The sequence below is a fragment of the Panulirus ornatus genome, chromosome 42 (assembly GCF_036320965.1).
Source record: "Panulirus ornatus isolate Po-2019 chromosome 42, ASM3632096v1, whole genome shotgun sequence".
Taxonomy (NCBI): Eukaryota; Metazoa; Arthropoda; class Malacostraca; order Decapoda; family Palinuridae; genus Panulirus; species Panulirus ornatus.
Genome location: NC_092265.1, coordinates 17,301,349 through 17,445,527, shown reverse-complemented (window position 1 = coordinate 17,445,527; position 144,179 = coordinate 17,301,349). Strand labels below are relative to the sequence as shown.

The following is a 144,179-nucleotide window of genomic DNA, read 5'->3' as shown; positions in this document are numbered from 1 at the left end:
ATCTTTCCTCACTCATTCTCTCCATGTGCCCAAACCATTTCAAAACACCCTCTTCTGCTCTCTCAACCACGCTCTTTTTATTTCCACACATCTCTCTTACCCTTACGTTACTTACTCGATCAAACCACCTCACACCACACATTGTCCTCAAACATCTCATTTCCAGCACATCCATCCTCCTGCGCACAACTCTATCCATAGGCCACGCCACGCAACCATACAACATTGTTGGAACCACTATTCCTTCAAACATACCCATTTTTGCTTTCCAAGATAATGTTCTCGACTTCCACACATTCTTCAAGGCTCACAGAATTTTCGCCCCCTCCCCCACCCTATGATCCACTTCCGCTTCCATGGTTCCATCCGCTGCCAGATCCACTCCCAGATATCTAAAACACTTTACTTCCTCCAGTTTTTCTCCATTCAAACTTACCTCCGAATTGACTTGACCCTCAACACTACTGTACCTAATAACCTTGCTCTTATTCACATTTACTCTTAACATTCTTCTTTCACACACTTTACCAAACTCAGTCACCAGCTTCTGCAGTTTCTCACATGAATCAGCCACCAGCGCTTTATCATCAGCGAACAACAACTGACTCACTTCCCAAGCTCTCTCATCCCCAACAGACTTCATACTTGCCCCTCTTTCCAAAACTCTTGCATTCACCTCCCTAACAACCCCATCCATAAACAAATTAAACAACCATGGAGACATCACACACCCCTGCCGCAAACCTATATTCACTGAGAACCAATCACTTTCCTCTCTTCCTACACGTACACATGCCTTACATCCTCGATAAAAACTATATATATATATATATATATATATATATATATATATATATATATATATATATATATATATATATATATATATATATAAGGGTGAAGGCAGGTACAGAGCATCAGATTGGGGAAGAGCAGTGTGGTTTCAGAAGTGGTAGAGGATGTGTGGATCAGGTGTTTGCTTTGAAGAATGTATGTGAGAAATACTTAGAAAAGCAAATGGATTTGTATGTAGCATTTATGGATCTGGAGAAGGCATATGATAGAGTTGATAGAGATGCTCTGTGGAAGGTATTAAGAATATATGGTGTGGGAGGCAAGTTGTTAGAAGCAGTGAAAAGTTTTTATCGAGGATGTAAGGCATGTGTACGTGTAGGAAGAGAGGAAAGTGATTGGTTCTCAGTGAATGTAGGTTTGCGGCAGGGGTGTGTGATGTCTCCATGGTTGTTTAATTTGTTTATGGATGGGGTTGTTAGGGAGGTGAATGCAAGAGTTTTGGAAAGAGGGGCAAGTATGAAGTCTGTTGGGGATGAGAGAGCTTGGGAAGTGAGTCAGTTGTTGTTCGCTGATGATACAGCGCTGGTGGCTGATTCATGTGAGAAACTGCAGAAGCTGGTGACTGAGTTTGGTAAAGTGTGTGAAAGAAGAAAGTTAAGAGTAAATGTGAATAAGAGCAAGATTATTAGGTACAGTAGGGTTGAGGGTCAATTCAATTGGGAGGTGAGTTTGAATGGAGAAAAACTGGAGGAAGTGAAGTGTTTTAGATATCTGGGAGTGGATCTGGCAGCGGATGGAACCATGGAAGCGGAAGTGGATCATAGGGTGGGGGAGGGGGCGAAAATTCTGGGAGCCTTGAAGAATGTGTGGAAGTCGAGAACATTATCTCGGAAAGCAAAAATGGATATGTTTGAAGGAATAGTGGTTCCAACAATGTTGTATGGTTGCGAGGCGTGGGCTACGGATAGAGTTGTGCGCAGGAAGATGGATGTGCTGGAAATGAGATGTTTGAGGACAATGTGTGGTGTGAGGTGGTTTGATCGAGTAAGTAACGTAAGGGTAAGAGAGATGTGTGGAAATAAAAAGAGCGTGGTTGAGAGAGCAGAAGAGGGTGTTTTGAAATGGTTTGGGCACATGGAGAGAATGAGTGAGGAAAGATTGACCAAGAGGATATATGTGTCGGAGGTGGAGGGAACGAGGAGAAGTGGTAGACCGAATTGGAGGTGGAAAGATGGAGTGAAAAAGATTTTGTGTGATCGGGGCCTGAACATGCAGGAGGGTGAAAGGAGGGCAAGGAATAGAGTGAATTGGATCGATGTGGTATACCGGGGTTGACGTGCTGTCAGTGGATTGAATCAGGGCATGTGAAGCGTCTGGGGCAAACCATGGAAAGCTGTGTAGGTATGTATATTTGCGTGTGTGGACGTATGTATATACATGTGTATGGGGGTGGGTTGGGCCATTTCTTTCGTCTGTTTCCTTGCGCTACCTCGCAAATGCTGGAGACAGCGACAAAGCAAAAAAAAAAAAAGAAAATATATATATATATATATATATATATATATATATATATATATATATATATATATATATATATATATATATATATATATATATATATATTTATTTATTTATTTATTAAACTTTGTCAATGTCTCCCGCGTTAGCGAGGTAGCGCAAGGAAGCAGAAAAAAGAAATGGCCCAACCCACCCGCATGCACATCTATATTGTTTATCATATTTTGTTTTATCGCTGTCTCCCGCATTAGCAATATAGCGCAAGGAAACAGACGAAAGAATTGCCCAACCCACCCACATACACATGTATATAGATACACGTCAACACACGCAAATATACATACCTATACATCCCAACGTATACATATATATATACACACAGACATATGCATATATACACATGTACATAATTCATACTGTCTGCCTTTATTCATTCCCATCGCACCTCGCCACACATGAAATAACAACCCCCTCCCCCCTCGTGTGTGCGAGGTAGCGATAGGAAAAGACAACAAAAGCCCCATTCGTTCACACTCAGTCTCTAGCTGCCATGTAATAATGCACCGAAACCACAGCTCCCTTTCCACATCCAAGCCCCACAGAACTTTCCATGCTTTACCCCATATGCTTCACATACCCATGTTCAATCCATTGACAGCACGTCGACCCTGGTATACCACATCGTTCCAATTCACTCTATTCCTTGCACGCCTTTCACCCTCCTGCATGTTCAGGCCCCGATCACTCAAAATCTTTTTCACTCCAACTTTCCACCTCCAATTTGGTCTCCCACTTCTCGTTCCCTCCACCTCTGACACATATATCCTCTTTGTCAATCTTTCCTCACTCATTCTCTCCAATGCGACCAAACCATTTCAAAACACCCTCTTCTGCTCTCTCAACCACACTCTTTTTATTACCACACACCTCTTTTACCCTATTACTACTTACTCGATCAAACCACCTCACACCACATATTGTCCTCAAACATCTCATTTCCAGCACATCATTCCTCCTGCGAACAACTCTACCTATAGCCCACGTCTCGCAACCATACAAGATTGTTGGAACCACTATTCCTTCAAACATACCCATTTTTACTTTCCAAGATAATGTTTTCGACTTCCACACATTCTTCAAGGCTCTTAGAATTTTCACCCCCTCCCCCACCATATGATTAACTTCCACTTCCATGGTTCCATCTGCTGCCAAATCCACTCCCAGATATCTAAAACACTTCACTTCCTCCAGTTTTTCTCCTTTCAAACTTACCTCCCAATTGACTTGACCCTCAACCCTACTGTACCTAATAACCTTGCTCTTATTCACATTTACTCTCAACTTTCTTCTTTCACACACTTTACCAAACTCAGTCACCAGCTTCTGCAGTTTCTCACATGAATCAGCCACCAGCGCTGTATCATCAGCGAACAACAACTGACTCACTTCCCAAGCTCTCTCATTCACAACAGACTGCATACTTGCCCCTCTTTCCAAAACTCTTGCATTCACCTCCCTAACAACCCCATCCATAAACAAATTAAACAACCATGGAGACATCACACACACCTGCCGCAAACCTACATTCACTGAGAACCAATCACTTTCCTCTCTTCCTACACGTACACATGCCTTACATCCTCGATAAAAAATTTTCACTGCTTCTAACACCTTCCACAGAGCATCTCTATCAACTCTATCATATGCCTTCTCCAGATCCATAAATGCTACATACAAATCCATTTGCTTTTCTAAGTATTTCTCACATACATTTTTGAAAGCAAACACCTGATCCACAATCTGATGCTCTGTACATTCCTTCACCCTCTCAATCAACATCCTCATATAATTTCCCAGGAATACTCAACAAACTTACACCTCTGTAATTTGAGTACTCACTTTTGTCCCCTTTGCCTTTGTACAATGGCACTACGCAAGCATTCCGCCAATCCTCAGGCACCTCACCAGGAATCATACATACATTAAATAACCTTATCAACCAGTCAACAATACAGTCACCCCCTTTTTTAATAAATTCCACTGCAATACCATCCAAACCTGCTGCCTTCCCGGCTTTCATTTTCCGCAAAGCTTTTACTACCTCTTCTCTGTTTACCAAATCATTTTCCCTAACCCTCTGACTTTGCACACCACCTCGACCAAAACACCCTATATTTGCCACTCTATCATCAAACACATTCAACAAACCTTCAAAATACTCACTCCATCTCCTCACATCTCCCCATTAGCCCCCTTCACTGATGTTCCCATTTGTTCCCTTGTCTTACGCACTTTATTTACCTCCTTCCAAAACATCCTTTTATTCTCCCTAAAATTTAATTATACTCTCTCACCCAAACTCTCATTTGACCTCTTTTCAACTCTTGCACCTTTCTCTTGACCTTCTGCCTCTTTCTTTTATGCATCTCCCACTCATTTGCATTATTTCCCTGCAAAAATCGTTCAAATGCCTCTCTCTTCTCTTTCACTAATAATCTTACTTCTTCATCCCACCACTCACTACCCTTTCTAATCTGCCCACCTCCCACGCTTCTTATGCCACAAGCATCTTTTGCGCACGCCATCACTGCTTCCCTAAATACATACCATTCCTCCCCCACTCCCCTTACATCCTTTGTTTACACCTTTTTCCATTTTGTACTCAGTCTCTCCTGGTACACAAGTCTCCTTCCTAAGCTCACTTACTCTCACCACTCTCTTCATCCCAACATTCTCTCTTCTTTTCTGAAAACCTCTACAAATCTTCACCTTTGCCTTCACAAGCTAATGATCAGACACCCCTCCAGCTGCACCTCTCAGCACATTAACATCCAAAAGTCTCTCTTTCGCGCGCCTATCAATTAGCACGTAATCCAAGAACACTCTCTGGCCATCTCTCCTACTTACAAACGTATACTTATGTATATCTCTCTTTTTAAACCAGGTATTCCCAATCACCGGTCCTTTTTCAGCACATAAATCTACAAGCTCTTCACCATTTCCATTTACAACACTGAACACCCCATGTATACCAATTATTCCCTCAACTGCCGCATTACTCACCTTTGCATTCAAATCACCCATCACTATATATATATATATATATATATATATATATATATATATATATATATATATATATATATATATATATATATATATATATATATATATATATTTTATTATTTATTATACTTTGTCGCTGTCTCCCGCGTTTGCGAGGTAGCGCAAGAAAACAGACGAAAGAAATGGCCCAACCCCCCCCCATACACATGTATATACATACGTCCACACACGCAAATATACATACCTACACAGCTTTCCATGGTTTACCCCAGACGCTTCACATGCCCTGCTTCAATCCACTGACAGCACGTCAACCCCGGTATACCACATCGCTCCAATTCACTCTATTCCTTGCCCTCCTTTCACCCTCCTGCATGTTCAGGCCCCGATCACACAAAATCTTTTTCACTCCATCTTTCCACCTCCAATTTGGTCTCCCTCTTCTCCTTGTTCCCTCCACCTCCGACACATATATCCTCTTGGTCAATCTTTCCTCACTCATCCTCTCCATGTGCCCAAACCACTTCAAAACACCCTCTTCTGCTCTCTCAATCACGCTCTTTTTATTTCCACACATCTCTCTTACCCTTACGTTACTCACTCGATCAAACCACCTCACACCACACATTGTCCTCAAACATCTCATTTCCAGCACATCCATCCTCCTGCGCACAACTCTATCCATAGCCCACGCTTCGCAACCATACAACATTGTTGGAACCACTATTCCTTCAAACATACCCATTTTTACTTTCCGAGATAATGTTCTCGACTTCCACACATTCTTCAAGGCCCCCAGAATTTTCGCCCCCTCCCCCACCCTATGATCCACTTCCGCTTCCATGGTTCCATCCGCTGCCAGATCCACTTCCAGATATCTAAAACACTTCACTTCCTCCAGTTTTTCTCCATTCAAACTCACCTCCCAATTGACTTGACCCTCAACCCTACTGTACCTAATAACCTTGCTCTTATTCACATTTACTCTTAACTTTCTTCTTCCACACACTTTACCAAACTCAGTCACCAGCTTCTGCAGTTTCTCACATGAATGAGCCACCAGCGCTGTATCATCAGCGAACAACAACTGACTCACTTCCCAAGCTTTCTCATCCCCAACAGACTTCATACTTGCCCCTCTTTCCAAAACTCTTGCATTTACCTCCCTAACAACCCCATCCATAAACAAATTAAACAACCATGGAGACATCACACACCTATACATCTCAATGTACACATATATATAGACACACAGACACATACATATATACCCATGCACACAATTCACACTGTCTGCCTTTATTCATTCCCATCGCCACCTCGCCACACATGGAATACCATCCCCCTCCCCCCTCATGTGTGCGAGGTAGCGCTAGGAAAAGACAACAAAGGTCCCATTCGTTCACACTCAGTCTCTAGCTGTCATGCAATAATGCACCAAAACCACAGCTCCCTTTCCACATCCAGGCCCCACACAACTTTCCATGGTTTACCCCAGACGCTTCACATGCCCTGATTCAATCCACTGACAACACGTCAACCCCGGTATACCACATCGATCCAATTCACTCTATTCCTTGCCCGCCTTTCACCCTCCTGCATGTTCAGGCCCCGATCACTCAAAATCTTTTTCACTCCATCTTTCCACCTCCAATTTGGTCTCCCACTTCTCCTCGTTCCCTCTACCTCCGACACATATATCCTCTTGGTTAATCTTTCCTCACTCATTCTCTCCATGTGCCCAAACCATTTCAAAACACCCTCTTCTGCTCTTTTTATTTCCACACATCTCTCTTACCCTTACATTACTTACTCGATCAAACCACCTCACACCACACATTGTCCTAAAACATCTCATTTCCAGCACATCCACCCTCCTGCGCACAACTCTATCCATAGCCCACGCCTCGCAACCATACAACATTGTTGGAACCACTATTCCTTCAAACATACCCGTTTTTGCTTTCCGAGATAATGTTCTCGACTTCCACACATTCTTCAAGGCTCCCAGGATTTTCGCCCCCTCCCCCACCCTATGATTCACTTTCGCTTCCATGGTTCCATCCGCTGCCAGATCCACTCCCAGATATCTAAAACACTTTACTTCCTCCAGTTTTTCTCTATTCAAACTTACCTCCCAATTGACTTGACCCTCAACCCTACTGTACCTAATAACCTTGCTCTTATTCACATTTACTCTCAACTTTCTTCATTCACACACTTTACCAAACTCAGTCACCAGCTTCTGCAGTTTCTCACATGAATCAGCCACCAGCGCTGTATCATCAGCGAACAACAACTGACTCACTTCCTTAGCTCTCTCATCCACAACAGACTGCATACTTGCCCCTCTTTCCAAAACTCTTGCATTCACCTCCCTAACAACCCCATCCATAAACAAATTAAACAACCATGGAGACATCACACACCCCTGCCGCAAACCTACATTCACTGAGAACCAATCACTTTCCTCTCTTCCTACACGTACACATGCCTTACATCCTCGATAAAAACTTTTCACTGCTTCTAACAACCTGCCTCCCACACCATATATTCTTAATACCTTCCACAGAACATCTCTATCAACTCTATCATATGCCTTCTCCAGATCCATAAATGCTACATACAAATCCATTTGCTTTTCTAAGTATTTTCACATACAGTCTTCAAAGCAAACACCTGATCCACACATCCTCTATCACTTCTGAAACCACACTGCTCTTCCCCAATCTGATGCTCTGTACATGCCTTCACCCTCTCAATCAATACCCTCCCATATAATTTACCAGGAATACTCAACAAACTTATACCTCTGTAATTTGAGCACTCACCTTTGTCCCCTCTGCCTTTATACAATAGCACTATTCAAGCATTCCGCCAATCCTCAGGCACCTCACCATGAATCATACATACATTAAATACCTTACCAACCAGTCAACAATACAGTCACCCTCTTTCTTATCAAATTCCACTGCAATACCATCCAAACCCGCTGCCTTGCCGGCTTTCATCTTCCACAAAGCTTTTACTACCTCTTCTCTGTTTACCAAATCATTTTCCCTAACCCTCCCACTTTGCACACCACCTCGACCAAAACACCCTATATCTGCCACTCTATTATCAAACACATTTAACAAACCTTCAAAATACTCACTCCATCTCCTTCTCACATCACCACTACTTGGTATCACCTCCCCATTAGCCCCCTTCATTGAAGTTTCTATTTGTTCCCTTGTCTTACGCACTTAATTATCTCCTTCCAAAACATCTCTTTATTCTCCCTTAAATTTAATGACACTCTCTCACCCCAACTCTCATTTGCCCTCTTTTTCACCTCATGCACCTTTCTCTTGACCTCCTGCCTCTTTCTTTTATACGTCTCCCACTCATTTGTATTATTTCCCAGCAAAAATCGTCCAAATGCCCCTCTCTTCTCTTTCATTAATAATCTTACTTTTTCATCCCACCACTCACTACCCTTTCTAATCAACCCACCTCCCACGCTTCTCATGAAAACAAGCATCTTTTGCACAAGCCATCACTGATTCCCTAAATACATCCCATTCCTCCCCACTCCCCTTACCTCCTTTGTTCTCACCTTTTTCCATTCTATACTTAGTCTCTCCTAGTACTTCCTCACATAGGTCTCCTTCCCAAGCTCACTTACTCTCACCACTCTCTTCACCCCAACATTCTCTATACTTTTCTGAAATCCTCTACAAATCTTCACCTTCGCCTCCACAAGATAATGATCAGACATCCCTCCAAATGCACCTCTCAGCACATTAACATCCAAAAGTCTCTCTTTGGCGCGCCTATGAATTAACACGTAATCCAATAACGCTCTCTGGCCATCTCTCCTACTTTCATACGCATACTTATGTATATCTCTCTTTTTAAACCAGGTATTCCCAATCACCAGTCCTTTTTCAGCACATGAATCTACAAGCTCTTCACCATTTCCATTTACAACACTGAACACCCCATGTACACCAATTATTCCCTCAACTGCCACATTACTCACCTTTGCATTCAAATCACCCATCACTATAACCCCGTCTCGTGCATCAAAACCACTAACACACTCATTCAGCTGCCCCCAAAACACTTGCCTCTCGTGATCTTTCTTCTCATGCCCAGGTGCATATGCACCAATAATCACACATCTCTCTCCATCCACTTTCACTTTTACCCATATCAATCTAGAGTTTACTTTCTTACACTCTATCACATACTCCCACCACTCCTGTTTCAGGAGTAGTGCTACTCCTTCCCTTGCTCTTGTCCTCTCACTAGCCCATGACTTTACTCCCAAGACATTCCCAAACCACTCTTCCACTTTACCCTTGAGCTTCGTTTCACTCAGAGCGAAAACATCCAGGTTCCTTTCCTCAAACATACTACCCATCTCTCCTTTTTTCTTATTTTGGTTTCATCCACACACATTTAGACACCCTACTCTGAGCCTTCGAGGAGGATGAGCACTCCGCGCGTGACTCCTTCTTCTGTTTCCCCTTTTAGAAAATGAAAATACAAGGAGGGGAGGGTTTCTAGCCCCCCGCTCCCATCCCCTTTAGTCGCCTTCTACGACACGTGAGGAATGCGTGGGTTATTAGTTACAGTAGGGTTGAGGGTCAAGTCAATTGGGAGGTAAGTTTGAATGGAGAAAAACTGGAGAAAGCGAAGTGTTATAGATATCTGGAAGTGGATTTGACAGCGGATGTAACCATGGAAGCGGAAATGAATCATAGGGTGAGGGAGGGTGTGAAAAGTCTGGGAGCCTTGAAGAATGTGTGGAAGTCGAGAACATTATCTCGGAAAGCAAGAATGGGTATGTTTGAAGGAATAGTGGTTCCAATAATGTTGTATGGTTGCGAGGCGTGGGCTATGGATAGAGTTGTGCACAGGAGGGGGGATGTGCTGGAAATGAGATGTTTGAGGACAGTATGTGGTTTGAGGTTGTTTGATCGAGTAAGTAATAATAGGGTAAGAGAGATGTGTGGTAATAAAAAGAGTGTGGTTGAGAGAGCAGAAGAGGGTGTTTTGAAATGGTTTGGTCACATGGAGAGAATGAGTCAGAAAAGATTGACAAAGAGGATATATGTGTCAGAGGTGGAGGGAATGAGGAGAAGTGGGAGACCAAATTGGAGGTGGAAAGATGGAGTGAAAAAGATTTTGAGTGATCGGGGCCTGAACATGCAGGAGGGTGAAAGGCGTGCAAGGAATAGAGTGAATTGGAACGATGTGGTATACCGGGGTTGACGTGCTGCCAATGGATTGAACCAGGGCATGTGAAGGATCTGGGGTAAACTATGGAAAGTTCTGTGGAGCCTGGATGTGTAAAGGGAGCTGTGGTTTTGGTGCATTATTACATGACAGCTAGAGACTGAGTGTGAACGAATGGGGCCTTTGTTGTAATTTTCCTAGCGCCGCCTCGCACACATGAGGGGGGAGGGGGTTGTTATTTCAGGTGTGGAGAGGTGGCAATGGAAATGAATGAAGGCAGACAGTGTGAATTATGTACATGTGTATATATGTATATGTCTGTGTGTGTATATATATGTATACGTTGAGATGTATAGGTATGTATATTTGCGCGTGTGGATGTGTATGTATATACATGTGTGTGTGGGTGGGTTGGGCCATTCTTTCGTCTGTTTCCTTGCGCTACCTCGCTAACGTAGGAGACAGCGTCAAAGTAAAATAAATAGATAACATATATGAATATAAATATATAAATATATGAATTATATAAATAATATATAAATTGGAGGTGGAAAGATGGAGTGAAAAAGATTTTGAGTGATCGGGGCCTGAACATGCAGGAGGGTGAAAGGCGTGCAGGGAATGGAGTGAATTGGAATGATGTGGTATACCGGGGTCGACATGCTGTCTGTGGATTGAGTCAAGGTTTGTGAAGCGTCTGGAATAAACCATGGAAAGCTTTATGGGGCCTTGATGTGGAAAGGGAGCTGTGGTTTTGGTGCATTACACATGACAGCTGGAGATTGAGTGTGAACGAATGTGGCCTTTGTTGTCTTTTCCTGGCGCTACTTCAAATGCACACAGGGTTAGGGGGGTGCCATTTCATGTGTGGTGGTCTTGCGGCAGGAATGGATGAAGGCAGCATGTATGAATAAGTACACGTGAGTATATGTATATGTATATGTGAATATATGTATTATCCCTGGGGATAGGGGAGAAAGAATACTTCCCATGTATTGCCTGCGTGTCGTAGAAGGCGACTAAAAGGGGAGGGAGCGGGGGGTTGGAAATCCTCCCCTCTTGTTTTTTTAATCTTCCAAAAGAAGGAACAGAGAAGGGGGCCAGGTGAGGATATTTCCTCAGAGGCCCAGCCCTCTGTTCTTAACGCTACCTTGCTAACGCGGGAAATGGTGAATAGTTTGAAAGAAAGAAAGAAATATATATATATGAGTTCACAGGGAAAATGAAACACAAGTTCCCAAGTGCACTTTTGGGTAATAATCACATCATCCATATATATATATATATATATATATATATATATATATATATATATATATATATATATATATATATATATATATATATATATATATATATATATATATTTGCGTGTGTGGACGTATGTATATACATGTGTATGGGGGGGGGTTGGGCCATTTCTTTCGTCTGTTTCCTTGCGCTACCTCGCAAACGCGGGAGACAGCGACAAAGTATAATAATAATAATAATAATAATATATATATATATATATATATATATATATATATATATATATATATATATATATATTTATTTATTTTTGCTTTGTCGCCGTCTCCCGCGCCTGCGAGGTAGCGCAAGGAAACAGACGAAAGAAATGGCCCAACCCACCCCCATACACATGTATATACACACGTCCACACACGCAAATATACATACCTACACAGCTTTCCATGGTTTACCCCAGACGCTTCACATGCCCTGATTCAATCCACTGACAGCACGTCAACCCCGGTATACCACATCGATCCAATTCACTCTATTCCTTGCCCTCCTTTCACCCTCCTGCATGTTTAGGCCCCGATCACACAAAATCTTTTTCACTCCATCTTTCCACCTCCAATTTGGTCTCCCACTTCTCCTCGTTCCCTCCACCTCCGACACATATATCCTCTTGGTCAATCTTTCCTCACTCATTCTCTCCATGTGCCCAAACCATTTCAAAACACCCTCTTCTGCTCTCTCAACCACGCTCTTTTTATTTCCACACATCTCTCTTACCCTTATGTTACTTACTCGATCAAACCACCTCACACCACACATTGTCCTCAAACATCTCATTTCCAGCACATCCATCCTCCTGCGCACAACTCTATCCATAGCCCATGCCTCGCAACCATACAACATTGTTGGAACCACTATTCCTTCAAACATACCCATTTTTGCTCTCTGAGATAATGTTCTCGACTTCCACACACTCTTCAAGGCTCCCAGGATTTCCCCCCCCCCCCTCCCCACCCTATGATCCACTTCCGCTTCCATGGTTCCATCCGCTGCCAAATCCACTCCCAGATATCTAAAACACTTTACTTCCTCCAGTTTTTCTCCTTTCAAACTTACCTCCCAATTGACTTGACCCTCAACACTACTGTATCTAATAACCTTGCTCTTATTCACATTTACTCTTAACTTTCTTCTTTCACACACTTTACCAAACTCAGTCACCAGCTTCTGCAGTTTCTCACATGAATCAGCCACCAGCGCTGTATCATCAGCGAACAACAACTGACTCACTTCCCAAGCTCTCTCATCCCCAACAGACTTCATACTTGCCCCTCTTTCCAAAACTCTTGCATTCACCTCCCTAACAACCCCATCCATAAACAAATTAAACAACCATGGAGACATCACACACCCCTGCCGCAAACCTACATTCACTGAGAACCAATCACTTTCCTCTCTTCCTACACGTACACATGCCTTACATCCTCGATAAAAACTTTTCACTGCTTCTAACAACTTGCCTCCCACACCATATATTCTTAATACCTTCCACAGAGCATCTCTATCAACTCTTATCATATGCCTTCTCCAGATCCATAAATGCTACATATATATATATATATATATATATATATATATATATATATATATATATATATATATATATATATATATATATATATATATATATATATATATTCACTCTTCTTTTCTGAAAACCCATACAAATCTTCACCTTAGCCTCCACAAGATAATGATCAGACATCCCTCCAGTTGCACCTCTCACCACATTAACATCCAAAAGTCTCTCTTTCGCACGCCTGTCAATTAACACGTAATCCAATAACGCTCTCTGGCCATCTCTCCTACTTACATAAGTATACTTATGTATATCTCGCTTTTTAAACCAGGTATTCCCAATCATCAGTCCTTTTTCAGCACATAAATCTACAAGCTCTTCACCATTTCCATTTACAACACTGAACACCCCATGTATACCAATTATTCCCTCAACTGCCACATTACTCACCTTTGCATTTAAATCACCCATCACTATAACCCGGTCTCGTGCATCAAAACCACTAACACACTCATTCAGCTGCTCCCAAAACACTTGCCTCTCATGATCTTTCTTCTCATGCCCAGGTGCATATGCACCAATAATCACCCACCTCTCTCCATCAACTTTCAGTTTTACCCATATTAATCGAGAATTTACTTTCTTACATTCTATCACATACTCCCACAACTCCTGTTTCAAGAGTATTGCTACTCATTCCCTTGCTCTTGTCCTCTCACTAACCCCTGACTTTACTCCCCAGACATTCCCAAACCACTCTTCCCCTTTACCTTTGAGCTTCGTTTCACTCAGAGCCAAAACATCCAGGTTCCTTTCCTCAAACATACTACCTATCTCTCCTTTTTTCACATCTTGGTTACATCCACACACATTTAGGCACCCCACTCTGAGCCTTCGAGGAGGATGAGCACTCCCCGCGTGACTCCTTCTTCTGTTTCCCATTTTAGAAAGTTAATACAAGGAGGGGAGGATTTCTGGCCCCCCGCTCCCGTCCCCTCTAGTCGCTTTCTACGACACGCGAGGAATACGTGGGAAGTATTCTTTCACCCCTATCCCCAGGGATAATATGCACATATATATACATACACACACACACACACACATACATACGCACATATACACACACACACACACACACACATACATATATATATATATCTATGAAAAACGTAAGAAACAATTTAGGAAACTGAAACTTCTAGCTTGAAATGAAATGGGAAAATGGATGTCACATATGGTTCAACCTCTGGCTATGGAAAAAGGAAATGTATAATTTATTTACACAAACGTCAATAGTAGTTCTCATCAATTTGACCACTGTATCAATAAGCTTCAATGTCTAAGCTACATTTTTTCCAGGGTGGTGAGAGTAAGTGAGCTTGGGAAGGAGACCTGTGTGAGGAAGTACCAGGAGAGACTGAGTACAGAATGGAAAAAGGTGAGAACAATGGAAGTAAGGGGAGTGGGGGAGGAATGGGATGTATTTAGGGAATCAGTGATGGATTGCGCAAAAGATGCTTGTGGCATGAGAAGAGTGGGAGGTGGGTTGGTCAGAAAGGGTAGTGAGTGGTGGGATGAAGAAGTAAGAGTATTAGTGAAAGAGAAGAGAGAGGCATTTGGACGAGTTTTGCAGGGAAAAAATGCAATTGAGTGGGAGATGTATAAAAGAAAGAGACAGGAGGTCAAGAGAAAGGTGCAAGAGGTGAAAAAAAGGGCAAATGAGAGTTGGGGTGAGAGAGTATCATTAAATTTTAGGGAGAATAAAAAGATGTTCTGGAAGGAGGTAAATAAAGTGCGTAAGACAAGGGAGCAAATGGGAACTTCAGTGAAGGGCGCAAATGGGGAGGTGATAACAAGTAGTAATGATGTGAGAAGGAGATGGAGTGAGTATTTTGATGGTTTGTTGAATGTGTTTGATGATAGAGTGGCAGATATAGGGTGTTTTGGTCGAGGTGGTGTGCAAAGTGAGAGGGTTAGGGAAAATGATTTGGTAAAAAGAGAAGAGGTAGTGAAAGCTTTACGGAAGATGAAAGCCGGCAAGGCAGCAGGTTTGGATGGTATTGCAGTGGAATTTATTAAAAAAGGGGGTGACTGTATTGTTGACTGGTTGGTAAGGCTATTTAATGTATGTATGACTCATGGTGAGGTGCCTGAGGATTGGCGGAATGCGTGCATAGTGCCATTGTACAAAGGCAAAGGGGATAAGGGTGAGTGCTCAAATTACAGAGGTATAAGTTTGTTGAGTATTCCTGGTAAATTATATGGGAGGGTATTGATTGAGAGGGTGAAGGCATGTACAGAGCATCAGATTGGGGAAGAGCAGTGTGGTTTCAGAAGTGGTAGAGGATGTGTAGATCAGGTGTTTGCTTTGAAGAATGTATGTGAGAAATACTTAGAAAAGCAAATGGATTTGTATGTAGCATTTATGGATCTGGAGAAGGCATATGATAGAGTTGATAGAGATGCTCTGTGGAAGGTATTAAGAATATATGGTGTGGGAGGAAAGTTGTTAGAAGCAGTGAAAAGTTTTTATCGAGGATGTAAGGCATGTGTACGTGTAGGAAGAGAGGAAAGTGATTGGTTCTCAGTGAATGTAGGTTTGCGGCAGGGGTGTGTGATGTCTCCATGGTTGTTTAATTTGTTTATGGATGGGGTTGTTAGGGAGGTAAATGCGAGAGTTTTGGAAAGAGGGGCAAGTATGAAGTCAGTTGGGGATGAGAAAGCTTGGGAAGTGAGTCAGTTGTTGTTCGCTGATGATACAGCGCTGGTGGCTCATTCATGTGAGAAACTGCAGAAGCTGGTGACTGAGTTTGGTAAAGTGTGTGGAAGAAGAAAGTTAAGAGTAAATGTGAATAAGAGCAAGGTTATTAGGTACAGTAGGGTTGAGGGTCAAGTCAATTGGGAGGTGAGTTTGAATGGAGAAAAACTGGAGGAAGTGAAGTGTTTTAGATATCTGGGAGTGGATCTGGCAGCGGATGGAACCATGGAAGCGGAAGTGGATCATAGGGTGGGGGAGGGGGCGAAAATTCTGGGGGCCTTGAAGAATGTGTGGAAGTCGAGAACATTATCTCGGAAAGCAAAAATGGGTATGTTTGAAGGAATAGTGGTTCCAACAATGTTGTATGGTTGCGAGGCGTGGGCTATGGATAGAGTTGTGCGCAGGAGGATGGATGTGCTGGAAATGAGATGTTTGAGGACAATGTGTGGTGTGAGGTGGTTTGATCGAGTAAGTAACGTAAGGGTAAGAGAGATGTGTGGAAATAAAAAGAGCGTGGTTGAGAGAGCAGAAGAGGGTGTTTTGAAGTGGTTTGGGCACATGGAGAGAATGAGTGGGGAAAGACTGACCAAAAGGATATATGTGTCGGAGGTGGAGGGAACGAGGAGAAGAGGGAGACCAAATTGGAGGTGGAAAGATGGAGTGAAAAAGATTTTGTGTGATCGGGGCCTGAACATGCAGGAGGGTGAAAGGAGGGCAAGGAATAGAGTGAATTGGATCGATGTGGTATACCGGGGTTGACGTGCTGTCGGTGGATTGAAGCAGGGCATGTGAAGCGTCTGGGGTAAACCATGGAAAGCTGTGTAGGTATGTATATTTGCGTGTGTGGACGTATGTATATACATGTGTATGGGGGGGGGGGGGTTGGGCCATTTCTTTCGTCTGTTTCCTTGCGCTACCTCGCAAACGCGGGAGACAGCGACAAAGTATAATAAATAAATAAATAAATAAATAATATATATATATATATATATATATATATATATATATATATATATATATATATATATATATATATATATGGATGGAGTGATGACAGAGATGAAAGAATAACTAGGGAAGAGGGGTGCAAAGATGGAGTGTGGCAGAGATAATGGTGGCTTGTGGGATGATACTGTTGTTTGCTGAAGCTGTAGAGGAGTTGTAGAGGGTTGTGTTTTATGATGTGTGAGCATAGGTGATTGAAGGTAAATGTAAGTAAAATCAAAGTAATGATGTTTGGAAGGAAACAGAATGAAAGTATAGCTTTTATACTATATAGGGTGAAAGAAGAAAGTATACTAAATTGAGCTTTGGATGTTAGTGTAGAAAGACTGGAAGAAGTGGGAGAATTTAGATATTTAGAAGCTGTCTTGGGTAAGTTTGATGATATGGAAGGAGAGATAAGCGAGAGAGCAGTACAGGGTAGAAGAGTCAATGGGTCCCATAATAGAATAATGAGTGGATTAAGGGACAGCATACTCCTCCCAACCCTGGCTTATACAGCCCAAAAATGGACATGGAATGAGTCACAGAGGTCAAGAATTTAGGCTGTGGAAATGAGCTATTTGATAAGAGCATGTGGTATGATGAGAAGGAGTGAAGAAAGAAATGAAGGGGTGTATGAAAGATAAGGTATGGCAGGGAACGCAAAGGGAATGAGATGTGCAATGGTAGAATGGATGAAACGCAATACTTTGAGGTGGTTTGGGCTTGTGGAGAGTGCAAAGGGTTGGTGTAAGAGGAAGACCATCAGTGACATGGGCAAATAGGGTGGAAGAATACTAGAGAGAGAAAAATGGTGGAAAAATGCTCGGAATGGTGAATATGGAGAGGCATGTAAAGACAGGAATAAGTTGAGAATCTTTTACCATGCCATGGCCACCACTTGATGGAAGTTCCCTGAGGGAATGGGCAAGTATTGAAACAAGTGTTCAGCTTTTTCCTACTAATACACCATACTAAATGGCATTTTGGGTTGATTTTGATCATTGATCCATGTTTTCCATAAGTCCACATCTTCTTGTAGTAATTTTAGCTGCATTTAAAGTTTTACACTATGAGCCATTATTGGATTATGTGTTAATTGATAGGCATGTAAAAGAGAGACTTTTGGATGTGAATGTGTTGAGAGGGGCAGCTGAAGGGATGTCTGATCACTATCTTGTGGAGGCGAAGGTGAAGATTTGTAGAGGTTTTCAGAAAAGAAGAGAGAATGTTGGGGGAGAAGAGAGTGGTGAGAGTAAGTGAGCTTGGAAAGGAGACTTCTGTGAGGAAGTACCAGGAGAGATTGTGTGCAGAATGGCAAAAGGTGAGAGCAAATGATGTAAGGGGAGTGGGGGAGGAATGGGATTTATTTAGGACAGCAGTGATGGCTTGTGCAAAAGATGCATGTGGCATGAGAAAGGTGGGAAGTGGTCAGGTTAGACAGGGTAATGAATGGTGGGATGAAGAAGTAAGATTGTCAGTGAAGGAGAAGATAGAGGTGTTTGGATGATTTTTGCTGGAAAGTAGTACAAAGGACTGGGACATGTATAAAAGAAAGCGGCAGGAGGTCAAGAGAAAGGTGCAAGAGGTGAAAAAGAGGGCAAATGAGAATAGGAGTGAGAAAGTATCATTAAATGGGAACATTGGTGAAGGAGGCAAATGGGGAGGCAATAACAAGTACTGATGAGAGAAGATGGAATGAAGATTTTGAAGGTTTGTTGGATGTGTTTGATGATAGAGTGGTGGATATAGGGTGTTTTGGTCGGGGTGGTGTGTGAAGTGAGAGGGTCAGGGAGAATGGTTTGGTGAACAGAGACGAAGTGAAAGCTTTGCGGAAGAGGAAAGCTGGCAAGGTGGGGGTTTGGATGGTATCGCAGTAGAATTGATAAAAAAAGGGGGTGACTGTGCTGTTGGTTGGTTGGTGAGGATATTCATTGTATGTATGGATCATGGTGAAGTGCCTGAGGATTGGCAGAATGCAAGCATAGTGTCATTGTACAAAGGCAAAGGGGATAAAGGTGAGTGTTCAAATAACAGGGGCATAAGTTTGTTGAGTATTCCAGGGTAATTATATGGGAGGATATTTATTGAGAGAGTAAAGGCATGTACAGAGCATCAGATTGGGGAAAGGCAGAGTGGTTTCAGAAGTGATAGAGGATGTTTGCTTTGAAGAATGTATGTGAGAAATGCTTAGATAAACTGATGGATTTGTATGTAGCATTTATGGATCTGGAGAAGGCATATGATAGGGTGGATAGAGATGCTTTGTGGAAGGTTTTAATAGTATATGGTGTGGGAGGTAAGTTGCTAGAAGCAGTGAAAAGTTTTTACCAAGGATGTAAGGCATGTGTACGAGTAGGAAGAGAGGAAAGTGAATGGTTCCTAGTAAATGTCAGTTTTTGGCAGGGGTGTGTGATGTCTGCATGGTTGTTTAATTTGTTTATGGATGGGGTGGTTTGGGAGGTAAATGCAAATATTGGAGAGAGGGGCACATATGCAGTCTGTTGTGGATGAGAGGGCTTGGGAAATGAGTCAGTAGTTGTTCACTGATGATACAGTGCTGGTGGCTGATTCGGATGAGAAACTGCAGAAGTGTGACTGAGTTTGGTTGTAAAAGAAGAAAGCTGCGAGTAGATGTGAATAAGAGCAAGGTTATTAGGTTCAGTAGAGTTGAGGGACAAGTAAATTGGGAGGTAAGTTTGAATGGAGAAAACTGGAGGAAGTGAAGTGTTTAAGATATCAGGGAGTGGACTTAGCAGCGGATAGAATCATGGAAGCAGAAGTGTCACCAATTGGGGGAGGGAGCAAAGGTTCTGGGAGCGTTGAAGAATGTGTGGAAGGCGAGAACATCTCAGAGAGCAAAGGTGGGTACGTTTGAATGAATAGTGGTTCCAACAATGTTATATGGTTGCGAGGCATGGGCAATAGATAGGGTTGTGCAGAAGAGGATGGATGCGTTGGAAATGAAATGTTTGAGGACAATATGTGGTGTGAGGTGGTTTGATCAAGTAACTGGTGAAAGGGTGAAAGAGATGCGTGGTAATGAAAAAAATGTGGTTGAGAGACCAGAAGAAGGTGTGTTGAGGTCGTTGGACACGTGGAGAGAGTGTGGGGAGAGATTCATGAGGGGCATGTGTGTGTTGGAAGCAGGGGGAAGAAGGAGAAGAGGGAGACAAAATTGGAGGTGGAAGGATGAAGTGAAAAAGATTTTGAGCAATTGGGAACTGAACATACGGGAGGGTGAAAGGTGTGGAAGGAACGGAGAGAATTGGAATGATGTGGTATACTGGGATCAACTTGCTGTCAATGGATTGAACCTGGGCATGTGAAGCATTTGGGGTAAACCATGGAGAAATCTGTGGGGCCTGGATGTAGAAAGGGAGCTGTGGTTTCGGTGCATTACACATAACAGCTAGAAACTGAGTATGAACGAATGTGGCCTTTTTTGCCTGTTCCTGGCACTGCCTCACGGGGGGGGATGGATGCTATTTCATGTGTGGCGGGATGGTGACAGAAATGGATGAAGGCCGCAAGTATGATATGTACATGTGTGTATATGTATATGTCTGTTTATGTATATGTATGTATATGTTGAAATGTATATGTGTCGGTGTGGATGTTTATGTGTATGTGGGTGGGTTGGGCCATTCCCTTGTTTCCTTGCGCTACCCTGCTAATGCAGGAGACGGCAGTTAAGTATAATAAAAATGAATATACTATAAACATATTCTTTAAGTTTGTCTGCATTAACACAACTTGTTTTCACCAGTTTAGGAAGTAAGCCAATAACTCTTGTGGTATCCACTGCCCACTGGCCAGCATCAAAATGCTTAAATTTCATTTTATTTCTAGATTAGTAGTTTTCCTTGTTTTTTCATAACAAAGGGACAACTATCACTTACTGGACATTTTCCACTCAGTTTTATAAGGTTTTGGTCTCTCAAAACAAATAAACACAAAACGAATGGATGAGACTAGGTGAGACTGATGTTGAGGATGTGGCATACGAGTAATACTAGTTTAGTGCAGTAAACATTAACGAAGGTAGTCTGATGCTATTGCATTCAGGCATCATTTCAAATTTTTGAAAAATTATTCCCTTCTATTCACAATATGAGCTAATTCATCAACATTGTAATGCTGTATATGCGAAAATGACATAGCAAGGACAACCAGTACTGAACTTTGAGGTCTCAGACAGTAATGTAAATTGATTGATAAACTTCTTAAAGGAAGCTTAAATATATAATTCTGTAAAAACAAACTTAACTTTTTCATGCTAAGGAATACTTTATGACCATTAAGTTCTAATGCTTTATGAAAATTAAAATGTTACTATTTATCACTAATCTGCAATAGATTTGATTCCTGTATGCAACTAGTTCAACCAAAAACAGAGGACAAAGATTAATCTACTTAAAAAAGTTACAATTTGCAGTCACCACCCTTGACCTACATTATAAGATACAGTTGTGATGTCTAGTATTCACTAATTTCATATTTTTTTCTTTACATTACAATTCCTAGTCTTAACATAAATTTTTATGAGCATTAGTGAAAACAAACAAATAAGCTCCACAAAAGTATTTAAGAAAGAAATGTAAATGGTCTAAAAATCTGAATTATGTTAAAGCATAAGATAAGCGTAAAAAGGATTTTTATATGATGTCAGTGTCTGAATCTTGGTTAGATATTAGAAATAGATCATTTCCTTGCCAAACACACGATTGCAGTTCACAGTCTCTTTAATTGTGATGGGGAAATAAAGCGAGTGTTGGTGTCTTGCTCTTAGTTAAATCTCATTTAAACCCTGTTCTTGGTTGACAAGGGACTTCTGTGTAAGAATTATTCTTCTGACATCACTAATCACCTCTAACCAAGCAAACAGCCTTGAAAGGACTCAGTTGTCTGTTGCTCTCCAAATGCCTTTGTATCTTGTAACAATAATAAAAGGTAAACTGTAAATCATGCAGGTTTTAGGAATTAGGTGAAGAAACATCTTTTGGCCATCTGAGATGAAGGTCTCTTTGAAATATATGCTGAATATTGCCATTTGAGTTCTCAGGTTTGTTAGTACAAAATTTTTATATTCAAAACTTGTGACCATAAGTTAAAATTGCTATGAGGATGGTAACATCATTAGGTTTTGCACAACTTGCATTATGCAACAGGTATAGGGTTTCCTTGAAGACCCATTATTATGTTATATCATAGGGAATAGCACTCATACTTTTTTTTAAGGAAGGATTCACTACTCATGTACAGCAAGACTTCATCCATAATGGCCCTGTGGTCCTCTTTGTCACAGGTTGCACTATGACAGATATATAGTCTCACTGTACATCACTGGTGATCTTACAAGTGAAGTGCAGGAATATGGTTATTTATCCCAAAGGAGACATAGACCAAGAATACATGACAGGCATTCACTTAAACATAGTTTTCCCTTTCAAATTCATCTGGAAATCAGAGCACAATTCTGTAAACTAAACTTTCATACAAGGTTATAAAAAATCAAAGGTACAGTAAAACCCAAAAATATTTATCACATTTATTAAATATGTTCCAGCATGAAACAGTGGAAAGAAAACAATTAGTTTCTTCACTTACAAAGTGAATACATACCATCCTTATACTGATGTGCAACAAAGAGTATGCATACCAATATTTTTCTGTACATCTCTGACAAGTCTTACACCAAAGCATGCCATGAACACATCACCAAGTAATTTGGTTTACTAAATATCATCTGTAAAATAATGTGAATCCACAAAGCAGATCTTTCAGCACAGTAAAATTCTTAAAAATTTAGGTACAGAACTACATATGCAAAGGAAAACACAAAGTTGATTCAGTAACTATGAAGTGGTATTGACTTATTTTCCTATATGATATGTCAGTTCTTACTCTACACCTAGGTGGCTCATGCAAAGCCTCTTCTGCTGACAATTTCTCATACTTTTCTCTCTTGATACATACTTAATTTCCTGAAGGGACTCTCTTACGATTTCCTTCCATCTGTGTCCCTTACGTATACTTTTTCTAAATCTTACAACAATGTATACACCACTTTTAGCAAACCATACCTTATCAGATACTCATTTTACAAATCATACACCTTTAACTTTTGATCCCATACCTGAAAAAGCTTCCTCAACCTCTTCCACTATAAATAAAAATGTTCTAACACACACTCCTATCAAAAACTGTTAGCACATTAAATATGCGCTCAAGCCTATCTATGTATAGCAAAACCCACTGCTACCTAAACCAGGATATGAATTTGTAAATACATGTTGTACCTCTCTAATCAGGCGCTCTGTGGTCCAGCAACTCCCATGGTCTGGCACGTTTTGAATCTGCCACCAGGGCAGCGCTGTTGGCAATAACCAAAGAGATTACAGAGGAAAAATTAGAGGAATGGATGAACACTAATAATGATGAGTCTGTTGTTTATCAACCAACTGATAAAGAAATTGTGGAGATGGTTCAGCAAGGTGAGAAGAAAAAAGGTCATCATGAAGAAAATGCAGAGGGAAACAAGGAAGTGGAAAAAAATTTCCATAGATAAATGTATCCAGATGACGAGATTCAAGTACAGGACTCGAGCAAAGGGACTTTATAACAAAACATGATATCATGTCAATTTATTTGAGTCAAAAAAAATTACGGAAAAGCCAAAGTACAAGAAGCAAGCTACATTGCAACAGTGGTTAAAGGTCATTAATAACACTGCCAAGGGTCATTCCAGTGAAGGAAATCCACTTCCCTATACCTCCTCTGCCCATGATGTGCAAGTACTTCTGATGTAATCTGATGTAACAATAAAAACCTTGTTTGGAAGCATTAACATTGTATTATTTCCTGTTTTAAGCTTTGTTTTACTTTTAGAGTGAGCTGGCAAGACTAGGAAGTTAGACACATGTTTACAAGAGGGGTTCCCTTAGGGGTCAATTTCCGTTTTCCAGCATTTTCTGTGGTCCGGCAGTGGCCAGGTCCTAAAGTAGCCAGATTAAAGAGGTACATACTGTATCTCATTTCTGTGATAAATTCATGGTAAATATCTCATTTCTATGATAAATATATATATATATTTAGCGTATTGGAACAGTGACATAGAACCTACACTGAGGCACAAGAAGATTTGTTTTCTATGTATCATAGCATTTTGACTATAGATAGCTCAATTTGTAAACCCCATAAGTATCTAGCCAGTGATTTTCAAAACAGACAGTAATCTTTAGCAGTTATTCATTTTCTGCCGTTCAAACAATAGATCCCATAAACTTACAAATTTTTGCAGAGTATGAATGAGCAAGTGGCTAACCCCTTTAGCCATTTGAGAAGCACAAAATTAAAAGACTTCAATTAAAGAGAAGAGGCAGAGGGAAAAGATGTTAAAGTAAAAAAAAAAATCAGAGAAAATAAGATTTTAGTTCACTAAATCTTCTAAACTGAATGGTACTAAACCTAGGATCTCACATAAAGAAATCAATTCTTCTAAATATAAACAGACCATCAAGTCCCTCAATAAGAGTTGATTACCATTTGTTAAATAATTAACATGATAAAACCTGTCACTCTTTGACAACCCAGCTCAGATGCTCTACCCCATTCTTAGTTAGACAAAAACTGGTTCATAAGAAAATAAATACATGAGGTAGATATGATGACATTTATAATCAGCTCACCTCTGAACAACTTAAAAGCACAGAATATGATTAAATGCTGTGGACGATACTTAAATGTATTAGAAAAATTCAGAATCTACTGATTCCACAGATGACTTTTAATGTAAGTTGGCTGCTTCATTAATTTAAAACTTCACATATATTCTCATTATACAAAAATGCTGTTTCCCACATCAGCGAGGTAGTGCCACGAAACAGATGAAGAATGGCCAGTCCACTCATGTATATGTATGTATACATAAATGTCCATATATACATATATACATACATATACATATCAACATATACATACATACATACATACACAGACATATACATATGTTTTTTTTCTTTTTTTTTTTTTGCCGCTGTCTCCCGCGTTTGCGAGGTAGCGCAAGGAAACAGACGAACGAAATGGCCCAACCCACCCCCATACACATGTATATACATACGTCCACACACGCAAATATACATACCTACACAGCTTTCCATGGTTTACCCCAGACGCTTCACATGCCCTGATTCAATCCACTGACAGCATGTCAACCCCGGTATACCACATCGATCCAATTCACTCTATTCCTTGCCCTCCTTTCACCCTCCTGCATGTCCAGGCCCCGATCACACAAAATCTTTTTCACTCCATCTTTCCACCTCCAATTTGGTCTCCCACTTCTCCTCATTCCCTCCACCTCCGACACATATATCCTCTTGGTCAATCTTTCCTCACTCATTCTCTCCATGTGCCCAAACCATTTCAAAACACCCTCTTCTGCTCTCTCAACCACGCTCTTTTTATTTCCACACATCTCTCTTACCCTTGCGTTACTTACTCGATCAAACCACCTCACACCACACATTGTCCTCAAACATCTCATTTCCAGCACATCCATCCTCCTGCGCACAACTCTATTCATAGCCCACGCCTCGCAACCATACAACATTGTTGGAACCACTATTCCCTCAAACATACCCATTTTTGCTTTCCGAGATAATGTTCTCGACTTCCACACATTCTTCAAGGCTCCCAGGATTTTCGCCCCCTCCCCCACCCTATGATCCACTTCCGCTTCCATGGTTCCATCCGCTGCCAGATCCACTCCCAGATATCTAAAACACTTTACTTCCTCCAGTTTTTCTCCATTCAAACTTACCTCCCAATTGACTTGACCTTCACCCCTACTGTACCTAATTACCTTGCTCTTATTCACATTTACTCTTAACTTTCTTCTTTCACACACTTTACCAAACTCAGTCACCATCTTCTGCAGTTTCTCACATGAATCAGCCACCAGCGCTGTATCATGGGATGTATTTATGGAAGCTGTGATGGATTGCGCAAAAGATGCTTGTGGCATGAGAAGAGTGGGAGGTGGGTTGATTAGAAAGGGTAGTGAGTGGTGGGAGGAAGAAGTAAGATTATTAGTGAAAGAGAAGAGAGAGGCATTTGTACGAGTTTTGCAGGGAAAAAATGCAATTGAGTGGGAGATGTATAAAAGAAAGAGACAGGAGGTCAAGAGAAAGGTGCAAGAGGTGAAAAAGAGGGCAAATGAGAGTTGGGGTGAGAGAGTATCATTAAATTTTAGGGAGAATAAAAAGATGTTCTGGAAGGAGGTAAATAAAGTGCGTAAGACAAGGGAGCAAATGGGAACTTCAGTGAAGGGCGCAAATGGGAAGGTGATAACAAGTAGTGGTGATGTGAGAAGGAGATGGAGTGAGTATTTTGAAGGTTTGTTGAATGTGTTTGATGATAGAGTGGCAGATATAGGGTGTTTTGGTCGAGGTGGTGTGCAAAGTGAGAGGGTTGGGGAAAATGATTTGGTAAACAGAGGAGAGGTAGTAAAAGCTTTGCGGAAGATGAAAGCCGGCAAGGCAGCAGGTTTGGATGGTATTGCAGTGGAATTCATAAAAAAAGGGGGTGACTGTATTATTGACTGGTTGGTAAGGTTATTTAATGTATGTATGACTCATGGTGAGGTGCCTGAGGATTGGCGGAATGCGTGCATAGTGCCATTGTACAAAGGCAAAGGGGATAAGAGTGAGTGCTCAAATTACAGAGGTATAAGTTTGTTGAGTATTCCTGGGAAATTATATGGGAGGGTACTGATTGAGAGGGTGAAGGCATGTACAGAGCATCAGATTGGGGAAGAGCAGTGTGGTTTCAGAAGTGGTAGAGGATGTGTGGATCAGGTGTTTGCTTTGAAGAATGTATGGGAGAAATACTTAGAAAAGCAAATGGATTTGTATGTAGCATTTATGGATCTGGAGAAGGCATATGATAGAGTTGATAGAGATGCTCTGTGGAAGGTATTAAGAATATATGGTGTGGGAGGCAAGTTGTCAGAAGCAGTGAAAAGTTTTTATCGAGGATGTAAGGCATGTGTACATGTAGGAAGAGAGGAAAGTGATTGGTTCTCAGTGAATGTAGGTTTGTGGCAGGGGTGTGTGATGTCTCCATGGTTGTTTATTTGTTTATGGATGGGGTTGTTAGGGAGGTGAATGCAAGAGTTTTGGAAAGAGGGGCAAGTATGAAGTCTGTTGGGGATGAGAGAGCTTGGGAAGTGAGTCAGTTGTTGTTGTTCGCTGATGATACATATATATATGCCTGTACATATTCATACTTGCTTGCTTTCATCCATTCCTAGCATTACCCCACCCCAGAGGAAACACCATCCCCACCCCCTGCTTCAGCGAGGTAGCGCCAGGAAAACAGCCAAAAGACCACATTTATTCACACTCAGTCTCTAGCTGTCATGTGTAATGCACCAAAATCACAGATCCCTATCCACATCCAATCCTGACAGACCTTTCCATGATTTACCCCAGACATCTCACATGCCCTGGTTCAGACCATTGGCAGCTTGTTGACCCCAGTATACCACATCATTCCAATTCTCTCTCTTCCTTGTGGGCCTCTCACCCTCATGTATGTTCAGGCCCCAATCACTCAAAATCTTTTTTACTCCATCCTTCTACCTCCAATTTGGTTTCCCACTTCTTGTTCCCTACACCTCTGACACATACATCCTCTTTGTCAATTTTTCCTCACTCATTCTCTCCATATGTCCAAATCATTTTTCAACACACCCTCTTCTGCTCTCCCAACCAAACTCTATTTATTTCCACACATCTCTCTTATCCTTTCATTACTTACTTGATCAAACCACCTCACATCACACATAAAGATGTTTTGGAAGGAGGTAAATAAAATGCGTAAGACAAGAGAACAAATGGGAGCATCAGTGAAGGGGGCAAGTGGGGAGGTAATAATAGGTAGTGGAAAAAGAATCAGTTGTTGTTCGCCGATGATACAGCTCAAGTGGCTGATTCGAGTGAGAAACAGCAGAAGTTGGTGACTGAGTTTGGAAAAGGGTGGGAAAGTAGAAACTTGAGAGTAAATGTGAATAAGAGCAAGGTCATTAGATTAGTAGGGTTGAGAGACAAGTTAATTGGGATGTAAGTTTGAATGGAGAAAAATTGGAGGAAGAAGTGTTTGGATATCTGGAAGTAGACTTATCAGCAATTGGAAACATGGAAGTGGAAGTGAGTCACAGAGTTAGGGAGGGGTTAAGGTTCTGGGAGCAATGATGAATGTGTGGAAGTAAAGAATGTTATCTCGGAGAACAAAAATGGTAATGTTTGAAAGAATAACAGTTCCAACAACATTATATGGTTGTGGATAGGGTTGCACGGAGGAGGGTGGATGTGTTGGAAATGAAATGTTTGAGGACAATATGTGGTGTGAGGTGGTTTGATCAAGTAAGTAATGAAAGGGTAAGAGAGATGAGTGGAAATAAAAAGAGTGTGGTTGAGAAAGCAGAAGAGGGTGAGTTGAAATGGTTGGGACATAAGAAAAGAATGAATAAGGAAGGTTGACAAAGAGGAAATACGTGTCAGATGTGGAAGGATCAAGGAGAAGTAGACCAAACTGGAGGTGAAAGGATGGAGTTAAAAAGGTTTTGAGGAATTGAGGCCTGAACATATAGGAGGTGAGAAGCATGCAAGGAATAGAGTGAAATGGAACAATGTGGTATACTGGGGTCAATGTGCTGTCAATGGACTGAATCAGGGCATGTGAAACACCTGGGGTAAAACATGGAAAGGTGAATGAGGCCTGGATGTGGTTAGGGAGCTTTGGTTTCAGTGCATTACACACGACAGCTAGAGACTGAAGGTGAATGAATGTGGCCTTTTTTATGTTTTCCTGGTGCTACCTCGCTGAAGTAGGGGGTAGCGATGCTGTTTCCTGTAAGGCAGGGTGGCACCAGGAATAGATGAAGGCAAGCAAGTATGAATGTATAAATGTGCTTATATGTATATGTTTGTGTATGTGTATGTATATGTACATATATGTGTACATGTTGATATGTATACGTATATGTGCACATATGGGCATTTATGTATATATATGTGTATATGAGTGGATGGGCCTTTCGCACAACCCTATCTACAGCCCATGCCTCGCAACCATATAACATTGTTGGAACCACTATTCCTTCAAACATGCCCATTTTTGCGCTCCAAGATAACCTTCTTGCCTTCCTAACGTTCTTCAATGCTGCAAGAACCTTCGCCCTCTCCCCCACCCTGTGACTCACTTTCGCTTTCATGGTTCCATCTGCTGCTAAGTTCACTCCTAGATATCTAAATCACTTCACTTCCTCCAGTTTTTCTCCATCTAAACTTACCTCCCAATTAACTTGTCCCTCAACTTTCTTTTTTCACACACTTTACCAAACTCAGTCACCAAATTCTGCAGTTTCTCACCCGAATCAACCTTCAGCACTGTATCATCAGTGAACAATAACTGACTCACTTCCCGAGCCCTCTCATCCACAACAGACTACATACTTACCCCTCTCTCCAAAACTCTTGCATTCACCTTCCTAAAACCCCATCCGTAAACAAATCAAACAACCATGGAGACATCACACACCCAAGCCACAATTTTGCAGGAAAATTGTGCAAATGACAGGGAGATGTATAAAAGAAAGAGGCAGGAGGTCAAGAGAAAGGTGCAAGAGGTGAAAAATAGGGCAAAAGTGAGTTGGGGTGAGAGAGTATCATTAAATTTTAGGAAGAATAAAAAGATGTTTTGGAAGGAGGTAAATAAAGTGCGTAAGACAAGAGAACAAATGGGAACATCGATGAATGAGGCAAATGGGGAGGTAATAACAAGCAGTGGTGAGAGGGAGATAGAGTGAGTATTTTGAAGGTTTGTTGAATGTGTCTGAGGACAGAGTGGCAGATATAGGATGTTTTGGTCAAGGGGGTGTGCGAAGTGAGAGGGTCAAGAAGAATGATTTGGTAAACAGTGAAGAGGTAGTGAAAGTATTGCGGAAGATGAAAGCTGGCAAGGCGGCGGGTTTGGATGGTATTTCAGTGGAATTTATTAAAAAGGGGGTGAATGTGTTGTTGACTGGTTGGTGAGAATATTCAAAATATGTATGGTTCATGGTGAAGAGGGGCAAGTATGCAGTCTTGTGGATGAGAGAGCTTAGGAAGTGAATCAGTTGTTGTTTGCTGATGATACAGCACTGGTGGCTGATTCATGTAAGAAACTGCAGAAGCTAGTGACTGAGTTTGGTAAAGTGTGAGAAAGAAGAAAGCTGAGAGTAAATATGAATAAGAGGAATGTTATTAGGTTCAGTAGGGTTGAGGGACAAGTAAATTGGGAGGTAAGTTTGAATGGAGAAAAACAGGAGGAAGTGAAGTGTTTTAGATATCTGGGAGTGGATTTGGCAGTGGAGGGAACCATGGAAGTGGAAGTGAGTCACAGGGTGGGGGAGGAGGTGAAGGTTTTGGGGGCATTGAAGAATGTGTGGAAGGTGAGAACATTATCTCGGAGCAAAAATGGGTATTGGTTGTGAGGCATGGGCTATAGATAGGGTTGTGCAGAGGAGGGTGGATGTGCTGGAAATGAGATATTTGAAGACAAAATGTGGTGTGAGGTGGTTTGATTGAATAAGTGATGAAAGGGTGAGAGAGGTGTGTGGTAATAAAAAGAGTGTGGTTGAGAGAGCAGAAGAGGGTGTATTGAAATGGTTTGGTCACATGGAGAGAATGAGTGAGGAAAGATTGACAAAGAGGATATATGTGTCAAAGGTGGAGGGAACAAGAAGTGAGAGACCAAATTGGAGGCAGAAGGATGGAGTGAAAAGGATTTTCAGCAATTGGGTCCTCAACCTACAGAAGGGTGAAAGGCGTGCAAGGAAAGGGGTGAACTAGAACGATGTGGTACACCGCAGTCGACGTGCTGTCAATGGATTGAACCAGGGCATATGAAGCAACTGAGGTAAACCATGGAAAGTTTTGTTGTGCCCGGATGTGGAAAGGGAGCTGTGGTTTCAGTTCATTACACATGACAGCTATAGACAGAGTAAACTGATTTGGCCTTTTGTCCTTTCCTAGCACTACCTTGCAGGGGAGGGGTAAGCTATTTTCATATGTGGTGGGGTGGCGACGGGAATGAATAAAGGCAGCAAGTATGAAATATGTGCATGTGTGTATATATGTTTATGTCTATGTATGTATATATATGTGTATGTTGAAATGTATAGGTATGTATATGTGCGTGTGTGGGCATGTATGTATATACATGTGTATATGGGTCTGTTGGGTCATTCTTTCATCTGTTTCCTTGCGCTACCTCGCTAATGCAGGAGACAGCGACAAAGTATAATGAATAAAAATATATATATATATATATATATATATATATATATATATATATATATATATATATATATATATTTTCTTTCTTTCTTTCGTACTATTCGCCATTTCCCGCGATAGCGAGGTAGCATTAAGAACAGAGGACTGAGCCTTTGAGGGAATATCCTCACCTGGCCCCCTTCTCTGTTCCTTCTTTTGGAAAATTGAAAAAAATGAGAGGGAAGGATTTCCAGCCACCCGCTCCCTCCCCTTTTAGTCGCCTTCTACGACACGCAGGGAATACGTGGGAAGTATTCTTTCTCCCCTATCCCCAGGGATATATATATATATATATATCCCTGGGGATAGGGGAGAAAGAAAACTTCCCACGCATTCCTCCTGTGTCGTACAAGGCAACTAAAGGGGACAGGAGCGGGGGGCTAGAAACTCTCCCCTACTTGTATTCTAGCTTTCTAAAAGGGGAAACAGAAGAAGGAGTCATGCAGGGAGAGCTCATCCTCCTCGAAGGCTCAGATTGGGGTGTCTAAATGTGTGTGGATGTAACCAAGATGAGAAAAAAGGAGAGATAGGTAGTATATTTGAGGAAAGGAACCGTGATGTTTTGGCTCTGAGTAAAACGAAGCTCAAGGGTAAAGGGGAAGAGTGGTTTGGGAATGTCTTGGGAGGTAAGTCAGGGGTTGGTGAGAGGACAAGAGCAAAGGAAGGAGTAGCACTACTCCTGAAACAGGAGTGGTGGGAGTATGTGATAGAGTGTAAGAAAGTAAATTGTAGATTGATATGGGTAAAACTGAAAGTGGATGGATAGAGATGGGTGATTATTGGTGCATATGCACCTGGGCATGAGAAGAAAGATCATGAAAGGCAAGTGTTTTGGGAGCAGCTGAATGAGTGTGTTAATGGTTTTGATGCACGAGATCGGGTTATAGTGATGGATGATTTGAATGCAAAGGTGAGTAATGTGGCAGTTGAGGGAATAATTGGTGTAAATGGGGTGTTCAGTGTTGTAAATGGAAATGGTGAAGAGCTTGTAGATTTATGTGCTGAAAAAGGACTGGTGATTGGGAATACCTGGTTTAAAAAGAGAGATATACATAAGCATACGTATGTAAGTAAGAGAGATGGCCAGAGAGCATTACTGAATTACGTGTTAATTGATAGGTGCACGAAAGAGAGACTTTTGGATGTTAATGTGCTGAGAGGTGCAACTGGAGGGATGTCTGATCATTATCTTGTGGAGGCTAAGGTGAAGATTTGTAGAGGTTTTCAGAAAAGAAGAGAGAAAGTTGGGGTGAAGAGAGTGGAGAGAGTAAGTGAGCTTGGGAAGGAGACTTGTGTGAGGAAGTACCAGGAGAGACTGAGTACAGAATGGAAAAAGGTGAGAACAAAGGAGGTAAGGGGACTGGGGGAGGAATGGGATGTATTTAGGGAAGCAGTGATGGCTTGTGCAAAAGATGCTTTTGGCATGAGAAGTGTGGGAGGTGGGTTGATTAGAAAGGGTAGTGAGTGGTGGGATGAAGAAGTAAGATTACTAGTGAAAGAGAAGAGAGAGGCATTTGGATGATTTTTGCTGGGAAATAATGCAAATGAGTGGGAGATGTATAAAAGAAAGAGACAGGAGGTCAAGAGAAAGGTGCAAAAGGTGAAAAAGAGGGCAAATGACAGTTGGGGTGGGAGAGTATCATTGAATTTTAAGGAGAATAAAAAGATGTTTTGGAAGGAGGTAAATAAAATGCGTAAGACAAGGGATCAAATGGAAACTTCAGTGAAGGGGGCTAATGGGGAGGTGATAACAAGTAATGGTGATGTGAGAAGGAGATGGAGTGAGTATTTTGAAGGTTTGTTGAATGTGTTTGATGATAGAGTGGCAGGTGTAGGGTGTTTTGGTCGAGGTGATGTGCAAAGTGAGAGGGTTAGGGAAAATGATTTGGTAAACAGAGAAGAGGTAGTAAAAGCTTTGCGGAAGATGGTATAGCAGTGGAATTTATTAAAAAAAGGGGGTGACTGTATTGTTGACTGGTTGGTAAGGTTATTTAATGTATGTATGATTCATGGTGAGGTGCCTGAGGATTGGCGGAATGCTTGCATAGTGCCAGTGTACAAAGGGGACAAAGGTGAGTGCTCAAATTACAGAGATATAAGTTTGTTGAGTATTCCTGGGAAATCATATGGGAGGGTATTGATTGAGAGGGTGAAGGCATGTACAGAGCATCAGATTGGGGAAGAGCAGTGTGGTTTCAGAAGTGGTAGAGGATGTGTGGATCAGGTGTTTGCTTTGAAGAATGTATGGGAGAAATACTTAGAAAAGCAAATGGATTTGTATGTAGCATTTATGGATCTGGAGAAGGCATATGATAAGAGTTGATAGAGATGCTCTGTGGAAGGTAGTAAGAATATATGGTGTGGGAGGCAAGTTGTTAGAAGCAGTGAAAAGTTTTTATCGAGGATGTAGGGCATGTGTACGTGTAAGAAGAGAGGAAAGTGATTGGTTCTCAGTGAATGTAGGTTTGTGGCAGGGGTGTGTGATGTCTCCATGGTTGGTTAATTTGTTTATGGATGGGGTTGTTAGGGAGATGAATGCAAGAGTTTTGGAAAGAGGGGCAAGTATGCAGTCTGTTGTGGATGAGAGAGCTTGGGAAGTGAGTCAGTTGTTGTTCACTGATGATACAGCGCTGGTGGCTGATTCATGTGAGAAACTACAGAAGCTGGTGACTGAGTTTGGTAAAGTGTGTGAAAGAAGAAAGTTAAGAGTAAATGTGAATTAGAGCAAGGTTATTAGGTACAGTAGGTTTGAGGGTCAAGTCAATTGGGAGGTACGTTTGAATGGAGAAAAACTGGAGGAAGTGAAGTGTTTTAGATATCTGGGAGTGGATTTGGCAGCGGATGGAACCATGGAAGCGAAAGTGAATCATAGGGTGGGGGAGGGGGTGAAAAGTCTGGGAGCCTTGAAGAATGTGTGGAAGTCGAGAACATTATCTCGGAAAGCAAAAATGGGTATGTTTGAAGGAATAGTGGTTCCAACAATGTTGTATGGTTGCGAGGCATGGGCTATGGATAGAGTTGTGTGCAGGAGGGTGGATGTGCTGGAAATGAGATGTTTGAGGACAATATGTGGTGTGAGGTGGTTTGATCGAGTAAGTAATAGTAGGGTAAGAAAGATGTGAGCAATAAAATGAGTGTGGCTGAGAGAGCAGAAGAGGGTGTTTTGAAATGGTTTGGTCACATGGAGAGAATGAGTGAGGAAAGATTGACAAAGAGGATATATGTGTCAGAGGTGGAGGGAACGAGGAGAAGTGGGAGACCAAATTGGAGGTGGAAAGATGGAGTGAAAAAGATTTTGAGTGATCGGGGCCTGAACATGCAGGAGGGTGAAAGGCGTGCAAGGAATAGAGTGAATTGGAACGATATGGTATACCGGGGTCGACGTGCTGTCAATGGATTGAACCAGGGCATGTGAAGCGTCTATGGTAAACCAAGGAAAGTTCTGTGGGGCCTGGATGTGGAGAGGGAGCTGTGGTTTCGGTGCATTATCACATGACAGCTAGAGGCTGAGTGTGAATGAATGGGGCCACGTTGTCTTTTCCTAGCGCTACCTCGCACATAGGGGGGAGGGGGTTGTTATTTCATGTGTGGCGAGGTGGCAATGGGAATGAATAAAAGCAGACAGTATGAATTATGCACATGTGTATATATATATATGTCTGTGTGTGTATATATATGTATACAGTGAGATGTATAGGTATGTATATTTGCGTGTGTGGATGTGTATGTATATACATGTGTATGTGGGTGGGTTGGGCCATTCTTTCGTCTGTTTCCTTGCACTACCTCGCTAACACGGAAGACAGCGACAAAGGAAAATAAATAAATAATGAATAAAATATATATATATATATATATATATATATATATATATATATATATATATATATATATATATATATATATATATATACTCCTTGTTGTTCTACCCCAGGAGTCCTTTTTTTCATAATGAGGCTCATGCAGCACTCAGGAAGCTGGAGCCAGTTGGGGCCAAAAGTCATAAAGTGTTATGATGTGTGTACATCTATATTCAGAAAATGCGGGGCAATTAAGTGGTAACAGCTCAGTGTCTTCTTTATCATTGATGCTTCTTCAGCACCAAGAGTCTTGGAATATGTTAAAATAGTGCTTGTAGTGTTGTAAAAATGGGTGATGTCTAGACCATAAGTAAGAAAATGTGACTCATATTTATTTGGGAAGTGTGGTTTCTGATGTTTGTAAGCCTGGTGGGTTGGAGTTTATTGAGTTGGGAAGTCAGTTGTTTAGTGTTTCTCAAATTTTTTTAGCAAATGTATTTCTTCGGTATTATTTTTGTTAGGGAGGGGAGATTTCTGTGTGGAGGTTAGAAAAATGTGAGGCAGGAGTAAGTTTTTAATTTCTAGCTGGGGTTTGGTAGTTATTTATAGTGGTTTGGGTATGATGGGTTTAGTGCTGTTGCATAGAACTTAGTGCCAAGCATTTTGAGGTGAGACTGTATTTAAGAGTATCTTTGCTTCACTGTGAAGGTGTTGAGTGTTTGTAGTTCCTAGGCAGCCAGTGATTAAGTGTTTCACTGTGAGGTGTTTTGTGTTTGTGATTCCTAGGGAGCCAGTGATTGTTCTGAGAGCTCTATTTTTGTGGTTTGCAGCTTTGGTATATCTACTTTTGAGAGGGAGAAATCCAGGCAGATGGGGCATTGCTTAACATGAAGCAGATGAATTGTTTGTGTAAGATGTTAAGGGATTCTTTTTCTGCCCAGATCTAGTGCCAGTTAGTGTTCTGAAGGCAGCTGATGTTACTGATGCAGGGAGGGAATGGTTTTGCTCAGTAGAAGAGACTCTACATTCAAGATGACTGGAGAGTGTGTGCTGCATTTTCTTTTTGTTTGTCTGGGATTGAAAGAGTGATTGTAAACTTCCATGAAGATACAGAAATTCTGTTCTGGGTCAACCATTCTTCCAATTGAGTGATGTAATGCTGCATGTTTGATATTACTGTAGTGTTAGGATGTTGTGATGTGACTGTGAGATCTGCATATGAAAGGGCCTTCATGTTCAGGTTTGCCTCAAGTAATGGGAGGTCATGTAGGAAGGGAATGACTGGTTTAGGGAAGAAATGACTCTTGAGAAACTCCACATTGGGGTTTAAATGTTTTACATTTGACTCTGGCATGGCATCCAGCTATAAATCTGGCCAACCATATTTTGTCACATGGAGCAGGGTGTAAAGTATCTTTTGTGTGAGGTTGTGTCAGGGTCTCAAATGCCTTGTTGATTTCTGCTGCAACCAGCACTATGTAAGAAGGGGTTGTGTTGGGTGAATCCATTGAAGACATGTGTGAGCTGAGTGTAGTGTGTGGTAAAGTGTTTGGGTCTAAAGCCATGAAGAGAGGGTAAGACTGATGTTTTGTTTGATTTTGTATACTATTTTTTCATAGAATTTGGATAATGAGGGTAGAAGTGATATATAGCAGTAGAAGGAGGTGCAGCTGGGTAGATTGGAGGGTTTTAGGATTAGTAACATGATGGTGAGTTTCCAGATGTAAAAGATTTTCTTGTGTCGCCAGGAATAGTTGAAGATATCTTAAGTGCTTGGATTGCAAATGGGCCATAGTGTTTTCTGTGAAAGGTCAGTATGTTTGTCAGGGTCAGTAGCTGGAGAAGTCTTTAAGGTTTCAATCACCCTGCTTGTATCAATGGGAGTGAAGGGTGGCTGGGCAGTTCTTTGTTGGTGGATTTTGTTTAGATTTTTCATGACCTACCTGTTTTGGAATATGTTTGGTTTATGGATGATTTTAGTGTCTTAAGAGTATATTTGTGAGTTCTTTGGGAGAAGATATTTATTACAATAGGTCAGGAATGCCTCAGGTGCGGGCATTGGACTGGTGCAATTAGAGTGGATTTTCTTGAATGTGCACCAAAGTCGGTTGCTGTAGGTCTTGTGATTCACCATGTTGAGGAATGAATGCCAATTCTCAATTTGTTTTTCAGTGTGTGTGTGATATCACCATGGCTCTTTAATTTGTTTATGGATGGGGTGGTGGAGGATGTTAATGCAAGGGTCTTGGTGAGAGGAGTGAGTATGCAGTCTTGTAGGAAATGTGGGTGGCTGGGAAGTGAGTCTGTTGTTGTCTGCTGATGAAACAGTCCTGGTGACACATTTGAGTGAGAAACTGCATAAGTTGGTGCCTGAGTTTGGAAGGGTATGCAAAATAAGAAGTTGAGAGTAAAAGGGAATAAAAAGTTTATTAGGTTTATCAGGGCAAAAATTTGGGATTTAAGTATTTTAGGTGGTATTTGGATGGTATTGCAGTGGAATTTATTAAAAAAGGGGGTGACTGTATTGTTGACTGGTTGGTAAGGTTATTTAATGTATGTATGACTCATGGTGAGGTGCCTGAGGATTGGCGGAATGCGTGCATAGTGCCATTGTACAAAGGCAAAGGGGATAAGAGTGAGTGCTCAAATTACAGAGGTATAAGTTTGTTGAGTATTCCTGGTAAACTATATGGGAGGGTATTGATTTAGAGGGTGAAGGCATGTACAGAGCATCAGATTGGGGAAGAGCAGTGCGGTTTCAGAAGTGGTAGAGGATGTGTGGATCAGGTGTTTGCTTTGAAGAATGTATGTGAGAAATACTTAGAAAAGCAAATGGATTTGTATGTAGCATTTATGGATCTGGAGAAGGCATATGATAGAGTTGATAGAGATGCTCTGTGGAAGGTATTAAGAATATATGGTGTGGGAGGCAAGTTGTTAGAAGCAGTGAAAAGTTTTTATCGAGGATGTAAGGCATGTGTACGTGTAGGAAGAGAGGAAAGTGATTGGTTCTCAGTGAATGTAGGTTTGCGGCAGGGGTGTGTGATGTCTCCATGGTTGTTTAATTTGTTTATGGATGGGGTTGTTAGGGAGGTAAATGCAAGAGTCCTGGAAAGAGGGGCAAGTATGAAGTCTGTTGGGGATGAGAGAGCTTGGGAAGTGAGTCAGTTGTTGTTCGCTGATGATACAGCGCTGGTGGCTGATTCATGTGAGAAACTGCAGAAGCTGGTGACTGAGTTTGGTAAAGTGTGTGGAAGAAGAAAGTTAAGAGTAAATGTGAATAAGAGCAAGGTTATTAGGTACAGTAGGGTTGAGGGTCAAGTCAATTGGGAGGTGAGTTTGAATGGAGAAAAACTGGAGGAAGTGAAGTGTTTTAGATATCTGGGAGTGGATCTGTCAGCGGATGGAACCATGGAAGCGGAAGTGGATCATAGGGTGGGGGAGGGGGCGAAAATTCTGGGAGCCTTGAAAAATGTGTGGAAGTCGAGAACATTATCTCGGAAAGCAAAAATGGGTATGTTTGAAGGAATAGTGGTTCCAACAATGTTGTATGGTTGCGAGGCGTGGGCTATGGATAGAGTTGTGCGCAGGAGGATGGATGTGCTGGAAATGAGATGTTTGAGGACAATGTGTGGTGTGAGGTGGTTTGATCGAGTAAGTAACGTAAGGGTAAGAGAGATGTGTGGAAATAAAAAGAGCGTGGTTGAGAGAGCAGAAGAGGGTGTTTTGAAGTGGTTTGGGCACATGGAGAGAATGAGTGAGGAAAGATTGACCAAGAGGATATATGTGTCAGAGGTGGAGGGAACGAGGAGAAGAGGGAGACCAAATTGGAGGTGGAAAGATGGAGTGAAAAAGATTTTGTGTGATCGGGGCCTGAACATGCAGGAGGGTGAAAGGAGGGCAAGGAATAGAGTGAATTGGAGCGATGTGGTATACAGGGGTTGACGTGCTGTCAGTGGAGTGAATCAAGGCATGTGAAGCATCTGGGGTAAACCATGGAAAGCTGTGTAGGTATGTATATTTGCGTGTGTGGACGTGTGTATGTACATGTGTATGGGGGGGGGGTTGGGCCATTTCTTTCGTCTGTTTCCTTGCACTACCTCGCAAACGCGGGAGACAGCGACAAAGTATAAAAAAAAAAAAAAAAAAAAAAAAAAAAAAAAAAAAATATATATATATATATATATATATATTTTCTTTCTTTCTTTCGTACTATTCGCCATTTCCCGCGATAGCGAGGTAGCATTAAGAACAGAGGACTGAGCCTTTGAGAGAATATCCTCACCTGGCCCCCTTCTCTGTTCCTTCTTTTGGAAAATTGAAAAAAATGAGAGGGGAGGATTTCCAGCCACCCGCTCCCTCCCCTTTTAGTCGCCTTCTACGACACGCAGGGAATACGTGGGAAGCATTCTTTCTCCCCTATCCCCAGTGATAATATATATATATATATATATATATATATATATATATATATATATATATATATATATATATATATATATATATATATATATATATGATACAAGAAGGGAGAGCCCATATTAGAAATAGAGGTATGGAGTATAAAAGACTTTGTGTTATTAGGACATGAATATACAGGAGGGTGAGAGACTTGTGAGATACAGTGAATTAGAATGATGTGGTATACAGGGGTTGAAGTGCTGTCAGTGGACTGAATCAGGGCATGTCAAGTGGCCAGGGAAAACCATGCAAAAGTTTTTGGGGCCTGATTGTGGATGGGGAGCTGTTGTTTTGATGTTATATAATATTGCATTACACATGGCAGCTAAAGAATGGATGTTAATGAATGCGGCCTCTCTTCTTCTGTTCCTGGTGCTACCTCACAAGCACAGGAAATGGTGATCACATATTGGGGCATGTGAAGTGTCTGGGGTAAACCATGGAAAGTTTTGTGGGGCCTGGATGTGGAAAAGGAGCTGTGGTTTCAGTGCATTACACATGGCAGCTAGAGACTTAGTGTGAACGAATGTGGCCTTTTTTGTCTTTTTCTAGCTCTAGCTCATGCACACGCAGGGGGGAGGGGGTGCTATTTCTTGTGTGGTGGGGTGGTGACGGGAATGGACAAAGGCAGCAAGTATGAATATGTACATGTGTATACATGTATATGTCTGTGTATGTATATGTATGTATGCATTGAAATGTTTAGGTTTGTATATGTGCGTGTGTGGGCGTTTATGTACATAATTGCGTATGTGGGTGGATTGGGCCATTCTTATGTCTATTTCCTTGCACTACTTTGCTAACGTGGGAGTCAGCAACTAAGTATAATATAAAAGGAAATATATATATATATATATATATATATATATATATGTATATATATATATATATATATATATATATAAAAAGAAATATATATATATATATTATCCCTGGGGATAGGGGAGAAAGAATACTTCCCACGTATTCCCTGCGTGTCGTAGAAGGCGACTAAAAGGGAAGGGAGCGGGGGGGCTGGAAATCCTCCCCTCTCGTTTTTTTTTTTTAATTTTCCAAAAGAAGGAACAGAGAAGGAGGCCAGGTGAGGATATTCCCTCAAAGGCCCAGTCCTCTGTTCTTAACGCTACCTCGCTATTGCGGGAAATGGTGAATAGTATGAAAGAAAGAAAGATATATATATATATCCCTGGGGATAGGGGAGAAAGAAAACTTCCCACCATTCCTCCTGTGTCGTACAAGGCAACTAAAGGGGACAGGAGCGGGGGGCTAGAAACTCTCCCCTACTTGTATTCTAGCTTTCTAAAAGGGGAAACAGAAGAAGGAGTCATGCAGGGAGAGCTCATCCTCCTCGAAGGCTCAGATTGGGGTGTCTAAATGTGTGTGGATGTAACCAAGATGAGAAAAAAGGAGAAATAGGTAGTATATTTGAGGAAAGGAACCGTGATGTTTTGGCTCTGAGTAAAACGAAGCTCAAGGGTAAAGGGGAAGAGTGGTTTGGGAATGTCTTGGGAGTTAAGTCAGGGGTTGGTGAGAGGACAAGAGCAAAGGAAGGAGTAGCACTACTCCTGAAACAGGAGTGGTGGGAGTATGTGATAGAGTGTAAGAAAGTAAATTGTAGATTGATATGGGTAAAACTGAAAGTGGATGGATAGAGATGGGTGATTATTGGTGCATATGCACCTGGGCATGAGAAGAAAGATCATGAAAGGCAAGTGTTTTGGGAGCAGCTGAATGAGTGTGTTAGTGGTTTTGATGCACGAGATCGGGTTATAGTGATGGATGATTTGAATGCAAAGGTGAGTAATGTGGCAGTTGAGGGAATAATTGGTGTAAATGGGGTGTTCAGTGTTGTAAATGGAAATGGTGAAGAGCTTGTAGATTTATGTGCTGAAAAAGGACTGGTGATTGGGAATACCTGGTTTAAAAAGAGAGATATACATAAGCATACGTATGTAAGTAAGAGAGATGGCCAGAGAGCATTACTGAATTACGTGTTAATTGATAGGTGCACGAAAGAGAGACTTTTGGATGTTAATGTGCTGAGAGGTGCAACTGGAGGGATGTCTGATCATTATCTTGTGGAGGCGAAGGTGAAGATTTGTAGAGGTTTTCAGAAAAGAAGAGAGAAAGTTGGGGTGAAGAGAGTGGAGAGAGTAAGTGAGCTTGGGAAGGAGACTTGTGTGAGGAAGTACCAGGAGAGACTGAGTACAGAATGGAAAAAGGTGAGAACAAAGGAGGTAAGGGGACTGGGGGAGGAATGGGATGTATTTAGGGAAGCAGTGATGGCTTGTGCAAAAGATGCTTGTTTTCATGAGAAGCGTGGGAGGTGGGTTGATTAGAAAGGGTAGTGAGTGGTGGGATGAAGAAGTAAGATTACTAGTGAAAGAGAAGAGAGAGGCATTTGGATGATTTTTGCTGGGAAATAATGCAAATGAGTGGGAGATGTATAAAAGAAAGAGACAGGAGGTCAAGAGAAAGGTGCAAAAGGTGAAAAAGAGGGCAAATGACAGTTGGGGTGAGAGAGTATCATTGAATTTTAAGGAGAATAAAAAGATGTTTTGGAAGGAGGTAAATAAAATGCGTAAGACAAGGGATCAAATGGGAACTTCAGTGAAGGGGGCTAATGGGGAGGTGATAACAAGTAATGGTGATGTGAGGAGATGGAGTGAGTATTTTGAAGGTTTGTTGAATGTGTTTGATGATAGAGTGGCAGGTGTAGGGTGTTTTGGTCGAGGTGATGTGCAAAGTGAAAGGGTTAGGGAAAATGATTTGGTAAACAGAGAAGAGGTAGTAAAAGCTTTGCAGATGGTATAGCAGTGGAATTTATTAAAAAAAGGGGGTGACTGTATTGTTGACTGGTTGGTAAGGTTATTTAATGTATGTATGATTCATGGTGAGGTGCCTGAGGATTGGCGGAATGCTTGCATAGTGCCAGTGTACAAAGGGGACAAAGGTGAGTGCTCAAATTACAGAGATATAAGTTTGTTGAGTATTCCTGGGAAATCATATGGGAGGGTATTGATTGAGAGGGTGAAGGCATGTACAGAGCATCAGATTGGGGAAGAGCAGTGTGGTTTCAGAAGTGGTAGAGGATGTGTGGATCAGGTGTTTGCTTTGAAGAATGTATGGGAGAAATACTTAGAAAAGCAAATGGATTTGTATGTAGCATTTATGGATCTGGAGAAGGCATATGATAAGAGTTGATAGAGATGCTCTGTGGAAGGTAGTAAGAATATATGGTGTGGGAGGCAAGTTGTTAGAAGCAGTGAAAAGTTTTTATTGAGGATGTAAGGCATGTGTACGTGTAAGAAGAGAGGAAAGTGATTGGTTCTCAGTGAATGTAGGTTTGTGGCAGGGGTGTGTGATGTCTCCATGGTTGGTTAATTTGTTTATGGATGGGGTTGTTAGGGAGATGAATGCAAGAGTTTTGGAAAGAGGGGCAAGTATGCAGTCTGTTGTGGATGAGAGAGCTTGGGAAGTGAGTCAGTTGTTGTTCACTGATGATACAGCGCTGGTGGCTGATTCATGTGAGAAACTACAGAAGCTGGTGACTGAGTTTGGTAAAGTGTGTGAAAGAAGAAAGTTAAGAGTAAATGTGAATTAGAGCAAGGTTATTAGGTACAGTAGGTTTGAGGGTCAAGTCAATTGGGAGGTACGTTTGAATGGAGAAAAACTGGAGGAAGTGAAGTGTTTTAGATATCTGGGAGTGGATTTGGCAGCGGATGGAACCATGGAAGCAAAAGTGAATCATAGGGTGGGGGAGGGGGTGAAAAGTCTGGGAGCCTTGAAGAATGTGTGGAAGTCGAGAACATTATCTCTGAAAGCAAAAATGGGTATGTTTGAAGGAATAGTGGTTCCAACAATGTTGTATGGTTGCGAGGCATGGGCTATGGATAGAGTTGTGTGCAGGAGGGTGGATGTGCTGGAAATGAGGTGTTTGAGGACAATATGTGGTGTGAGGTGGTTTGATCGAGTAAGTAATAGTAGGGTAAGAAAGATGTGAGCAATAAAATGAGTGTGGCTGAGAGAGCAGAAGAGGGTGTTTTGAAATGGTTTGGTCACATGGAGAGAATGAGTGAGGAAAGATTGACAAAGAGGATATATGTGTCAGAGGTGGAGGGAACGAGGAGAAGTGGGAGACCAAATTGGAGGTGGAAAGATGGAGTGAAAAAGATTTTGAGTGATCGGGGCCTGAACATGCAGGAGGGTGAAAGGCGTGCAAGGAATAGAGTGAATTGGAACGATATGGTATACCGGGGTCGACGTGCTGTCAATGGATTGAACCAGGGCATGTGAAACGTCTATGGTAAACCATGGAAAGTTCTGTGGGGCCTGGATGTGGAAAGGGAGCTGTGGTTTCGGTGCATTATCACATGACAGCTAGAGGCTGAGTGTGAATGAATGGGGCCACGTTGTCTTTTCCTAGCGCTACCTCGCACATAGGGGGGAGGGGGTTGTTATTTCATGTGTGGCGAGGTGGCAATGGGAATGAATAAAAGCAGACAGTATGAATTATGCACATGTGTATATATGTATATGTCTGTGTGTGTATATATATGTATACAGTGAGATGTATAGGTATGTATATTTGCGTGTGTGGATGTGTATGTATATACATGTGTATGTGGGTGGGTTGGGCCATTCTTTCGTCTGTTTCCTTGCACTACCTCGCTAACACGGAAGACAGCGACAAAGGAAAATAAATAAATAATGAATAAAATATATATATATATATATATATATATATATATATATATATATAGTTGATAGAGATGCTCTGTGGAAGGTATTAAGAATATATGGTGTGGGAGGCAAGTTGTTAGAAGCAGTGAAAAGTTTTTATCGAGGATGTAAGGCATGTGTACGTGTAGGAAGAGAGGAAAGTGATTGGTTCTCAGTGAATGTAGGTTAGCGGCAGGGGTGTGTGATGTCTCCATGGTTGTTTAATTTGTTTATGGATGGGGTTGTAAAGGAGGTAAATGCAAGAGTCCTGGAAAGAGGGGCAAGTATGAAGTCTGTTGGGGATGAGAGAGCTTGGGAAGTGAGTCAATTGTTGTTCGCTGATGATACAGCGCTGGTGGCTGATTCATGTGAGAAACTGCAGAAGCTGGTGACTGAGTTTGGTAAAGTGTGTGGAAGAAGAAAGTTGAGAGTAAATGTGAATAAGAGCAAGGTTATTAGGTACAGTAGGGGTGAGGGTCAAGTCAATTGGGAGGTGAGTTTGAATGGAGAAAAACTGGAGGAAGTGAAGTGTTTTAGATATCTGGGAGTGGATCTGTCAGCGGATGGAACCATGGAAGCGGAAGTGGATCATAGGGTGGGGGAGGGGGCGAAAATTTTGGGAGCCTTGAAAAATGTGTGGAAGTCGAGAACATTATCTCGGAAAGCAAAAATGGGTATGTTTGAGGGAATAGTGGTTCCAACAATGCTGTATGGTTGCGAGGCGTGGGCTATGGATAGAGATGTGCGCAGGAGGATGGATGTGCTGGAAATGAGATGTTTGAGGACAATGTGTGGTGTGAGGTGGTTTGATCGAGTAAGTAACGTAAGGGTAAGAGAGATGTGTGGAAATAAAAAGAGCGTGGTTGAGAGAGCAGAAGAGGGTGTTTTGAAATGGTTTGGGCACATGGAGAGAATGAGTGAGGAGAGATTGACCAAGAGGATATATGTGTCGGAGGTGGAGGGAACGAGGAGAAGAGGGAGACCAAATTGGAGGTGGAAAGATGGAGTGAAAAAGATTTTGTGTGATCGGGGCCTGAACATGCAGGAGGGTGAAAGGAGGGCAAGAAATAGAGTGAATTGGAGTCATGTGGTATACAGGGGTTGACGTGCTGTCAGTGGATTGAAGCAAGGCATGTGAAGCGTCTGGGGTAAACCATGGAAAGCTGTGTAGGTATGTATATTTGCGTGTGTGGACGTGTGTATGTACATGTGTATGGGGGGGGGGTTGGGCCATTTCTTTCGTCTGTTTCCTTGCGCTACCTCGCAAACGCGGGAGACAGCGACAAAGTATAAAAAAAAAAAAAAAAAAATATATATATATATATATATATATATATATATATATATATATATATGTATATATATATATATATATATATACTCCTTGTTGTTCTACCCCAGGAGTCCTTTTTTTCATAATGAGGCTCATGCAGCACTCAGGAAGCTGGAGCCAGTTGGGGCCAAAAGTCATAAAGTGTTATGATGTGTGTACATCTATATTCAGAAAATGCGGGGCAATTAAGTGGTAACAGCTCAGTGTCTTCTTTATCATTGATGCTTCTTCAGCACCAAGAGTCTTGGAATATGTTAAAATAGTGCTTGTAGTGTTGTAAAAATGGGTGATGTCTAGACCATAAGTAAGAAAATGTGACTCATATTTATTTGGGAAGTGTGGTTTCTGATGTTTGTAAGCCTGGTGGGTTGGAGTTTATTGAGTTGGGAAGTCAGTTGTTTAGTGTTTCTCAAATTTTTTTAGCAAATGTATTTCTTCGGTATTATTTTTGTTAGGGAGGGGAGATTTCTGTGTGGAGGTTAGAAAAATGTGAGGCAGGAGTAAGTTTTTAATTTCTAGCTGGGGTTTGGTAGTTATTTATAGTGGTTTGGGTATGATGGGTTTAGTGCTGTTGCATAGAACTTAGTGCCAAGCATTTTGAGGTGAGACTGTATTTAAGAGTATCTTTGCTTCACTGTGAAGGTGTTGAGTGTTTGTAGTTCCTAGGCAGCCAGTGATTAAGTGTTTCACTGTGAGGTGTTTTGTGTTTGTGATTCCTAGGGAGCCAGTGATTGTTCTGAGAGCTCTATTTTTGTGGTTTGCAGCTTTGGTATATCTACTTTTGAGAGGGAGAAATCCAGGCAGATGGGGCATTGCTTAACATGAAGCAGATGAATTGTTTGTGTAAGATGTTAAGGGATTCTTTTTCTGCCCAGATCTAGTGCCAGTTAGTGTTCTGAAGGCAGCTGATGTTACTGATGCAGGGAGGGAATGGTTTTGCTCAGTAGAAGAGACTCTACATTCAAGATGACTGGAGAGTGTGTGCTGCATTTTCTTTTTGTTTGTCTGGGATTGAAAGAGTGATTGTAAACTTCCATGAAGATACAGAAATTCTGTTCTGGGTCAACCATTCTTCCAATTGAGTGATGTAATGCTGCATGTTTGATATTACTGTAGTGTTAGGATGTTGTGATGTGACTGTGAGATCTGCATATGAAAGGGCCTTCATGTTCAGGTTTGCCTCAAGTAATGGGAGGTCATGTAGGAAGGGAATGACTGGTTTAGGGAAGAAATGACTCTTGAGAAACTCCACATTGGGGTTTAAATGTTTTACAGTTGACTCTGGCATGGCATCCGGCTATAAATCTGGCCAACCATATTTTGTCACATGGAGGAGGGTGGAAAGTATCTTTTGTGTGAGGTTGTGTCAGGGTCTCAAATGCCTTGTTGATTTCTGCTGCAACCAGCACTATGTAAGAAGGGGTTGTGTTGGGTGAATCCATTGAAGACATGTGTGAGCTGAGTGTAGTGTGGTGGTAAAGTGTTTGGGTCTAAAGCCATGAAGAGAGGGTAAGACTGATGTTTTGTTTGATTTTGTATACTATTTTTTCATAGAATCTGGATAATGAGGGTAGAAGTGATATATAGCAGTAGAAGGAGGTGCAGCTGGGTAGATTGGAGGGTTTTAGGATTAGTAACATGATGGTGAGTTTCCAGATGTAAAAGATTTTCTTGTGTCGCCAGGAATAGTTGAAGATATCTTAAGTGCTTGGATTGCAAATGGGCCATAGTGTTTTCTGTGAAAGGTCAGTATGTTTGTCAGGGTCAGTAGCTGGAGAAGTCTTTAAGGTTTCAATCACCCTGCTTGTATCAATGGGAGTGAAGGGTGGCTGGGCAGTTCTTTGTTGGTGGATTTTGTTTAGATTTTTCATGACCTACCTGTTTTGGAATATGTTTGGTTTATGGATGATTTTAGTGTCTTAAGAGTATATTTGTGAGTTCTTTGGGAGAAGATATTTATTACAATAGGTCAGGAATGCCTCAGGTGCGGGCATTGGACTGGTGCAATTAGAGTGGATTTTCTTGAATGTGCACCAAAGTCGGTTGCTGTAGGTCTTGTGATTCACCATGTTGAGGAATGAATGCCAATTCTCAATTTGTTTTTCAGTGTGTGTGTGATATCACCATGGCTCTTTAATTTGTTTATGGATGGGGTGGTGGAGGATGTTAATGCAAGGGTCTTGGTGAGAGGAGTGAGTATGCAATCTTGTAGGAAATGTGGGTGGCTGGGAAGTGAGTCTGTTGTTGTCTGCTGATGAAACAGTCCTGGTGACACATTTGAGTGAGAAACTGCATAAGTTGGTGCCTGAGTTTGGAAGGGTATGCAAAATAAGAAGTTGAGAGTAAAAGGGAATAAAAAGTTTATTAGGTTTATCAGGGCAAAAATTTGGGATTTAAGTATTTTAGGTGTCTAGGAGTGGATATGCCAAAGAATGGAATCAAGGCAACAGAAGTGAGACATAGGGTGGGTGAGAGGATGAAGGTCCTAAGAGCACTGGGGAATGTATGGAAAGAGAGGTTGTTATCTGGGAGGGCAAAAATAGCTGTGGGTGAAGTAGTATTAACAAAGTTTAATAGAGGTGACACAGAGACTATAGATTAGAATGTGTGGAGGAAGGTGAATGTTGAAGACATGTGTGAGAGATAGTTTGATCAAGTAAGAAATAAAAGGGTATGAGAGAGGTGTGGTAATAAGGAGAATGTGGTTGAGAGATCTACAGATGGTGTGCGGAAACGTTTTTGACATATGAAGAGAATAATGCAGAGAGATTGACAAAAAGGATGTACAGTGTTTGCAAAAAATGCTGCTCCCTTTCCCCTTACATTTTCAAAGGCAATACACTACTGTGATCTATTGGGGGTACAACCATATGATGCTCTCAGGGTGAAATCATTGTACATCTGGTCACTGAGACTAGTGCTTCTAACAATGAGAGTACCAGTAAACTATCTCAGTGTGCCTCAGGCTAGCTATCAAGGGATGTTCTTCTTTACACTTCCTGGCTGCTACATCATTTTGGGAATTTCATTTCTGGGCACTGCATGTCTTCTAACAGTGTTTCAATATGGTTGGCCCTTACTTTTCTGAGGAGAAAGCTGAATTCTCACCTGGAAGCAGGAAAATGTGAGTGCACATGAGATTTCTAGGTGCACTGGGCACTCAGAACACGCGATCAGGTGGCAGCTTCCTGCAACACTTTATTCAGGAGATCAAGATCTTATGAACCCAAAAGAAACCTTGCCAATTCCATGTCCAGACATCTGCAAATAGTAATCAAGGCCAAAGGAGAGATGACAGAACACGAAAATGTAAGTGTGACATCACCTGTGAAAATGTATGGGGAGGTGAACAAGGTTTTTTGCAGACTCTATGTGTCAGAAGTGGAGGAACATGGAGATGGGGGAGACCATATTGGAGATAGAACTATGGAGTTAAAAAGAAAGTGAAAGTCATGCATGGGATAGAGTGAGTTGGAGCAATGTGGTATACAACAACATAAAAATGACAGAAAGGTCTGAGGGGCTTGGTTTTGGAAAGGGGGCTGTGATTTTGGTACATTACACATGACAGAGAATGGCTGCGAGGGACTGTGTCCTTTCTTCAACTGTTCCTGGTGCTGCCTCAGTAATGCAGGAAATGGTCAACAAGTCTGAAAATGTATATGTTTTCCCACTTGCAATGCTCCTGGTTATAGGATAATAGTTTCTTCAATACTTGGAAACTAGTTGGTATTTTGACTTGATAAGTTTTAATGAAAAATAAAATCATCCTGATTATGTTGCAAATACAGAAAACTAATACCAATTTCCAAGGGGATATTTTCTATGAATAATGAAATATGATGAAGTTAAATGAGTTCTTCTCTTACGAAAAGAAATCTCGTGAATTTATAAACCACAAAATATGATAAAAAATTCACATGAAGAGCCAAAATGAAAAATGCATACATTGGATTGATGAATACATGAAAGAACCATTTGGAAGCAATTCTGAAATTATACCAACCCTCAATTCTTAAGGTGAAACAAAAATGAAGTGCAAAGTACCCAGTGAACCGTTCTCTTTTAAGGCAGATGGGCAAGTTATAATGTTTGAAAAGTAGAAAGCAAGTAACTGCTGATTTACAAGCAAAATTTCTTTATCTTTTAGCTCACTTTCATTATTAAGAGGCACTACTAGATATGGAACTTACACTAAGTAAACCTGTGATAATATTTTCAGTGAAAATAAGAAAATTTGGAAAATATCTAGCATCGACGTATTTACTGAAGCTTCATTTTATTCCTGCTTCTCTAATTTACAATACAAACCCTTTATAATGTTTCAAAATATGTAAAACTTCTTTATTTGACATTTCAAACCATTCTGTTGTAACCTTTTTAAGGCTATCATCTACAGTGCTTAATTAGAATAGATAATGATGTAGAGACTTATGCAAGCATAATAGTTTTCTTTTCAACCAATGAAGCAGGAGTGTCATTACAGTTACCCATGCATATCCTTTCCTTGGGAAAACAAGATTAAGTGATATGTTGCACAATATCCTAAGTATATATTCTTAAGATCCCTATTACTGTAACACATGCAAGCCATTCAAAATACAAGCAAAGCCTTAAACATCAGACAAGAACCTTCAGGATTCAAACTGAATTTATAGGGCTTGGAAAGCTACATCAAAAAGCAGGCAAAGCTTTATGCTGCACACAGGGGCAGTTATATACCACCTATGATTTTTCTTTGCTACTCTGGTTTAATGTGGAATATTTATGCGATAGAAAATGGTAAATTCAGAATGAAATGGGTACTAATGTATTTGTTGTGTATGTAGCAGGATAATGGATATCATTACTGTACATTTAAAGATATTCAAATACCTGAACAGAATCCTTCCTAATATTTTTTTTCTTGTAGCAACAAACTGTGCAGGATTTGCCTATAAATATGCTGCTATACTTTTCATCACTTCAATTTTCTAACTAATACATTTTCACTTCTATCAATATATCCGTCCTGCAGATGACTGTAACTAACTATTAATGACACTGCACCAGTGGACTATTCACCTAGCTTCAACTAATATGCTGCTCCAAACTATTGGCTCATTAAGAATCTCCTCTACACAAAAATTTAATACTTTTATCCATGATCGAGCCATATGAGTCATGTTCATCAATCAACAAAGGGTGAATACCATGCCTGAGTGATAAGAAATGCTAGCCTTGGATTTCTTAATCCTAGGACTGTGGCAGTGGCCTTAAGAATAGGAAATTATAATTATATACATGGTTATCTCACGCAAGCATCCCATGTATATTTTGCATTACAATAGTCTTGTGTCTCCAGGCTAAATAGACTCCTACAATACAGGTCAAAGAACTGTGCCTTCATGGTACAAGAAGATATGGCCTCCATCTTTAGAATTCTGTGATAAAATTTTTTTTAGAAGTACTGCAACAGAAGTACTGCAGGATATACCCAACTTGGTACATTAGCCCTAGATAGAAAACATCAAAGGTTCAGACTCTCATGCAACACAAAATGGGTTCCATAACTAAGTGAAGCCATGCAAGAGTTTTACTATCAGAGGATGGCCTAAAAGCTACAGATCCCTGTCAATAATGACTAACAATGAAGAATAAGTTGATCTATTTTAAGAAATATTCTAGGTGTTATATGCCCATTATAGTCATCACTGTTTTACTATATCTGTTGATTATGTACATCAACAAATTATACAGCAGTATGAAACAAAACTTGTGCTTTGTTCAACTCTTTCAATTGACTTGGTTACCTTATACTGTCTTTCTTCAGGACACTGCTTGGAATTATTGTATGAAATAATTAAAGATATCTAAGTATCTTAGTATTTTCTAATGCACTCAAATAATGCACAAAACTATCTAGCTAGCAAAATTGATTCCTTGTAGCTTTTCCTTACACTTATCTCTTTCACAGCAGATGGTACATATAATTTTCCATATACTGTGAATAGTACAAATAGAGAATCATGCTTTCAAAAATGCTATGAAAGGTATTAAGGTATTAAGTATTAATGTAAATGTTATTCACTGATACCCCTATGTGATGTCATACAGTACTGCATATCAGTTATTTTCCCTTCTATAACTTCCTTACCTTCAAAATGGCAGTATGTCAACATTCGACTGGAATGGCAGTGAAGGTAAACCTAGGTAATTTCATGAATTTAGTGAGTATTTTCCATGTGGATGTTCATGCAAAATTGATATCCATGTAAACAGATATGTGTAACAAGAGAACATAACATGAAATTACAGAAGAAGCTTGACATAAAAAATGTAGAGGTAATCTTATGGAATAAGAGTGCTAGGTGAATGTAATAAGATGAATGAAGACATGTTTAATGCAGAAAGCATAAATAAACTTTAGATGTATAATAGATGATGTTCAAGAGATGGGGTCCCACGGATGTAAAAGTCCCTCCCTGTACAGGACAGATAGGTGGTCACACTATTGTACTGGTGTAACAGAAGTAAGAAAATTGCAACAGTATACTCCTTGGTTTGGTTGTGCTGACTGGCTTATGCCAAATGACATGTACCCTTTGGCACCTCACACTATAGTTACAATATAAACAAGTGCATTCAAACGAGGATAAGTATGAAATCACTGCCAGGCAAAATATGAGAAATTTGTTTGAATTACCAAAATCCAATGTACAGGAGGTGCTTACTAAGTCATAAGAATGCTGCATTGATAAAGAAAATTCAGTTCTAAGTTATAAATATGCTTTCAGGCAATTACATTGATAAAAAAATTTGACGTTTCAGAGATGAAATATATTTCCCTTCATAGATTCTGGGATGTTGAGCATGAAAATTACCATGTAAATGTTCATTGGCTACATCTTTAAGAAAAATTCATTATCTTATGTTTTACATATATTATATACAGTATTGGGACACAGTCAGCAAATCATGCATCTATGCCTGTTGCTTGCATACAAGTCCTGTAGAATCTCTTGTTACCATCTAACAATAGTCAGTTAATATCAATGAACTCTAGCCTGGTATCATTTCTCTATAACTAAGATGCCTTGATGGAAACATTCACTGTGCTCATTGCACCACTACTAGCCAGAAAAATCCAGGTGAGAGTGGAGAAAATGTATCTTTAAAGATATATTTCAGACAACTTTTGATAGGTTGATGAAAGGTTTTCCAAAAGTTCCTTGTAGTTGTCAGCCTTGATATTTCCAGATAAGTTTGTTATTACAGCTAGAAAGCATTCCACACTGCTTTCTCATCACCAGTGAGGATCAGTCAAACTGTTCATCTATGAAAAGCTTACAGATCTGTAGACTGATGAAAACTCCTTCCTCACTGAGCCTTGGGAATTTCCCAGAGGTACCTAAACATTGGCCCATTTTCATCCATACCCTTAATGAGGCCCAGTTTAATGTGCAGAGGATGTAGCAAAATTTTTCTGAATTCTAGAACCCCCAATTCATTTACCCTGGAAGCGGAGAACTAACAGGATGACAAAATTTGTGAAACATAACCTTGCAGTAGGTGCTGTAAGTTCTTTGTTTCTGATTCCAGCAACTGTCAAGAAGCCCAGTCCTTCTTGCTGTAATGGGAAGTCTTTCTTGACTGTCCCATTCACACAGAAAACAGGAAAATTTTGTGTAGCCCAGCTATATATGAGAGAGAGAGAGAGAGAGAGAGAGAGAGAGAGACAGAGAGAGACAGAGAGAGACAGACAAAGACAGACAGAGACAGACAGAGAGCTGTGGTTTTGGTGCATTATACATAACAGCCAGAGACTGAGTGTGAACGAATGTGGCCTTTGATGTCTTTTCCTAACGCTACCTTGCGCACATGTATATACAAACACGTCCACACACGCAAATATACATACCTATACATCTCAATGTACACATATATATACACACACAGACATATACATATATACACATGTACATAATTCATACTGCCTGCCTTTATTTGTTCCCATCGCCACCTCGCCACACATGGAATAACAACCCCCTCCCACCTCATATGTGCGAGGTAGCACTAGGAAAGACACCAAAGGCCCCATTCGTTCACACTCAGTCTCTAGCTGTCATGTAATAAAGCAAAAAATATATACATATATATATATATATATATATATATATATATATATATATATATATATATGTTAAGAGTAAATGTGAATAAGAGCAAGGTTATTAGGTACAGTAGGGTTGAGGGTCAAGTCAATTGGGAGGTGAGTTTGAATGGAGAAAAACTGGAGGAAGTGAAGTGTTTTAGATATCTGGGAGTGGATCTGTCAGCGGATGGAACCATGGAAGCGGAAGTGGATCATAGGGTGGGGGAGGGGGCGAAAATTTTGGGAGCCTTGAAAAATGTGTGGAAGTCGAGAACATTATCCCGGAAAGCAAAAATGGGTATGTTTGAAGGAATAGTGGTTCCAACAATGTTGTATGGTTGCGAGGCGTGGGCTATGGATAGAGTTGTTCGCAGGAGGATGGATGTGCTGGAAGTGAGATGTTTGAGGACAATGTGTGGTGTGAGGTGGTTTGATCGAGTAAGTAACGTAAGGGTAAGAGAGATGTGTGGAAATAAAAAGAGCGTGGTTGAGAGAGCAGAAGAGGGTGTTTTGAAATGGTTTGGGCACATGGAGAGAATGAGTGAGGAAAGATTGACCAAGAGGATATATGTGTCGGAGGTGGAGGGAACGAGGAGAAGAGGGAGACCGAATTGGAGGTGGAAAGATGGAGTGAAAAGGATTTTGTGTGATCGGGGCCTGAAAATGCAGGAGGGTGAAAGGAGGGCAAGGAATAGAGTGAATTGGAGCGATGTGGTATACCGGGGTTGACGTGCTGTCAGTGGATTGAATCAGGGCATGTGAAGCGTCCGGGGTAAACCATGGAAAGCTGTGTAGGTATGTATATTTGCGTGTGTGGACGTGTGTATGTACATGTGTATGGGGGGGTTGGGCCATTTCTTTCGTCTGTTTCCTTGCGCTACCTCGCAAACGCGGGAGACAGCGACGAGGTATAAAAAAAAAAAAAAAAAAAAAAAAAATATATATATATATATATATATATATATATATATATATATATATATATATATATATATATATATATATATATATATATTTTGCAAAAATCCTCCAAATGCCTCTCTCTTCTCTTCTCTTTCACTAATAATCTTACTTCTTCATCTCACCTCTCACTACCCTTTCTAATCTGCCCACCTCCCACGCTTCTCATGCTACAAGCATCTTTTGCTCAAGCAATCAATGCTTCCCTAAATACATCCTATTCCTCCCCCACTCCCCTTACATCCTTTGCTCTCACCTTTTTCCATTCTGCGCACAGTCTCTCCTGGTACTTCCTCACACAAATCTCCTTCCCAAGCTTACTTACTCTCACCACTCTCTTCACCCCAACATTCTCTCTTCTCTTCTGAAAACCTCTACAAATCTCCACCTTTGCCTCCACAAGATAATGATCAGATATCCCTCCAGTTGCACCTCTCAGCACATTAACATCCAAAAGTCTCTCTTTCACGTGCCTATCAATTAACACATAATCCAATAATGCTCTCTAGCCATCTCTCCTTCTTACATACGTATACTTTTGTATATCTCTGTTTTTAAACCAGGTATTCCCAATCACCAGTTCTTTTTCAGCACACAAATCTATAAGCTCTTCACCATTTCCATTTACAACACTGAAATCCCCATGTACACCAATTATACCCTCAACTGCCACATTACTCACCTTTGCATTCAAATCAACCATGACTATAACCCAGTCTCGTGCATCAAAACTGCTAACACTCTCACTCAACTACTTCCAAAACACATGCCTCTCATGATCTTTCTTCTCAAGCCCAGATGCACAGGTCCCAATAGTCACCCATCTCTCTCCATCCATCCATATATATATATATATATATATATATATATATATATATATATATATATATATATATATATATATATATATGTAGCATTTATGGATCTGGAGAAGGCATATGATAGAGTTGATAGAGATGCTCTGTGGAAGGTATTAAGAATATATGGTGTGGGAGGCAAGTTGTTAGAAGCAGTGAAAAGTTTTTATCGAGGATGTAAGGCATGTGTACGTGTAGGAAGAGAGGAAAGTGATTGGTTCTCGGTGAATGTAGGTTTGCGGTAGGGGTGTGTGATGTCTCCATGGTTGTTTAATTTATTTATGGATGGGGTTGTTAGGGAGGTGAATGCAAGAGTTTTGGAAAGAGGGGCAAGTATGAAGTCTGTTGGGGATGAGAGAGCTTGGGAAGTGAGTCAGTTGTTGTTCGCTGATGATACAGCGCTGGTGGCTGATTCATGTGAGAAACTACAGAAGCTGGTGACTGAGTTTGGTAAAGTGTGTGAAAGAAGAAAGTTAAGAGTAAATGTGAATAAGAGCAAGGTTATTAGGTACAGTAGGGTTGAGGGTCAAGTCAATTGGGAGGTGAGTTTGAATGGAGAAAAACTGGAGGAAGTGAAGTGTTTTAGATATCTGGGAGTGGATCTGGCAGCGGATGGAACCATGGAAGCGGAAGTGGATCATAGGGTGGGGGAGGGGGCGAAAATTCTGGGAGCCTTGAAGAATGTGTGGAAGTCGAGAACATTATCTCGGAGAGCAAAAATGGGTATGTTTGAAGGAATAGTGGTTCCAACAATGTTGTATGGTTGCAAGGCGTGGACTATGGATAGAGTTGTGCGCAGGAGGATGGATGTGCTGGAAATGAGATGTTTGAGGACAATGTGTGGTGTGAGGTGGTTTGATCGAGTAAGTAACGTAAGGGTAAGAGAGATGTGTGGAAATAAAAAGAGTGTGGTTGAGAGAGCAGAAGAGGGTGTTTTGAAATGGTTTGGTCACATGGAGAGAATGAGTGAGGAAAGATTGACCAAGAGGATATATGTGTCGGAGGTGGAGGGAACGAGGAGAAGAGGGAGACCAAATTGGAGGTGGAAAGATGGAGTGAAAAAGATTTTGTGTGATCGGGGCCTGAACATGCAGGAGGGTGAAAGGAAGGCAAGGAATAGAGTGAATTGGAGCGATGTGGTATACCGGGGTTGACGTGCTGTCAGTGGATTGAATCAAGGCATGTGAAGCGTCTGGGGTAAACCATGGAAAGCTGTGTAGGTATGTATATTTGCGTGTGTGGACGTATGTATATACATGTGTATGGGGGTGGGTTGGGCCATTTCTTTCGTCTGTTTCCTTGCGCTACCTCGCAAACGCGGGAGACAGCGACAAAGCAAAAAAAAAAAAAAAATATATATATATATATATATATTTTTTTGCTTCGTCGCTGTCTCCCGCGTTCGCGAGGTAGCTCAAGGAAACAGACGAAAGAAATGGCCCAACCCACCCCCATACACATGTATATACATACGTCCACACACGCAAATATACATACCTACACAGCTTTCCATGGTTTACCCCAGACGCTTCACATGCCCCGATTCAATCCACTGACAGCACGTCAACCCCGGTATACCACATCGATCCAATTCACTCTATTCCTTGCCCTCCTTTCACCCTCCTGCATGTTCAGGCCCCGATCACACAAAATCTTTTTCACTCCATCTTTCCACCTCCAATTTGGTCTCCCACTTCTCCTCGTTCCCTCCACCTCCGACACATATATCCTCTTGGTCAATCTTTCCTCACTCATTCTCTCCATGTGCCCAAACCATTTCAAAACACCCTCCTCTGCTCTCTCAACCACGCTCTTTTTATTTCCACACATCTCTCTTACCCTTACGTTACTTACTCGATCAAACCACCTCACACCACACATTGTCCTCAAACATCTCATTTCCAGCACATCCATCCTCCTGTGCACAACTCTATCCATAGCCCACGCCTCGCAACCATACAACATTGTTGGAACCACTATTCCTTCAAACATACCCATTTTTGCTTTCCGAGATAATGTTCTCGACTTCCACACATTCTTCAAGGCTCCCAGGATTTTCGCCCCCTTCCCAACCCTATGATCCACTTCCGCTTCCATGGTTCCATCCGCTGCCAGATCCACTCCCAGATATCTAAAACACTTTACTTCCTCCAGTTTTTCTCCATCCAAACTTACCTCCCAATTGACTTGACCCTCAACCCTGCTGTACCTAATTACCTTGCTCTTATTCACATTTACTCTTAACTTTCTTCTTTCACACACTTTACCAAACTCAGTCACCAGCTTCTGCAGTTTCTTACATGAATCAGCCATCAGCACTGTATCATCAGCGAACAACAACTGACTCACTTCCTAAGCTCTCTCATCCACAACAGACTGCATACTTGCCCCTCTTTCCAAAAGTCTTGCATTCACCTCCCTAACAACCCCATCCATAAACAAATTAAACAACCATGGAGACATCACACACCCCCGCCGCAAACCTACATTCACTGAGAACCAATCACTTTCCTCTCTTCCTACACGTACACATGCCTTACATCCTGCTGTCTGTTGTGGATGAGAGAGCTTGGGAAGTGAATCAGTTGTTGTTCGCTGATGATACAACTGATGATCCAGGCCCCACAAAACTTTCCATGGTTTACCCCAGATGCTTCCCATGCTCTGGTTCAATCCATTGCAAGCACATCGACCCAGTATACCACATCATACCAATCCACTCTATTCCTTGCACGCCTTTCACCCTCCTGCATGTTCTGGCCCCGATCGCTCAATATCTTTTTCACTCCATCCTTCAACCTCCAATTTGGTCTCCCACTTCTCCTCGTTCCCTCCACCTCTGACACATATATCCTCTTTGTCAATCTCTCCTCACTCATTCTCTCCATGTGAACAAACCATTTCAATACACCCTCTTCTGCTCTCTCAACCACACTTTTTTTATTGCCACACATCTCTCTTCCCCTTTCAATACTTACTCGATCAAACCACCACACACCATATTTGTCCTTAAACATCTCATTTCCAACACATCTATCCTCCTCCGCACAACCCTATCTATAGCCCATGCGTTGCAACCATATAACATTGTTGGAACTACTATTCCTTCAAACATACCCAATTTTGCTTTCCGAGATAATGTTTTCATCTACCATGCATTTTTTAACGCTCCCAGAACTGTCACCCCCTCCCCCACCCTGTGACTAACTTCCACTTCCATGGTTCCATCTGCTGCCAGATCCACTCACAGATATCTAAAACACTTCACTTCCTCCAGTTTCTCTCCATTCAAACTTACCTCCCAACTGACTTGTCCCTCAACCCTACTGTACCTAATAACCTTGCTCTTATTCACATTTACTCTCAGCTTTCTTCTTTCACACACTTTACCAAACTCAGTCACCAGCTTCCACAGTTTCTCACCCGAATCAGCCACCAGAGCTGAATCATCAGGGAAGAACAACTGACTCACTTCCCAACCCCTCTCATCCACAACAGATTGCATACTTGACCCTCTCTCCAAAACTCTTCCATTCACCTCCCTAACAACCCATCCATAAACAAATTAAACAACCATGGAGACATCATGCACCCCTGCCGCAAACCAACATTCACTGAGAACCAATCACTTTCCTCTCTTCCTACTCGTACACATGCCTTACATCCTCGATAAAAACTTTTCACTGATTCTAGCAACTTGCCTCCCACACCATATACTCTTAATACCTTCCACAGAGCATCACTATAAACTCTATCATATGCCTTCTCTAGATCCATAAATGCTACATACAAATCCATTTGTCTTTCTAAGTATTTCTGACATACATTCTTCAAAGCAAACACCTGATCCACACATCGTCTACCACTTCTGAAACCACACTGCTCTTCCCCAATCTGATGATCTGTACATGCCTTCACCATCTCAATCAATACCCTCCCATATAATTTCCAGGAATACTCAACAAACTTATACCTCTGTAATTTGAACACTTACCTTTATCCCCTTTGCCATTGTCCACTGGCACTATGCATGCATTCTGCCAATCCTCAGGCACTCCACCATGAGCCATACATACATTAAATATCCTCACCAACCAGTCATCAACACAGTCAGCCCCTTTTTTTTAATAAATTCCACTGCAATACCATCCAAATCCTCTGTCTTGCCAGCTTTCATCTTCTGCAAAGTTTTCACTACCTCTTCACTGTTTACTAAATCATTCTCCTTGACCCTCTCACTTCACACACCATCTTGAAAATAACAACCTGTATCTGCTACTCTATCATCTAAGACATTCAACAAACCTTCAAAATACTCACTCCATCTCCTTTTCACATCACCACTACTTGTTATTACCTCCCCATTGGCCCGCTTCACCAATGTCCCTTTTTGTTCTCTTGTCTTACGCACTTTATTTAACTCCTTCCAAAACATCTTTTTATATTCTCCCTGAAATTTAATGATAATCTCTCACCCCAACTCTCATTTGCCCTCTTTTTCACCTCTTGCACCTTTCTCTCAACCTCCTGCCTCTTTCTTTTACATTCTTTTCTTTCTTTCAAACAATTCGCCATTTCCTGCATTAGTGACATAGCATTACGAACAGAGGACTGGGCCTTTGAGGGAATATCCTCACCTTGAGCACTTCTCTGTTCCTTCTTTTGGAAAATTAAAAAATAATGAGAGGAGAGGATTACCAGCCCCCCGCCCCCTTCTTATATATATATATATATATATATATATATATATATATATATATATATATATATATATATATATATATATATATATATATATTATCCCTGGGGATAGGGGAGAAAGAATACTTCCCACGTATTCCCTGCGTGTCGTAGAAGGCGATTAAAAGGGGAGGGAGCGGGTGGCTGGAAATCCTCCCCTCTCGCTTTTTTTTTTATTTTCCAAAAGAAGGAACAGAGAAGGGGGCCACGTGAGGATGTTCCCTCAAAGGCCCAGTCCTCTGTTCTTAACACTACCTCGCTAATGCGGGAAATGGCGAATAGTTTGAAAGAAAAAAAGAAAAAAAGATATATATATATATATATATATATTTTTTTTTTTTTTTTGCTTTGTTGCTGTCTCCCGCGTTTGCGAGGTAGCGCAAGGAAATAGACGAAAGAAATGGCCCAACCCACCACCATACACATGTATATACATACGTCCACACACGCAAATATACATACCTACACAGCTTTCCATGGTTTACCCCAGACGCTTCACATGCCTTGATTCAATCCACTGACAGCACGTCAACCCCGGTATATCACATCGCTCCAATTCACTCTATTCCTTGCCCTCCTTTCACACTCCTGCATGTTCAGGCCCCGATCACACAAAATCTTTTTCACTCCATCTTTCCACCTCCAATTTGGTCTCCCTCTTCTCCTCGCTCCCTCCACCTCCGACACATATATTCTCTTGGTCAATCTTTCCTCACTCATTCTCTCCATGTGCCCGAACCATTTCAAAACACCCTCTTCTGCTCTCTCAACCACGCTCTTTTTATTTCCACACATCTCTCTTACCCTTACGTTACTTACTCGATCAAACCACCTCACACCACACATTGTCCTCAAACATCTCATTTCCAGCACATCCATCCTCCTGCGCACAACTCTATCCATAGCCCACGCCTCGCAACCATACAACATTGTTGGAACCACTATTCCTTCAAACATACCCATTTTTGCTTTCCGAGATAATGTTCTCGACTTCCACACATTCTTCAAGGCTCCCAGAATTTTCGCCCCCTCCACCACCCTATGATCCACTTCCGCTTCCATGGTTCCATCCGCTGCCAGATCCACTCCCAGATATCTAAAACACTTCACTTCCTCCAGTTTTTCTCCATTCAAACTCACCTCCCAATTGACTTGACCCTCAACCCTACTGTACCTAATAACCTTGCTCTTATTCACATTTACTCTTAACTTTCTTCTTTCACACACTTTACCAAACTCAGTCACCAGCTTCTGCAGTTTCTCACATGAATCAGCCACCAGCGCTGTATCATCAGCGAACAACAACTGACTCACTTCCCAAGCTCTCTCATCCCCAACAGACTTCATACTTGCCCCTCTTTCCAAAACTCTTGCATTTACCTCCCTAACAACCCCATCCATAAACAAATTAAACAACCATGGAGACATCACACACCCCTGCCGCAAACCTACATTCACTGAGAACCAATCACTTTCCTCTCTTCCTACACGTACACATGCCTTACATCCTCGATAAAAACTTTTCACTGCTTCTAACAACTTGCCTCCCACACCATATATTCTTAATACCTCCCACAGAGCATCTCTATCAACTCTATCATATGCCTTCTCCAGATCCATAAATGCTACATACAAATCCATTTGCTTTTCTAAGTATTTCTCACATACATTCTTCAAAGCAAACACCTGATCCACACATCCTCTACCACTTCTGAAACCACACTGCTCTTCCCCAATCTGATACTCTGTACATGCCTTCACCCTCTCAATCAATATCCTCCCATATAATTTACCAGGAATACTCAACAAACTTATACCTCTGTAATTTGAGCACTCACTCTTATCCCCTTTGCCTTTGTACAATGGCACTATGCATGCATTCCGCCAATCCTCAGGCACCTCACCATGAGTCATACATACATTAAATAACCTTACCAACCACTCAACAATACAGTCACCCCCTTTTTTAATAAATTCCACTGCAATACCATCCAAACCTGCTGCCTTGCCGGCTTTCATCTTCCGCAAAGCTTTTACTACCTCTTCTCTGTCTACCAAATCATTTTCCCTAACCCTCTCACTTTGCACACCACCTTGACCAAAACACCCTATATCTGCCACTCTATCATCAAACACATTCAACAAACCTTCAAAATACTCACTCCATCTCCTTCTCACATCACCACTACTTGTTATCACCTCCCCATTTGCGCCCTTCACTGAAGTTCCCATTTGCTCCCTTGTCTTACGCACTTTATTTACCTCCTTCCAGAACATCTTTTTATTCTCCCTAAAATCTAATGATATTCTCTCACCCCAACTCTCATTTGCCCTTTTTTTCACCTCTTGCACCTTTCTCTTGACCTCCTGTCTCTTTCTTTTATACATCTCCCACTCACTTTCATTTTTTCCATGCAAAAATCGTCCAAATGCCTCTCTCTTCTCTTTCACTAATACTCTTACTTGTTCATCCCACCACTCACTACCCTTTCTAATCAACCCACCTCCCACTCTTCTCATGCCACAAGCATCTTTTGCGCAATCCATCACTGATTCCCTAAATACATCCCATTCCTCCCCCACTCCCCTTACTTCCATTGTTCTCACCTTTTTCCATTCTGTACTCAGTCTCTCCTGGTACTTCCTCACACAAGTCTCCTTCCCAAGCTCACTTACTCTCACCACCATCTTCACCCCAACATTCACTCTTCTTTTCTGAAAACCCATACAAATCTTCACCTTAGCCTCCACAAGATAATGATCAGACATCCCTCCAGTTGCACCTCTCAGCACATTAACATCCAAAAGTCTCTCTTTCGCGCGCCTGTCAATTAACACGTAATCCAATAACGCTCTCTGGCCATCTTTCCTACTTACATAAGTATACTTATGTATATCTCGCTTTTTAAACCAGGTATTCCCAATCATCAGTCCTTTTTCAGCACATAAATCTACAAGCTCTTCACCATTTCCATTTACAACACTGAACACCCCATGTATACCAATTATTCCCTCAACTGCCACATTACTCACCTTTGCATTCAAATCACCCATCACTATAACCCGGTCTCGTGTATCAAAACCACTAACACACTCATTCAGCTGCTCCCAAAACACTTACCTCTCATGATCTTTCTTCTCATGCCCAGGTGCATATGCACCAATAATCACCCATCTCTCTCCATCAACTTTCAGTTTTACCCATATTAATTGAGAATTTACTTTCTTACATTCTATCACATACTCCCACAACTCCTGTTTCAGGAGTATTGCTACTCCTTCCCTTGCTCTTGTCTTCTCACTAACCCCTGACTTTACTCCCAAGACATTCCCAAACCACTCTTCCCCTTTACCCTTGAGCTTCGTTTCACTCAGAGCCAAAACATCCAGGTTCCTTTCCTCAAACATACTACCTATCTCTCCTTTTTTCACATCTTGGTTACATCCACACACATTTAGGCACCCCAATCTGAGCCTTCAATATATATATGTATATATATATATATATATTCTTTCTTTTTTTCATACTATTCGCCATTTCCCGCATCAGCAAGGTAGCTTTAAGAACAGAGGACTGGGCCTTTGAGGGAATATCCTCACCTGGCCTCGTTCTCTGTTCCTTCTTTTGGAAAATTAAAAAAATACGAGAGGGGAGGATTTCCAGCCCCCCCCCCCCCCCCCCCCCCCCCCGCTCCCTCCCCTTTTAGTTGCCTTCTACGACACGCAGGGAATACGTGGGAAGTATTCTTTCTCCCCTATCCCCAGGGATAATATATATATATATATATATATATATATATATATATATATATATATATATATATATATATCTTTTTCTTTTTCTTTCAAACTATTCGCCATTTCCCGCGTTAGCAAGGTAGCGTTAGGAACAGAGGACTGGGCCTTTTTTGGAATATCCTCACCTGGCCCCCTCTGTTCCTTCTTTTGGAAAATTAAAAAAAAACGAGAGGGGGGATTTCCAGCCCCCCGCTCCCTCCCCTTTTAGTCGCCTTCTACGACACGCAGGGAATACGTGGGAAGTATTCTTAATCCCCTATATATATATATATATATATATATATATATATATATATATATATATATATATATATATATATGTATATTTTTTTTTTTCCTTTGTCGCTGTCTCCCGCATTTGCGAGGTAGCGCAAGGAAACAGACGAAAGAAATGGCCCAACCCACCCCCATACACATGTATATACATACATCCACACACGCAAATATACATACCTACACAGCTTTCCATGGTTTACCCCAGACGCGTCACATGCCCTGATTCAATCCACTGACAGCACGTCAACCCCTGTATACCACATTGATCCAATTCACTCTATTCTTTGCCCTCCTTTCACCCTCCTGTATCATCAGGCCCTGATCACACAAAATCTTTTTCACTCCATCTTTCCACCTCCAATTTGGTCTCCCACTTCTCGTTCCCTCCACCTCCTAAACATATATCCTCTTGGTCAATCTTTCCTCACTCATTCTCTCCATGTGCCCAAACCTTTTCAAAACACCCTCTTCTGCTCTCTCAACCACGCTCTTTTTATTTCCACACATCTCTCTTACCCTTACGTTACTTACTCGATCAAACCACCTCACACCACACATTGTCCTCAAACATCTCATTTCCAGCACATCCATCCTCTTGTGCACAACTCTATCCATAGCCCACGCCTCGCAACCATACAACATTGTTGGAACCACTATTCCTTCAAACATACGCATTTTTGCTTTCTGAGATAATGTTCTCGACTTCCACATATTCTTCAAGGCTCCCAGGATTTTTGCCCCCTCCCCCACCCTATGATCCACTTCCGCTTCCATGGTTCCATCCGCTGCCAGATCCACTCCAAGATATCTAAAACACTTTACTTCCTCTAGTTTCTCTCCATTCAAACTTACCTCCCAATTGACTTGACCCTCAACCCTACTGTACCTAACAACCTTGCTCTTATTCACATTTACTCTTAACTTTCTTCTTTCACACACTTTACCAAACTCAGTCACCAGCTTCAGCAGTTTCTCACATGAATCAGCCACCAGCGCTGTATCATCAGCGAACAACAACTGACTCACTTCCCAAGCTCTCTTATCCCCAACAGACTTCATACTTGCCCCTCTTTCCAAAACTCTTGCATTCACCTCCCTAACAACCCCATCCATAAACAAATTAAACAACCAAGGAGACATCACACACCCCTGCCGCAAACCTACATTCACTGAGAACCAATCACTTTCCTCTCTTCCTACACGTGCACATGCCTTACATCCTTGATAAAAACTTTTCACTGCTTCTAACAACTTGCCTCCCACACCATATATTCTTAATACCTTCCACAGAGCATCTCTATCAACTCTATCATATATATATATTTTTTTTTTTTTTTTTTTTTTTTTTATACTTTGTCGCTGTCTCCCGCGTTTGCGAGGTAGCGCAAGGAAACAAACGAAAGAAATGGCCCAACCCCCCCCATACACATGTATATACATAAGTCCACACACGCAAATATACATACCTACACAGCTTTCCATGGTTTACCCCAGACGCTTCACATGCCTTGATTCAATCCACTGACAGCACGTCAACCCCGGTATACCACATCGCTCCAATTCACTCTATTCCTTGCCCTCCTTTCACCCTCCTGCATGTTCAGGCCCTGATCACACAAAATCTTTTTCACTCCATCTTTCCACCTCCAATTTGGTCTCCCTCTTCTCCTCGTTCCCTCCACCTCCGACACATATATCCTCTTGGTCAATCTTTCCTCACTCATTCTCTCCATGTGCCCAAACCACTTCAAAACACCGTCTTCTGCTCTCTCAACCACGCTCTTTTTATTTCCACACATCTCTCTTACCCTTACGTTACTCACTCGATCAAACCACCTCACACCACACATTGTCCTCAAACATCTCATTTCCAGCACATCCATCCTCCTGCGCACAACTCTATCCATAGCCCACGCCTCGCAACCATACAACATTGTTGGAACCACTATTCCTTCAAACATACGCATTTTTGCTTTCTGAGATAATGTTCTCGACTTCCACATATTCTTCAAGGCTCCCAGGATTTTTGCCCCCTCCCCCACCCTATGATCCACTTCCGCTTCCATGGTTCCATCCGCTGCCAGATCCACTCCAAGATATCTAAAACACTTTACTTCCTCTAGTTTCTCTCCATTCAAACTTACCTCCCAATTGACTTGACCCTCAACCCTACTGTACCTAACAACCTTGCTCTTATTCACATTTACTCTTAACTTTCTTCTTTCACACACTTTACCAAACTCAGTCACCAGCTTCAGCAGTTTCTCACATGAATCAGCCACCAGCGCTGTATCATCAGCGAACAACAACTGACTCACTTCCCAAGCTCTCTTATCCCCAACAGACTTCATACTTGCCCCTCTTTCCAAAACTCTTGCATTCACCTCCCTAACAACCCCATCCATAAACAAATTAAACAACCAAGGAGACATCACACACCCCTGCCGCAAACCTACATTCACTGAGAACCAATCACTTTCCTCTCTTCCTACACGTGCACATGCCTTACATCCTTGATAAAAACTTTTCACTGCTTCTAACAACTTGCCTCCCACACCATATATTCTTAATACCTTCCACAGAGCATCTCTATCAACTCTATCATATATATATATATATATATATATATATATATATATATATATATATATATATATATATATATATATACATATATATATATTTATTTTTTTTTTTATTATGCTTTGTCGCTGTCTCCCGCGTTTGCGAGGTAGCGCAAGGAAACAAACGAAAGAAATGGCCCAACCCCCCCCCATACACATGTATATACATAAGTCCACACACGCAAATATACATACCTACACAGCTTTCCATGGTTTACCCCAGACGCTTCACATGCCTTGATTCAATCCACTGACAGCACGTCAACCCCGGTATACCACATCGCTCCAATTCACTCTATTCCTTGCCCTCCTTTCACCCTCCTGCATGTTCAGGCCCTGATCACACAAAATCTTTTTCACTCCATCTTTCCACCTCCAATTTGGTCTCCCTCTTCTCCTCGTTCCCTCCACCTCCGACACATATATCCTCTTGGTCAATCTTTCCTCACTCATTCTCTCCATGTGCCCAAACCACTTCAAAACACCGTCTTCTGCTCTCTCAACCACGCTCTTTTTATTTCCACACATCTCTCTTACCCTTACGTTACTCACTCGATCAAACCACCTCACACCACACATTGTCCTCAAACATCTCATTTCCAGCACATCCATCCTCCTGCGCACAACTCTATCCATAGCCCACGCCTCGCAACCATACAACATTGTTGGAACCACTATTCCTTCAAACATACCCATTTTTGCTTTCCGAGATAATGTTCTCGACTTCCACACATTCTTCAAGGCCCCCAGAATTTTCGCCCCCTCCACCACCCTATGATCCACTTCCGCTTCCATGGTTCCATCCGCTGCCAGATCCACTCCCAGATATCTAAAACACTTCACTTCCTCCAGTTTTTCTCCATTCAAACTCACCTCCCAATTGACTTGACCCTCAACCCTACTGTACCTAATAACCTTGCTCTTATTCACATTTACTCTTAACTTTCTTCTTCCACACACTTTACCAAACTCAGTCACCAGCTTCTGCAGTTTCTCACATGAATCAGCCACCAGCGCTGTATCATCAGCGAACAACAACTGACTCACTTCCCAAGCTCTCTCATCCCCAACAGACTTCATACTTGCACCTCTTTCCAAAACTCTTGCATTTACCTCCCTAACAACCCCATCCATAAACAAATTAAACAACAATGGAGACATCACACACCCCTGCCGCAAACCTACATTCACTGAGAACCAATCACTTTCCTCTCTTCCTACACGTACACATGCCTTACATCCTCGATAAAAACTTTTCACTGCTTCTAACAACTTTCCTCCCACACCATATATTCTTAATACCTTCCACAGAGCATCTCTATCAACTCTACCATATGCCTTCTCCAGATCCATAAATGCTACATACAAATCCATTTGCTTTTCTAAGAATTTCTCACATACATTCTTCAAAGCAAACACCTGATCCACACATCCTCTACCACTTCTGAAACCACACTGCTCTCCCCCAATCTGATGCTCTGTACATGCCTTCACCCTCTCAATCAATACCCTCCCATATAATTTACCAGGAATACTCAACAAACTGATACCTCTGTAATTTGAGCACTCACTCTTATCCCCTTTGCCTTTGTACAATGGCACTATGCACGCATTCCGCTAATCCTCAGGCACCTCACCATGAGTCATACATACATTAAATAACCGTACCAACCAGTCCACAATACAGTCACCCCCTTTTTTAATAAATTCCACTGCAATACCATCCAAACCTGCTGCCTTGCCGGCTTTCATTTTCCACAAAGCTTTCACTACCTCTTCTCTGTTTACCAAATCATTTTCCCTAACCCTCTCACTTTGCACACCACCTCGACCAAAACACCCTATATCTGCCACTCTATCATCAAACACATTCAACAAACCTTCAAAATACTCACTCCATCTCCTTCTCACATCACCACTACTTGTTATCACCTCCCCATTTGCGCCCTTCACTGAAGTTCCCATTTGCTCCCTTGTCTTACGCACTTTATTTACCTCCTTCCAGAACATCTTTTTATTCTCTCTAAAATTTAATGATACTCTCTCACCCCAACTCTCATTTGCCCTTTTTTTCACCTCTTGCACCTTTCTCTTGACCTCCTGTCTCTTTCTTTTATACATTTCCCACTCAATTGCATTTTTTCCCTGCAAAAATCGTCCAAATGCCTCTCTCTTCTCTTTCACTAATACTCTTACTTCTTCATCCCACCACTCACTACCCTTTCTAATCAACCCACCTCCCACTCTTCTCATGCCACAAGCATCTTTTGCGCAATCCATCACTGATTCCCTAAATACATCCCATTCCTCCATATATATATATATATATATATATATATATATATATATATATATATATATATATGAAGCTAGGACGCCATTTGGTAAACATGTGATTGTCCAAAACATACATTCGATGTATATCAACTGACGGTTATATTTCTCTCTTGTGTCTCCCCTGATGATGTGATTATTACACGAAAGTGCACTTGGGAACTTTTCGTGTTTCATTTTCCCCGTGGACTCATAGGAAAATCTTGATCACACACAAAATTGTGATCCTTTCCATATATATATATATATATATATATATATATATATATATATATATATATATATATGTGATAGAATGTAAGAAAGTAAATTCTCGATTAATATGGGTAAAACTGAAAGTTGATGGAGAGAGATGGGTGATTATTGGTGCATATGCACCTGGGCATGACAAGAAAGATCATGAGAGGCAAGTGTTTTGGGAGCAGCTGAATGAGTGTGTTAGTGGTTTTGATGCACAAGACCGGGTTATAGTGATGGGTGATTTGAATGCAAAGGTGAGTAATGTGGCAGTTGAGGGAATAATTGGTATACATGGAGTTTTCAGTGTTGTAAATGGAAATGGTGAAGAGCTTGTATATTTATGTGCTGAAAAAGGACTGGTGATTGGGAATACCTGGTTTAAAAAGCGAGATATACATAAGTATACGTACGTAAGTAGGAGAGATGGCCAGAGAGCGTTATTGGATTACGTGTTAATTGACAGGCGCACGAAAGAGACTTTTGGATGTTAATGTGCTGAGAGGTGCAACTGGAGGGATGTCTGATCATTATCTTGTGGAGGCTAAGGTGAAGATTAGTATGGGTTTTCAGAAAAGAAGAGTGAATGTTGGGGTGAAGAGGGTGGTGAGAGTAAGTGAGCTTGGGAAGGAGACTTGTGAGAGGAAGTACCAGGAGAGACTGAGTACAGAATGGAAAAAGGTGAGAACAATGGAAGTAATGGGAGTGGGGGAGGAATGCAATGTATTTAGGGAATCAGTGATGGAGTGCGTAAAAGATGTTTGTGGCATGAGAAGCGTGGGAGGTGAGTTCATTAGAAAGGGTAGTGAGTGGTGGGATGAAGAAGTAAGATTATTAGTGAAAGAGAAGAGAGAGGCATTTGGACGATTTTTGCAGGGAAAAAATGCAATCGAGTGGGAGATGTATAAAAGAAAGATACAGGAGGTCAAGAGAAAGGTGCAAGAGGTGAAAAAAAGGGCAAATGAGAGTTGGGGTGAGAGAGTATCATTAAATTTTAGGGAGAATAAAAAGATGTTCTGGAAGGAGGTAAATAAAGTACGTAAGACAAGGGAGTAAATGGGAACCTCAGTGAAGGGCGCTAATGGGGAGGTGATAACAAGTAGTGGTGATGTGAGAAGGAGATGGAGTGAGTATTTTGAAGGTTTGTTGAATGTGTTTGATGATAGAGTGGCAGATATGGGGTGTTTTGGTCGAGGTGGTGTGCAAAGTGAGAGGGTTAGGGAAAATGATTTGGTAAACAGAGAAGAGGTAGTAAAAGCTTTGTGGAAGATGAAAGCCGGCAAGGCAGCAGGTTTGGATGGTACTGCAGTGGAATCTATTAAAAAAGGGGGTGACTGTATTGTTGACTGGTTGGTAAGGTTATTTAATGTATGTATGACTCATGGTGAGGTGCCTGAGGATTAGCAGAGTGCGTGCATAGTGCCATTGTACAAAGGCAAAGGGGATAAGAGTGAGTGCTCAAATTACAAAGGTATAAGTTTGTTGAGTATTCCTGGTAAATTATATGGGAGGGTATTGATTGAGAGGGTGAAGGCATGTACAGAGCATCAGACTGGGGAAGAGCAGTGTGGTTTCAGAAGTGGTAGAGGATGTGTGGATCAGGTGTTTGCTTTGAAGAATGTATGTGAAAAATACTTAGAAAAGCAAATGGATTTGTATGTAGCATTTATGGATCTGGAGAAGGCATATGATAGAGTTGATAGAGATGCTCTGTGGAAGGTATTAAGAATATATGGTGTGGGAGGCAAGTTGTTAGAAGCAGTGAAAAGTTTTTATCGAGGATGTAAGGCATGTGTACGTGTAGGAAGAGAGGAAAGTGATTGTTTCTCAGTGAATGTAGGTTTGCGGCGGGGGTGTGTGATGTCTCCATGGTTGTTTAATTTGTTTATGGATGGGGTTGTTAGGGAGGTGAATGCAAGAGTTTTGGAAAGAGGGGCAAGTTTGAAGTCTGTTGTGGATTAGAGAGCTTGGTAAGTGAGTCAGTTGTTGTTCGCTGATGATATAGCGTTGGTGGCTGATTCATGTGAGAAACTGCAGAAGCTGGTGATTGAGTTTGGTAAAGTGTGTGAAAGAAGAAAGTTAAGAGTAAATGTGAATAAGAGCAAGGTTATTAGGTACAGTAGGGTTGAGGGTCAAGTCAATTGGGAGGTAAGTTTGAATGGAGAAAAACTGGAGGAAGTAAAGAGTTTTAGATATCTGGGAGTGGATCTGGCAGCGGATGGAACCATGGAAGCGGAAGTGAATCATAGGGTGGGGTAGGGGACGAAAATCCTGAGAGCCTTGAAGAATGTGTGGAAGTCGAGAACATTATCTCGGAAAACAAAAATGGGTATGTTTGAAGGAATAGTGGTTCCAACAATGTTGTATGGTTGCGAGGTGTGGGCTATGGATAGAGTTGTGCGCAGGAGGGTGGATGTGCTAGAAATGAGATGTTTGAGGACAATGTGTGGTGTGAGGTGGTTTGATCGAGTAAGTAATGTAAGGGTAAGAGAGGTGTGGAAATAAAAAGAGCGTGGTTGAGAGAGCAGAAGAGGGTGTTTTGAAATGGTTTGGGCACTCATTTGGAGAATATGAGTGAGGAAAGATTGACAAAGAGGATATATGTGTCGGAAGTGGAGGTAACCAGGAGAAATGGGAGACCAAATTGGAGGTGGAAAGATGGAGTGAAAAAGATTTTGAGTGATCGGGGCCTGAACATGCAGGAGGGTGAAAGGCGGGCAAGGAATAGAGTGAATTGGATCGATGTGGTATACCGGGGTCGACGTGCTGTCAATGGATTGAATCAGGGCATGTGAAGCGTCTGGGGTAAACCATGGAAAGTTCTGTGGGACCTGGATGTGGAAAGGGAGCTGTGGTTTCAGGCACTATTACATGACAGATAGAGACTGAGTGTCAACGAATGGGGCCACTGTTGTCTTTTCCTAGTGCTACCTCGCACACATGAGGGGGGAGGGGGGATGTTATTGCATGTGTGGCGAGGTGGCGATGGGAATAAATAAAGGCAGACAGTATGAATTATGTACATGCGTATATATGTAGATGTCTGTGTGTGTATATATATGTGTACATTGAGATGTATAGGTATGTATATTTATGTGTGTGGACGTGTATGTATATACATGTGTATGGGGGTGGGTTGGGCCATTTCTTGCATCTGTTTCATTGCGCTACCTCGCAAACGCGGGAGACAGTGACAAAACAAAATAATAATAATAATAAAATATATATATATATATGTATATATATATATATATATATATATATATATATATATATATATATATATATATATATATATATATATATATATATATATTTTTTTTATACTTTGTCGCTGTCTCCCGCGTTTGCGAGGTAGCGCAAGGAAACAGACGAAAGAAATGGCTAAACCCCCCCCCATACACATGTACATACACACGTCCACACACGCAAATATACATACCTACACAGCTTTCCATGGTTTACCCCAGACGCTTCACATGCCTTGATTCAATCCACTGACAGCACGTCAACCCCTGTATACCACATCGCTCCAATTCACTCTATTCCTTGCCCTCATTTCACCCTCCTGCATGTTCAGGCCCCGATCACACAAAATCTTTTTCACTCCATCTTTCCACCTCCAATTTGGTCTTCCTCTTCTCCTCGTTCCCTCCACCTCCGACACATATATCCTCTTGGTCAATCTTTCCTCACTCATTCTCTCCATGTGCCCAAACCATTTCAAAACACCCTCTTCTGCTCTCTCAACCACTCTCTTTTTATTTCCACACATCTCTCTTACCCTTACGTTACTTACTCGATCAAACCACCTCACACCACACATTGTCCTCAAACATCTCATTTCCAGCACATCCATCCTCCTGCGCACAACTCTATCCATAGCCCACACCTCGCAACCATACAACATTGTTGGAACCACTATTCCTTCAAATATAGCCATTTTTGCTTTCCGAGATAATGTTCTCGACTTCCATACATTCTTCAAGGCTCCCAAAATTTTCGCCCCCTCCCCCACCCTATGATCCACTTCCGCTTCCATGGTTCCATCCGCTGCCAGATCCACTCCCAGATATCTAAAACACTTCACTTCCTCCAGTTTTTCTCCATTCAAACTCACCTCCCTATTGACTTGACCCTCAACCCTACTGTACCTAATAACCTTGCTCTTATTCACATTTACTCTTAACTTTCTTCTTTCACACACTTTACCAAACTCAGTCACCAGCTTCTGCAGTTTCTCACATGAATCAGCCACCAGCGCTGTATCATCAGCGAACAACAACTGACTCACTTCCCAAGCTCTCTCATCCCCAACAGACTTCATACTTGCCCCTCTTTCCAAAACTCTTGCATTTACCTCCCTAACAACCCCATCCATAAACAAATTAAACAACCATGGAGACATCACACACCCCTGCCGCAAACCTACATTCACTGAGACCCAATCACTTTCCTCTCTTCCTACACGTACACATGCCTTACATCCTCGATAAAAACTTTTCACTGCTTCTAACAACTTGCCTCCCACACCATATATTTTTAATACCTTCCACAGAGCATCTCTATCAACTCTATCATATGCCTTCTCCAGATCCATAAATGCTACATACAAATCCATTTGCTTTTCTAAGTATTTCTCACATACATTCTTCAAAGCAAACACCTGATCCACACATCCTCTACCACTTCTGAAACCACACTGCTCTTCCCCAATCTGATGCTCTGTACATGCCTTCACCCTCTCAATCAATACCCTCCCATATAATTTACCAGGAATACTCAACAAACTTATACCTCTGTAATTTGAGCACTCACTCTTATCCCCTTTGCCTTTGTACAATGGCACTATGCACGCATTCCGCCAATCCTCAGGCACCTCACCATGAGTCATACATACATTAAATAACCTTACCAACCAGTCAACAATACAGTCACCCCCTTTTTTAATAGATTCCACTGCAATACCATCCAAACCTGCTGCCTTGCCGGCTTTCATCTTCCGCAAAGCTTTTACTACCTCTTCTCTGTTTACCAAATCATTTTCCCTAACCCTCTCACTTTGCACACCACCTCGACCAAAACACCCCATATCTGCCACTCTATCATCAAATACATTCAACAAACCTTCAAAATACTTACTCCATCTCCTTCTCACATCACCACTACTTGTTATCACCTCCCCATTTGCGCCCTTCACTGAAGTTCCCATTTGCTCCCTTGTCTTACGCACTTTATTTACCTCCTTCCAGAACATCTTTTTATTCTCCCTAAAATTTAATGATACTCTCTCACCCCAACTCTCATTTGCCCTTTTTTTCACCTCTTGCACCTTTCTCTTGACCTCCTGTCTCTTTCTTTTATACATCTCCCACTCAATTGCATTTTTTCCCTGCAAAAATCGTCCAAATGCCTCTCTCTTCTCTTTCACTAATACTCTTACTTCTTCATCCCACCACTCACTACCCTTTCTAATCAACTCACCTCCCACTCTTCTCATGCCACAAGCATCTTTTGCGCAATCCATCACTGATTCCCTAAATACATCCCATTTCTCCCCCACTCCCCTTACTTCCATTGTTCTCACCTTTTTCCATTCTGTACACAGTCTCTCCTGGTACTTCCTCACACAGGTCTCCTTCCCAAGCTCACTTACTCTCACCACCCTCTTCACCCCAACATTCTCTCTTCTTTTCTGAAAACCCATACAAATCTTCACCTTAGCCTCCACAAGATAATGATCAGACATCCCTCCAGTTGCACCTCTCAGCACATTAACATCCAAAAGTTTCTCTTTCGCACGCCTGTCAATTAACACGTAATCCAATAACGCTCTCTGGCCATCTCTCCTACTTACATAAGTATACTTATGTATATCTCGCTTTTTAAACCAGGTATTCCCAATCATCAGTCCTTTTTTAGCACATAAATCTACAAGCTCTTCACCATTTCCATTTACAACACTGATTTATATATATCTTATTATTATACTTCGTTGCTGTCTCCCGCGTTAGCGAGGTAGCCCAAAAAACAGATGAAAGAATGGCCCAACCCACTCACATCCATCCGCATGTATATATATACACATCCACAGACCACATATAAATACCTGTACATCTCAACGTATACATATATATATATATATATATATATATATATATATATATATATATATATATATATATATATATATATATATATACACAGACATATACAAATATACACATGTACATAATTCATACTGTCTACCCTTATTCATTTCTGTCGCCACCCCGCCACACCTGAAATGACAATCCCTCTCCCCACATGTACACAATATAGCGCTAGGACAACAAAGGCCACATTCTCTCACACTCAGTCTCTCGCTGTCATGTATAATGCACCGAAACCACAGCTCCTTTCCACATCCAGGCCCCACAGAACTTTCCATGGTTTACCCCAGACACTTCACATGCCCTGGTTCAATCCACTGACAGCACATCGACTCCAGTATACCACATTGATCCAATTCTCTCTATTCCTTGCACGCCATTCACCCTCCTGCATGTTCAGGCCCCGATCACTCAAAATCTTTTTCACTCCCTTTTTCCACCTCCAATTTGGTCTCCCACTTCTCCTCGTTCCCTCTACCTCTGACACATATATCCTCTTGGTCAATCTTTCCTCACTCATTCTCTCCATGTGACCAAACCATTCCAAAACACCCTCTTCTGCTCTCTCAACCACACTCTTTTTATTACCACACATCTATCTCACCCTTTCATTACTTACTCGATCAAACCACCTCACACCACATCTCATTTCCGGCACATCCACCCTCCTCCACACAACTCTATCTATAGCCCATGCCTTGCAACCATATAACACTGTTGGAACCACTATTTCTTCACACATACCCATTTTTGCTATCCAAGATATTGTTCTCGACTTCCACACATTTTTCAACTCTCCCAGATCTTTCACCCCCTCCCCCACCCTATGATTCACTTCACTAATGGATGAAAACCTATCAAAACCCTCTTTCCTGCTGTCAGTCTAGCTTTAGACAAGTCCAAACTACAGTACTTAATACTAAAGTTGGACAACAACATGATATCCTTAAATGCTATCATGCTTTATGTCAGTTTTGATAAACCTACTCTTAACTGCACTGGCCCCATTTTCATCCCAACAGAATTTCGCATGCTTCATCATAGTACACTCCAGCAACATATATTTTCATCATGAGGAAGCATGACTGCAGACTTAAGAAACCTCTTGTACAAATATTCTGCCAAAAATTTGGCATTAAATATTTCAACCTGAAATCCATATGTGCTACTGGTCCATCCTTGTTTATGATAAATGGGTAGCACAAATATCTTTTGGGCCCTTAGATGAAAGAGATGCCACCATATAAAATAACGTAGATCCTTCATGGAGGCAAAATTTTCTTTTAAACATTTTGTCTATTTGTAATTACTATCTCCTATGCTTAGGAAATAGACCAAGTGCAAAAACATGCATCCCTTAGGGTAATCTAACCCACAAAACTGAGGTTCCAGATATTTGTCCTAAAGTTTATAATATTACCACACATCTGTTAGGTATGCAATGACCCTAAGGGAATTTGACCTGCACAATGGCATTTCGAGTTTTCAGTCCTAAATTCTCTTCATATGAGTTAGCTACTGATCTCACTTCTGGAAGTATGTTCTTTACACCTGTTTTACTACTACTCACCACTCACTTATGCAAACAGGATTCTTTATATTAGATTGCCATCACTACTTGAGTTTTTCTTTTCTATATCATCTGAAATTGCACAGGCAATTGAACACCTGAATTGAGGCCATCCCATTCATGACATGTATGCCTACTTACTTCCTTCTAACTTTATGAGGCTGCATTAAAAACCTGGAAGCTGAACACATCCACTGGCAAGAGTTACATGTCATAATGTATAGTGATGCTGTATGTGCATCTGTGTGTGGAGAGTGCAGGACAATTGAGTAGTAAATGCTTGGTGTCTTCACTGCAGTAGCTGCACTGTAGGCATGAAGGGTCTTGGGTTATGTTGCAACTGTGTTTGTAGTGTTATAGTGATGGATGATGTCCAGAGTGCACATGGGAGAGTGTGACTCATGTTTGTCTGAGGAGTGTTGCTTTCGACAGGCATATGTCTGCTGAGGTGGAGTTTGAGAATGAGTTGAGAGGGCATATGTCTAGTGTTTTTGGGTTATTCCAGTGTATGTGTTTTGTCAGTGTTATGTAAGTTTGAGGTCGGAGGATGTGTGAGTAGAGATTAATGAAGAGCGAAGCAAGAGTAAGCTTTTTATTTCTACTTGGAGGCTGGTGGTTAGATTTGGGTGTTGATGCATAAAATTGAGTGCTGAGCATGTTCAGGTGGGATTGTACTGAGATGAACTTTGTTTTGCAATGTAACCAACTGTTTGTTGCTGCTATGCAGCCAGTGATTGTTTCAAGTGCAATATTTTGTGTGGTTTGTAGTCCTCTCATATTTGCTTTTGAGAGTGTGAAAGACCAGGCAGGTGATGTATAGTGTAGAGTGGAGTGGATGAATTGGTTTGGAGATGATGTTAAGGGGATTCTTTTTCTTGTCTAAATCTGGTGTTAGTGTTCTGTGGGCATTTAGTTTGTGTGTTGCTTCACTGTCAATATTATTAGTGTAGGCAGTGAATGTCATGTGTGTCATATATTGATGCCCTGAATGGTTGGTGTTTTGTTCAGTGGAAGTGATTGTCCATTCAAGGTGACTGGAAGGTGTGAGCTGAATTTGTGTCTGTATGGGATTAAAAGAGTAACTGAATACTTCTGCAGAGATGAAAATATTCTGTTTTGGTTGATCCACTGCTTTCATTGTGTAATGTAGTATTGCATGTTTGTTGCTGCTACTGTGCTGTCATATTGTTATGATATGACCGTGAGGTCATCATCACATGAAAGGACCTTCATGTTGTGGTTTGCCAGAGGCAATGAGAAGTCTTGTAAGAAAAGACAGAAGATACAGACCTGCTCCTAAGGGAGTTCCATTGCAGAGTTACGTGTTTTAGAGGTGCAGACTGGCCAGCCTTCACAGAATACATGGAAAGAAAGCTCCAAGTAAGCCACCAAAAAAGCACATACCATAAGGACACAGAAAGGAATATAACCCAAACTTCTTCCCTCTAGTTACCCGCCTCACAAACAAAGAAACCAGCTCAAATGGAACCAATGGCCATCAGCAGAAATAAGAAAGCAAGTCCAAACTTTAAATTAAACCATTACTAACCTAATCATTGAAAACTGGCACTCCTTCCTTGACACAATGACTAACAAAACTCAAAGCAACAAATTCTGACACACATTAAAGATCCACACTTACCACACCAATCTAGCTTGAGTTCGTGAAGCACTCAAGACCTGTTTCAAGGACATTCCTTCTCCCAAAGTATGCATAGCAACATATTCATAAGTCTACTAAAAAATCAGACACAAACCAAACTCAACTCTAAAAAGGAAAGTCTTGAAAATCCTACACAAAATCTGTCAAGAAACAACTGCCAAACCATCCTTCACACCCACAGGCACAATCAATGCAATCAAAAATTTAAAGGACTCTCTTCCTACAGGCCCTGACAACATAGCAGGTTTTCACATAAAATACATTGGCCTAACTGCTATCCAGGTACACCCTAACAGATATCTTCATCCATTCCTGGCTACGCAAGAAAATCACTAACATATGAAAACTTGCCAGCATAAAATCAAACCTAAAATCCTCCATACCCCTCCTCCTACTGTCCTACATAACTTCTATCCTCAGTATCCAAGCTCTGCAAAAAACTGATCTGCAACAGAATCAAACAAAACATGGCTTCAGACCCAACTGATTCACCACCACACTATACTCTGATCTCACACAACATGTCTTAGAAGGCTGCAACAACCACAGGCCCCCGTCTTCCACATAGTGCTAGTGGCAATAGACATCAACAAAGCATTTGACAGTCCCCTGAAACATCCTCCCACAAAAGATGCTTGATACTACCCTCCACAATGAAGCAGTTAAGGTAAACCAGAGAGAAGTCTGTGGGATTTAAATGTGAAAAACAGTCACTGCTTTTAGTAAATCATACAAGAAAGCCAGAAACTAGATGAGTACTGGGATCACTCTTCATTTGTCCCTGATATTATCTTACAAAGATGGGAAATGCAATTAGGTATAGAAAACGATCTAAAAAAGAATGAAAAATATTAATTTTTTCTTTTCATACATATTCACCATCTCCCACATTAGCGAGGTAGTGTTAAGAACAGAGGACTGAGCCTTAGAGGGAATATCATCACTTGGCCCTTTCTCTGTTCCTTCTTTTGGAAAATTAGAAATGAGAGGAGAGGATTTCCAGCCCTATGCTCCCTCCCCTTTTAGTTGCCTTCTATGACATGCAGGGAATATGTGGGTAGAGGTTAGATTGATCAATCAAAACAGCTTGAAATTTCAGCCATATGGTGGTAGCTGATGTAGCATTGGGTCCAGGTGCGCTAGTGCTCAAGATACAAAAATTATGTAACCTCAGGACCCCTTTTATGGGGCTTCGGCAGTAAATCATACAAGAAAGCCAGTGACTTTACGAGTGCTAGCAGGGTCACTGTTCATCTGTTCCTGACATTAAAAAGGTGGGAAAGGCAATTAGGTAAAGAAAACGATCTAAAATCAGTATGAAAGAAAAAATAAATACACATAAAAACAATGAGTTGAGGTCAGACTGACCAATCTTAAACAGTCTAAAGTCATAGCCATATGTGGTAGCTGATGTAGCTGATGCAGCATTGGGTCCAGGTGCACTAGTGCTCAAGATACAAAAAATTATGTAGCCCTTGGACCCTTTCATGGGGTTTCTGCAGCTTAAAGGACTCATTTGTAGAGAAGTTCCATGATGAAACTGTATTCTGTTGTATCCCCTGATGATGCTACAACCTTCCTGAAGGCAGCTTTTCACCTGCAGGATAACCACTTGCAGGCAGAGTCCAGTAGCATCACAAAACGTATAATTCATGCTGAGAAAAATCCTTGAATAAAAGACTAAAATACCAATCCATCACCTCTGATGGTCAAATATGAGTGTGAAGATACTGCCAGCCAATGGTAAGCAATGGTTAACAACTCCAGACAAGCAAAAGAAAATAAAAGACAGTGGATGTTAGCTTGGTAGCATCTCACCTCTCTGTTATGATGTTACAAGACTGGGAAAGTTTTGGTTTAGTCATTCAGTTCTGCAGACAAGCTATCTCCCTACCTCAAGTTTTGTATAGGCTGACAGATGATGAATCCTTATGGAAACACCTCATTCTGGGAGTAAAACAATCTTTTAATGCCCCATCAAGCAAATGCTCTCTCCAATGCTTATGGGCGCTGTCTGTTGGTGAAAAAATTACAACTCATGATGGTGTACACATTTCAAAAAATATTTTTGTGAATCAGTATTAATGCTGATAACTATAAGCAGACTCTTGGGAAAAAGTGTGACTTTTTCGTACTTTTTCACATATACTCACTCTACCTGCTTTTAATTGCAGTGTTTTCATTACTAATTAATCTCTTGATATTAACTATTGTTTCATAAAAACAAAATCTGCATTATAAACTTACCTCCATATTTAGCATGAATTAGTTTCTTTGGGGCAACATAAATAGAAAAAGAAATGAAAATATAGTAGAGTCAAACAAAATTATATGTTCTATGAAATCCATGGAAACACTTCACAAGGATCTCTGACATTATGGAAAAGCTAAACAACTAAAATATCTTGAAAAACAAGCTGATGTCCTAGTAAACATCAGAATATATCTTAATGCTAATATAATTGATATTTAGATGACACTGGGATGACTTTTAGTTAGCCAATCCAAAATGTAGCTCGACTAGTGGATATGAGTTAACCCAACTAAATACTGAATGTACTATAATGGTCAGCCAATGAAGAAATAACTATTCTGCTACTTAACTTTTCATTTCTTTAGGACTGTGCTGACTACTCCTTAGACAGGTCACAGATGTTTTCACAGTTCTTTATCAGGTAAGAAAATGTTTAATCTTAAGACCTCCAAGGCTCTTATACACACCTTGCCATGGGAATAAGCAATTTAGTACATTCTCAGTTTTTATGAAACATTTTTTGTTATAATACATATTATCTAAAAAAATTTCAAAGGCTTCAACATTTTCATCTTTACTTTACATTATCTCCTTTCTTGGCTCCAGCTTACTAACAATTCATTTCTTCATTTCACTACACTGATCTGCTGTTACTTTCATGTTATTTCAAAACATCCGTGCTCACTTCAATACACATTGCTTCAAATGTAACAGTGTAAAACTATCATGGTGCATGTATTCATCTAATTCACATAGTTTCCTTTGTATTAAATGTTTACATTCCAGGTGCATCTGTATATGGCAGTTGTGGTGTTAAGCCTATATCTAATGAAGTCACAGCACCTTTATCATGGTATACATATCAAAGAGAAGAAAAATATGCTTCAACGATTCATAACGACAAAAATATCCATCCTAGACTTCACAGAAGCCAAACCCTTTCCAGTTCTGCAAGATACTGATTAGATGATTGAAACATGACTAAGTCTATGATAAACAATACATCAACCATATCTTTGCAGCCACTTAGTCTAACATAAGTATAGTTCCCACTTTGCTTTTCAGTGCTTTGAAACAAAAGCAGTGCAGCTATTTTCAGCAATAATTTCAGTTATCTAAATCTCTCAAGGTGGCTGATAACTATGAGCTTTCCATGGCATTAATCCTTATAAAAAATCTACATCATTAAATATACCACATATGTACAATGAAAGAGATCCCTTAAATCACTGAAACCATTACAGTATAAATTCACTTTCATTATGACATATGAAAATCATTAATACTTCTTCTTATTCTATGTGAGCATGGGCTTGTAAATATATAAAATCACCAAGATATTTCAAGGAAAATCAACCTCTGATCATCCAGTTTTTGGGTATCAATCTACTGATGTGAAGCTTCCAAAAATAATTTCCCTAAATAGCTATATTATTTGAAAAGCCCAACCTTAAAAAATGACAAGACTGCTTCACATAACATTTCAACAAATATATGCAAGAGAGAATAATTAACCAACACAAAGGATATTACAGTGTTAAGTTCATGTTTAAGTAAAAACATGTAGCAGCTTTATATAATGATTGAGCAGAGCCATGAATGATAAAAAATACAACATACATCATATTCACTCATTTCACAGACACTCAAATGAAATAACTGTATTCACCTCTATTTGGTAAAGAGCTTCCCAATTTGAGAGACTTTTAACCCATCTAAATAATTTCTAGACTTAATTACATTACATTATATTAATTTTTACCTGCATTTCTTGTATAATCATGAAAAGTCTCAAATTTTGCCCATCTGACTATCTACCTACATATACATACACACACAAACACTTTAACATGCATACATATGATGCAAAGGCCATGAAGGAAGTAAAGAGTGAGGAGGATTGCATCAACTTACAAGGTAGAGACTGTAAAGTTGATCTGATACACAGGTGATGAAATTCAACCCAAGGAAATGTTGAGCAATGAGGATGGAACACAATTAAAAAAGGCCTCATCATGAATATTATTTAGCAAGATATACACTGCAAGAATCTGTATAAGAGAGGGACCTGGGAAATAATATTGTCCCTAAGATGTTGACACACCCTCACATTAGGAGGATAGTAAAGGAGACAAACTGTCTGCTTGCATACCTTAGAACAGCACTAATGCACAGGGATGAGGAAATATTCAGCAAGCTGTTCATGTCCAACATAAAGCCACAGTTAGAATCTGCTTCTTGGTTTAGTCACCCCATCTAAAGGAGCAAATACAGATAATAAAGACATAACTAAGGACAGCAACAAAAACAGTACCAGACTTAAGAAAAATGAGTTACAGAGAAAGGCTAAAGGCCTTAATTTGCCCATCAAAAAAGAAAAAAAAAGCATGGAAAGACCTAATCTGATATTTAACCAGACAGTGAACAGTTCTTCAAAAAGGTAGGGATAGAACAACCAGTTAAAAAGATGCAAATATGTACCTCTAAAGTATAAGAATGGTTGGCTTATGGAATGAATTGAATGAGGAAGTGCACAATGCAGACAGCACACAGAAGTTTAAGAGGATGAATGATATTTGATTATGTCCATGAGGCCGGACAAGCATAAAACTACATCCCTGTACAAATAGACAATTACACACACACACACATAATCCTCTCACAGTTCTATGAGAGTCAGCTCTGTCTTGGACAAAACGGAAGGCTGAGTCGACTGTTTGTATGTGGACTGCCAGAATGCAATTAATGCTATAGTGCACAAGAGGCTGATTAAGAAGCTGGATCACAAGACAGGAATAAGGAGGGGGGGGAACAACTCTTTCAATAAACAGAGATGATGAAAGTGGATGGGACTAAATGATGCATATTAGAGAAGCCTTCTTCAAATGGGTAGAGGTGACCAGCATAATGTCACATGATTTTGATCTAGGACCATTACTCTTCTTATCCATGGAAATGACTTGCCTTAAGAAACAGTCTCTTATCTGAATATATCTGAAGATGATCTGAAGATCATGAGGAAATGAAAAGCAAGAAGGATTGCATAAGCTTACTAGGAGACCTAAAATTGGTCTGATATATGGTTGATGAAATTCATCCCAAACTAATATAAAGTAAAGAAGGATGGGAAAAGGTGAAAGACTGCCTCAACATAATCAATACCAAGCCAGAAATAAGCTTCAGGAATCTGTGGACTTGGAAGATTACATCATCCCTACCCAGCCAGCAGAGTTTCACATTAGGAGAATAGTTCAAGAGACTCAGTCTTCCAGCAGATATCAGAATAGCTTTAAAGTATATGGATGAGGAAATATTGAGCAAGCTGTTCATACCCTACCGGAGGCTAAGACTCAAGTATTCTTCTCGCCTTTTGTCACTACACTTAAAGAGTCACAAAGTGTTAGCGGAGAAAGTCCAGTGGAGAGCAACAAAGATGGTACCAGACTTAAAAGAGCTGAGTTACATGAAAAGGCAAGAGGCTTTAAATATGCCCATCTAGGAAAAGAGAAAAGTGAGAAATGATCTGATCACAACCTTTAAGTTTCTAAAACAGGTTAATGACACCAACTGTTAACTGTTCTTCAACAGATGTAAGGAAAGAGCAACCAGAAGACATAAAATGAAATTAAGGAAGGAATTTGTTAAAAAAAAGATGTTAAGAAGTTTTTCATATGAGAGTGGAGAATGAACGGAATAGAATGACTAACGAGATGGTCAATGCTAACAGCATGCATAAATTTTAAAAGGTTTTAGGATGGCAGAGAATATCCAAAAGATGGAGCGCCACAAGTTTCAAAATCTCTCCAGCATACAGTACATAGGTAATTGAAAATAAGAGATTACACACACACACACACACACAGTAATTATCATCTAGCAAGGAAGTAAACTTCAGGATTCCCTGTGAGTGGACTTGGGAGACAACAGCATTCATACACTGTCATCAGAGTCAAACATTAGGAGAACAATTAAAAAGACAAACTGCCTACAGGTGAATATTAGAATAGCTTTGAAATATATCCTTTTTCCATACATATTTCCCATTTTCCTATCCCTGGGGATAGGGGAGAAAGAATACTTCCCACGTATTCCCTGCGTGTCGTAGAAGGCGACTAAAAGGGGAGGGAGCGGGTGGCTGGAAATCCTCCCCTCTCTTGTTTTTTTTAATTTTCCAAAAGAAAGAACAGAGAAGGGGGTCAGGTGAGGATATTCCCTCTAAGGCCCAGTTCTCTGTTCTTAACGCTACCTCGCTAACGCGGGAAATGGCAAATAGTATGAAAAAAAAAAATTTCCCATTTTCCATGTTAGAGAAGTAGGGTCAACAACAGAGACTGGGACTTAAAGGAAAAATCCTCACTTTCCTCCCTTCTCTGTTCCTTGTCTTGGAAAAGTAAAAACTGGAGGGGAGGTTTTCCAGCCCCCACCACTCCCACCCCTTTTAGTAACTTATGACATGCAGGGAGTACATGGGAAGTATTCTTTCTTCCCTATTGCCAAGGATAATATATAAAGGGTGTGTGGATCAAGTGTTTGCTTTGAAAAATGTATGCGAGAAATACTCAGGAAAACAGATGGACTTGTACATGGCATTTATGGACCTTGAGAAGGCATTTGATAGGGTGGATAAAGATGCTTTGTGAAGGTATTAAGAGTATATGGTGCAGGAGATAAGTTGCTAGAAGCAGTAAAAAGTTTTTAACAAGGATGCAAGGCATGTGTACAAGTAGGAAGAGAAGAAAGTGACTGGTTCCCAGTGAATGTCGGTTTGTGGCAGGGATGTGTGATGCCTCCATAGTTGTTAAATTTGTTTATGGAAACATGGGGTGCTTAAGGAGGTGAATGCAAGAGATCTGGAGACAGGGCCAAGTATGCAGTCTGTTCTGGATGAGAGGGCATGGGAAGTCAGTTGTTCCTTGATGATACAGCGCTGATGGCTGATTCGGGTGAGAAACTGCTGAAGTTGGTGACTGAGTTTGGTAAAAGTGTGTGAAAGAAGAAAGTTGAGAGTAAATGTGAATAAGAGCAAGGTTATAAGGTTCAGTAGGGTTAAGGGACAAGTTAACTGGGAGATAAGTGTGAATGGAGAAAAATTGGAGGCAGATAAGTGTTTTCGATATCTGGGAGTGGACTTAGCAGTGGATGGAACCATGGAAGCGGAGGTGAGTCACAGGATGGGGGAGGGGGCGAAAGTCCTGGGAGTGTTGAAGAATGTGTGGAAGGTGAAAACGTTATCTCGAAGAGCAACAATAGGTATGTTTGAAGGAATAGTGGTTCCAACAATGTTATATGGTTGCAAGGCATGGGCTATAGATAGGGTTGTGCGGAGAAGGGTGGATGTGTTGAAAATGATATGTTTGAGGACAATGTTTGGTGTGGGGTGATTTGATCGAGTAAGTAATGAAAGAGTAAAAGAGACGTGTGGTAATAAAAAGAGTGCAATTGAGAGAGCAGAAGAGGGTGTGTTGAAGTGGTTTGGACACATGAAGAGAATGAGTGAGGAAAGACTGACGAAGGCAATATATGTGTCAGAGGTGGAGGGAAGAGGAAGAAGCAGGAGACCAAATTGAAGGTGGAAGGATGGAGTGAAAAAGATTTTGAGTGATGAGGGCCTGAATATACAGGAGAGTGAAAAGCATGCAAGGAACAGAGTGAATTGGAACGATGTGGTATACCAGGGTTGACGTGCTGGCAATGGATTGAACCAGGGCATGTGAAGCAACTGGGGTAAACCATGGAAAGGTTTAAGGGGCTTGGATGTGGAAAGGGAGCTATGGTTTTGGTGCATTACACATGACAGCAAAAGACAGAGTGTGAACAAATGTGACCTTTTTTGTCTGTTCCTGGCAATGCCTTGCTGGAGAGGAGGGGCAATGCTATTTCGTGTGTGATGGGGAGGCAATGGAAATGGATGAAGGCAGCAAGTATGGATATGTACATGTGTATATATGTATATGTCTGTGTATGTTTATGTATATATAGGTTGAAATGTACATGTATGTATATGTGCAGGTGTGAGCCTTTAAGTATATACACACATATGTGGGTATGTTGGGCCATTCCTCGTCTCTTCCCTTGCACTACCTCACTAACAAGGGAGATGGCGGTTAAGTAACATAAAATGAATACAATAGATAAATATATATACATGAGGGTGAAAGGCATGCACAGAAAACAGTGAATTCAAATGATGTAGGATACCGGGGTCGATGTGCTGTGAGTGGACGGAACCAGGGTATGTGAAGCGTCTAAAGTAATCCATGGAAAGTTTTGTGGGGCCTGGATATGGAAAAGAAGCTGTGGTTTTGGTGCATTACACATGACAGCTAGAGATTGATTGTGAACAAATGTGGCCTTTGTTGTCTTGTCCTAGCGCTACCTCACACGCACACAGGGGGGGAGTGAGGTGTCATCTCATGTGTGGCAAGGTGGTGATGGGAATGAATAAAGGCAGCAAGTGTGAATTATGAACATGTGTATATATGTATAAGTCTGTGTGTGTGTGTGTGTATATATATATATATATATATATATATATATATATATATATATATATATATATATATATATATATATATGTATAAGTTGAGATGTATAGGTATGTATGTGCGTGAGTGCCTCTGTATGTATACACGTGTATATGGGTGGGTTGGACAATTCTTTCATCTCTTTTCTTGCGCTCCCTCACTAACGCGGGAGACAGCAACAAAGTATGATGAAATAAATAAATAAATAAAATATATTTATTTATTTATCTATTTTGCTTTGTCACTGTCTCCCGCGTTTGCGAGGTAGCGCAAGGAAACAGACGAAAGAAATGGCCAAACCCACCCCCATACACATGTATATACATACACGTCCACACAAGCAAATATACATACCTATACATCTCATTGTACACATATATATACACACACAGACACATACATATATACCCATGCACACAATTCACACTGTCTGCCTTTATTCATTCCCATCGCTACCTCGCCACACATGGAATACCATCCCCCTCCCCCCTCATGTGTGCGAGGTAGCACTAGGAAAAGACAACAAAGGCCCCATTCGTTCACACTCAGTCTCTAGCTGTCATGCAATAATGCCCGAAACCACAGCTCCCTTTCCACATCCAGGCCCTACACAACTTTCCATGGTTTACCCCAGACACTTCACATGCCCTGATTCAGTCCACTGACAGCACGTCAACCCCGGTATACCACATCGATCCAATTCTCTCTATTCCTTGCCCTCCTTTCACCCTCCTGCATCTTCAGGCCCCGATCACACAAAATCTTTTTCACTCCATCTTTCCAACTCCAATTTGGTCTCCCACTTCTCCTCGTTCCCTCCACCTCCGACACATATATCCTCTTGGTCAATCTTTCCTCACTCATTCTCTCCATGTGCCCAAACCATATCAAAACACCCTCTTCTGCTCTCTCAACCACGATCTTTTTATTTCCACACATCTCTCTTACCCTCACGTTACTTACTCGATCAAACCACCTCACACCACACATTGTCCTCAAACATCTCATTTCCAGCACATCCACCCTCCTGCGCACAACTCTATCCATAGCCCACGCCTCGCAACCATACAACATTGTTGGAACCACTATTCCTTCAAACATACCCATTTTTGCTTCCCGAGATAATGTTCTCGACATCCACACATTCTTCAAGGCTCCCAGGATTTTCGCCCCCTCCCCCACCCTATGATCCACTTCCGCTTCCATGGTTCCATTCGCTGCCAGATCCACTCCCAGATATCTAAAACACTTTACTTCCTCCAGTTTTCTCCATTCAAACTTACCTCCCAATTAACTTGACCCTCAACCCTACTGTACCTAATAACCTTGCTCTTATTCACATTTACTCTTAACTTTCTTCTTTCACACACTTTACCAAACTCAGTCACCAGCTTCTGCAGTTTCTCACATGAATCAGCCACCAGCGCTGTATCATCAGCGAACAACAACTGACTCACTTCCCAAGCTCTCTCATCCACAACAGACTTCATACTTGCCCCTCTTTCCAAAAGTCTTGCATTCACCTCCCTAACAACCCCATCCATAAACAAATTAAACAACCATGGAGACATCACACACCCCTGCCGCAAACCTACATTCACTGAGAACCAATCACTTTCCTCTCTTCCTACACATACACATGCCTTAAATAAAATATATATATATATATATATTTTTTCTTTTTTTTTTGCTTTGTCGCTGTCTCCCGCGTTTGTGAGGTAGCGCAAGGAAACAGACGAAAGAAATGGCCCAACCCACCCCCATACACATGTATATACATACGTCCACACACGCAAATATACATACCTACACAGCTTTCCATGGTTTACCCCAGACGCTTCACATGCCTTGATTCAATCCACTGACAGCACGTCAACCCCAGTATACCACATCGCTCCAATTCACTCTATTCCTTGCCCTCCTTTCACCCTCCTGCATGTTCAGGCCCCGATCACACAAAATCTTTTTCACTCCATCTTTCCACCTCCAATTTGGTCTCCCTCTTCTCCTCGTTCCCTCCACCTCTGACACATATATCCTCTTGGTCAATCTTTCCTCACTCATTCTCTGCATGTGCCCAAACCATTTCAAAACACCCTCTTCAGCTCTCTCAACCACGCTCTTTTTATTTCCACACATCTCTCTTACCATTACGTTACTTACTCGATCAAACCACCTCAGCCCACACATTGTCCTCAAACATCTCATTTCCAGCACATCCATCCTCCTGCGCACAACTCTATCCATAGCCCACGCCTCGCAACCATACAACATTGTTGGAACCACTATTCCTTCAAACATACCCATTTTTGCTTTCCGAGATAATGTTCTCGACTTCCACACATTCTTCAAGGCTCCCAGAATTTTCGCCCCCTCCCCCACCCTATGATCCACTTCCGCTTCCATGGTTCCATCCGCTGCCAGATCCACTCCCAGATATCTAAAAACACTTCACTTCCTCCAGTTTCTCTCCATTCAAACTCACCTCCCAATTGACTTATATATATATATATATATATATATATATATATATATATATATATATATAGATAGATATATATAGATATACACATATATATATATATATATATATATATATATATATATATATATATATATATATATACACATTTTTTTTTTTTTTTTTTTTTTTTTTTCCCCAAAAGAAGGAACAGAGAATTGGGCCAGGTGAGGGTATTCCCTCAAGGCCCAGTCCTCTGTTCTTAACGCTACCTCGCTAATGCGGGAAATGGCGAATAGTTTGAAAGAAAAGAAGAAAGATATATATATATATATATTTATATATATATATATATATTGTCCCTGGGGATACGGGAGAAAGAATTCTTCCCACGTATTCCCTGCGTGTCATAGAAGGCGACTAAAAGGGGAGGGAGCGGGAGGCTGGAAATCCTCCCCTCTTGATTTTTTTCTTTTTAATTTTCCAGAAGAAGGAACAGAGAAGGGGGCCTAGGATATTCCCTCAGAGGCCCAGTCCTCTGTTCTTAACGTTACTTTGCTAATGCGGGAAATGGCGAATAGTTTGAAAGAAAGAAAGAAAGAAAGAAAGATATATATATATATATATATATATATATATATATATATATATATATATATATATATATATATATATGTAATTTTCTTTTTTTTTTTGCTTAGTTGCTGTCTCCTGCGTTTGCGAGGTAGCGCAAGGAAACAGACGAAAGAAATGGCCCAACCCACCCCCATACACATGTATATACATACGTCCACACACACAAATATACATACCTACTCAGCTTTCCATGGTTTACCCCAGACGCTTCACATGCCCTGATTCAATCCACTGACAGCACGTCAACCCCGGTATACCACATCGATCCAATTCACTCTATTCCTTGCCCTCCTTTCACCCTCCTGCATGTTCAGGCCCATTCACACAAAATCTTTTTCACTCCATCTTTCCACTTCCAATTTGGTCTCCCACTTCTCGTTCCCTCCACCTCCGACACATATATCCTCTTGGTCAATCTTTCCTCACTCATTCTCTCCATGTGCCCAAACCATTTCAAAACACCCTCTTCTGCTCTCTCAACCACGCTCTTTTTATTTCCACACATCTCTCTTACCCTTACGTTACTTATTCGATCAAATCACCTCACACTACACATTGTCCTCAAACATCTCATTTCCAGCCCATCCATCCTCCTGCACACAACTCTATCCATAGCCCACACCTCACAACCATACAACATTGTTGGAACCACTATTCCTTCAAACATACCCATTTTTGCTTTACGAGATAATGTTCTCGACTTCCACACATTCTTCAAGGCTCCCAGGATTTTCGCCCCCTCCCCCACCCTATGCTCCACTTCCGCTTCCATGGTTCCATCCGCTGCCAGATCCACTCCCAGATATCTAAAACACTTTACTTCCTCCAGTATTTCTCAATTCAAACTTACCTCCCAATTGACTTGGCCCTCAACCCTACTGTACCTAATAACCTTGCTCTTATTCACATTTACTCTTAACTTTCTTCTTTCACACACTTTACCAAACTCAGTCACCAGCTTCTGCAGTTTCTCACATGAATCAGCCACCAGCGCTGTATCATCAGCGAACAACAACTGACTCACTTCCCAAGCTCTCTCATCCCCAACAGACTTCATACATATATATATATATATATATATATATATATATATATATATATATATATATATATATATATATATATATATATATTGGGAGGTAAGTTTGAATGGAGAAAAACTGGAGGAAGTGTTTTAGATATCTGGGAGTGGATTTGGCAGTGGATGGAACCATGGAAGCGGAAGTGAATCATAGGGTGGGGGAGGGAGCGAAAATTATGGGAGCCTTGAAGAATGTGTGGTTCCAACAATGTTGTATGATTGCGAGGTGTGGGCTATGGATAGAGTTGTGCGCAGGAGGGTGGATGTGCTGGAAATGAGATATTTGAGGACAATATGTGGTGTGAGGTGGTTTGATCGAGTAAGTAATAATAGGGTAAGAGAGATGTGTGGCAATAAAAAGAGTGTGGTTGAGAGAGCAGAAGAGGGTGTTTTGAAATGGTTTGGTCGCATGGAGAGAACGAGTGAGGAAAGATTGACCAAGAGGATATATGTGTCAGAGGTGGAGGGAACGAGGAGAAGTGGGAGACCAAATTGGAGGTGGAAAGATGGAGTGAAAAAGATTTAGAGTGATCGGGGCCTGAACATGCAGGAGGGTGAAAGGTGTGCTAGGAATAGAGTGAACTGGAACGATGTGGTATACCGGGGTTGACGTGCTGTCAATGAATTGAACCAGGGCATGTGAAGCAACTGGGGTAAACCATGGAAAGTTCTGTGGGGCCTGGATGTTGAAAGGGAGCTGTGGTTTCGGTGCATTATTACATGACAGCTAGAGACTGAGTGTGAACAAATGGGGCCTTTGTTGTCTTTTCCTAGCGCTACCTCGTACACATGAGGGGGGAAGGGGTTGTTATTTCATGTGTGGCGAGGTGGCGATGGGAATGAATAAAGGCAGACAGTATGAATTATGTACATGTGCATATATGTATATGTCTGTGTGTGTGTATATATATGTATACATTGAGATGTATAGGTATGTATATTTGCGTGAGTGGACGTGTATGTATATACATGTGTATGTGGGTGGGTTGGGCCATTCTTTTGTCTGTTTCCTTGTGCTACCTTGCTAACGTGGGAGACAGCGACAATGCAAAATAAATATAATATATATATATATATATATATATATATATATATATATATATATATATATATATATATATTTTTTTTTTTTTTTTTTTATACTTTGTCGCTGTCTCCCGCGTTTGCGAGGTAGCGCAAGGAAACAGACGAAAGAAATGGCCCAACCCCCCCATACACATGTACATACACACGTCCACACACACAAATATACATACCTACACAGCTTTCCATGGTTTACCCCGGACGCTTCACATGCCTTGATTCAATCCACTGACAGCACGTCAACCCCTGTATACCACATCGCTCCAATTCACTCTATTCCTTGCCCTCCTTTCACCCTCCTGCATGTTCAGGCCCCGATCACACAAAATCTTTTTCACTCCATCTTTCCACCTCCAATTTGGTCTCCCTCTTCTCCTCGTTCCCTCCACCTCCGACACATATATCCTCTTGGTCAATCTCTCCTCACTCATTCTCTCCATGTGCCCAAACCATTTTAAAACACCCTCTTCTGCTCTCTCAACCACGCTCTTTTTATTTCCACACATCTCTCTTACCCTTACGTTACTTACTCGATCAAACCACCTCACACCACACATTGTCCTCAAACATCTCATTTCCAGCACATCCATCCTCCTGCGCACAACTCTATCCATAGCCCACGCCTCGCAACCATACAACATTGTTGGAACTACTATTCCTTCAAACATACCCATTTTTGCTTTCCGGGATAATGTTCTCGACTTCCACACATTTTTCAAGGCTCCCAAAATTTTCGCCCCCTCCCCCACCCTATGATCCACTTCCGCTTCCATGGTTCCATCCGCTGACAGATCCACTCCCAGATATCTAAAACACTTCACTTCCTCCAGTTTTTCACCATTCCAACTCACCTCCCAATTGACTTGACCTTCAACCCTACTGTACCTAATAACCTTGCTCTTATTCACATTTACTCTTAACTTTCTTCTTCCACACACTTTACCAAACTCCGTCACCAGCTTCTGCAGTTTCTCACATGAATCCGCCACCAGCGCTGTATCATCAGCGAACAACAACTGACTCACTTCCCAAGCTCTCTCATCCCCAACAGACTTCATACTTGCCCCTCTTTCCAAGACTCTTGCATTTACCTCCCTAACAACCCCATCCATAAACAAATTAAACAACCATGGAGACATCACACACCCCTGCCGCAAACCCACATTCACTGAGAACCAATCACTTTCCTCTCTTCCTACACGTACACATGCCTTACATCCTCGATAAAAACTTTTCACTGCTTCTAACAACTTGCCTCCCACACCATATATTCTTAATACCTTCCACAGAGCATCTCTATCAACTCTATCATATGCCTTCTCCAGATCCATAAATGCTACATACAAATCCATTTGCTTTTCTAAGTATTTCTCACATACATTCTTCAAAGCAAACACCTGATCCACACATCCTCTACCACTTCTGAAACCACACTGCTCTTCCCCAATCTGATGCTCTGTACATGCCTTCACCCTTTCAATCAATACCCTCCCATATAATTTACCAGGAATACTCAACAAACTTATACCTCTGTAATTTGAGCACTCACTCTTATCCCCTTTGCCTTTGTACAATGGCACTATGCACGCATTCCGCCAATCCTCAGGCACCTCACCATGAGTCATACATACATTAAATAACCTTACCAACCAGTCAACAATACAGTCACCCCCTTTTTTAATAAATTCCACTGCAATACCATCCAAACCTGCTGCCTTGCCGGCTTTCATCTTCCGCAAAGCTTTTACTACCTCTTCTCTGTTTACCAAATCATTTTCCCTAACCCTCTCACTTTGCACACCACCTCGACCCAAACACCCTATATCTGCTACTCTGTCATCAGACACATTCAACAAACCTTCAAAATACTCATTCCATCTCCTTCTCACCTCACCACTACTTGTTATCACCTCCCCATTTACGCCCTTCACTGAAGTTCCCATTTGCTCCCTTGTCTTACGCACCCTATTTACCTCCTTCCAGAACATCTTTTTATTCTCCCTAAAATTTACTGATAGTCTCTCACCCCAACTCTCATTTGCCCTTTTTTTCACCTCTTGCACCTTTCTCTTGACCTCCTGTCTCTTTCTTTTATACTTCTCCCACTCAATTGCATTTTTTCCCTGCAAAAATCGTCCAAATGCCTCTCTCTTCTCTTTCACTAATACTCTTACTTCTTCATCCCACCACTCACTACCCTTTCTAAACAGCCCACCTCCCACTCTTCTCATGCCACAAGCATCTTTTGCGCAATCCATCACTGATTCCCTAAATACATCCCATTCCTCCCCCACTCCCCTTACTTCCATTGTTCTCACCTTTTTCCATTCTGTACACAGTCTCTCCTGATACTTCTTCACACAGGTCTCCTTCCCAAGCTCACTTACTCTCACCACCTTCTTCACCCCAATATTCACAATATATATATATATATATATTTTTTTTTTTTTTGCTTTGTCGCTCTCTCCCGTGTTTACGAGGTAGCGCAAGGAAACAGACAAAAGAAATGGCCCAACCCACCCCCATACACATGTATATACATACGTCCACACACGCAAATATACATACCTACACAGCTTTCCATGGTTTACCCCAGACGCTTCACATGCCCTGATTCAATCCATTGACAGCACGTCAACCCCGGTATACCACATCGATCCAATTCACTCTAATCCTTGCCCTCCTTTCACCCTCCTGCATGTTCAGGCCCCAATCACACAAAATCTTTTTCACTCCATCTTTCCACCTCCGACACATATATCCTCTCGGTCAATCTTTCCTCACTCATTCTCTCCAAATGAGTGCCCAAACCATTTCAAAACACCCTCTTCTGCTCTCTCAACCACGCTCTTTTTATTTCCACACATCTCTCTTACCCTTACTTCACTTACTCGATCAAACCACTTCACATCACACATTGTCCACAAACATCTCATTTCCAGCACATCCATCCTCCTGCGCACAACTCTATCCATAGCCCACGCCTCGCAACCATACAACATTGTTGGAACCACTATTCCTTCAAACATACCCATTTTTGCTTTCCGAGATAATGTTCTCGACTTCCACACATTCTTCAAGGCTCCCAGAATTTTCCCCCCCTCCCCCACCCTATGATTCACTTCCGCTTCCATGGTTCCATCCGCTGCCAGATCCACTCCCAGATATCTAAAACACTTTACTTCCTCCAGTTTTTCTCCATTTACTCTTACCTCCCAATTGACTTGACCCTCAACCCTACTGTACCTAATAACCTTGCTCTTATTCACATTTACTCTTAACTTTCTTCTTTCACACACTTTACCAAACTTAGTCACCAGCTTCTGCAGTTTCTCACATGAATCAGCCACCAGCGCTGTATCATCAGCGAACAACAACTGACTCACTTCCCAAGCTCTCTCATCCCCAACAGACTTCATACATATATATATATATATATATATATATATATATATATATATATATATATATATATATATATATATATATATATATATATATATTGGGAGGTAAGTTTGAATGGAGAAAAACTGGAGGAAGTGTTTTAGATATCTGGGAGTGGATTTGGCAGTGGATGGAACCATGGAAGCGGAAGTGAATCATAGGGTGGGGGAGGGAGCGAAAATTATGGGAGCCTTGAAGAATGTGTGGAAGTCGAGAACATTATCTCGGACAGCAAAACTGGGTATGTTTGAAGGAATAGTGGTTCCAACAATGTTGTATGATTGCTAGGTGTGGGCTATGGATAGAGTTGTGCGCAGGAGGGTGGATGTGCTGGAAATGAGATATTTGAGGACAATATGTGGTGTGAGGTGGTTTGATCGAGTAAGTAATAATAGGGTAAGAGAGATGTGTGGCAATAAAAAGAGTGTGGTTGAGAGAGCAGAAGAGGGTGTTTTGAAATGGTTTGGTCGCATGGAGAGAACGAGTGAGGAATGATTGACCAAGAGGATATATGTGTCAGAGGTGGAGGGAACAAGGAGAAGTGGGAGACCAAATTGGAGGTGGAAAGATGGAGTGAAAAAGATTTAGAGTGATCGGGGCCTGAACATGCAGGAGGGTGAAAGGTGTGCTAGGAATAGAGTGAACTGGAACGTTGTGGTATGCCAGGGTTGACGTGCTGTCAATGAATTGAACCAGGGCATGTGAAGCAACTGGGGTAAACCATGGAAAGTTCTGTGGGGCCTGGATGTGGAAAGGGAGCTGTGGTTTCGGTGCATTATTACATGACAGCTAGAGACTGAGTGTGAACAAATGGGGCCTTTGTTGTCTTTTCCTAGCGCTACCTCGTACACATGAGGGGGGAAGGGGTTGTTATTTCATGTGTGGCGAGGTGGCGATGGGAATGAATAAAGGCAGACAGTATGAATTATGTACATGTGCATATATGTATATGTCTGTGTGTGTGTATATATATGTATACATTGAGATGTATAGGTATGTATATTTGCGTGAGTGGACGTGTATGTATATACATGTGTATGTGGGTGGGTTGGGCCATTCTTTCGTCTGTTTCCTTGTGCTACCTTGCTAACGTGGGAGACAGCGACAATGCAAAATAAATATAATATATATATATATATATATATATATATATATATATATATATATATATATATATATATATATATATATATATATATATATATATATATATATATATATATATATATATATATATATATGGATTGAATCAGGGCATGTGAAGCGTCTGGGGTAAACCATGGAAAGCTGTGTAGGTATGTATATTTGCGTGTGTGGACGTATGTATATACATGTGTATGGGGGTGGGTTGGGCCATTTCTTTCGTCTGTTTCCTTGCGCTACCTCGCAAATGCGGGAGACAGCGACAAGGTATAAAAAAAAAAAAAAAAAAAAAAAAAAAAAAAAAAAAAAATTTTTTTTTTTTTGCTTTGTCGCTCTCTCCCGCGTTTACGAGGTAGCGCAAGGAAACAGACAAAAGAAATGGCCCAACCCACCCCCATACACATGTATATACATACGTCCAAACACGCAAATATACATACCTACACAGCTTTCCATGGTTTACCCCAGACGCTTCACATGCCCTGATTCAATCCATTGACAGCACGTCAACCCCGGTATACCACATCGATCCAATTCACTCTAATCCTTGCCCTCCTTTCACCCTCCTGCATGTTCAGGCCCCAATCACACAAAATCTTTTTCACTCCATCTTTCCACCTCCGACACATATATCCTCTCGGTCAATCTTTCCTCACTCATTCTCTCCAAATGAGTGCCCAAACCATTTCAAAACACCCTCTTCTGCTCTCTCAACCACGCTCTTTTTATTTCCACACATCTCTCTTACCCTTACTTCACTTACTCGATCAAACCACTTCACATCACACATTGTCCACAAACATCTCATTTCCAGCACATCCATCCTCCTGCGCACAACTCTATCTATAGCCCACGCCTCGCAACCATACAACATTGTTGGAACCACTATTCCTTCAAACATACCCATTTTTGCTTTCCGAGATAATGTTCTCGACTTCCACACATTCTTCAAGGCTCCCAGAATTTTCCCCCCCTCCCCCACCCTATGATTCACTTCCGCTTCCATGGTTCCATCCGCTGCCAGATCCACTCCCAGATATCTAAAACACTTCACTTCCTCCAGTTTTTCTCCATTTACTCTTACCTCCCAATTGACTTGACACTCAACCCTACTGTACCTAATAACCTTGCTCTTATTCACATTTACTCTTAACTTTCTTCTTTCACACACTTTACCAAACTCAGTCACCAGCTTCTGCAGTTTCTCACATGAATCAGCCACCAGCGCTGTATCATCAGCAAACAACAACTGACTCACTTCCCAAGCTCTCTCATCCCCAACAGACTTCATACTTGCCCCTCTTTCCAAAACTCTTGCATTCACCTCCCTAACAACCCCATCCATAAACAAATTAAACAACCATGGAGACATCACACACCCCTGCCGCAAACCTACATTCACTGAGAACCAATCACTTTCCTCTCTTCCTACACGTACACATGCCTTACATCCTCGATAAAAACTTTTCACTGCTTCTAACAACTTGCCTCCCACACCATATATTCTTAATACCTTCCACAGAGCATCTCTATCAACTCTATCATATGCCTTCTCCAGATCCATAAATGCTACATACAAATCCATTTGCTTTTCTAAGGATTTCTCACATACATTCTTCAAAGCAAACACCTGATCCACACATCCTCTACCACTTCTGAAACCACACTGCTCTTCCCCAATCTGATGCTCTGTACATGCCTTCACCCTCTCAATCAATACCCTCCCATATAATTTACCAGGAATACTCAACAAACTTATACCTCTGTAATTTGAGCACTCACTCTTATCCCCTTTGCCTTTGTACAATGGCACTATGCACGCATTCCGCCAATCCTCAGGCACCTCACCATGAGTCATACATACATTAAATAACCTTACCAAACAGTCAATAATATAGTCACCCCCTTTTTTAATAAATTCCACTGCAATACCATCCAAACCTGCTGCCTTGCCGGCTTTCATCTTCCGCAAAGCTTTTACTACCTCTTCTCTGTTTACCAAATCATTTTCCCTAACCCTCTCACATTGCTCACCACCTCGACCAAAACACCCTATATCTGCCACTCTATCATCAAACACATTCAACAAACCTTCAAAATACTCACTCCATCTCCTTCTCACATCACCACTACTTGTTATCACCTTCCCATTTGCGCCCTTCACTGAAGTTCCCATTTGCTCCCTTGTCTTACGCACTTTATTTACCTCCTTCCAGAACATCTTTTTATTCTCCCTAAAATCTAATGATACTCTCTCACCCCAACTCTCATTTGCCCTCTTTTTCACCTCTTGCACCTTTCTCTTGACCTCCTGTCTCTTTCTTTTATACATCTCCCACTCAATTGCATTTTTTCCCTGCAAAACTCGTCCAAATGCCTCTCTTCTCTTTCACTAATAATCTTACTTCTTCATCCCACCACTCACTACCCTTTCTAATTAACCCACCTCCCACTCTTCTCATGCCACAAGCATCTTTTGCGCAATCCATCACCGATTCCCTAAATACATCCCATTCCTCCCCCACTCCCCTTACTTCCATTGTTCTCACCTTTTTCCATTCTGTACTCAATCTCTCCTGGTACTTCCTCACACAAGTCTCCTTCCCAAGCTCACTTACTCTCAGCACCCTCTTCACCCCAACATTCACTCTTCTTTTCTGAAAACCCATACAAATCTTCACCTTAGCCTCCACAAGATAATGATCAGACATCCCTCCAGTTGCACCTCTCAGCACATTAACATCCAAAAGTCTCTCTTTCGCGCGCCTGTCAATTAACACGTAATCTAATAACACTCTGGCCATCTCTCCTACTTACATACGTATACTTATGTATATCTCGCTTTTTAAACCAGGTATTCCCAATCACCAGTCCTTTTTCAGCATATAAATCTACAACCTCTTCACCATTTCCATTTACAACACTAAAGACTCCATGTATACCAATTATTCCCTCAACTGCCACATTACTCACCTTTGCATTCAAATCACCCATCACTATAACCCGGTCTCATGCATCAAAACCACTAACACACTCATTCAACTGCTCCCAAAACACTTGCCTCTCATTATCTTTCTTGTCATGCCCAGGTGCATATGCACCAATAATCACCAATCTCTCATCACCCATATATATATATATATATATATATATATATATATATATATACGAATAAAGTGTATATGAACGTGCACCTTCATAGAACATACAAAGCTCCATCAGCCAGGATCGAACCTGGGACCCCTTGTGCAAGTGGCAGGCATGTTAACCGCTAGGCTAAGGGACTGTATGATAGTAAACAACTATTCGAAATACTAAGTACTCGAATACCCTTCGTCTCACTATGGTGAGCAACGGGGTCTATCGGTTGTTTCCGAACAGAACACATAGGCAGCTGAAAGCGTTTTACCAAACCTGACTGTTCAACGCGGAGTTATATGAATACGAATAAAGTGTATATGAACGCGCACCTTCAAAGAATATACAAAGCTACATCAGCCAGGATCGAACCTGGGACCCCTTGTGCAAGAGGCAGGCATGCTAACCGTTAGGCTAAGGGACTGTATGATAGAAAACAACTATTCGAAATACTAAGTACTCGAATACCCTTCGTCTCACTATGGTGAGCAACGGGGTCTATCGGTTGTTTCCGAACTGAACACATAGCCAGCTGAAAGCGTTTTACCAAACCTGACTGTTCAACGCGGAGTTATATGAATACGAATAAAGTGTATATGAACGCGCACCTTCATAGAACATACAAAGCTCCATCAGCCAGGATCGAACCTGGGACCTCTTGTGCAAGAGGCAGGCATGCTAACCACTAGGCTAAAGGACTGTGTGATAGAAAATAACTATTCGAAAGACTAACTACTCGAATACCCTTCGTCTCACTATGGTGAGCAACGGGGTCTATCGGTTGTTTCCGAATAGAACACATAGCCAGCTGAAAGCGTTTTACCGAACCTGACTGTACAACGCGGAGTTATATGAATACGAATAAAGTGTATATGAGCGCGCACCTTCATAGAACATACAAAGCTCCATCAGCCTGCCTCTTGCACAAGGGGTCCCAGGTTCGATCCTGGCTGATGGAGCTTTGTATGTGATATATATATATATATATATATATATATATATATATATATATATATATATATATATATATATATATATATATATTATATATATATATATATATATGAAGAATGTGTGGAAGTCAAGAACATTATCTCCGAAAGCAAAAATGGCTATGTTTGAAGGAATAGTGGTTCCAACAATGTTGTATGATTGCGAGGCGTGGGCTATGGATAGATTTGTGCGCAGGAGAGTGGATGTGCTGGAAATGAGATGTTTGAGGACTATATGTGGTGTGAGGTAGTTTGATCGCGTAAGTAATAATAGGGTAAGCGAGATGTGTGGAAATAAAAAGAGAATGGTTGAGAGAGCAGAAGAGGGTGTTTTGAAATGGTTTGTTCACATGGAGAGAATGAGTGAGGAAAGATTGACCAAGAGGATATATGTGTCGGAGGTGGAGGGAACGAGGAGAAGTGGGAGACCAAATTGAAGGTGGAAAGATGCAGTGAAAAAGATTTAGAGTGATCGGGGCCTGAACATTCAGGAGGGTGAAAGGCGGGCAAGGAATAGAGTGAATTGGATTGTTGTGGTATACCGGGGTCGACGTGCTGTCCATGGATTGAATCAGGGCATATGAAGCGTCTGGGGTAAACCATGGAAAGTTGCGTGGGGCCTGGATGTGGAAAGGGAGCTGTGGTTTCGGGCATTATTGCATGACAGCTAGAGACTGTGTGTGAACGAATGGGTCCTTTGTTGTCTTTTCCTAGCACTACCTCACACACATGAGGGGGAAGGGGGATGTTATTCCCTGTGTGGCGAGGTGGCGATGGGAATGAATAAAGGCAGACAGTGTGAATTGTGTTCATGTGTATATATGTATGTGTCTGTGTGTGTATATATATGTGTACATTGTAATGTATGGGTATGTATATTTGCATGTGTGGACGTGTATGTATATACATGTGTATGGGGGTGGTTTGGGCCATTTCTTTCGTCTGTTTCCTTGCGCTACCTCGCAAATGCGGGAGACAGCGACAAAGCAAAAAAATAATAATATGTATATATATATTATATATATGGTAGAGGTACATATATACATATATATATATATATATATATATATATATATATATATATATATATATATATAAATGTAGGTTTGCGGCAGGGGTGTGTGATGTCTCCATGGTTGTTTAATTTGTTTATGGATGGGGTTGTAAGGGAGGTAAATGCAAGAGTTTTGGAAAGAGGGGCAAGTATGAAGTCTGTTGGGGATGAGAGAGCTTGGGAAGTGAGTCAGTTGTTGTTCGCTGATGATACAGCGCTGGTGGCTGATTCATGTGAGAAACTGCAGAAGCTGGTGACTGAGTTTGGTAAAGTGTGTGGAAGAAGAAAGTTAAGAGTAAATGTGAATAAGAGCAAGGTTATTAGGTACAGTAGGGTTGAGGGTCAAGTCAATTGGGAGGTGAGTTTGAACGGAGAAAAACTGGAGGAAGTGAAGTGTTTTAGATATCTGGGAGTGGATCTGGCAGCGGATGGAACCATGGAAGCGGAAGTGGATCATAGGGTGGGGGAGGGGGCGAAAATTCTGGGGGCCTTGAAGAATGTGTGGAAGTCGAGAACATTATCTCGGAGAGCAAAAATGGGTATGTTTGAAGGAATAGTGGTTCCAACAATGTTGTATGGTTGCGAGGCGTGGGCTATGGATAGAGTTGTGCGCAGGAGGATGGATGTGCTGGAAATGAGATGTTTGAGGACAATGTGTGGTGTGAGGTGGTTTGATCGAGTGAGTAACGTAAGGGTAAGAGAGATGTGTGGAAATAAAAAGAGCGTGGTTGAGAGAGCAGAAGAGGGTGTTTTGAAGTGGTTTGGGCACATGGAGAGGATGAGTGAGGAAAGATTGACCAAGAGGATATATGTGTCGGAGGTGGAGGGAGCAAGGAGAAGAGGGAGACCAAATTGGAGGTGGAAAGATGGAGTGAAAAAGATTTTGTGTGATCGGGGCCTGAACATGCAGGAGGGTGAAAGGAGGGCAAGGAATAGAGTGAATTGGAGCGATGTGGTATACCGGGGTTGACGTGCTGTCAGTGGATTGAATCAAGGCATGTGAAGCGTCTGGGGTAAACCATGGAAAGCTGTGTAGGTATGTATATTTGCGTGTGTGGACGTATGTATATACATGTGTATGGGGGGGGGGCCATTTCTTTCGTCTGTTTCCTTGCGCTACCTCGCAAACACGGGAGACAGCGACAAAGTATAAAAAAAAAAAAATATATATATATATATATATATATATATATATATATATATATATATATATATATATATATATATATACACAGGTACACCACCACATTCCTCACGTGTCAGAAGGTGACTAAAGGGGACAGGAGCGGGGAGCTGGAAACCCTCCCCTCCTTGTATTTTAACTTTCTAAAAGGAGAAACAGAAGAAGGAGTCACGCAGGGAGTGCTCACCCTCCTCTAAGGCTCAGATTGGGGTGTCTAAATGTGTGTGGATGTAACCAAGATGAGAAAAAAGGAGAGATAGGTAGTATGTTTGAGGAAAGGAACCTGGATGCTTTGACTCTGGGTCAAATGAAGCTCAAGGGTAAAGGGGAAGAGTGGTTTGGGAATGTCTTGGGAGTAAAGTCAGGGGTTAGTGAGAGGACAAGAGCAAGGGAAGGAGTAGGACTACTCCTGAAACAGAAGTGGTGGGAGTATGCGATAGAGTGTAAGAAAATAAACTCTAGATTGATATGGGTAAAACTGAAATTTGATGGAGAGAGATGGGTGATTATTGGTGCATATACACCTGGGCATGAGAAGAAAGATCATGAGAGGCAAGTGTTTTGGGAGCAGCTGAATGAGTGTGTTAGTAGTTTTGATGCATGAGACCAGGTTATAGTGATGGGTGATTTGAATGCAAAGGTGAGTAATGTGGCAGTTGAGGAAATAATTGGTGTACATGTGGTGTTCAGTGTTGTAAATGGAAATGGTGAAGAGCTTGTAGATTTATGTGCTGAAAAAGGACTGGTGATTGGGAATACCTAGTTTAAAAAGAGAGATGTACATAAGTATACGTATGTAAGTAGGAGAGATGGCCAGAGAGCTTTATTGGATTGCGTGTTAATTAACAGGCATGTGAAAGAGAGACTTTTGGATGTTAATGTGCTGAGAGGTGAAACTGGAGGGATGTCTGATCATTATCTTGTGGAGGCAAAGGTGAAGATTTGTAGAGGTTTCCAGAAAAGAAGGGAGAATGTTGGGGTGAAAAGAGTGGTGAGAGTAAGTGAGCTTGGGAAGGAGACTTGTGTGAGGAAGTACCAGGAGAGACTGAGTACAAAATGGAAAAAGGTGAGAACAAAGGATGTAAGGGGAGTGGGGGAGGAATGGGATGTATTTAGGGAAGCAGTGATGGCTTGTGCAAAAGATGCTTGTGGCATGAGAAGCGTGGGAGATGGGCAGATTAGAAAGGGTAGTGAGTGGTGGGATGAAGAAGCAAGATTATTAGTGAAAGAGAAGAGAGAGACATTTGGACAATTTTTGCAGGGAAATAATGCAAATGAGTGGGAGATGTATAAAAGAAAGAGGCAGGAGGTCAAGAGAAAGGTGCAAGAGGTGAAAAAGAGGGCAAATGAGAGATGGGGTGAGAGAGTATCATTAAATTTTAGGGAGAATAAAAAGATGTTTTGGAAGGAGGTAAATAAAGTGCATAAGACAAGGGAACAAATGGGAACTTCAGTGAAGGGGGCTAATGGGGAGGTGATAACAAGTAGTGGTGATGTGAGAAGGAGATGGAGTGAGTATTTTGAAGGTTTGTTGAATGTGTTTGATGATAGAGTGGCAGATATAGGGTGTTTTGGTTGAGGTGGTGTGCAAAGTGAGAGGGTTAGGGAGAATGATTTGGTAAACAGAGAAGAGGTAGTATAAGCTTTGCGGAAGATGAAAGCCGGCAAGGCAGTGGGTTTGGATGGTATTGCAGTGGAATTTATCAAAAAAGGGGGTGACTGTATTGTTGACTGTTCGGTAAGGTTATTTAATGTATGTAAGACTCATGGTGAGGTGCCTGAGGATTGGCGGAATGTGTGCATAGTGCCATTGTACAAAGGCAAAGGGGATAAGAGTGAGTGCTCAAATTACAGAGGTATAAGTTTGTTGAGTATTCCTGGTAAATTATATGGGAGGGTATTACTGAGAGGGTGAAGGCATGTACAGAGCATCAGATTGGGGAAGAGCAGTGTGGTTTCAGAAGTGGTAGAGGATGTGTGGATCAGGTGTTTGCTTTGAAGAATGTATATGAGAAATACTTAGAAAAGCAAATGGATTTGTACGTAGCATTTATGGATCTGGAGATGGCATATGATAGAGTTGATAGAGATGCTCTGTGGAAGGTATTAAGAATATATGGTGTGGGAGGCAAGTTGTTAGAAGCAGTGAAAAGTTTTATCGAGGATGTAAGGCATGTGTACGTGCAGGAAGAGAGGAAAGTGATTGGTCCTCAGTGAATGCAGGTTTGCAGTAGGGGTGTGTGATGTCTCCATGGTTGTTTAATTTGTTTATGAATGGGGTTGTTAGGGAGGTGAATGCAAGAGTTTTAGAAAGAGGGGAAAGTATGCAGTCTGTTGTGGATGAGAGAGCTTGGGAAGTGAGTCAGTTGTTATTCGCTGATGATACAGCACTGGTGGCTGGTTTGGGTGAGAAATTGCAAAAGCTGGTGACTGAGTTTGGTAAAGTGTGTGAAAGAGGAAAGTTGAGAGTAAATGTGAATAAGAGCAAGGTTATTAGGTACAATAGGGTTGAGGGACAAGTCACTCGGGAGGTAAGTTTTATATGGAGAAAAACTGGAGGAAGTGAAGTGTTTTAGTGAAGGTATTCAAACCCTTGTTATGGTTCCACAAAGGAACAATCTTATGGTATATTACAAAGATTCCTTCTTGGATGCCACCTTCGAACTTGATTCCCAAATGATTCATCCCTACACAAGTTAGATTATGGAACCCTATGCCTCAGAGGCTGTCTTTGTCTTTACGTCCCTTTTTAGAGACACAGGTCATGAGATGAGGTAGCACCAAATGCAGACAAAGAAATTTGCAGACATTCTCTCTCTAGCTGCTTTCTATAATGCTACAAAACAAAAGTCTCCTACTTACAACCAGGCCCCACAGATCTTTCCATGGTTTCCCAGAATATGTATTATGCCAACCCCATAAAGAACCACAAAAATTTTCTGACTCTGTTCCATTAGGGAATTAGTGGTACACTTGAAGGGACATGGGAACCTTAGACTGAGAGATATGACTTACAAGATGATCTTAAATGAATGGTTTTGCAAAACACCTGCAACAATTAGCATTCTGTGTAGAGATAAATAACCACAGAGATCATAACAGAATAATCCTAACAAGTACTGTTTGGATTGATTTTGGGTCAACAGTCTCTGACTTGAATCACTAACAAGGAAATGGGACATCAGGCCTGGGGTCTGTCTTCACAGCTCATTCTGATGGCAGAGGGTTACAAGTATAAACAGTACACCAGTAGCACCTTAAGTCCTTTCAGTGAAGGTATTCAAACCCTTGTTATGGTTCCACAAAGGAACAATCTTATGGTATATTACAAAGATTCCTTCTTGGATGCCACCTTCCAACTTGATTCCCAAATGATTCATTCACACACAAGTTAGATTATGGAACCCTATGCCTCAGAGGCTGTCCTTGCCTTTACGTCCCTTTTTAGAGACACAGGTCATGAGATGACCTTCCTGAAGAGTTAAGCAGTACACCATTAACCATAAGGGTTCTGCATATCAAGGCTGATCATACACCTTTTGATGTTCCATAAAGAACTAGTCCACTGAGGATCAGTTGGACTTCCCCTTGGTAGATACCCTATAATCTGGTTCTGAGGCATGTAACCTTGTGCCATTAGGTCTGTCTTTGCATCCCCTACTGATGACAAAGTTACAACCTGGTCTGACTCTCAACAAGTTGGTACACAAGTAACAACAAAATAATCTATTAAACTCAAGGAGGGAGCAGTGTGGTGGCTATCTCATACAGAAGTAAACCTCTCATTTGGTTGAAGTAACATCCTAACCTCTTGATGTACTTATATCCCAACTTCTTATAACACAGTTTGGTATTGTTCCTTCACTAGAGGATGACCATCAAAATTCCAAGTTCACATAATATACTTGCACCTCCAGCACAGAACAGCAAACAAACAGACCTATGAAATGAATTAGTAAGGATTTGGCCTCTAATTCCAAGAGAAGGTTGAAAGATCTTTTCTGTGGGTATATCAGCCTCTATCATGAAAAGAATTTTGTCAAACTTTCCAAACTCTAAAAATTCTTGAAACTGCTTTTCAACCCTTGCTAAAATGTTTAAGTGGCTCTTTCAGAACTAGGCCTCTGGAGTGATTACCCCCCAAAATACTTTTCATAACTATATTTTACCTCTGGTTGTTTAATTTGTTTATGGATGGGGTTGTTAGGGAGGTAAATGCAAGAGTTTTGGAAAGAGGGGCAAGTATGAAGTCTGTTGGGGATGACAGAGCTTGGGAAGTGAGTCAGTTGTTGTTCACTGATGATACAGCGCTGGTGGCTGATTCATGTGAGAAACTGCAGAATCTGGTGACTGAGTTTGGTAAAGTGTGTGAAAGAAGAAAGTTAAGAGTAAATGTGAATAAGAGCAAGGTTATTAGGTACAGTAGGGTTGAGGGTCAAGTCAATTGGGAGGTAAGTTTGAATGGAGCAAAACTGGAGGAAGTAAAGTGTTTTAGATATCTGGGAGTGGATCTGGCAGCGGATGGAACCATGGAAGTGGAAGTGGATCATCGGGTGGGGGAGGGGGCAAAAATCCTGGGAGCCTTGAAGAATGTGTGGAAGTCGAGAACATTATCTCGGAAAGCAAAAATGGGTATCTTTGAAGGAATAGTGGTTCCAACAATGTTGTATGGTTGCGAGGCGTGGGCTATGGATAGAGTTGTGCGCAGGAGGATGGATGTGCTGGAAATGAGATGTTTGAGGACAATGTGTGGTGTGAGGTGGTTTGATCGAGTAAGTAACGTAAGGGTAAGAGAGATGTGTGGAAATAAAAAGAGCGTGGTTGAGAGAGCAGAAGAGGGTGTTTTGATATGGTTTGGGCACATGGAGAGAATGAGTGAGGAAAGATTGACCAAGAGGATATATGTGTCGGAGGTGGAGGGAACGAGGAGAAGTGGGAGACCAAATTGGAGGTGGAAAGATGGAGTGAAAAAGATTTTGTGTGATCGGGGCCTGAACATGCAGGAGGGTGAAAGGAGGGCAAGGAATAGAGTGAATTGGATCGATGTGGTATACCGGGGTTGACGTGCTGTCAGTGGATTGAATCAGGGCATGTGAAGCGTCTGGGGTAAACCATGGAAAGCTGTGTAGGTATGTATATTTGCGTGTGTGGACGTATGTATATACATGTGTACTGGGGGTGGGTTGGGCCATTTCTTTCGTCTGTTTCCTTGCGCTACCTCGCAAACGCGGGAGACAGCGACAAAGCAAAAAAAAAAAAAAAAAGAATTTTACCTCTGAATTCTCTTGTAGAGGTCCTTGAGGAAGAGGGTCCCGTAAAGTTTATTCAAGATGTTTTCTAAGCCTGTACATAAAACATCTTGATTTCTCTCTTTAAAAAATAAATGTTCATTGAAAAGCTACAGACCAGTACATGCATATACAGAATATATTCAAATCTGACTTTTCTGTCACATCCAGAGTAACACACTGCTAATAGAAGGATGGCATTTCTCATCCTTGAGAAAGACCATAGCTAACACTTTCTTTAGCTTTATACAGTTTGTTAATCAGCAGATTCACATCCTACAGATCTCTTATTTGCCAAAAGAGTTTGAAAACACAAAGATTGCTAAATACCATAAACATGTCAAGAGAAAAATCTCAAGAATAAGCAAGGGTAACAACTGGGGTCAGCAAGTACTCATTGCTGGGTCCCTTTGTTCGCATGAAGACTGCAGATTGTCTGTAACTGCCTGATAGAACACAAGGATCAAACTCTTCTAGGACACTAAATCAATCACATCAGGTTAAAGAACCACATCATTCTGCAGATAAAACAGCTTATCTGAGCACCTGTTTGAAGTCAAAAGACTTCATACAAGGAAGAAAGCTGAGGAAGAAATATGTCTAAGGACACAGTAAACCAGCCCCCCTGTGAAATGATGTCCAGCTCGAACATACTAAGCATTTGCTCCTAACCACGTGAAAGGATCCATGTATAAAAGTTAAAGGAAGATTCTTCCAGTCTAACCCATTACTTTTTAGAATCAGTTGGACCTGAACCTTCCACACAAAGGCTGGGCGAAGGCTAATCTGAAGAATAAAAAGGCCAAAACTCTAACAAAAATTCACAAGAGATGCAACCTGATCCATTTCTCAGATCTTGATACCTGGCTCTGCAAATTAAGACCTATACAAGGACCTAACAAAGGAAAACATAAATTGCTGTGTATGCATTTCTTAACACATTCTAAAGTACCCCTTAAATAAGTCTCATTCTACAAGAGATAGACTCTTCTCATAACAAGAATTGAAATAATCCCCATTTACCTCTGGAAAATTAGAAGAAATAACCTGAGGGTTAATATTACCTCTACACCAGCAGAGCAACATTTGCATGAATAGACAAGAGAGACCCTTGCATTGCTTGATGTCCTGCCACAAGTTAAATATAAGGCCATGAGATACTCTTGGTAGAGAGCTCATCAATCTACAAAACACTTTATGTCATGGTACATGACTTTACTGAGTACATACATGAACTAGAAGGATTTGTATGTGGCATTTATGGACTGGGAGAAAGAAAAGGTTGATAAAGATGCCTTGTAGAAAGTCTTATAAATTTATCATGTAGGAGAAAAGTTACTAGAGGCTGTGAGAAATTTTTATCAAGCATGTAAGGAATGTGTTCGAGTGGAAAAAGAAGAGAGTAAGTGGTTTCAGGTGATGACTGGTTTGTGGCAGGGGTATACTATGTCAACATGGCAGTTTAATTTGGTTATGGCATGGTGATGGAGATAAATATAAGGTCCTGGAGATAGGGGTATGTAGGAAGTTTGTAGAAGAGTGTGTGTGTGTGTGTGTGTGTGTGTGTGTGTGTGTGTGTGTGTGTGTGTGTGTGTGTGTGTGTGTGTGTGGGTGGGTGGGTGGGTGGAAGGGTGGTTGGGTGGGGAGCCTGGAAAGGGACTCATTGTTTGCTGATAACACAGCATTGGTAGCAGATATGAATGAGAAACAGAAGCTGGTGACTGCTTTTGGGAGAGCCTGTGAAATGAAGAAGTTGAAAGTAAATGTAATTAAAAGCAAGGTTACGTGAGTTATCAGGGCAGAGGGACAGGTTAATTGGGGTATGAATCTGAATGGAAAAAATTTGGAAGTGAACTGTTTCTGATACCAAGGAGTGGACCTAGCAACACAGCAGTAAAGGAAGTAGTTGGTAGGCAGCCAATGACTGGGGAGGTATATCACCAGTACTGCCCACCTGGGTATCAGGAGGGTGGGTGGGTGGGGAGCTTGGAAACGGACTCAGTTGTTTGCTGATGACACAGCAACGGTAGCAGATATGAATGAGAAACAGAAGCTGGTGACTGCTTTTGGGAGAGTCTGTCAAGTGAAGAAGTTGAAAGTAAATGTAATTAAAAGCAAGGTTACATGAGTTATCAGGGCAGAGGAATAGGTTAATTGGGGTATGAATCTGAATGGAGAAAATTTGGAAGTGAACTGTTTTTGATACCAAGGAGTGGACCTAGCAACATAGCAGCAAAGGAAGTAGTTGGTAGGCAGCCAATGACTGGGGAGGTATATCACCAGTACTACCCACCTGGGTATCAGGAGGGTTAGTGACATCTGCTTAGTAAGCCAGCACTTTGGTGGTTGTCAAGCTGCACTTCTCTAACCCAGGTAGCTGTCTCTTCTTTCTGTCTCACTAATATGTGGACTACTAGTATTCTGTCCACAAACATACAATATCTCCTTATCATGTGTAAAACTTGACAACACTCAACTCATGCAGCTCATTCTTCATAACTATAGATTTTCATGCCATGAGCACTCTGCGCTAGCCCTGCCTTTTGGCATAATGGTAGGAGCAGTAGATAGAAGTAGTAGACAGGGACATTTAAGCAGGATTATTAGGTAGAAACATTAGGTAGAAGCATTATATAAAAGTAATCATTGGGAACATTAGACAGGAGCCTCTGCAAACACTGCACTAGGCTTGCCCTCTGCCACTGGCTTATTATGGGTGAGGCACTAAATGCTGAGCAGCAACTGAGTTCTTTAGTTATGGAGAATCTGTTGCCATGGCCAACCCTTTAAGGGAGTTCCAACTGAACAGGTGTCAGAGATAGGAAGGGAAGCAAGTATGAATATGTGCATGTGTATATATGTATATGTCTGTATGTATATGTTGATATGTATATGTATGTATAAGTGCATGTTGTATGGATGCAAGGCATGAGGGTGTGCATTAGAGGGTGGATGTGTTGGAAATTAAATGTTTGAGGACAACATGTGGGATCAAGTGGTTTGATCAGGTAAGTAATAAAAGGGTATCAAGAAGGTGTGGAAATAAGAGAAGTGTGACTATGAGAAGTGAAGAGGGAGTGCTGAAATGGTTTGCAGAGAATGAGCAAGGAAAGACTGGAAAAGAGGATATTTGAGTTGGAATTACTGAAGAGGGAAAGGGGGTTGATGGTGTGAAAACTATTTTGAGTGGTGGGTGCCTGAACATGCAAGAGGGTGAAAGGTGAGTAAGGGACTGAGTGAACCGGAACAAGTAGGTTTCAAAGGGACAATATGGAAGGTCTGTGGAGTCTGGTCATAGATAGAGGGCTGTGCTTTGCACATGACAGCTAGAAAATGAAATGAGATGCCTGTCTTCACCTGTTCCTGGGAATTCTTCACTCATGCAATAAATGGCACACAAGTATGAAAGAAAAAGAATACATGTCATGAACCTGGGCTTATAGCACTTGCAATACAATAAATTTTCTTTATTAAAATGCATATCAATGCAATTATGTGCCCTAAAACCTAACTAGCTCATTAATCAAAGAGGGTATGTATGATGTACATTTAAGGCTTTTATTGTGAATTGTTCTTGAATTACTGTATAAACAAGAATGTGTTCAAAGCCAGACAGACAGACAGACAGACAGACAGACACACAAACACACACACACACACACACACACACACACACACACACACACACAGGGGAAATGACATAATGTCCTACATACACTATGGGTAGTGCTGGACAAAAAAATAAATGTACTTAGGGGTAATTACCCATGACAATGAGACAACTAAAAGAAATCTACAGTCCACAACCCCACTCTGCATGAAAAAATCCAAACATTACAAATTAAAAGACATTAATATGAGGTATTTGTGATTTTGGGTACTTGGGTACTTGTACTGTAAATAAAGTAGTTTCATGTCTGCCAAAAGGCAATACAAACCTGTTTGAAAGCATCATTCAACCCCATATCAAGTGGTATTTTCATTAAAAAGAGACCTGCTTTTTGGAGAACATGACCATTACAATGCATCTTGTTATGATATATTATGATCTTGAATCAGTTGTCTTCAAAAAATCTTCAAAAAAAACAAGGCTGAGATTAATATGGTTGAAATCTTTGGCACTAGGTCAAGCCCAAAGTATGACTTTGAATTGTCAAGAATTCTTGCTTTCTTACAAAACACATCAAGAACTCTACCTTGCCTAAAATCCATCTACTGACAATAACTACAAACACTCTAGCTGTTGAAAGCCTGTAAGTCTAGCCCATGCCATAGTATATGGGGTGATAAATGGAGATCAGATTATCAAACTAACTCCAATGGGACAGGTCGGTCCATAAGCTAAGTATCCTTCAAGTCCTGACCCATGGTCCAGTCATTTCTTTGACAAATACTGCAGACATTGCAACTGTTATCATTCTGAAATTCTAAGGATATATTTGTTTATCTAAATCCCGGAATACTGTATTCAAGACCATTCTTATATAAAAAGGAAGAATACAAACATGAACAAAAAGTAGTGATTTGGCTGACCATAGCAAAGTCCATCACCCCCATATTGTGGCAAATGGTGCCAGTGTTACTTCCTGGTACACTACTATTTAATACTGTACAACAAAAGTAAAATTTGTTTCACAGAAAACCCACATATAAAAGTAAAGCACCAATCTGACCTTCAATGTGAGGGCTAAAAAAGAACATAAGGTTATAGATAATTAAAGAGAAGCAGGCCCACACAAAACCATCAAGTAAGAGTAAATGAATGGTCTTCGCCACAGGCTTGCGTAAGTTCCTGTATTGTCGTTCAGTCCCTGTGAATGAGCATCTGCTTGCCTGATATATTACATGATAGTCAAAAAGGGTAAATCCTTGTGGGTACACCTCACTTTTGGGTAAAATTGTCTTAACCCTCCAAATAGCAAAAGTTTTCTCAGATGCTTATAGGGATTAGTCATAACATGAAAAAGTATGAGCATATAACAGAATTCTTAAAGGTCCCACAAAGTCATCAAATGCAGACCATCATGAGTGTTAAGCCCTATCTATGGATCACCTTATTCCTTTTCTCAAAGATAATCTCTTAAATACTTACATCATAAAGGTAATAGCTTTCTTGGTAATGCAATGCTTCAAGAGGTTCCCATTATTCAACTGAATTTATGTACTGCGCTACTACTGTACATGTGATGAAAACCTTACCTAAAAATTCTTCCTATGATACTTAAAAAGGTATTCTTGGAATGTATTACTGAAAGCTAAACATTGTAATGTACAATATCACAAGAAATCTGAAAGCAGGACTTTAATATTTACTGATCTAGGTTGTGGACTAGAAACTTCTAGCTGTATGTCTGAGCCTTTTATAAGTTTTCCCATTCAGCAGCATATTGGCCAAAACTTCAGTCCATTCTAAATATCATCAGGATACTTAGTGATGGACACAACAGTTGTAATCTCCTTGACATCAATGAATTAATATTTCATGATAATTTTTCTATTATCATATACATAAGTAGACAAGCTATCCTAGTCACCACACTGATATTTCATATAAAGCATTCAAGCTGAGCTTTTTTACATGAAAAGCTCAGATGTCAAAGAGAAAAAAGTCTATCAATAAGTGATTAAGCACTTGTTCACTTTCAATATTCAATTTTCTTATAGTCTCGGACCCTGCCACCAATGAGAATTTGCTTCTTGCATTCTTCTATCACACTTTTCAACTTCTCAACAAGAGGATTGATGAATGAGCCAATCCACTCCTCTACTGTGTCTTCATAAAAGACCTCAAGCAACCAGGGAATAAGATGTGTCCTCAGTTCAACAAGGTTTTCCAGGACCCTGAAACAAATTAAGGAATTGAACTTCTTTCTTTGCTTGAACAAAATGTAATCATAGTGACATAATCTTCCATTTAAAGACCTTTCTTATAGAAAAAGAAAACACATGATGTAAAATATGGGGTCAAAACTAACACAGTAATCATTTTGTCAACCACTATACCCCAAATGCTTATCACTTGCAATTCAAACTTACAGGAATGCACAATTCATGTCAAACACTGACTTGACTACCAAATCACACCTGTGTGCAGTGGTACGTCAATCTAAAGGCATAACACATCCATTCAAGGGACTGGCAAAAGAGGGGCAGTAAGCTATCACGCATATCTTAGCGAAAAATATGTTGAATCATAATTTGATATTCTGCACTTGATAACAGATCAAGGAGATTTGTGCTTTATGTACACAGATACTCATTATTAGTGAATGAACAGAGTTGGTCACTTAGTTAAAGCACCTAAGATTATAAATGAAGCTAATCATACTATTCATTTATATCTCTGACACCTGTTCACTCCTGGAACTCCCTCAAGGGGGTGGTCACAGCAATCAAGGCTCCATTACTAATGAACTCCTGAGCAGCTTATTTGCTTGTAGTGCCTCACCCTTAATAGACCACTGACAGAGGATAACTCTGGTGCAGTGTTTGCAGAGAATCCTACCTAATGTTACTGCTGACTACCTCTACCTAATGTGTCTACCCAATGTTCCAACCTACTACTCATACCTAATGCTCTTGCATAATGTTCCTGTCTATTACGTCTACCTAAATGTTCCTACCTATATCTCTTACCATTTTGCCAAAGGCAGGGCTACCACATAGTGCTCATTGCAGGAAAATCTAGAGTTAAGAAGAATAAGTTGTCTTAGTTAAGAGTTGCCAAGTGTTAGGTACGACAAGAAGATACTAAATGCTTGTGGAAAGAATTCCAATTGTCTATGTGTGGGTGTGGCAGAAAGAACACTACCTGGGTCAGAGGTGTGCTACTTGACAAAAGCTGAAGTGCTGGCTCACTACACAGTCATCACTAACCCTCCCGATACCTAGGCAGGTAGTATTGGTAATATACCCCCATGGTTTTTGGCTGCCTACTAATTACTACTGAAATAACGTAAATATTTGTCCTGATGCTAAGCTCCACAACAACACACAAACCATGTTCAAATTAGGAAGGAGATATTCTTAAAAGTTCCACATTCTATTTCAAGGACAACCCCTGACCTCTCTGTCATACGGACAGAAGGCATATTAATGTAACTTCCACAGTAGTTAATTGTCTCAATCAGCATCATTAATCTATACCTCCTATTAGATTTGCTTGATGTAGGAGATAATACAAAAGTAGAAACATCATTCAAATATATTCTAAATAAGTAAACAGCTTCCTCATAAAGACAGCAAATAAAAACTACAGAGTAAAATAAGATAAAAATTGGATCACAATGGTCCTACATTAAGCAGTAGCAATAACAGAAGTGTTGTAGGCTGCCTTAAGGCTCTCTGCACAGTCATCGCCACATGTCCTGGCGAGGGCTTCCCCAGACACAAGCTAGGCATAGAGCTCTTCAAAAAAAACTTTTCCCAGTTCACTAATAAAGGTATCTGAACTAGACTTGCAGGCAGCAGTTTTTTAGAAATTCCAAATACTTCTGCTAAAGCAGTACTTGCAGCTCTACCTCTTGATGGTGACATGTAAAGCTTCTATTTACTTTTAGAATCTAATTCAAACTTAAAAATAAAACTGCAACATACATGCTCCTCATATGCCACAGTTCAAGTGAAAAACAAAACATTGATAATATAATTCCTTTAAAATGAGACATTTACAAGTGCTACTCCTTTTTAAGCTTATATTAAAAGATGCAATCAATTTCCTTTTCATTCAATTATGTAAATCGAGATAGACAACTAAAAGGGGCAGAAGCAGAGAGGCTAGAAACCCTTCCCTCTCTTTATTTCAATATCTGAATAAAAGAATATACATGTAGAAGGTAGCACACACTGTCCAAGGAGATTCTACCACCTGGGTTTTGTCGGGGATAATGACTGTGGTGCCATCAAGACAGTAATGTACATAAAAGAGTATGAAAAGTGGTGTATGAGTAGTTCCAGGTTAGGGTGGGGCTATACTGGGAGTGTATGATGTTACCATGGCTATTTCATTTGCTTTTGGACAAGGTGGTGAGGTGAGGTGAATGCAAGGCATTTTGGGTGGGGAGTCCTGGGAAGTGAGACAGTTATTGTTTGTTGATGGCAAAGCACAGGTGGCATATACAGATGACTGATTGCAAAAGCTAGTGTCGGACAAAAAAGTCATTTAGAGTGTAGATCTGAATGCAGAGAACTTGAGGAAGTGAAATGGGTGCATGAGAGTGGGTATGGCAAAGAATAGAACCATACAAGCTAAAGTAAGCCACAGAGTGGGTAAGGAGGCAAAGGTACGTGGCATATTGAGGAATGTGCAGAGTGTGAGGCCACTGTGTTTAAGGGCAAAGATTTTTTCTTACCTGAGATGGCATGGCCAATCAAATGCCCTATTCAAGGCCATGTCATTTATGCTTTGTCGCTGTCTCCCACGTGAGTGAGGTAGCGCAAGGAAACACACGAAAGAATGGCCCAACCCATCCACACACATATATATATATACATACACGTCCACACACGCACAAATACATATCTATACATTTCAAAGTATACATATATATACATACATAGACATATACATATATACGCATGTACATAGTTCATACTTGCTGCCTTTATTCATTCCCATCGCCACCCCACCACACATGAAATGACAATCTCCTCTCCCCGCACATGCACGAGGGAGTGCTAAGAAAAGACAACAAAGGCCACATTCGTACACACTCAGTCTCTAGCTGTCATGAATAATGCACCAAAACCACAGCTCCCATTCCACATCCAGGCCCCACAAACTTTTCATGGTTTACCCCAGAAGCTTCACATGCCCTGGTTCAATCCAGTGACAGCACATCGACCCTGGTATACCACATCAGTCCAATTCAATTTATTCCTTACGTGGCTTTCACCTTCCTGCATGTTCAGGCCATGATCACTCAAAATCTTTTTCACTCCATCCTTCCACTTCCAATTTGGTCTCAAACTTCTCCTCGTTCCTTCCACCTCTGACATATATATCCGCTTTGTCAATCTTTCCTTGCTCATTCTCTCCATGTGGTCAAACCATTTCAAAACACCCTCTTCTGCTCTCTCTCAACCACACTCTTTTCCTTACCACACATCTTACCCATTCATTACTTACTTGATCAAACCAACTCACACCACATATTGTCTTCAAACATCTCATTTCCAACAGATCCACCCTCCTCCGCACAACCCTATCTGTAGCCCTCACCTTGCAACCATATAACATTGTTGGAACCACTATTCCTTCAAACATACCCATTTTTGCTTTCCGAAATAATGTTCTCACCTTCCACATTTTTCAATGCTCCCAGAACTTTCGCACCGTCCACCACCCTATGACTCACTTCTGCTTCCATGGTTCCATCCGCTGCCAAATCCAATCCAAGATATCAAAAACCCTTCACTTCATCCAGTTTTTCTCCATTCAAACTTACCTCCCACTAGACTCATCCCTCAACCCTACTGTACCTAATAACCTAGCTCTCATTCACATTTACTCTCAGCTTTCTTCTTTCCCACACTTTACCAAACTCAGTCACCAGCTTCTGCAGTTTCTCACCCGAATCAGCCACCAGCACTTTATCATCAGCGAACAACAGCTAACTCACTTCCCAAGTCCTCTTATCCACAACAGACTGCATATTTGCCCCTCTCTCCAAAACTCCCCTAAATTCCCCATCCATATACAAATTAAACAACCAAGGAGACATCATGCATCCCTGCCCTAAACCGACATTCACTGAGAACCAGTTCCTTTCCTCTCTTCCCACTTGTACACATGCCTTACATCCTCGATAAAAACTTTTCCCTACTTCTTGCAATTTGCCTCCCACACCATATATTCTTAATACCTTCCACAGAGCATTTCTATCAACTCCATCATATGCCTTTTCCAGATCAATAAATGCTACACACAAATCCATTTGTTTTTCTAAGTATTTCTCACATACATTCTTCAAAGCAAACACCGCACCCTCACATCCTCTACCACTTCTGAAACCACACTACTCTTCCCCAGTCTGATGCTCTGTACATGCCTTCACCCTCCCATAAAATTTCCCAGGAATACTCAACAAACCTATACCTCTATAATTTTAGCACTCACCGTTATCCCATTTGCCTTTGTACAATGGCACTATGCATGCATTCTGCCAATCCTCAGTCACTTCACCATGAACCATCTTTCTTTCCTTCTTTCTTTCACACTATTTGCCATTTCCCGCTTTAGCAAGGTAGCGTTAACAACAGAGGTCTGGGCCTTTGAGGGAATATCCTCACCTCGCCCCCTTCTCTGTTCCTTCTTTTGGGAAATTAGAAAAAAAAAAAAATGAGAGGAGAGGATTTCCAGCCCCCGCCCCTTTCCCTTTTAGTCACCTTCTATGACACGCAGGGAATACGTGGGAAGTATTCTTTCTCCCCTATCCCCAGAGATACCAAGAGCCATACATACATTAAATATCCTTACCAACCAGTCAACAACACAGTCACCCCTTTTTCTAATAAATTCCACTGCAATACCAACCAAACCTGCAGCCTTGCTCGTTTTCATCTTCCGCAAAGCTTTCACTACCTCTTCTCTGTTCACTAAATCATTCTCCCTAACCCTCTCACTTCGCACACCACCTCGACCAAAAAAACCTAAATCTGCCACTCTATCGTCTAAAATATTCAACAAACCTTCAAAATACTTTCTCTATCTCCTTCTCACATTACCACTACTTGTTATCACCTCCCCATTAGCCCCTTTCACCGATGATCCCATTTGTTCTCTTGTCTTACGCACTTTATTTACCTCCTTCCAAAACATCTTTTTATTCTACCTAAAATTTAGTGATACTCTCTCACCACAACTCTCATTTGCCCTCTTTTTCACCTCCAGCACCTTTCTCTTGACTTCTTGCCTCTTTCTTTTATACATCTCCCAGTCATTTGCACTATTTCCCTGCAAAACACGTCCAAATGCCTCTCTCTTCTCTTTCACTAACAATCCTACTTCTCCATCCCACCACTCACCACCTTTTCTTATCTACCCAACTCCCACACTTCTCATGCCACAAGCATCTTTTGCGTAAGCCATCACTGCTTCCCTAAATAAATCCCATTCCTCTCGACTCCACTTATGTCTTTTGCTCTCACCTTTTCCATTCTGCAATCATTCTCTCCTAGTACTTCCTCACACAAGTCTTCTTCCCAAGCTTACTTACTCTCACCACTCTCTTCATCCCAACATTCTCTTTTCTTTTCTGAAAACCTCTACAAATCTTCACCTTCGTCGCCAAAAGATAATGATCAGACATCCCTCCAGTTGCACCTCTCAGCACATTAACATCCAAAAGTCTCTCTTTTGCGCACTTATGAATTAACACGTAATCCAATCAGGCTCTCTGGCCATCTCTCCTTCTTACATACGTATACTTATGTATATCTCTGTTTTTAAACCAGGTATTCTCATTCACCAGTCCTTTTTCAGCACACAAATCTACAAGCTCTTCACCATTTCCATTTACAACACTGAGCACTCCATGTACACCAATTATTTCCTCAAGTACCACATTACTCACCTTTGCATTCAAATTACCTATCACTATAACTTGGTCTTGTGCATCAAAACTACTAACACACTAACTCAGCTGCTCCCAAAACACTTTCCTCTCATGATCTTTCTTCTCATGCCCAGGTGTATATGCACCAATAATCACCCATCTATCTCCATCAACTTCCTCACACAAGTCTCCTTCACAAGCTCACTTATTTTCACCACTTTCTTCACCCCAACATTCTCTCTTCTTTCCTGAAAACCTCTACAAATCTTCACCTTTGCCTCCAAAAGATAATGATCAGACATCCCTCCAGTTGCACCTCTCAGCACAAGAACATCCAAAAGTGTCTCTTTCACGCACCTATCAATTAACACATAATCCAATAATGCTCTCTGGCTATCTCTCCTACTGACATACATATACTTATGTATATCTCTCTTTTTAAACCAGGTATTCCCAATCACCAGTCCTTTTTCAGCACACAAATCTACAAGCACATCACCATTTCCATTTACAACACTGAACACCCCATGTCCACCAATTATTCCCTCAACTGCCACATTACTCACCTTTGCATCCCTGGGGATAAGAGTGAAAGAATACTTCCTACGCGTTCCCCACATGTTGTAGAAGGCGACTAAAGGGGACGGGATCGGGGTGCTAAAAATCCTCCACGCCTTGTCTTTTAACTTTCTAAAGAGAAACCACAAGAAGGAGTCACGCGGGGAGTGCTCATCCTCCTCGGAGGTTTAGTTTCGGGTGTCTAAATGTGTGTGGATGTAACCAAGATGAGAAAAAGGGAGAGATAGGTAGTATGTTTGAGGAAAGGAGCCTGGATGTTTTGGTTCTGGGTGAAACAAAGGTCAAGGGTAAAGGGGATGAGTGGGCTGCGAATCTTTTGGGAGTAAAGTCAGGGGTTGGTGAGAGGACAAGAGCACAGGAAGGAGTAGCACTACTCCTGAAACACGAGTAGTGGGAGTATGTAATAGAGTGTAACAAAGTAAACTCTACAATGATATGGATAAAACTGAAAGCGGATGGAGAGAGATGGGTGATTATTGGTGTGTATGTACCTGGGCATGAGAAGAAAGATCTTGAGAGGCAAGTGTTTTGGGAAAAGCTGAGTGAGTGTGTTAGAAGTTTTCATTCACAAGACTGGGTTATAGTGATGGGTGATTTGAATGCATATATATATATATATATATATATATTTTCTTTTTTTTTTTTTACACTTTGTCGCTGTCTCCCGCGTTTGCGAGGTAGCGCAAGGAAACAGACGAAAGAAATGGCCCAACCGCCCCCCATACACATGTATATACATACGTCCACACACGCAAATATACATACCTACACAGCTTTCCATGGTTTACCCCAGACGCTTCACATGCCTTGATTCAATCCACTGACAGCACGTCAACCCGAGTATACCACATCGCTCCAATTCACTCTATTCCTTGCCCTCCTTTCACCCTCCTGCATGTTCAGGCCCCGATCACACAAAATCTTTTTCAATCCATCTTTCCACCTCCAATTTGGTCTCCCTCTTCTCCTTGCTCCCTCCACCTCCGACTCATATATCCTCTTGGTCAATCTTTCCTCACTCATCCTCTCCATGTGCCCAAACCACTTCAAAACACCCTCTTCTGCTCTCTCAACCACGCTCTTTTTATTTCCACACATCTCTCTTACCCTTACGTTACTCACTCGATCAAACCACCTCACACCACACATTGTCCTCAAACATCTCATTTCCAGCACATCCATCCTCCTGCGCACAACTCTATCCATAGCCCACGCCTCGCAACCATACAACATTGTTGGAACCACTATTCCTTCAAACATACCCATTTTTGCTCTCCGAGATAATGTTCTCGACTTCCACACATTCTTCAAGGCCCCCAGAATTTTCGCCCCCTCCCCCACCCTATGATCCACTTCCGCTTCCATGGTTCCATCCGCTGCCAGATCCACTCCCAGATATCTAAAACACTTCACTTCCTCCAGTTTTTCTCCGTTCAAACTCACCTCCCAATTGACTTGACCCTCAACCCTACTGTACCTAATAACCTTGCTCTTATTCACATTTACTCTTAACTTTCTTCTTCCACACACTTTACCAAACTCAGTCACCAGCTTCTGCAGTTTCTCACATGAATCAGCCACCAGCGCTGTATCATCAGCGAACAACAACTGACTCACTTCCCAAGCTCTCTCATCCCCAACAGACTTCATACTTGCCCCTCTTTCCAAAACTCTTGCATTTACCTCCCTAACAACCCCATCCATAAACAAATTAAACAACCATGGAGACATCACACACCCCTGCCGCAAACCTACATTCACTGAGAACCAATCACTTTCCTCTCTTCCTACACGTACACATGCCTTACATCCTCGATAAAAACTTTTCACTGCTTCTAACAACTTTCCTCCCACCCCATATATTCTTAATACCTTCCACAGAGCATCTCTATCAACTCTATCATATGCCTTCTCCAGATCCATAAATGCTACATACAAATCCATTTGCTTTTCTAAGTATTTCTCACATACATTCTTCAAAGCAAACACCTGATCCACACATCCTCTGCCACTTCTGAAACCACACTGCTCTTCCCCAATCTGATGCTCTGTACATGCCTTCACCCTCTCAATCAATACCCTCCCATATAATTTACCAGGAATACTCAACAAACTTATACCTCTGTAATTTGAGCACTCACTCTTATCCCCTTTGCCTTTGTACAATGGCACTATGCACGCATTCCGCCAATCCTCAGGCACCTCACCATGAGTCATACATACATTAAATAACCTTACCAACCAGTCAACAATACAGTCACCCCCTTTTTTAATAAATTCCACTGCAATACCATCCAAACCTGCTGCCTTGCCGGCTTTCATCTTCCGCAAAGCTTTCACTACCTCTTCTCTGTTTACCAAATCATTTTCCCTAACCCTCTCACTTTGCACACCACCTCGACCAAAACACCCTATATCTGCCACTCTATCATCAAACACATTCAACAAACCTTCAAAATACTCACTCCATCTCCTTCTCACATCACCACTACTTGTTATCACCTCCCCATTTGCGCCCTTCACTGAAGTTCCCATTTGCTCCCTTGTCTTACGCACTTTATTTACCTCCTTCCAGAACATCTTTTTATTCTCCCTAAAATTTAATGATACTCTCTCACCCCAACTCTCATTTGCCCTTTTTTTCACCTCTTGCACCTTTCTCTTGACCTCCTGTCTCTTTCTTTTATACATCTCCCACTCAATTGCATTTTTTCCCTGCAAAAATCGTCCAAATGCCTCTCTCTTCTCTTTCACTAATACTCTTACTTCTTCATCCCACCACTCACTACCCTTTCTAATCAACCCACCTCCCACTCTTCTCATGCCACAAGCATCTTTTGCGCAATCCATCACTGATTCCCTAAATACATCCCATTCCTCCCCCACTCCCCTTGCTTCCATTGTTCTCACCTTTTTCCATTCTGTACTCAGTCTCTCCTGGTACTTCCTCACACAGGTCTCCTTCTCAAGCTCACTTACTCTCACCACCCTCTTCACCCCAACATTCACTCTTCTTTTCTGAAAACCCATACAAATCTTCACCTTAGCCTCCACAAGATAATGATCAGACATCCCTCCAGTTGCACCTCTCAGCACATTAACATCCAAAAGTCTCTCTTTCGCACGCCTGTCAATTAACACGTAATCCAATAACGCTCTCTGGCCATCTCTCCTACTTACATAAGTATACTTATGTATATCTCGCTTTTTAAACCAGGTATTCCCAATCATCAGTCCTTTTTCAGCACATAAATCTACAAGCTCTTCACCATTTCCATTTACAACACTGAACACCCCATGTATACCAATTATTCCCTCAACTGCCACATTACTCACCTTTGCATTCAAATCACCCATCACTATAACCCGGTCTCGTGCATCAAAACCACTAACACACTCATTCAGCTGCTCCCAAAACACTTGCCTCTCTTGATCTTTCTTCTCATGCCCAGGTGCATATGCACCAATAATCACCCACCTTTCTCCATCAACTTTCAGTTTTACCCATATTAATCGAGAATTTACTTTCTTACACTCTATCACATACTCCCACAACTCCTGTTTCAGGAGTATTGCTACTCCTTCCCTTGCTCTTGTCCTCTCACTAACCCCTGACTTTACTCCCCAGACATTTCCAAACCACTCTTCCCCTTTACCCTTGAGCTTCGTTTCACTCAGAGCCAAAACATCCAGGTTCCTTTCCTCAAACATACTACCTATCTCTCCTTTTTTCACATCTTGGTTACATCCACACACATTTAGGCACCCCACTCTGAGCCTTCAAGGAGGATGAGCACTCCCCACGTGACTCCTTCTTCTGTTTCCCATTTTAGAAAGTTAATACAAGGAGGGGAGGATTTCTGGCCCCCCGCTCCCGTCCCCTCTAGTCGCTTTCTACGACACGCGAGGAATACGTGGGAAGTATTCTTTCACCCCTATCCCCAGGGATAATATACATATATATATACATATACACATACACACACATACACATACATACGCACATATACACACACACACACATACATATATATACATATGAAAAATGTAAGAAACAATTTAGAAAACTGAAACTTCTAGCTTGAAATGAATGAAAAAAATGAATGTCACATAATGGTTCAACCTCTGGCTATGGAAAAAAGGAAATGTATAATTTATTTACACAAACGTCAATAGCAGTTCTCATCAATTTAACCACTGTATCAATAAGCTTCATTGTCTAAGCTATATTTTTCTCCAATTTCACTATTTTCCTTCACATTTTCAATTGTGTATGAAGGTTCTACTTCAAGAGTGATTGTTTTTCCAGTAAAGGGCTTCACATCTTGGTTACATCCACACACATTTACGCACCCCACTCTGAGCCTTCGAGGAGGATGCTTTACTTGTGGTGCTGACTTCCCTGACGACAGGATGATGAGGAAAGTAGAATGTGGGGTATGGGCTGTTCATCTCACCCTCAGGTATCTCTTCAATGATGCCTTCCATATATATATATATATATGTATATATATATATATATATATATATATATATATATATATATATATATATATATATATATATATATATATATATATCCCTAGGATAGGGGATTAAGAATACTCCCCACATATTCCCTGCGTGTCGTAGAAGGCGACTAAAAGGGGAGGGAGCGGGGGCTGGAAATCCTCCCCTCTCGTTTCTTTTTTAATTTTCCAAAAGGAGGAACAGAGGGGGGCCAGGTGAGGATATCCCACAAAGGCCCAGTCCTCTGTTCTTAATGCTACCTCGCTAATGCGGGAAATGGCGAATAGTTTAAAAGAAAAAAGAAAAATATATATATATATATATATATATATATATATATATATATATATATATATATATATATATATATATTTTTTTTTTTTTTTCGCTGTCTCCCGCGTTTGCGAGGTAGCGCAAGGAAACAGACGAAAGAAATGGCCCAACCCACCCCCATACACATGTATATACATACATCCACACACGCAACTATACATACCTACACAGCTTTCCATGGTTTACCCCAGACACTTCACATGCCCTGATTCAATCCACTGACAGCACGTCAACCCCGGTATACCACATCGCTCCAATTCACTCTATTCCTTGCCCTCCTTTCACCCACCTGCATGTTCAGGCCCCGATCACACAAAATCTTTTTCACTCCATCTTTCCACCTCCAATTTGGTCTCCCTCTTCTCGTTCCCTCCACCTCCGACACATATATCCTCTTGGTCAATCTTTCCTCACTCATTCTCTCCATGTGCCCAAACCATTTCAAAACACCCTCTTCTGCTCTCTCAACCACGCTCTTTTTATTTCCACACATCTCTCTTACCCTTACGTTACTTACTCGATCAAACCACCTCACACCACACATTGTCCTCAAACATCTCATTTCCAGCACATCCATCCTCCTGCACACAACTCTATCCATAGCCCACGCCTCGCAACCATACAACATTGTTGGAACCACTATTCCTTCAAACATACCCATTTTTGCTTTCCGAGATAATGTTCTTGACTTCCACACATTCTTCAACGCTCCCAGGATTTTTGCCCCCTCCCCCAATCTATAATTCACATCCGCTTCCATGGTTCCATCCGCTGCCAGATCCACTCCCAGATATCTAAAACACTTCACTTCCTCCAGTTTTTTTCCATTCAAACTTACTTCCCAATTGACTTGACCCTCAACCCTACTGTACCTAATAACCTTGCTCTTATTCACATTTACTCTTAACTTTCTTCTTTCACACACTTTACCAAACTCAGTCACCAGCTTCTGCAGTTTCTCACATGAATCAGCCACCAGCGCTGTATCATCAGCGAACAACAACTGACTCACTTCCCAAGCTCTCTCATCCCCAACAGACTTCATACTTGCCCCTCTTTCCAAAACTCTTGCATTCACCTCCCTAACAAACCCATCCATAAACAAATTAAACAACTATGGAGACATCACACACCCCTGTCGTAAACCTACATTCACTGAGAACCAATCACTTCCCTCTCTTCCTACACGTACACATACCTTACATCCTCGATAAAAACTTTTCACTGCTTCTAACAACTTGCTTCCCACACCATATATTCTTGATACCTTCCACAGAGCATCTCTATCAACTCTATCATATGCCTTCTCCAGATCCATAAATGCTACTTACAAATCCATTTGCTTTTCTAAGTATTTCTCACATACATTCTTCAAAGCAAACACCTGATCCACACATCCTCTACCACTTCTGAAACCACACTACTCTTCCCCAATCTGATGTTCTGTACATGCCTTCACCCTCTCAATCAATACCCTCCCATATAATTTACCAGGAATACTCAAGAAACTTATACCTCTGTAATTTGAGCACTCACTCTTATCCCCTTTGCCTTTGTACAATGGCACTATGCACGCATTCCGCCAATCCTCAGGCACCTCACCATGAGTCATACATACATTAAATAACCATACCAACCAGTCAACAATACAGTCACCCCCTTTTTTAATAGATTCCACTGCAATACCATCCAAGCCTGCTGCCTTGCCGGCTTTCATCTTCCACAAAGCTTTTACTACCTCTTCTCTGTTTACCAAATCATTTTCCCTAACCCTCTCACTTTGCACACCACCTCGACCAAAACACCCTATATCTGCCACTCTATCATCAAACACATTCAACAAACCTTCAAAATACTCACTCCATCTCCTTCTCACATCACCGCTACTTGTTATCACCTCCCCATTAGCGCCCTTCACTGAAGTTCTCATTTGCTCCCTTGTCTTACGCACTTTATTTACCTCCTTCCAGAACATCTTTTTATTCTCCCTAAAATCTAATGTTACTCTCTCACCCCAACTCTCATTTGCCCTCTTTTTCACCTCTTGCACCTTTCTCTTGACCTCCTGTCTCTTTCTTTTATACATCTCCCACTCAATTGCATTTTTTCCCTGCAAAAATTGTCCAAATGCCTCTCTCTTCTCTTTAACTAATAATCTTACTTCTTCATCCCACCACTCATTACCCTTTCTAATCAACCTACCTCTCACGCTTCTCATGCCACAAGCATCTTTTGCGCACTCCATCACTGATTCACCTAAATACATCCCATTCCTCCCACACTCCCCTTACTTCCATTGTTCTCACCTTTTTCCATTCTGTACTCAGTCTCTCCTGGTACTTCCTCACACAAGTCTCCTTCCCAAGCTCACTTACTCTCACCATCCTCTTCACCCCAACATGCACTCTTCTTTTCTGAAATCCCATACAAATCTTCACCTTAACCTCCACAAGATAATAATCAGACATCCCTCCAGTTGCACCTCTCAGCACATTAACATCCAAAAGTCTCCCTTTCGCGCGCCCTGTCAATTAACACATAATCCAATAACGCTCTCTGGCCATCTCTTACATACTGGCCATACTTACATACGTATACTTATGTATATCTCACTTTTTAAACCAGGTATTCCCAATCACCAGTCCTTTTTCAGCACATAAATCTACAAGCTCTTCACCATTTCCATTTACAACACTGAACACCCCATGTATACCAATTATTCCCTCAACTGCCACATTACTCACCTTTGCATTCAAATCACCACATCACTATAACCCGGTCTTGTGCATCAAAACCACTAACACACTCATTCAGCTGCTCCCAAAACACTTGCCTCTCTTGATCTTTCTTCTCATGCCCAGGTGCATATGCACCAATAATCACCCATCTCTCTCCATCAACTTTCAGTTTTACCAATATCAATCGAGAATTTACTTTCTTACATTCTATCACATATTCCCACAACTCCTGTTTCAGGAGTACTGCTACTCCTTCCCTTGCTCTTGTCCTCTCACTAACCCCTGACTTTACTCCCAAGACATTCCCAAACCACTCTTCCCCTTTACCCTTGAGCTTCGTTTCACTCAGAGCCAAAACATCCAGGTTCCTTTCCTCAAACATACTACCTATCTCTCCTTTTTTCACATCTTGGTTACATCCACACACATTTAGACACCCCAATCTGAGTCTACGAGGAGGATGAGCACTCCCCCGCGTGACTCCTTCTGTTTCCCATTTTTAGAAAGTTAAATACAAGGCACTGAGGATTGGCAGAATGCTTGCATAGTGCCATTGTACAAAGGCAAAGGGGATAAGAGTGAGTGCTCAAATTACAGAGGTATAAGTTTGTTGAGTATTCCTGGTAAATTATATGGGAGGGTATTGATTGAGAGGGTGAAGGCATGTACAGAACATCAGATTGGGGAAGAGCAGTGTGGTTTCAGAAGTGGTAGAGGATGTGTGGATCAGGTGTTTGCTTTGAAGAATGTATGTGAGAAATACTTTGAAAAACAAATGGATTTGTATGTAGCATTTATGGATCTGGAGAAGGCATATGATAGGGTTGATAGAGATGCTCTGTGGAAGGTTTTAAGAATATATGGTGTGGGAGGCAAGTTGTTAGAAGCAGTGAAAAGTTTTTATCGAGGATGTAAGGCATGTGTATGTGTAGGAAGAGAGGAAAGTGATTGGTTCTCAGTGAATGTAGGTTTGCGGCAAGGGTGTGTGATGTCTCCATGGTTGTTTAATTTGTTTATGGATGGGGTTGTTAGGGAGGTGAATGCAAGAGTTTTGGAAAGAGTGGCAAGTATGAAGTCTGTTGGGGATGAGAGAGCTTGGGAAGGGAGTCAGTTGTTGTTCGCTGATGATACAGCGCTGGCGGATGATTCATGTAAGAAACTGCAGAAGCTGGTAACTGAGTTTGGTAAAGTGTGTGAAAGAAGAAAGTTAAGAGTAAATGTGAATAAGAGCAAGGTTATTAGGTACAGTAGGGTTGAGGGTCAAGTCAATTGGGAGGTGAGTTTGAATGGAGAAAAACTGGAGGAAGTGAAGTGTTTTAGATATCTGGGAGTGGATCTGGCAGCGGATGGAACCATGGAAGCGGAAGTGGATCATAGGGTGGGGGAGGGGACGAAAATTCTGGGAGCCTTGAAGAATGTGTGGAAGTCGAGAACATTATCTCGGAAAGGAAAATGGGTATGTTTGAAGGAATAGTGGTTCCAACAATGTTGTATGGTTGCGAGGCGTGGGCTATGGATAGAGTTGTGCGCAGGAGGATGGATGTGCTGGAAATGAGATGTTTGAGGACAATGTGTGGTGTGAGGTGGTTTGATCGAGTAAGTAACGTAAGGGTAAGAGAGATGTGTGGAAATAAAAAGAGCGTGGTTGAGAGAGCAGAGGAGGGTGTTTTGAAATGGTTCGGGCACATGGAGAGAATGAGTGAGGAAATATTGACCAAGAGAATATAAGTGTCGGAGGTGGAGGGAACAAGGAGAAGAGGGAGACCAAATTGGAGGTGGAAAGATGGAGTGAAAAAGATTTTGTGTGATCGGGGCCTGAACATGCAGGAGGGTGAAAGGAGGGCAAGGAATAGAGTGAATTGGAGCGATGTGGTATACCGGGGTTGACGTGCTATCAGTGGATTGAATCAAGGCATGTGAAGCGTCTGGGGTAAACCATGGAAAGCTGTGTAGGTATGTAATTTGCGTGTGTGGACGTATGTATATACATGTGCATGGGGTTGGGTTGGGCCATTTCTTTCATCTGTTTCCTTGCGCTACCTCGCAAACGCGGGAGACAGCGGCAAAAAAAAAAAAAAAAAAAAAAAAAAAAAAAGATAAATATATATATATATATATATATATATATATATTCATTTTTTATTTTATTTTGCTTTGTCGCTGTCTCCCGCACTTGCGAGGTAGCGCAAGGAAACAGACGAAAGAAATGGCCCAACCCACCCCCATACACATGTATATACACACACATCCACACACGCAAATATACATACCTATACATCTCAACGTACACATACATATACACACACAGACACATACATATATACCCATGCACACAATTCACACTGTCTGCCCTTATTCATTCCCATCGCCATCCTGCCACACATGGAATACCATCACCCTCCCCCTCATGTGTGCGGGGTAGCGCATGGAAAAGACAACAAAGGCCTCATTCATTCACACTCAGTCTCCAGCTGTCATGCAATAATGCCCGAAACCACAGCTCCCTTTCCACATCCAGGCCCCACACAGCTTTCCATGGTTTACCCCAGACGCTTCACATGCCCTGATTCAATCCACTGACAGCACGTCAACCCCGGTATACCACATCGATCCAATTCACTCTATTCCTTGCCCGCCTTTCACCCTCCTGCATGTTCAGGCCCCGATCACTCAAAATCTTTTTCACTCCATCTTTCCACCTCCAATTTGGTCTCCCACTATATATATATATATATATATATATTTTTTTTTTTTTTATACTATTCGCTATTTCCCGCGATAGCGAGGTAGCGTTAAGAACAGAGGACTGGGCCTATGAGGGAATATCCTCACCTGGACCTCTTCTCTGTTCCTTCTTTTGGAAAAAAAAAAAAAAAAAAATATATATATATATATATATATATATATATATATATATATATATATCCCTGGGGATAAGGGAGAAAGAATACTTCCCACGTATTCCCTGCGTGTCGTAGAAGGCGACTAAAAGGGGAGGGAGCGGGTGGCTGGAAATCCTCCCCTTTCTTGTTTTTTTTAATTTTCCAAAAGAAGGAACAGAGAAGGGGGTCAGATGAGGATATTCCCTCTAAGGCCCAGTTCTCTGTTCTTAACGCTACCTCGCTAACGCAGGAAATGGCAAATAGTATGAAAAAAAAAAGAAAATATATATATATATATATATATATATATATATATATATATATATATATATATATATATATATATATATATTCATCTATCATATTTGATTGCCATTTCCTGTGTCAGCATAGTAGTGCCAGAAAACAGAAGAAGAAAGACTCATCCACTCATATACACACATATATATATACATAAATGCACATACATGTATACATATACATATCAACATATACATACATGTACATACACATACACAGACATATATACATAAATGCACATACATGTATACATACATAAATACACAACATATACTTACATGTACATACACATACACAGACATATACATATATACACATGCACATATTCATGCTTGCCTTCATCCATTCCGGTGCCACAAGGCCCCACAGGAAACAGCATCACCACCCCCTGTGTCAGCGAGGCAATGCCAGGAAAGCAGACAAAAAAGGCCACATTCATTCATACTCAGTCTCTAGCTGTCATGTGTAATGCAACAAAACCACATCTCCCTAACTTCATCCAGGCCCCACAGACCTTTGCATAGTTTACCCTAGATGTTCACATGCCCTATGTTTAGGCCCCGATCGCTCAAAATCTTTTTCACTCCATCCTAGCCTAGGCCAGGTACCCATTCTATTGAACAACTTTTATGGTAAAATGAACAGCTGAGTTGGCTGTGGACCAGCTGCTGCAATCATGATTCAAACCTATGTACTCAACTTCGGACACTAACTGCTGTATGGATGTGAGGCATGTGCCTTAAGCAAATGTGTAAAAAGTTGGAGTTGAAATGTCTAAGGACAACACATGGTGTGAGGAGTTTTGATCCAATGAGAAATGACAGGGTAAGAGAAGTGTGGTAGTGAGAAGAGTATGTATGAAAGAGCTCAAGAAGGTGTGGCAAAATAGTTTGGATATGTGGGAAGGATGAGCAAGAAAAGGATGACCAAGAGGATTCACATGTCAAAAACAGAGAGAACAAGGAAGAGGGGGAATCAAGGAAGTGAAAGGATGGAGTAAAAGATGCTCTGAAGGTTCAGGGCTTGACCATGAAGGACATGAGGTATGCAAGGGACAGAGTGAAGTGGAGCAATGTATTTAGTTTACTGAGGATGACACTGTCAATGGGCATATGAAGTGGTCAAGGGGAACCATGGAAAGGTCTGGGGGCTTGGATGTGGACAGTGTGTTTTTGTTTCAGTACATGACTGCTATATCGTGGTTGTGACCATAGGGGCCATTTCTTTATCTGCTCCTAGCATTAACTCACTGGTGCAGGAAATAATTTTTCATGCTCATTTGCCAATTCCTGCAAAGCAAAGTAGTGCCAGGAAGAGACAAGGAGCACCTTCATTTGTTCATCCCCACTTTCTAGCTGTTTTATATGGTATTATGTACTAAAACCGAAGACCTCTCTTAGATTATTCCTCACCAATGCACATGCCCTGGTTCAATCCATTGGTAACAACTCCTTCCCTACATACGACTTCATTCCAATTTGTTCTATCCTGTGCATAACTTACACCTTCCTGGATATTTAAGCCCTAATCACTCAAAGCATTTTCCTCTCCATCCATCCATCTTGCTCTCAGTTTCCCCATTCTCCTTGTTCCCTGCACCCCTGACATGTACATCCTCTTAGCCTCTCCCCATTCATCCTCTCAATATGTCCAAACTATTTCAGCACATTCTCTTCACCTCTCTCCCAATCATAGTCTTTGCTAACCTATCATTTCTTACTTCACCAATCCTCCTCATACCACATATTGTCCTCAAGCATTTTGATGCTTCCTGAGAAATCCTTACAACATCATCTGGATTACTATTCCATAAAACATACCTATCTTTGCCCTCACAGACAGTGACCCCTCTTTCTACACACTCACCAGTGCATCCAGAACCTTTGCTTCCTTACCCACTCCATGGCTTATCTCAGTTCCTATGTTTCCATCTGCTGCCATGTCCACTCCTAGATATCTACAGCACCCTACTTCCTCAAGGTTCCCTCCATTCAAATCTCACACAACAGTCAACCTGCATCTTTCCCCTACTAATTCAATAACCTTACTTATATTCACATTAACTCTCAATTTTCTCCTTTAACACTCCCCTAAACTCAGACACCAGCTAATGCAGTTTCTCACTTGTCTGCCACCAGAGTGCATCATAAGCAAACAACAACTGACTCACCTTCCAAGTTCTGTCACTGGTAACGGACTGCAGATCAGCCCCTCACCACTATTGACCCCTTTCTTGAGAAATTAGATATGCAATCCCATCTACTCCAGCCCCTTTGTTACATCACATCATCTCATGCAAGACTTTCACCTACTATCCTCTTTTCCCCAAAGCCCATGCCATGACTTGCTTTGCATACCTCCATTTCCCAAACTTCAAATATTTGTTCCTCCATCACTTGACTAATTCAACAGCCTTTAAAAATACTTACTTCATCACCTATTCACTTCTTCTTTGCCTATTACCACTTCCCCATTTGCTCCCATCACTGATGCTCCCAAAACATTTTCTTACTCTCCCTGAAGTTTGCTAATACACTCTCCTTCCAACTTTCATTTGCCCTCTTTTTCAGCTTTTGCTCCTTCCTGTTGACCCCCAGCCACTTCCTGTTATACACACCTCAGTCACTCACATTCCCTCAATGCAGGTAATGCCCATTCACCTCTCTTTTCTCTTTCGTTAACAACTTTACTTCCTCATCCCACCATTCACTACCCTTTTCTACATGCCCACTGCCCACCTTCCATACACCACACACTTCTCTCACACATATATGTAATGCCTCCATACCTTCCATTTCTTACCCTCTCCCCTAATGTTGTTTACTTTCACCTTTTACCATTCTTCACCTAATCTTTTGTGGCTACTCCTTACCTCTTTTTCTAGCTCACTCACTTTCATCACCTTCCCACCCATATCACTTCCTCTTTTCCTACTGCTTAACAAACTTTCACTTCTACCTCTACCAACAGGTGATCAAACATCCCTTCAGCTGTCCCTCTCAGCACAGTTACATCTAAAATACTCCAGTTGTGCCCACTCACCATCAACCCTACTCATCCATGTATGTTCCTCCCTTTAAATCAGGTATTCCCTATTACCGATTCTTTTTCAGCACACATTTCCACAAGCTCTTCACCATTTTTATTCAAAATGGGCAACCCATGTCCCTAATCATAACCTCAACCGTCATAACATACACTCTTGTATTAAAATCATCCATTACTTTTACTCAATCCCATACTTCAAAAGACATGATCCACTCAACAATAACTTGGTCTCCATTTTTTACTGGAATGAATTACTGGTGGAATGCTATTCACAAAATTGTATGATAAATAACTTGTCACTTTCTGTTTGCTTGTGGGACAAAGGAAAACCAATGAGGGCATCTTCCCAAGTATAATAGCATTTAAGTAGCATTTATGACTTAAGTAGCATTTATGACTTTCCTAAGAGTAAGAAGTAGATGTAAGCTCTGGCACTGATCTACCCAGTCCATTTATCACTACAGGAAAAACTCTATACAAGTTGTTACTCTTTCAACTAAAGTTGACACTCCTGCACTGTTTGCATCCATAGAGACTGATATCTTAAGATACTAATTTAGACAGCCAAGTCCCAGCCTGGTCAGAAAGCTGACAGGCCAGCATTCTCTGGCTGCTCCAGTGAGTGCTAGGTCAGCAATAGATATCCATAACAATGATATATGGTCAGGTAAGATGACTAAGGGATATTTTCAATTATAGAAGAAGGCCCAAGCAAAGCTACAGTAAAACTAAGGAAATATAATACCAACACCCACCATACACCAGCTTGAGATCTTCCAATGGGCTTGGCATATCTACTGAACTACCATGCACTTTCTTCTAGGTAAGACCAAAGTAGAGCCAATGTATGAATATCATGTGTTTATTTTTTTACTTCAATCTTTTCTGTTATGAAATATGCATCTCCTTCCACCCTTAAATGGAAAAAGGTGGTTTGGGAATTAAGAGTCCCCATGTCTGCAAAACCCAGAAAGTATAACATCTGACAGAAAGCGTCTTGTTGAAGGCTGAGGTAGGATGTAAAGCATGTGTTAAAAGTTGAGTGATTTACGATAGTAATCTGCAGAAAAACTGCTTTCTTTTCACATGATATTATTCACTATTTCACATGTTCAATAAAGAAGTATTACAGGATCCCCTATTCTCCTCTTTTGGATATTTGATATACTATGTGGCATTCCTAACGTGTTAATGACAGCAATTCTAGGACTCCTAAAGATAAGATAACATTAAACACAGAACAGATACTCACTCAATGATAGGATTCATTATATTTTCCACTTGGACAGGATTTGTGAAATTCCTTGATCTCAGATAATCACTGAACCATCCTAACATCCTGAAAAAATTCAAACTTCTGTAATTGATCTGGTGATTGTTAAAGACTTAAATCTTAAAAACTAGTGTAGTTTACTAATATCACAGTATGTCATTAACTACATATTTCAAACTAATTCTTTTTAATGTTGAAGGCTCCAGTCATGAACAAAAGTCCACATCAAGGACAAGTCTTAATTGAAATATAGAGAGAATTATAAAATGGAAAAAAGGCAAGAAAGTATTTACGAATTTTTGAAAAATTGAGAGACCTGTCTTTTGAAATGTGTCAGTTCACTGTAATTGGGAAGGACATGAGAAGGTAGAGAGTTCCAAAGCTCAAACGTGTAGGGAAAGAAGCAGGTATCAAAAAGACCCACCCTTGAGTTGCCGATCGCTACACAATTAGCACGTGAAGCAGCAGCTTACCGAGCATGGTGTTATCTAGCTAGAAGTGGGGTCACACAAGCAGCCAGCTCTCGGGAGCAAAAACTAAAGTAAAACCGATAAAAGAGGGAAAGTGAACCAACATTGTGGTGTAGGGCAAGTTTGGAAGTTTGCCAGGGACAGCGTATAACTCAGACTGCTTTTGACTCAACTCTGTCAAGTACGGATACAGAGCTAGAACCACCCCAGATATGAAAGCAGTACTCCATACAAGGACAAATCAATCCCTGGCATTAATGAAGAAACTATTCAGAAGAGAAGAAGTTTCAACATTTAAAGAGGACATCCAGTTTCTTAGAGACAGACTTAGCCATTCCTGTAACGTGAAGTTTCCAAGAAAGTAAGGATGTTACAGTAATACCAAGTATGTTCATTGAGTTGAGAGGAGGAATTACGGAACCATCAAAGGAGACATGAGAGTTGTGAGGAGTTTCCTATAGAGAGATGGGTAGAAACTGGGTCTTGGAGGCATTAAAATTAACAAGATTTTGTTTACCCCACTGAGATATCCTGTCCAAGTCTGATTTTATTGAAGAAGCTGTGTCAAGACAAATTGCAGAACTATGGTCAGCATATGAGTGCTTTCGATTATTTGTGGAGGAGAGAAAATCATTGAAAAAATGGAGGAAAAGTGCAGGGGACAGGACAGAACCTTGAGGGACACTGCTGTTGATTGAAAAAAGGGGGGAGGTTGATCAGTCAACAACCAACAGAGATAGATCGGCCGGAGAGGAAGCTAGATATGAAGGAGCAAAGTGACGGAGGGAAGCCAAAAGAGGGGAGCTTAGAGATGAAACCCCAATACCACACCCTGTCAAAAGCCTTAGATATGTCAAGGGCAACTACATATGATACCCAAAATCTTTCAGAGATGACAACCAGACATTAGTAAGATAGGAAAAAATATCACTGGTGGATCTCACCTTACAGAAACCATACCAGTGATCAAGGAGAAGACTGTGATTTTCGAGATGTTTAAGGACATGGGAGTTGAGGAGGGATTCAAAGACTCTGGAAGTGGTAAATGTCAAAGCAATAGGACAAGAGTTAGAGGGGTCAGAATGATCACTCTTTATAGGGATGGACTGTATCAAAGCATGGTTCCAGGGAAAAGGAAAAGTTTTGGTTTTTAAACAGAAACTGATCGACGAGCAAGCACAGGTGCAAGTTCAGAGGCACACTCTTTCAGTATACAGGAATGGATGCCATCAGGAAGATAAGCCAAAAGCACTAAAATCCTCTACTTTACAGCAATAAATCAGTACCATATGTAACTAAATACAGTGAATAAACAAGAAATTAATGAAGGAAGTATGAGAAATTGTGTGACAATATTCTCTTTATTTGTCCAAGCAATTTCTTGACAAATACCCATAAATTCTACTAAACTCAAGCAGTTTGGATCATATTTAATTATATAAAATACTTCAAAAAATGGTTCCAGAACAGCCAGACATGGCTACGGATGTCAATGAACCTTTCATAAAAGACAACCCATCAGCTTAGAATTTGCATATTGCAGGCAATAACCTAAAGGCATTCAAAGTTGGTAAAGAGAAACTTTCTTGAAAAAAGTGAGGAAAAGACAAGACAGTGCAAGAAATCTCCAAAAAGCTGCTAATGGAAAAAAAGCCTGAGATAAGGTTTTCAAATTTCAAAACCTATTTTTCTCCCCTCTGTGGTCTGTCCCATGAGGATGAGAGCAAATCACACAAAGGAAGAGGGTTCAGAGTAAAAGCTGTCAGATAATAAGACCAAACCTAAGAGAGGGAAAAAAAACCTCCAATAGCAAACTGAGGGCACACAAGAAATTTTCTTTCCTCAAGAAATCCCCAGAATGACAATGGGTAGATTTACGAGGTCTAAGCTATGGTATTATCTGACGAGGATAGCAAACATGTGTCAAAAACATCTTTTGTTGATTTTCTCTGAAGAAAGGATTCTGGGGAAGAAAAAGTTAGAGGTCAACTTCCAAACATCAAGTACTCTAGAATAAAACTCTAGTTAAGCCAATAAAACAAGTTTCATACTCCATGTAGGAATATTCCCAGCAAAAAGGATTTTCAGTGTTCCAGGGTGCACAAATGAATGCTGCCTCAATAATCTCTGGAGAAGCTCAAAAAGTTTCTATAAGATTTAATCAGACATAAGGCTTTTTTTAGACATAAGGCAAAAAGCTCTATTGGCAATGTCTTTCTAGTGTTTCTTAAATAATTGGAAGTCATTGCACAAAAAAAAGATTCCAGAATCTTGATATTGCATGTAGTTCATTGACAATTCCACTAGAGCCTAAAGCTATAAGGTTTTCATAAGAAAATACTGAGGAGCTAAACGACAGATGCAAAATATAGAAGGGGTCCTTGGTTAATGCAAGATGAGTTCCTGAAAATACCCAGATAAAGCAAATTATAGGTTACATGTAAAAAATAGGAATGTATGAAAGTACACGACTGTCTCCAACTCCTTGTCTACTTAAATACAAATAACGTGGTATAATATGCTAATAATAACACTGGTCAATGAAACTGAACTTTCTTCTCATCAAGGATGCAGTGTAACATTTGTAGATAGACCTATTTCTGATGAAGATTTGGAATATTCAGTCCATCTCAGTACGACACATTTCATTTTCTTTCTTTGAATTCATTCAGTTCAACTGCAGTTCCATGATGCATGGGCAAACGGTAAAATGATAAGATTTTTACCATTTCAAACTTTTTATTGTAGAAATTCAGTATTCCCAGGTAGAAGGTATACAAAGATACTATCCAGGACAAGCTAAAAATATTGAGCTTTTAACATTCTATGGCACTCTTCACAAGCTACAAGCACTGAGCTTTGGATCTCCTATGGTGCTCTGACTCAGGTTTGTCCCTATATAGCATCCAGCAGTAATCTGCAAGCATTCCTTCAACCAGAAACCCTGGTATCAATGCTCCATCACACTGATGTCCTGATGGAAACACTTTCCTTTTCCGTCAGACACTGCTCCAAGGTTCTCTGCAAAAATATCCAGATCTGAATTGGGGAAATGCACCTTGAGCGACATCCTAGATCCCATAGCAGCACAGGATTTCAGAAGTCTTTTCATGCCACCTTCAAAATCCAGAGATTAAATGTTTCCCAAGAAATTTTCACATAGCTGACTGAAAAAGTTCCAGGCCTCCAGCTCCAAGTCATCAAGATATGTGCTGAAACTGAAGTCTTTCAGGAGTTCCTATATCTGCGGACCAATGAAGATGCCTTCTTTCAACTTGGCCTCAGTGATCTTTGGAAATTTTTCCACCACATATTTGAATCCTTTTGAGTTTCTCTTGGCTAATCTTTTCACAAATTGCTTCATGAGACCAAGCTTTACCTGAAGCAGGGGAAAAGAACATTTCGTGGATCAACCAGAGGCTTATCCTGGACACTCAAAATTACTGGCTCATGTGATCTTTGTTGAGGCCAGTTTAACTCCATATAATGCCTGAAGTTGCTTGACTACCCCAGAGGCATAAGAAACAGCAGTATTTCATGAATCCTGACTGCATTCCCATCAGCATGCTGATCACTATCAAGTCCCCACATATTTCCCTGTTGTAATTTTTGTATTTCATGGCATCTAGGAATGCCTGCATGTTCTCATAACACTCTTTCATGCACAATGAATGCCTTAAAGAATGGAGGATTTCTTGTTCCCATTGTGAAGCAGCACCTCTTTCAGACTTCTCATAGATGAGTCGATGACCAAGCGCCACTGAGAAGGATCATGCTCTTGGGAGAAGCAGTTGAATAATACATCAATGTTGCTGCAGAAACAGAGCAACCAATCCACTGAAAAATGAGAAGAAGAGTCTGACTCCTTTTCCTGAAATAAGTTACACGAGCGTCGTTCTTGAGCAGACATTTTTCTTTTAGATCAGATGCTCAAAAGTTAGCTTTATCTTTCAGCAGTGCCAAATCTTGGACCAAATCACTTAACTCTCCTTAAGAAAATCTCTTTTGTTCGTCATGAAGTACAAACTCTGCATCTTTCCCTGTTTCTTCCAATACAGCAGCAGCTTCCTCACCATGCTCTTCTTCATCATTGCAATTTCCGATGCTGTCCTCTGGTGGTAGTGGAATGGAAAGGTTGTCATTACTGTATGGTACCAGTCATACTGCATAGCCCAGGTTTGGGTAGACAATCGTGTGCAGAAAAGTAGACATAATACAAGAAAATGGATTGCCTTTTCGAAATCAGCATCAAAAACTACATCAAGTACACCAAAAGCCATGTGTGATGAAAATATGTTGTTGACCAGTGTAATATGCTAATAAAAAAAGATTAAAATTTATCAATCTAGATTAGGATCAATTTCAAGTGCTGCATGAGTGATCTGATCAGTGACTGAAGACAGGTAAGCTAACTTTCTCAGTCAAATCATTAACCTCTGGAACAACCTCACCCTCCTGATATTTCTTCCTTCTCATTCACATTAACTGAGCAACAATCTTTAACACTTAATTCCTTTGTATTATGTGAATCAATCACATCCAGCATATCAACTTCATTAAGAACATCATTACTCATAAAGCATATAACTTCAGGTCAAGAGTTAGTATCTTCCTTTCCCTTTTCATTACAGGTTCAAGGGGGCTAGAGCTGTAGAAAGCAGGATGCTTGAGAGCCATCTTGGGACTAAGGAGAATGGCAAGGAAGGCTTGCACCAGACAGCTGACCAGCAACTTCCATGGGACAGAGCACTGGTGCACAAATTGAATTCTCACTCAGATAAGACTGAACAAAAACAACCTTTTCTTGCTTAACTTTAAAAACACTTTAACTCTGAAATGGAATTCCTAAAGGGCAGTTTTCTCTCTAACCCTCTTCAATCTCTTCCTACATGACCTCCCATTACCTCTGGCAAACCACTATGTCAAGGTCCTTTTATATGCATACAACCTCACAATCATTTCACAACACCCAGACACCACAAGAGCAATAATGAATATATAGATGGCCCCTGACAAACAGCCACACCATCCATACAACTACACTAAGCACATAATATACCATCCACACACCCATAACATTCAGAGAGCCACACAATATCAATATACTTATGATTTTTCACTTTATGAGACATTCGACACTTTATCATAAAAAGCTATAAGTTAAATGATTTTGTCCAACTGTAGACTAATGTAGGTGCTCTGATGTTCTGTAGGTTGAATGCACAGTGTTACATGTTATATCTGTATAGCACTACATTACACAACTGGAACTATGCCTCATACAGAACAGATTGTATGCATCTCTAAAGAAGTCTTCAATCACTCATTTAACCCTAGAGAGACACAAATCCAGCTGGCATCCTTCAGTCACCTTGAATGGACACTCACTCCCACTGAACAAAACAACAACTATACTAGGCACCACATTTGAATCACATATGATATTCATTCTCCACACCAGTAACCAACCAGCTACGCATGCATCACATATAAATCACACATGACATCTATTCTCCACACCACCAATGTCAACACAAAAGCAAAACAAAAACTAAATGCTCATGACATCAGATTTGGACAGGAAAAACAATATCTTAACATCCTCTACAAACAATCTATCTGCTCCACTCTGCAGTATGCCTCACCTGCCAGGTCTTCCACCCTATCAAAAGCACATACGTACATAAATGCACAATACCCTAGGACACAGACCAATGAAAATTAACAGTACACATACCCTTAATGAATTAAATGATATATAATAAACAATGGTGCACAGGCACCAATAATCACCCATCTCTCTCCATCCACTTTCAGTTTTAGCCATATCAATCTAGAGTTTACTTTCTTACACTCTATCACACACTCCCACAACTTCTGCTTCACGAATAGTGCTACTCCTTCCTTTGCTCTTGTCCTCTCACCAACCCCTGACTTTACTCCCAAGACATTCCCAAACCACTCTTCCCCTTTACCCTTGAGCTTCGTTTCACTCAGAGCTAAAACATCCAGGTTTCTTTCCGCAAACATACCACCTATCTCTCCTTTTTTCTCATCTTGGTTACATCCACACATCCTCCTTGAAGACTCAGACTGCAGTGTCTAAATGTGTGTGGATGTAACCAAGATGAGAAAAAAGGAGAGATAGGTAGCATGTTTTAGGAAAGGAATCTGGATGTTTTGGCTCTAAGTGAAACAAAGCTCAACGGAGAGGGGAAGAGTGGTTTGGGAATGTCTTGGGAGTAAAGTTAGCGGTTGGTGACAGGACAAGAGCAAAGGAAGGAGTAGCACTACTCCTGAAACAGGAGTTATGAGAGTATGTGATAGAGTGTAAGAAAGTAAACTCTAGATTCATATGGGTAAAACTGAAAAAGAATGGAGAGAGATAGGTGATTATTGGTGCCTATGCACCTGGGCATGAGAAGAAACATCATGAGAGGCAAGTGCTTTGGGAGCAGCTGAGTGAGTGTGTTATCAGTTTTGATGCACGAGACTGGGTTATAGTGATGGGTGATTTGAATGCAAAGGTGAGTAATGTGGCAGTTGAGGGAATAATTGGTGTACATGGGGTGTTCAGTGTTGTAAATGGAAATGATGAAGAGCTTGTAGATTTGTGTGATGAAAAAGGACTGGTGATTGGGAATACCTGGTTTAAAAAGAGAGATATACATAAGTATACGTATGTAAGTAGGAAAGATGGCCAGAGAGCGTTATTGGATTATGTAAAAGAGAGACTTTTGGATGTTAATGTGCTGAGAGGGGCAACTGGAGGGATGTCTGATCATTATCTTTTGGAGGCGAAGGTGAAGATTTCCAGAGGTGTTCAGAAAAGAAGAGAGAAGGTTGGGGTGAAGAGAGTGGTGGGAGTAAGTGAGCTTGGGAAAGAGACTTGTGTGAGGAACTACCAGGAGAGACTAAGTGCAGAATGGAAAAAGGTGAGAGCAAATGATATAAGGGGAGTAGGGGAGGAATGGGATGTATTTAAGGAAGCAGTG

The 144,179-nt window shown here is 41.1% G+C and overlaps 1 protein-coding gene and 1 long non-coding RNA gene across 6 annotated transcripts in view; both read right to left on the bottom strand.

Annotated features, from left to right (window-relative positions):
* Positions 1 to 22,709: 22,709 nt before the first annotated feature.
* LOC139761942 (uncharacterized) lies at positions 22,710 to 90,435 on the bottom strand. Its single transcript, XR_011715646.1, has 2 exons — positions 81,111 to 90,435; positions 22,710 to 23,547 (listed from the first exon to the last, which is right to left on the bottom strand). It is a non-coding gene; the product is annotated as an uncharacterized lncRNA (long non-coding RNA).
* A 20,618-nt stretch (positions 90,436 to 111,053) lies between these two features.
* LOC139761944 (hexosaminidase D-like) overlaps positions 111,054 to 144,179 on the bottom strand; it is a 284,074-nt gene continuing 250,948 nt past the window's right edge. For all 5 annotated transcript variants that reach the window (XM_071686643.1, XM_071686648.1, XM_071686644.1 and 2 more), the window contains 2 exons: positions 136,694 to 136,780; positions 111,054 to 115,338 (listed from right to left, as the gene is read on the bottom strand). In XM_071686643.1, coding sequence (XP_071542744.1) covers positions 115,140 to 115,338; positions 136,694 to 136,780 — 286 coding nt within the window. In that variant the 3' untranslated portion in view covers positions 111,054 to 115,139. The remainder of the gene's footprint in view (positions 115,339 to 136,693; positions 136,781 to 144,179) is intronic.